The sequence below is a fragment of the Tetrao urogallus genome (assembly GCF_951394365.1).
Source record: "Tetrao urogallus genome assembly, chromosome: 13".
NCBI lineage: Eukaryota > Metazoa > Chordata > Aves > Galliformes > Phasianidae > Tetrao > Tetrao urogallus.
In genome coordinates this window covers 15,228,317-15,359,392 of record NC_136826.1, presented here as the reverse complement: position 1 = coordinate 15,359,392, position 131,076 = coordinate 15,228,317, and the positions used below count along the sequence as shown (strand labels likewise).

The following is a 131,076-nucleotide window of genomic DNA, read 5'->3' as shown; positions in this document are numbered from 1 at the left end:
GGTGAGCATGAAGCACTCGTCAAAACTGACATTCGTTGGTTGGTTTTCTTTTGTTTTGTTTTTTTTTTTTTCCCCCCCCCACCGTTTTCCTGTTTCCAAGAGTTTTCTGGAGGAAGGCCTCAGCAGCAGTGTGCTGGATGCTCAGCCATGTGCTCACAGCCCTGCAAACACACGAGCAGGGTAGCTGGGTGAATGCTGGGGGCAGCCCATGTGTGCACACCTCGTGCTTCAGCCCAGCCCCGCTGCCTGCTGCTGTTCACTGGGAATCACAGAAGTGGTTCCGCAAGAGTGAAAGGCACCATCCTAATTTCAGCAGGCTGCAGTGTTGCTTAAGGGTTTGCTAAAGGCCAGGTGAGGATGGTCCACTACTAAAAGCAGCTCGTTAAGCTGTGTCTCATTAGCCGTGTGCTGTGTTGAGGGACACAGTGGTGACAGTTGGACTGGAGGATCTTAGAGCTGTTTTTCAGCCTTAATGATTCAATGGTTCTCTGGCAGAGGATAAGGGATGGGGGAGGACTCAGCTCTCCCACGCCACCACCAGGACCCCCAGCGCTCCTCAAATCAAACCAACTGCTGCCCCACGTGTGCCATGGGGCAACACGGGAACCTGTGGCCTTCAGACACCCCCCAGCACATGGCGACCAGAGGTGGAACGCGCAGGGTTCCCACTGCTTACAGGAACACAAACTGTCCTTCACAAACCTTTCAGCAGTCAGGCCAGCAGCTCCAGGGTGCAACTGGAAATCACCCCAAAAAGTGAGGAAAAGTGAGAGGGCACCACGATGGGGAGGCTGACACAGGTGGAGAAGCTTGGGGACAGTCACCCTGCCATGCACGGGGCCGGTGGGACGAGGCAGGCCTGAAGTTCTCATGAAGTTATAAAGTGTCCCGAGAGAGAATAATCCTCTGGGATGTGGCCCTGCAATGTATGACCGAGTTCTGGTTTTCAAAGTGCTACCTCACCCTCCCAGCCTTTATTTGAAGAGACAATGTGAATTTTAAAGAGAACTCAGCGGGGAGCACTGCATTTTTTATTCCAAAGAGAGAGAGAAAACGAGAGTGAGAAAGTCTGTGGGGTTAGAGACAGCTTTGCCATTTGTTGTTCCCCATAATCCCATACCTCGGCAGGATTTAAGAAACCTCCTGAAAAACACGGAGGGTTTTGTCGACTGCTCCATCAAGTAGTTAAATCAAAGGCTGCAGCAAAACAATGGGAGTGCCTGAAATTTTTCATGAAAAACTTTGTTTAAAAAGAATGGAAAAGTGGCCTCTCTCTCAAAAAAAGGACATTTTTCACTGGATTTTTTCTAATTCTGCAGTGTTTCTTCGCTTCTGGCAGAATAAACCTCCCCGACCTCTTCACCCCAAACTTCTTGAATCATTCCCCTTTCCCATTTCTCTCTGTTTCCCAGGAGAAAAGTGAAGGGGAAAACTTCCATTTTAGTTTTAAGAAGATGTTGAGTGGGTTTTCTTCGGGGCAAAAAGTCTCACTTGCATCTCTTTCCTACCTCCCTCAAGGTCTCCTCCAGCTGTGTCTCCACCACCAGCCTCAGTGTTTCTTTCCCAGCCCCACAAAACCTCATGGCCCCCTGTGATGGAGGCTGTGGACGCAGAGCTGCAGCTCCTGGGGACTCCCTCCTGCAGCGCAGGCATCCTGATGGTGGACACCAACCGTGTCATGGCACAGACAACCTTAAATCCTCTCTGGAGGAATTGGTACAAACCCTTCACAAGGGTGCAGGAAATCAGCACAAAGCTGTCACCTGGCGTCTGTCACGAGGATGTGGGGATTCTGCTTGTTGCAAAAAGAGGCTCTGAATATGGGTTTTGAATGTCAACAGCCTGATATTTTAGGATGAGCAGATCCGGTGTTGGAGCACGGGCTGATGTCTCCATTTCTTTTTATTGCTTATTTTTATCCTGGGACTCCTTCCCCCCATCCAGCACACAGAAACATCCTGCTGTGGCTGCTCAGTGCAGGGTTCTGGGTTTGCCTCTCAGTGCCTTCTGCAGCAGGGATGCTGCACATCGGGTGCATGCTTCCTAGGAGAGTGCAAACCAAAGCAAGCTGGAAAGATACAAGGAGGGTGATGAGGAGCAGGCTGGGTGGTGCAGTGGGGCTGTTCCCATGCTTCACTCAGCATCCCATTCCCAAAACCATTTTCAAGACATGGGGCTCGCCGTACAGAGCTCAAGACCATCTCCATTTTAGGGAATGTGAGCGCTTGTCTCTCCCCCAGCTGCACAAGGATTCGGCTCTGTCCTGTCCCCAGACACCCATGGAGGAGACTTGGGGACACAGAGCTTTGAAGGGCACAGGAATGCACTCATTTGCACAGATTTCCATGCCTGTGCTTCCCAGCTCTCCCCAAAACGACTGTGCAGCAGATGGCTCTGACGCGCAGCGCTCACACCCAGCGGATAAAAATATTCCTCAGCAGATTCCCAGCAAGCTCACGTCACTCAGCGTCGCTCCAGGGCTGGCCACAGCCACTTCTGCTCCTAGGGTCCCCAGGCTGTGTCCCCCCTGTTGCCAGCACAGGGGTGTCCTGCTCCATGTGGCACAGGAGGGTTCCCTGCAGCCCGGTTGGTTGAGAGAGCTACAGAGCTACGGTAGCTGGCCAAGAAAACAGTCAGCAAGGGGAAAAGGACTAAAGATGGGAAGCAGGACTCACTGGGATACAGGTAAATCCACATACGCACTCAGCCAGTAGCACAGCACCCTCAGGGCTTTGCCCACTATACCCGTGCAGCCTCCCAGCACCCGGATAACACAGCACCCCACTGGTGGGCTCACAGAACCCTGGAGTCGGGGAGATTAGAACTGGAAGACCCAATGCCTGGCAGGACTGAGCTCAAGCTGCGCTGTCCCCTTCTGTTCCCCACATCCCTCCTCAGTGCAGCCTGTCCCAGCTCCTGGCTCAGTATCTTACAGTACAAAAGCATTTCCTAATGTAAATCAGAATTGGCACTGCCTAAAATTGTGTAATATCCCCACATTACCTGAGCTTGTCCATGCCAGCTATTAAACCCATGCAGTACAGCCAGAATAAGCAGTGTTCTGCTGTGCTCAGCAAGGTCATCCCAGTCCTGCTGGCACTGGGCACCTCTACAGGCCTTCCAATGGGACAAGCAGCACCCATCCAGGGCTGGAGCTGGAGCACAGAGGTGAAAGTTGGCTCCTTGTGGCCCGCAGATACGAGTGATGCTGTCAGGGTGAGCTCTGCAGCTCCTCATTGCAGCACCCAGCACTTCATCCAGGGACTTTATTTCTCCCAGTGTGCTATTTAAAAAAGAAATTTTCATTCCCCTCCACTCTCACCCCCCTCCCCAGCCCCCATAGTTTAAAGTTTTCAGATGGAAATGTGCAAGTTGGAACTTGCGGGCAGCAAACTGGAGCTTGTGAGGAGAGCAGAGGGAGAAAAAGCAGTGAGATCTGCTCCGAGTGCCAGCAATTGTTTTTATCCTTTCCAGATGAAGGGAAAAGATCGTGTTATTTGTTCAGCGTAAAGTTCCAGATTTTCAGGAATGAAATCTGAGAGCAACATGTCAACATGTCTTGGGAGCTGCAGTGGATGGCGTCCTTTGTGCTCCCGGTGCGCTCAGCGGGTACAAAAAAAAAAAAGAAAAGCTCCATTCTCACACTCTGAAGTGGTGGCATTAGATATCAGCAAGATAATGGGCCCAGCGCCCGGCTCTGGTGCTGCTCCCAGCAGAACGGCCCCAGGCAGCCGGCTTTGATGTGCTCGTTTATTTGTCTTTTCTTTTTGCAGATGATATTTTTAACCAATACTGCGGTTTGGGCATAGATCGGGGAGAAAGGGGAAAAACTGAGAGTCATTTTATTGCAGTAGGAGGAAGAAAAGGGGGGAAAGAAAGAAAAAAAAAAAAAAAAAGGGGAAACCGCTCGGCCATTTGTTACCCCGCAGCCGACGTTTCCGGTCGTAAATCACCCAGGAGTGCGGTCACACAGTTGGAGGGACGTGGGACGTCAGCAGCGGTGCCAGGGGCTGTCCAGCATGCAGCCCTGAGGCATTTGCACTTGAATCCACAGGGAAAGAGAGGGAGATGGTGGGGTCAGGGCGGTGGCCGGTGATGAGGTTCAGCAGGGATGAGTGATGGATGTGTGTGGCGGTGTGGGTGGCCACAGGACCAGCAGCATGCTCCATATGGGATGGGGACAGTGAGAGCAGTGCTGCTCCTTTGATGTGCTGTCTGGTTGTCCCCACTGTGGAAGCGCAGGGATGAGGCCGGCATCCTACCTACTGCTGCATCATTGCTTTGCATCCCTTTGGCCCTGATCTGGTCTAAAATGGCAGATCCAGGGATGGCTCTTGGTGCAAAGCAGCTTGCTCTCCCCCTGGCAGCACACTGTTCTCCCCACTGCCTGCTCCTATAGAGACCCTGGGATGAATACTTAGCCCAGGCTCCTAAATGAGTGGAAAAACATTCAGCAATTCTCAGTGCTGATGGCCAAACCAAAGTTATCCATGGAAAAATGCATTTTTACGCAGAGCATCTTAACTGAAGTTGAGGAAACAAAGCTTGATGGAGCTGCAACAGGTCTGACAGCAAGTGCTGTGCTGAGCTCCTGCCATCCAGGTTGCACAACACTGAATGCAAGTGCCCAGTGCTTGGATTGGTGTCTTACCTCTTTAAAGAGGAATTTTCTTATTAGTCTTTTTTTTTCCAAGTCCCAAGGCTGCAGCAGGAATACTCACACCCAAAACATGCAAAACCAGATGGCAGGGATGGAACTCCAAATCAATTATTTTTTAATTTGAAAATTCTTTTAAATTTAATTTGGTCCCTAAAGCGGGCCAGGCTGCCTTGGGGCCTCCTTCTCCAGTTGCACGCTGCTGGAATGATGATACCATGACATTTCCAATGACAGTGGCTCCTGGGGGTGTTTTCCTGCACAGCCCCTAAGCCACACTCATCTCAGAGGCACACAGTGCTCCTGAGTTGCTGCAGCCACATCTGAAGCACAGCATCGTGCAGCTGGATGAGCAAAGGGTCCCATCCACCCCAAAATGGGCTTGCTGAAAGGGAAAGCAGGAGGTGCAAAGCTGAAAAGGCTGAAGCACACCCAGAGTGCTTCACCATCTTTCCCGTTCTCCCTCATGTTGCTAAAGCAATGGACTGCTGTCTGGTGAAAGATGCTGCAACCTGCAGCAGCAGTGCTGGGGCTTCAAATGCAAGAGCACCTGGCCTTGCTCCCAGTGGTATTCTCTAGTGGAGAAATGTCTTACACGGCCAACAATTCGGTGCTGCACAGTGCTCAGGGCTCAGCCTCCGAGTGCTGAGATGTGATGGAGGGTGGAGCATCAGCAACGTGCACACTAGGATGAGCTCTCAGTGCTAATCACACCAGGGTACACTGAGACCATTAATTTTTGTTTAACACTTTGGTTAACTGGCCACACAAATCCCTTGGCCAGATGGACAAGCAGCAATTGTGGCACTGATCCGGATGGCAACACCTGGGGATACACCCTGAAATGTGCCAGAATGATGCACTCAGTTCCTCCTGCACTGATTTCATTGCCTGCACAGCCAGGTCCCACTTGGGTTTGGCAGCAATAGGAATGGCTAAAGGGGAGCAGCAACCCCTCCACCGGCACAGCCCAGGTCCTGGCCTGACAGCAGCCCTGGCAAACATCCACACACCCATCTTACACTGACAGCAATAAGATCAAGAGCAAACAGCAGAGCTTGCAGCCAGGCGCCACGTGATGTGTTGTAAAAGAGGTGGTAAGAGCTGTCTGAGCAGCGTTGGGGAATCCACTTATCTCACACAGAGGACGGAGGGACGGGAGGAGCTTGGACTGGGAGATGGGATTATTGCGCTGCCCCACCGTGGAGCTGCCCGAGTCTGGCACCCATCAGGGACCGCTTGGACTCTTCAAACTCAACCAGCGATGTGTATCCGGCCCCAAGTGATCAGTCACTAAACGCTGTGAAATGCTTCAGGCAAGCAGCATGGAGGTCCGAGGATGCGTGCAGGCTGAGCTGCAGAGCAGTTATCGTAATTACGGTCATTATCATTACAGTTAGCACTGTCATGCCAGCATATACGAGCAGCACTTCTCCTCCCTAGAGGTGACTGTAACAGTTCTTCCGGAGGTGACACACGGCACAGGACACCCCATGGCAGCTGCCACCCCCCCCCCCGCACACACATGGCACCCTCTGAGTGCTCCATGGCAGAACGGGGCCATCTCCCACTTTTGCAGCCTTCTCCCTTTGGTCCCCTGGAAAGACAAATAATCAGTGGGGGAGAAAACCTTCAGCTTCACAATGCAGCAACAGCACGAAGGGAAGCAGGAGGTCGGATGCTGGCTTCCCCTGACCACCGCAGACATGGAGTGGGGGAACTGGCGACAAGATCTTGCCTCTATTTCTGTGCCCTTTTTTAAAAAGCTTTTTTTTTTTTTTCATTGTGGTTGCACATTTGGTGTGCGCAGGGCGGTTTCTGTAAACACAAGGCAGCGTATGTAATACTAAATAAAGCAGCATGCAAATCCCATAGCCACATTCGCAGTCCGCAGACATGCAGTGTTTAAAAGGTGCAAGACCCACGTCTCTATTTATTCCTTCCCCAGCAGATAGATGACTGCTCAACATTTGCATCCAAGCTGTTGCACATAGTTATGGCTCATTTCCCCGTCTGGACATTCTGCTCTGAAGAAAATCCCAATGGTGCAAACAAAGTTTTTCCCCAGCGTTGGGATGAGCGGTGACCCAATGCCATCCCCATTGCTTGGTGCTTTGTGACCATCCATGAGCACAGAGGGTGAGAAAGGCATAAATAACTCCACTCTTTCTTCCATATGTTTGACTTTAGTTGGTGATTAGTGGATTAATTCTCATCTTGTTTCTATTGCAATGGCAAATATGCTTTATCCTCTTTCCAATGGCTCCCTTGGGACCCAGAACAATAGTCCACAGCAATGAGTCCTGACAGTGCCACTGGTGCTGTTAGGAATGGTCCTAAGCCATGTTTGCTAAAGGAAAAAGAAGAGAGATTTGTTTTTCTATGCACCTGCAAGCCCAGACCCCTGCTTCCTGAAACCAGACCAGGATGGGCTAAGTGTGGTACATGAGGGATGGTGGATATAGGAAACTGTGTGCCCAAGAATGACTCCTAGGGCTGTTCTGAGGGTGGAATGGTCATGCCAGCATGACACAAAACACAGAAGCCACCCCCAGAAGGGCAGGATGCAGCACGAAAATTGTGTTTTCCTGCCCCTGCAGCTCGGGTTGGGCTGGGGGAGAGCACAGGGCAGCATCCAGCAACAGCACCTGTGATGGTCCTATGCTAAGAGGCAGCAATTAAGGCAGGTGCTACCGGGCACAAGCACAGATCATCATCCTCCCACATGCCCTGACCCCCCTGCAATTATCCATGCCAATCACCACCCTTGCTGCTTGGCCCAGCAGCATCCCAGTATTGCCCAGTGTTCCCTATGTGTGCTGGCAGCACACACTGAGGGATGGGCCACAGCAGGGCCGCCCGCAACACGCAGCCAGCACTGCACCTTGCTGCACTGGGAACAGAATCCTCTGCTGTGACGGGGAACCCCAGGACATGTCCTGGGTGGTGCTGCTGGTCTCAGATGGATGTCATGAGTCATTTTGTCACCATCTTCCCTTTACTACTTCTCTATTTTTTTTTTTCCAGAAAACATTGTTTTTCCATCAAACGGGAACGATCCCACCCAATACCAGGAATCTTGCTAGAAGAAGTCCAGATGACAAGTTCTCAGAAAACACTGTCAGCTGCTGACATCCAGCTTCAAGAGCCGTGCTCCAGTGTTAACCATAACCAAGGGGGACAGCGCATCGCCTGGCGCATCCTGAAGTGCCACGAGATGCCTGCACCCCACAGCGGCCCCATTTCACACCATGGGGAAGGCTGCCACTTCAGTGCACTCCCCAGCAGAATGTACACAAACGTGACTCTCCTTCACATCGGTAATAAACAGCCTCTTGCTTTGCTATCTGCCCCGTGTTTATTTTCCCATTTGCTGGCGCGGTGGATGGTAATAGAATATGACACTGATGGGATACAGGCTGCTGCAGACCCAGACTGGTTCTGCTTGTTGGGAACGTGGCAGGGCAGTCAGGAAAAGCCTCTGTGTGCCTCTGGCTGCCCAGGAGCATCAGGAATAATGCTGCATAACCCTAATGGTGCCTTTGCTGTCCCAAGTGGCTTTTGCAGGAGGAGATACGGCCCCTTGCTGCCCGGGGCTGGATGTGAGCTTCAGCTCCGAGCACGCTTTGGGCAAAACAGCACCAAGATGTTTGTTTTCAAAAGGATACAATGTTTGACAAAATAAACGATATTTGATTAATGCCGACTGCTTTTCTGTTGTTTTTTTGTTTTGTTTTTTGGTGTCTTTTTTTTTTTTTTTTTAATGCAGTAAACCCTCTGATTGTATAAACATGCCAGGGCTGCTTCATCTGTCTGTATCAAAACTTCAGTTACCTCATCTCTGGGGAATGTCCTTTAGTAAGGCTCTGACAATCTTCTTTAGGGGGTTGGCGGCTGCTTTTTTTTGTGGGGTTTTCCTTTCTCCCCCCCCCCCATCCCTCCCCAGTTTTACTTCTTAGCCCTCCCCAGCAGCAGACTGGCACCCATTACCTGATTCACATGGTCAAAACCTCTTCCCACAGACCTTTTCATCATTTTTGCAGCATCTCTTCCATCACAATTCTTCACCACGACCCCAACGAAAGGCAGAAAAACCAAAGTCCCACTCTGAGGACCATCCTCCTCCAGCAGGATTGTCCCACATGCTCCCCCTCCAGCTGCAGATTTCAACACCTCCAGACCTGGGTCCTTGCTAAAGCAACAAATTAGGCACAGGCGGGGTTTGTAATGCAGCAGGAGCACCTACATCCCCGCTCCCAAGCTGGCACAGATGAAGGAACAATCCTGAAAATCTCCCCTGAAAGACAGAACTGAAGCACTCTAGATCTCAGTTCTCAAACCAGCGAGAGCCATGAGCAGCAGCTGTTTCAAGCAGCTGTTAAGTGTGTTAGATTATAGCATCCCATGCTCTACACTATTAGTCAATTGATTAATGAACGAGGCGTTCTCATCCAACAAAAATATTTTGGTTTTACATTATAATTTGAGGCACGGTTAGTACAGAAGTACATTACACATGTAAAGCACGTGCTGGAATCTCATCCTACCCTTCAGACACTGGCACAAGGTGCTTCTCCACCCTTTGCAGGCTGCTGGCAAACTCACCTGGTGCTGTGCCACTGCTGCTCCATCCTCAGCAGGCTTGTACTGCCATGGGCTGAGCACGGTGTGGTGACAGAGCTCACACAGAGGTCAGTGCTGGGAGCCCACCATCAAATGGGGCTCTGTGGGGAGATCTGTGGGGTTGAGTTGAGAGGATGAGAAGAATTGGCCTCAGATTGCTCTAGGGCAGGTTCAGGTGGAATATCAGGGAAAACTTCTTCTCCAAAAGAGCAGTGCTGCACTGGCACAGCTGCCCAAGGAGTGGGAGGGGGGGGGAGAGGGGGTCACCATCCCTGGAGATGTTCCAGAACTGTGGGGATGTGGCACTTAGTGACGTGGTGATGGGCACGGTGGGGTGGGCTGGGGTTGGACTTGGGGATCTTAGTGGTCATTTTTCAACCATAATGATGCTACGATTCTAAGTTCACTCTCAGTCATGGCTAAAAAAAAAAAATTGGATGAAGATTATAAACCGTTGCAAAAGCTTTGTTAAAACACAAACCCACTGCAGGGTGTAAATCAACAGCTTTCTCCAAGTTATCACGCGTTATTTTAGAGACTTGGCAGATATAAGGCTGCAAAGCTGTTTTTTGTGATCTCTTTTCATAACAAAGTCTCAAACAACACAGCTTTGCTAAACAGCATGTCCATGCACCGAGAAAATGGGCTCAGCATGCTACAGAGAGGCTTTCTGTTGACAAGCATCAACATCACACCGCAGCAGCGCAGAGTAGGGAAACCAGGCAGCTTTTGTAAGATACCCAGCGAGACACAGCCTGCACTGTCTGCTGTTTATCCAAGGAGGAAGCAGCACACACAATACCTTCAGCACGGGATTAGAGGCAAGAACATCCTCCATGCTGATCACAGAGACGCATGCTGGGGCAGCAGCGCTGCATCCCTCTGAGCAGACCCATGGCCCTCCTGTTCCCACCCCCAGCGCTCCAGAGGGATGAAAGAAAATGATCAGAAGCGACAAGTGGCTCTCATCACATATTCCCTTTCCTCTGCTTCCTATGGGAGCAGAGGCTCATGGGCACAGCCAGGCACAGTGCTGAGAGCAGGGCAGTGGGAGGCTTGAAGTGCAGAAGAAATCCCTCGGCCCCCACCTTTTGGGTCCCCATCCTCATGCAGAGCTGGAAGTGAGCTCCCAGTTCCCCTCTCCACTACGTTGTGAGCATCACAGCATGGAAAGCAGTCACAAGGCTTTGAATCAGTGCAGATCAGCTCCACCACTTCAAAGCAACTAGAGGTGAAGTTTCCCTTCTCCAAACCATTTGATTGTGTGGTTTGGATTTCCATGCTTTCTCCCAAAGATACAGTTCCTTTTTTTTTTCTTTTTTTCTTTTTTATAAGGTCAGAGGCACACAAACATTTAAAGCATGCACGTAAGTGTGGTTGTGTGCGTGCATGTGTGCACACAGGCACACTACAGCTTAAGATACTGCAGATAGGATCACTCCAGTAAAAGCAGCATCTTAATCTGAAATATGTAACCATTCTGGCTGGGAACCAAACCAAACATTCCCTGGCCCCTGCCCATTTAATCAGCCTAACCGCAGCCCTTAGTGGTGCCCCTAAGTTGGGCATTCCAGGCTGCCCATCCAGGACCAGCACCGAGCATCACAACGCCGAGCATCGCCTCGCACGCCAGGAGCTTACTTGCTGTGCACCGTGTCTAGAGCAAACGACCTTTATTTTAGAGACAGATTAAGCAAAGTAGCATGCAAAGAAACACTTGAGCAAGAGTCTCATCTGCCTCTGGGATCCTGCAAATCCTTTTCTTTTCCTCCTTTGTAGCACAGTGTGTTGGATGCATTATTCATCCCCATAAAGCACAGAGGTGTGCACAACCATGCTGTCTGTCTTTTGTCTGGAGCTGCGTTTGCAGATTTCCCATGGAAAAGGTGGTGCTTTGCTCCAAAGAACTCCAACAGGGTGTTGTACACATGGGCATCCTTGGTGGGGACCCACAGCTGGAGACAAGAGAAAGGCAGTGCTCCCATTCTCCATCTCACTCCCAGCTGCTGAGAGGTTCTCTCACTGCTGCTTGCCTGACAGCGCTGGGGCTGGTGGCACCAGAGCCACGCCAAGGCTAGCAAATACCTGGCAGTCCCAGCACATGTACCAACAGCACCTTTCTTCCTTGACCTTATATTCAATCTTCCCAGTCCTGCCGGGTTCTGTTCCTGGCCGGGTGCCTCAGGGTGACTCCCCGATTTGGAGAGAGTACAAAAATTGCATCAACCACAGAAAAAGTCTGTATTAAGTCAACTGGGAACAGAGGGCTGATATTTGCTGAGAGTACTTCATAAATCTAGGTGTTCTTTACCCCATGCACATTCAAACAACTCAAGATGAAATGCGCTCTTCCATTAAAGGCAAGGCAGAGCTCAGTCTTCCAAAACTGCTAGGGACAATTTAATATCAACCTTCTTATATTAAATAGGATTATCTTTAAAAACACTGTGATGTATTTACTAGTTTACCATGAACAAACCCTTTTTTTTCTTTTCTTTTCTTTTTTTTGGTGAAGATACCGTATTATTTTATAAAATCCACTCCAGTCCTTTGCCCTGTCTTTGGCAATGTGCATATATTCCAGGGAGGTTCTGAACATTTTCCTCATTTAAAAAAAGGGATGGGAAGGCACTGAGTGCCGCAGCACTGCTCAGGGCCAGCAGCCCAGCAGCAGGGCTAAGGTGATGGCAGCAGTAGGGCCAAGGCGTGGGGCCATGCTGCCGGGGTCAGTGTTGGGCACGGCAACCCCATCTTTGTTGTGCTGGTTCAGCAGCTGCTTGTTGGCCAAGGTGTCGTCCATGTCCACGTCGTATGACAGCTCTGAAAGCAGAAGGAGAGAGCTGGTTAGTGGCACATGTGGTGTGGGGAGCAGCCAGCCCTATCTGCACTGGGGCAGCCTGGCACAGGTGAACATGGCAGAAGAGCTCAGTAACACCCCCTGGGTCCTCCAGCCAATCCCTGGTATCCCACAGCAAACCTGAAGTCTGAAAGACTAAAAATTCATAACTCTGAGGTGCTCCAGAAAGACAGATCACTGAATCATAGAATGGTTGGGTTGGAAAGGGAGGTGGTTGAGTCACCATCCCTGAATGTGTTTAAAAACCATTTGGATGTGGTGCTCAGGGATTTTAGCAGGGGGTTGTTAGAGTTAGGGTAGTACGGTTAGGTTGTGGTTGGACTTGATGATCTTTAAGGTCTTTTCCAACCTGAGCAATTCTATGATTCAGTTCCAATCCCTTGCAATGGGATGGGTGCCCTCCAACAGATTGGGTTGCTCAGGGCCCCATCCAGCCTGACCTTGGGCACCTCCAGCAATGGGGTATCCACAGCTTCCTGGGCAGCCTGTGCCTTGCCTCCCTCTGAATAAAGGATTTCCTCCTAACGTGTAACCTAAATCTCCCCTCTTTTAGTTTAAAACCATTTGCCCTTGTCCTGTCACAATCAGATCATATAAAAAGTTAGTTTCTCTCCTGCTTGTAAGCTCCCTTTAAGTACTGAAAGGTGTCCCCAGAGCCTTTCAGGCTGGACTCCCCCAGCAACCTCAATCTTTCCTCAAGGAGAGGTGCTCAGCCCCTCTGAGCATCTTTGTGGCCTCCTCTGGACCAACTCCAACAGCTCCAGATAAGAGGATTTGGCTTGTTGAAGTGATACTCCCAAAAATCAGCCAAGAGTGGGTGTTCAGCAAAGCAAAGAGTGTCTGCTCCGCACGCACTGCAGGGATGGGTGCACGAGTGAAGAAATCCTGGCCAGCACAAATATCCTCCCAAACCATGTACCTCCTGCTGTGAGGACCTTTTGGAGTCTTTCATAAGCTTGCACAAAATATGTTGCTTACAGCACTTTCAGCACACCCATCCCATCAATTGTCCGCCTCATCAAAGCACCAGAGTGAGGAATGGGAAAGGATGTCACGCCACCAGCCTGCTGCTGTTGCAACACGGGGATTTTGAGAAGGAGCACATGGAAGCTCCCACCCAAGAAAACTGTGTAAAAGTTCTGATAGTGTAAAAAGTTCTGACAGTCCTGGCAGAGCTTACAGAAAGGGCTGGAAAGGGTTGGAAGGGACCTCTGGAGATCATCTAGCTTAACCCCCTGCTAAAGCTGGTTCTGCCCTGTTCAGCCATGCCAGTTTATCACCTGGATGCTCTCAGTTAAGCCTGCTGGCCTTATCCCTAGAGCTGGGCCATTGGATGCAGAGGAAGCTGGTGGCTTCAATCAGAAGACAACCTGGCTCAAGCCATTCACAAGCCCTCGTGGATCACCAGCATACTCATGGGCTTGGATCACCCCACCCCACCCCTGAGAAAGAATCCAAGAGGCTGAACAAACACTCCAGCTAAAAAACGCCACATCAGCCCAATGAGGACCACTGCCAAGGCAAACACTGCAGCAATATTTCTTAATCAAAATCCCCAAACAAACACTGCAAAACAAAAGCATAACAACAGCAGTATGACAAGTGAGGTGGCTCAGACCATCAAGAAGGGTCAGAAATGGCTGGAAGGGAGAACAGAAAGCCAGGTGCAAGCAAAACCTGCCTGGTAAATGACCTATAATGCCTCCAGCAGATTCCCAGACAATGCAGTTCCTCCTCTCTGCAGTTCTCCTGCTTTTATCCTCAAGCTGCTGTCCCCTGGCACAGCACACACCTCCCCCATGGGGCAGGGCAGGCACAGGGTGCAGCTGTTGAACCCTCCGGGAAAGGTCCAACCCAAGAGCATCAAAATGACGATTTCAAACTTTAATCATTAGAGTGTTGGTTTTTGGTTTGGTTTGGTTGTTTCTGATTTTGTGTGTGTGTGTGTGGTTGTTGGTTTGGTTTTTTTTTTGTTTGGTTGTTTTTTTTGTTTTTTTACAGGGGAAGTTTTCAAATTCTGAGATTTCACCTGACTGTGAGCAAAGACCACTTTTCAAATCATGAGATTTCACCCCAGCAAGGATGCTGATTTTCTCATTCATTCTTTGCCCAAGGAAGAAGAAAAGGGAACAGAAACCCTCTTGTCATTAGAGATTTGAGAGATGCTTTCCTAGCTTTGTTAAACCACTTCAAAGCTTTGTGCTGGGGTGTGGCACTGGTTTCAAATGTTCCTTGCATCGCTTCTTTCTCTGGGCTTATGTTCAGCTGTATCTTTAAGCTAATGGATTTAGCCATATGTCTTTTATTTTGTATTAATAATGGGGCCTGTAACTGGTGGAAATACATTCCATTTAACTTCCAATGACCTTCGGTATCACAGAATCATTAAGGCTGGAAACGAACACTAAGATCAACCAGTCCAACCCCACCCCAACGTGCCCATAACCACATCCTTCAGTGCCACATCCCCATGGATACGGAGCTCCTCCAGGGACAGTGATCCCACCACTCCCTGTGCAGCTGTGCCACTGCATCACTGCTCTCTCAGTGAAGATTTTCCTAATATCCAACCTGAACCTCCCCTGGAGCAATGTAAGGCCATTCCCTCTGGTCTTTGATACATGGAAGGAAGAAATAAAAGATACTCTCCTCTGACTGATCAGAGGCCAGCTGATGACCAAGTCCAAGCCCAGCTACACCCTGTCTAATTTGCAACAGTTTCTGCCACAGAGTGGCCCTTTGACTGCAAAGGCTTTTGGGGAGGGGAGAGGAGTAAAAGAGAGGAGAGAACTCAAAAAATGTGTTTCTGTTTATAATCAGTTGGAGTCCAGAGGGTATGACCAACAATCTGTGTTAATTATGTATTCAATCTTCACTCATTCTGGCCCCTCTTGTCCTCTGGGCTGTGGATTAGATAATCCCCTTAAAATAATAGTCAATCATTAGCCCGGCGTCTTTTTTGCCTGCAAGCAGAGCGCTGTGCTGTTTCCTGGCATCCTTCTGCAGCCCATACAAGACCCCCAGCCCAACACAGACCACTCCCCCCTTTCTAACCAAAGCCCCTCTGACATGTTGCTGCTCCTGGGACAGTGAAAGCTGCAGCTCTGCTCCCCGCCCCAGCTGCTGCCAACACTGGCATGCACAATTTTCACATCCTCAGAACGCAGCTGAGACGTTCTTCCATGGACTAGGACTAGGTGCACTGCTTCTGCACGAGCTTATTGGGCGAAATTCACTAAGAAGCCCTTTATTTCCTGATCTGCATAGTTACAAAAAGCAGCTAAACCAGGCAGGGATTGTTTTTCAGTTGGCATAAGAAATTCCACCGCAGCTGGCACCAAAAAAAGCCAGGAGGATAAGCACCGGCATGCCAGGAGTGTTACAGCAGGCAGGCACATTCCTGCACAAAACACACCGATGTCTCCTGAAACAGCCCCTTCTGCCCCTAAAAGGGCAAGGCAGCCTCAAGCAAATAACTGATAGCAAACCCTGCTCTGACAAATGACATCAAAGCAGGCAGTGCCTGGCTCCAGCGGGCAGCTCTGTGGCCAAGCCAGGAAAGGAGAGCCCAGAGCCTGCAGCCAGGGAATGTCATCTTGCCTGCCAAGGCAGATGGCTCAGCAATGGACCTAATATAGTAACAGATTCATCATGGATGGCCGTGCACAGAAACCGCTTTGCACAGCCACTTGATAGCCCTGCTGCTGCTGGGGTTGCAAAGGGGATGTGGAAGCATCATGCAGCATGATCACAAAACGGGGCTGCTGAGCCATCCAAGGGACCTGGGGGGACGTGGTGATGGCCCTTGTTTGCACATGATGAAAACTGCAGTGTGAAGGGAGCGAGGAATGGATCATGAGTGTGTACTTTCAATCAGCACAGATCATATCCAGTAGGAACATCTGACAGCAGGGCAGTGTGTCAGGCTCCTGCCACTCTCATGGTCAGTTGTGAACATCTGCCTGCATGTGTCCTTCAGGACTGGTCTAAGAAAGCATATGATACCATCAGGATGATGATCTCAGTGGTCTTTCCAACCTTTCTGTGATTCTATGACAGTTGCAATCTCTGGAATGCACTGCTGCTTTCTTCAGTTTTTTAAGCAGCAAGGCTCACCAGTCTGGGAAACAAACAGCCCATGAATGCAGGAGACTGGATGTCTCCAAAGCAAGACTGGGTTTCCAAAAGGGAGATTTCTGGGCTCTGTAAGTGTAAGAGCCTGCAGTACCTCAGCTCAGACCACCTAGCCTTGGTCCCAGCTCTCTCCCTTTCTATAGCACCAACCAATCCAACATGACAGTGTTTGCACTTGGAATCCAGGAAATCAGTCCAATTGCATCACTCCTGGTCCTGCTAGAACACAAAAGCTCCGCTCACACCAGCCTGCAGCTACCTGACTTCTCCATGCAATCAGTTCATACTACAAGCACACCTCTACTTCCACAACATCCAGACAAGTCCACGGAGTTGCAAAGCACACGTGGCCACAACTACACAAAAAGTCAGGATCTCCAACCCTCCGCTTCTCCAAAATGCCTTCAATTCCTTATAAGGCCCAGCCAAGCCTGGCTTCATCTCCCCAGGGAGCTTTTGCCCTCTGGTTTATTATCAAAAATCCTGGAGCACCAACAGGTTTGCCATCGTCCATTGCGCAAGGAGCAGCCTGGCTGTAGGCGCGGCCGCGCGGTGCGTAATTGCGGCGCTGAGTGGAGCGGCGATGCTTGTGTTGGCATGGCAGCGAGATCACCGCGATGGATGCGCAGCATGTGCATGGTCTTGTGCCTCTGTTTTGCTGCCTCCTCCGCAGCAATTTAGGAGGTGCGGCTCTTGGCAATGTGAATTTAGATGGAAGGAAAAAAAAAAAAAAAAATCCAGCTCAGCATCATCCTGCTGCCACCGGCAATGTGGATATGGGAGATGGTGCTGCTCAGATGGTGTGGTAAAACCAGCTTCCCAGGCAGTAATCCAAGGGAACGGGGTTTGGGACTGCTGATTTGCAAACCACGGCTTTGCCCTGCTTGCCTGCCCAGCACTCCATGGCTGCAGTGCATGCCTTCACGGAGATCCAGAGAGCAAAGCAGCACCAGTGGAGGAAGCAGCCATGGAGACAGGAATCAGAGACTATGGGGACACGAACATGTGGAAGAGACAGGCTCTGGAGATCGGTTCGGAAGGGTGCAGGGTTCAGCATGGAAGGGTGAGGAGCTCCAGCTCAGGGTGCGACAAAGGGTACATGGGCAACAAGCCACAAACACTGCAGGACAGCCATTATGCACATCCCAGCCCTCCAGCTCCCAGTACTGTCACAGAAGTCTCATCCAAGGATGCCTTCAGGCTCTCTTTGGGATAAAAAGCCCAACATGCCACATGGAATGGGGCAGAGGGGCTGCTCCGTGACCCCAATTCTGCCCTTCCACCCCACTTGGGCCAGAGGCTGGAGGAGAGGAAGAACTACCATTTCTGACGTGGGGCTGTGTTTACCTCAAAAATACTCTCATTAAATTCCTCTTTGCTCCTTGGTGTACACTCTAGATTTACCCTGAAGAGAATCTGGCATTTGCAATTGCATTAATCATTTTTCCTTTGGCAGCAAGTGAAAGGGTTTCTGAACTGTACTCACAGAACAGAGCCACAAAAGCGTGCTTAGCAAAACACATTCATGTAATCTATTAAAAATTAACAAATCTCATTAGCATTATTAATCGAAAGCATCAGAGTTCTTGGGTCCCATTCCCCTGTCTGACATCTAGAGGTACTGCCTGAGAAATGACCTGCTACCTAAAGGAGCTAGGAGAAAAGAATTAGGAACAAGGAGCTATCCAGGAGTAGCCCAAAGCATCCACAAGGGCAAGACTCAAGGAGAAAGAAAGGAAAAGCTGGAAACAATAGATTATGAACAGATGCAAAGTGAGGCAGGAGTACTGGGTCATTGTCCCTCCACATCCCCCGGTCTGTTCCCAACACTGATTTCTGGAGACCCTCAAGGCCTAAACCCACAAAGTGTTCCCTTCTGATCACTCTGCTGTCAACTGAGACATCTAAGACAGTCTTGATTTTGGGAGGTAACATTCTTGGGAATAGCAGAGCAAATTGAAATGCTCCAAATTTCTTCTAATGATGAAAAAGCAATTAATGACACCAAACTTTTCTCCACCTTTGCTCCTTCAGACCCTGCTGGCATTGGAATTAATGGTGTAGCCAGGACCTCTTCCACAATGGGACTGACCTGGGCTTGGGGCAGGCACTCTGAGACTTTTCCATGTGCATTACAATGAAGTGAAAAGATCAACACATTGATCTTCAAACTGCTGTTGGCACATGTAGCCAAAAGTCTTTGCTACAACACAACCAGGACAGGCAGCTTCTGCTGATGTTTGATTCTCCAAGCTAGGGACATTCGCTGACCTCTGTGTACTACAAAGACCTGCCAAGATGCAGTCCTAAGGGGAATGCCAATGGCCCTGGTTCCAGCTAAAAGCAGCCCTCAGGGAAGGAGGATTTTTCTCAGTGCTAAATCAGAAAACTCACAGTGGTGTTAGGACACCCAGAGACATCTGACATGTTCCTTTATGACTCACTGCATGTGAGAATCAGCCTTGAACCACGTCCAGGCCACAGAGATTGGGGTTCTTGGCATCAAGAAGAAGTGCCATCATCCCTGGAGATGTGGCACTGAGGACATGGTTTAGTTGGTATGGTGGGGGTGGGGCAGTGGTTGGAAGTGATGATCTTAGTGGTCTTTTCCAACCTTACTGATTCTATGAAGGAGGCAACCAGAGGAGTGCTTCTTCAATCAGAAGGGACTGGGGCCTTGCACAATGTGCTCATTCACTCAAAAACCAGATTCCTCCAGGCCACCACTCATGATGCTAAGGTAAACAACTGTGGTGAGGCTTCAGGTGACAATCCAAAAATTTGGGATGAGAACTGCCCTATGGGCTCAGCCCCCCAGTAGCGGGCAGGTATGGTCACACATCTTTCCTACTCCTGAAGCAGCAACCCAAAGTTTTGTGCTCCTCATCCTCCTGGAACAGCCAATGTGGAGTGAAAGGCAGTGCACACAGAGCTTGGGTTGAGGTGAGAGCACTGCCAAGGAAAGGGAGCTGAGAGGCTCCAGCACTGCCCAGCGTTTTTAATTGCATTAAGCTGCTAAAATAAATAAATAAATGCATACGAACCTGGCTTGGAATTAAAACCGCGCTAAAGTAACTCCAACCCATAAAAGTGGAGTAATGCAGGAGGCCCTGGGAAACATCACCGTGAGCAGCTTTCCCACTTTATATAGAAAAAGAAGGGCTGGGTTCACAGACTGGAACTTTTTAATGGCTCCAGGTCATGTTCACTGTGCTGTGTGCTGGAAGGAGCCCCGGGAACAGCTGCTGAAGTCTGAAACCAGGATCTGGCTTTGCACTTCTGCAGCGAGAGAGCCCCAGATTAAACCCAAATGCTTACTGGGTGCACGTAACATCTGACACAAACCCAGGGCTCGTTCCGGTTCCGTGGGCAAAGCACAAACCCTGGTCCCAGAGGTGGTGCCCATGGGAAATCCAGTGTCACCCAACCGAACAACAGGGCACCATGTCTACAGTGCAGAGCTGGACCTATCCCACTTGCTCTTCCATTGGAACCAAGGGGCTCCCCCTGCACGGTCACACAGGAGCACCCAAATCACTCAGAAATCCTGCAGCTATCAGCTCAGCAGTGAGGTAGGGAGTGGACAACACAACGGGCTCCAAGCTCCAGGTCCAGGAGCTCCTCCTCCCCCTCCACTCTATCTTCAGCACTCCCAGCTCAGCCTCAGGAATGTCACAATCGCAGTGGAAAATCAAAATAAAAAGGCTACGTAATCCAGTTTGTAAATCCCTTGAAAAACACAAAATCCTCTATAAAACGGATTACAGAGATTAAAGATAGAAGTTTCCTGGAAATCGAGAAGCATGTTTCAGCCTCCCTCCTCTCCTCGCCCTCCCAAGAAAGGGAACAGAGGCTCACGATGCTCCTCCCGCATATGATGCTCAACCACACTCTTTCCCAGCAGCAACGTGCCCCTTGTCTGCAGGTGGCTAATGGGTGTTTCTTCTTGATTTTGCTCTTGATGCTGCTTTGGGACATTATCTGCTGCATTCACCCAATGCGCATTGGTGGAAATGGGAATGCAGGTGAAAATCTCCCTGCATCAGGGAGAGGGGGAGATGCCCACAAGCCTCCTGCATGCTTTTTTCTTCATATCTTTCCAGGCAGATCCCAGCAGGCTCTGGGGAACAGTGCAATCATAGGCTGGAGGGAACCTCAACGCCCACTCAGCCCCAACCCCAGCCATGAGCTGGGTGCCCCAAACCAGATCAGGCTGCCCAGGGCCCCATCCAACCTGGCCTTGGGCACCTTCAAGGTTGGGGCACCCACAACTTCTCTGGGCTCTGTAAGCTGCAGGAGTCCAACAACAGCCACAAAGGGACTTTCATCCCTGCAGGCAACCAGCTGGAAATCATCCCCCTGAATCAAGGCACTCTTCTCACAACCCAGATGTTCCCCTTGGCTGTGCCAATGGTGACGACGTTATCAGCTGGAGAAAGCCCAGACACGCATGTGCTGGTTATTACTCTGATAAATTAATATCTTGACACACAGACGGTGGTAGCAGATCAATTTCCTGTTGGGAATTTCCACTTTGTGAGAATTTCTGTACTGCCACTCTTGTTTGGAACAACCAGAAAGATGGCAATATTAGCAGCAGAGCACGCACTCAAGTTCCCAACCTGGTATTGCTCAAGGATTGGTGCAGCTGCAGATGCCTGTCGGGAGCTGCAGCCCAGTCACTCTGAATGATGATCACAGAATAAGGATCAAAACACAGCTTGATCAAAAGGACATTTTACGAACACTGCAGCCAGAGTTGAGTGCTGATGTGAATACTTCCATTCGCCTTTATATTTGCTCTGCTCAGTGCTAATAAAATTAACACCCTTTTAAATAACATGTTCAATTTTTATTTGCTTCATGTTTGTATGCCTTACGGCTTTGAAAACATATCCTCTGAACCCTTCCATCACTTGTTGAATGGCGAGCTGTGTGAGGGTCAGAAAATCACTTTCTGCAGAGGAAGAAGTGGGCTGGGTGCTTGTACTGCTGCTTCACCTGCTTCACTTGGATTTTTCCACCAAAGGTTTTCCTTATTTCTTCTTGTTTTGTGGCGTGGTTTGTTTTGTTCCCCGTGAGAGAGGCTAAAGCAGCCAGACCTTTTCTTTCCCCAGCAGAAATCACTGTCTGTAAATAAACAATTAAGAACTGAACCGAGCACCAGCGGTGTCGATGCTCCTTTGAATGCAGACAACAGAAAAAAACAAAGTGGTGAAAAATTCAGCCTCCTTTCTGCTCTTGCACTCACACATTAGAGGGAAAATAAACTTTCCAGCCCAGGACAGGGAATGCCTTATTGGTGCAGTACAGCCATTTAATTCTAGAGATGTTCATCTCAAAAGCCAGAGCAGAAAAAATATTTTATCCCCTTTTATTTATTTATCTTTTTAGTGCCAACTCACCTTAGCTGAAAAGCACATTGAGATTGTAATTATGGGAAGGCCTCATCGAGTAGATCTGTAAACTCAGGCTATCGGTCTGAATTACTGGAATCAGCAAGGCTAATTTAATGTGGCTGTGCAAAATAGCTCAGATTTGGAATTTCTTAATGGCCTTAGGAGAAGGAGCCTTTATGCATACTGCAATCTAGGCTTCATTCTTAGACCAAATTCCTTCTCATAGATTTTGTGAATGCCCTGTTTTGTAGCCAACACAAACTCTGTCCAGTAAAATAATGTAAGGACTCAGAATGAAAGGAGATTAGCTGTTCCCTGCTCCTGTTATTTTAAAGCAGAAATAACTTTGGCTTCTACTGATTCATAGACAAAGCTTGAAATGCAAAGCATGCTCAACTCTAGATTCAGCATGAAAAGGGCCTTAAAATATTCCTGAGTGCAAGTAATGGACTTATTAGAGGGATGAAAAGAGGCACTTTTCACAGAACCCCAAGCTCTTCAGTCCTGTCATATCAATAATCTTGCTTAAGAATTTCATTCTATTTACATTTTGTTGCCTCCAAAGTATCCTGCCCGACTGATATGAAACGAAACATTTGCACGTTTGAAGAGCTGCTTTATTCCTGGTAGCACTCAGCAGCACTGTGCTGAATGGCTGTGGATCACCCAGAGTGTGCGTGCCGACGTGTGGCACAGCGATGTTGCCCGGCACACACCTCCATCTGACAGCTCACAGCCCAGGAGGTGATTCTCAAGTCTTGCTTAAAAGCATCATCTTTAAATAATGACAGTCAGCAGTGCTGGAACGCGCTGTACCTGCAAGCTGTTCTCCTCTCCTTTATGTTTTACACCCACAAAAACAAAGCTGACAATGAGAGGGAGAAAAAAAAGCTTTGCGGATATCAGGAAAGAGATCTGCCTGGTTGTCTTTCAGCTATCAAAATACACTTTTTTTTTTTCTCTTTTTTTCTTTTTTAATGGTTTAACATAAAATCAGCACTTAACTACAAGAAGTAATTTTGCCCAGAGACCCCAAAGTGACAAGTGGCCCTTCCAGGACACCTCTGCATGGTGCATGGCACTGAGCAGTGGACAAAGCACATGGACTGCATCTGCCTCCCAACCCAAGGCCTCACAGCTCACTGCAGGCACTAATTACGCTCTCTGCTTTGCAGAGATTAATTAAGCACTGCAGCCCCACAGTCCCTGAGAGCCGAGCAAAGCTTCCATTCGCTGATGACTCAAGCTGAGTGTAGATTGCGATGTGGATCCGTGAGCATCAATGGGAGAGCAGGGAACAGCATCCGAGTGCCCTAATTGCTTTGCAGCAGCATCCCCCTCCTCTCCAGGATGCTTTTAATTCCTCCAGACGGGTCCCAGCATACCCCCCTGCATAGGAACTGTTTGAGGCTGTGCTCTGCAATGCTCCCTATGGCAAGACATGGAAAACCAATGTGCCAGAAGCAAAGTCCCGCAGCCACCTCTCAGTCCCCCAGCACCAAGACGAGCAGCCTGCAGACCAATGGACACAAGCATCTCCTCAGCTCCTCCAGGAAATCGCTGTTTCTTTAGTAATAAATGCCCAGATGAAGTAGGTGACAACTGCGTAAAAAAATATGATATCTGTGCACTGGGGAGCTGGATGGCAAAAGGGGATTGGCAGCCCCTGCAGCTCACAAGAAGTGCTAGCTGTGCTGCAGCTGTAGCCTGGGAAACCCATTAAGACCACATGGGGTGTCAGATTGTATGTAACATGAGTGCTGGGCTCACAGGCACCGCATGACGGCAGCCCCACAATGGAGCAGGGCGGAAAAGGGACCAAAGGGACCGGAGGTGACCGAGTTTCTCAGCACATGCCTGAGAAGGCAGAGCCTTCACCTCCTGAAATATGGAGGAGCAGGTGAACCAGCACAGCCCCCTACATTGCAGGCTTGCCCCGAAAGAGCTGAGCTGCAGGGGAAGGCAGCAGGATGCAGAGGATGCTTGGAATGCCACAAAATGATGGGGTGGCTCAATATGAGAAAGCTCCTCTGCCCTGTATCTCCCACTGCAAGGTACTGCAAAGCAAGCACCGAGTTGCACAGAGAGAGGAACGTACCAGCATAGCTGTGCTCCCACCCTGCACCAAAGCACTGAGCTCCAAAGGCAAGCAGGAGGGAAGCACTGCTGTTAGGTGCTAAGGTGCCACCCAGCATGGCCATTGACATCCTTGTCCCCCAGCTCATCCTCCTCTGCTCCAGTAACCCCACCAATAGTAACATTGGAGAGGACATGGTCCCATGTCAGACAAACTGCTCCCAGTCCTTGAAGTGGAGACGAACAGCACTACAAGTGGCCAGGGAGGTTCCAATGGATGGAAGTGACTGAGGAATCCACAGGCAATCCCACACTGCGATCCCAATACCCCATATCCTACACCACAGGACACAGATAAGTATTTTTACAGATAAGTTTCTGCACTTTAATGTATGCCAGGGCTAATCTTACTTCCACTAGCAACTGAAACCACCCTCCCACCTCCTGCTTCCCACCCCAAGCACAGCAGTTTCCATTCCGCACAGAGAAATACCTCCTTGCTATCTTCTTCTTTTCTGATTTTATCTGTTTGTCAGTACGCAGAACCATTTTTCTTCTTTCCACATTTTCTAATGAATTCTGGCAGGGATGGAGCTGTTTGTAAATCACGCAAGTATTTGTTTTACTGGAAACATCTGCTTTAACACATTTGTCTTGAAAAAACATTTTTTTAAACAAAGGTATTAAGCTGCAATGTAAATTGGGCACATCTGTTTATGAGTCACTGCAATAGCACTGCCTCCAATGCACCAGATCACACGGATCTCCAGGGGCCTGATCCAGCAGAAATTGGAAACTTACAGCTCGCTCCGCTCCCTTTTCCGGCACTACTTCCCATAGAGCGCTGCTGGCTGATTCAATAAATTAAGGCTGCTAAATAAGAGAGGCCTACTTAACATCTGCTGATAGCACGAAGCCCAGTGCGGCAACATGCTCCAGCTCTACAGGTTGCCCAAGGAGGCTGTGGATGCCCCATCCCTGGAGGCATTCAAGGCCAGGCTGGATGTGGCTCTGGGCAGCCTGGTCTGCTGGTTGGTGACCCTGCACAGAGCAGGGGGTTGGAATTAGATGAGCGTTGTGGTCCTTTTCAACCCAGGCCATTCTATGATTCTATGATGATTCTACGCACACCCAAACTGTGTTGGTGAGAGCACCCACAGCACTCCCAGCTGTGGGGAGGGCAGAGCCCCACACACAGCCCCACGTTTGTTTGCTGTGTGGCACGGCTGCACCTCGAGCCTCTCTGTGTCTTTGCAACAGCAGAAATAAAGCTACAAGGGCCAGGAGTGGCAGCTGTATGTGACATCAGCTGTTCCCTGACAACAGACACCGAACCAGGAGTGAAAGATTTGCCCTGAAAGCAGAGGGGTAGGGACAGCATTTCTGCTACAAATGAGTTCTTTCACATCCTCTGTGCTCGCCTTAGCGGATGATTTATGGGGACAGGGGAAGAGGAAGAAACATTGCAGTCTGTGTTCTGCTCTGACTTCAGGGAGCATCCAACAAAACTTTTTTCTTTACTTTTTACCAGAACTATTTTACGTGGAAACCAGGAGAGGACAAACAAATGTACCAAAACTACAGAGCACTCAGAGGAGGGCTATCAGGGAGGCAGAGGATGTTACTCAGCCTCTGATGGAAACCACCGGCTTCCACCTGTCAGCTGCAGTCTGCATCACACGAAAGTCCAACAGCACGCTGCAGCAGATGTCTGACTCCCCGTGCAGGAAGCACCTTCAGCCTCCATATCCATGGCACATAAGAACTCCGAAAGAGCTCCGAGTCCAGTGATTTTACAGAGACTCAACATATCGAGGATGTTTGAATTAAAACAAGAAGGAAGGGAAAAAAAAAACAAATGAAAAAGGATGAGCATCACAATGCAGTTGTGATTTATATTTTAGGAATCCCTGCTGGGCTTCCTGTGCTGGACCTAAGGTGGTGACATACGTGCTGGCAGTCTGTCCAGCTGCCAAAGCAGCTGGAGCTCCAAGCAAGTGATGTCCCACAGCAACCAGCAGTACCTGCCACCACCATGCATCCATCCCAGCACATCTGGCCAGCAGCAAACAATGGCACATCATCACGCAAGGGAACAGCTGGTCAAGGGGTGCAGCAACACTCTGGGCAAGCACGGGCTTTCAGCAACCAGGGAAAGACAACCAGACAGAGCCTCTGGATAAAGGGAAAATAAAGGCACTGCTGGCAAGCGATGTCCTCAGCTGGGCTTGTAAGCATGACGTGTGCTGGGCACAGACCCAGGCTCCTGCTGCAGCTGCCCCACATAGGGGGACCCATGCAGGGAGCATCCAGGACAGTAAGATATTGTCAAGGGGCTTAAATACCACTGAAGTCATTTTCTGAAACAACAGAAGCCAGTCAAAATGCCAGATTTCCATTCCTGCAGAAAATGTGGAATGTGCTACTGTTCCAAAGCAGAACAAAGGCAAAATATGTACATAAATAAAAAAAGAAGAAAAGGCAAGATGACATAGAGAGACCAAAACATACAACTCCAACAAAAGTCATCAACTCATTTGGATTTCATCTTTCCTGTGGTATAATTAAATGCATAATCTGAAGCATACTTCTAGACAAAAAAAGCCTCTCTGGAGCACAGGCTGACAATGTGACATCCTGATATGGGCAAACAGGCTGTTTCTGCATTTCCCTGCTTGCAGGAGCAGAGAGAGATGCTTCAATTTATTTCCAAAGCAAAAAACCTGTCCAAAACCCCAGCATACTTCACTGCAGCTCAGTTCCAGCACAGAGGCATTTTCAAATCACAGCTTCCCATCAGAAAGCTTCCAACCTGCTCTAAGAGCATCATGGTGGCAGGTCAAATGCTGGGGACTGCTTTAGCCCCAAGTAAGATTTGCCATATACTTCCGAGCTGGCAAGGCTGATGAATGTGGCTTTTGCAAATCCAAAAGCGCTTGGTTGTATGAAATATTTTCCTGCAGAATAAACCCATTTGCACTCTGCTTCAAGCCACAAAAGCCCTGGAGACCACAAGAGCTGGGGCTGGACGGTGACCGCTGAGCACAGACCACCAACACCCAGCACATGGGAAGGAGGACATCTCCCCTACGGCTCACAGCTCATTTATCTCCTGCACAAGGGGCCGTGGAGCTGGCGGGGGTCTGTGGGGAAATGGATGGAGTCAGCGCTCAGATACACCTGGCTCAGTTCTTGTAACTACTGGTGTTGGCCCCAGCAAGGCTGGTAGATGGGTGCACACAGGTTGCAGCTAATGCACAGCAGTTGAAGTTCTTCCTGACGAATGATGAATTCCCCTGTTTCTGACATGCACTGAAAGCCAACGGAGTGGTGTTGACTCAGTAACTGATCGTGCCCTGGTAATACACGAACTGACGAGTGATTTGCAGGCCAGACCCAAATGCAAGCTGTTTTTACTCACAACTACAGCAAAGCAAGGGACGGGGAGAAGAGAGAAAGAAGTGAGAATTAAAAGAATTAAAAACACAGAGTCCTGAGAGATTTCTCTGGAGGAAACCTCCCAGTCTCTCTTTTCATTATCTTTTCAACAAGGGCTAAAAAAACCCCACACAGATAGGAGAGCATCAACCACCAGCACCAGACCTCAGGATCAGGTCCACGTAGGTGAGCACGTGTTTACAGAAAAACCTGAAAAACAATTTTTAAGAGCATAATGCTCCATTTGCAGCAAGTAAAGACTTGCTGGATCTCAGGTAAGATCGCACCTAAGTAAGCACCAGAGCCTTTGGATGCTGCCATAGTGCAGTGCTGCAGGTTGGGCTGCTATGTCATTGCCAAGATATCCTGTGTAAAACAAACATGTTTGTTCAATGATTGAAACCAAGACGTCAGGATTTTATTTAAGACAGTCTGGAGAATTTCAGCATTTCTTTTTCCCTTTAGGGTTCAAGAGTGCTCTGAAGGCTGTAACCGAAGGTTTTCCAAGGAGAGGTGACTTTCACGGTTCACCTGAAGCAACATCTGTCTTCTCAGACATCTCCCTTAAAGTCAAGCTGAATGACAGCAAGGCAACAACCACAGCCGAGATCCCATCCTAAACCCTTGTGGTGATACAGGGCCACTGACCCAACATCAATTGTGTTTGTAGTTTTTCACACAACTCCTCCACTGTGCTTTATGGGCAGATGCATGTCAAGGACATCCTGAGTAAAGCTGTGATTAATAGCCCTTGATGGATCTTAGTACCATGAGTTTTTCTCTTGTGTTCTTGACTCCATACAAGCTCCAGGCGTCCCTGCTACACGATATCATAGAATCATTCAGGTTGACTCTAAGGTCACCTAGTCCAACCCCCGGTCCATCCTCACTATACCACTAAACCATGTCCCTCAGTGCCACATCTACGAAAGCCTCCATGGATGGTGACTCCATCACCTTCCTGTTCCAAGAGGAACAGACTCACCCCTCTGTCTGAGAAGAACTTTTTCCTAACATCCAACCCAAATCTCCCCTGGTGCAACTGGAGGCCATCACCTCTCATCCTATTGCTGCCACCTGGGACAAGAGGCCAACTCCCACCTTGCCACAACCTCTTCTCAGGCCGTTGTGAAGAGTGATGAGGCCTCTCCTAAGCCTCCTCTTCTCCATATTAAACAACCCCAGTTCCCTCATCCACACCTCACAAGACTGAAAGCCCAAAACAGAACACAGTACTCAAGGTGTGGCTCCCATTCAAACCTTGCTGTTGCCTGCAGCGTTCCCCAGCGCTGTAGTGGGATGCTCCAGTGGATCCCTGTTTGGGATCTCATGCCACACCAAGAAGGGCCGTGCACCACAGCCTCATTTATTACATCCCTGTAATCACTCTTATCAGCTTACCTGCAGTAAGGCATCAGTAAAAGCTAAGCCACTCATGAATGGGGCACTCTCTCCTACGTGCAAAGTCAATCAACATGTTGTATTGTTATCGAGCTCACAGACAAACCTCTCTTTGTACAGCAACCAGCACAGATACAATGCCCTGGCTATCGGTGTAAGGTTATCTTGTCAGTCCATTAGCAAGAACCACCTGCTCTGCTTCTGTCTGAAATATCCCCTTACTGACATTCCTTAAAAAGAAATCCATTTAAACTATTTCATCTCTCCTGGAAGAAAAAAGAAGTTAGCATTGAGTCAGGAAGTGGGTTTCCCAGCTTCAGAAGAATTCATGCATTTTCAAGCCACAGAAACACAGATTCATCATTCCTTACAGATAAATATGACTATCACCATTGCAACTGGGCAGATCTTTGCATACTTGAAATTGTTCAGATGCGTTCAGTCATGTAAAATGCTGCACTCAGTAACACTTTAAAGATACATCAGCTCCCAAATTACACTGTTGAAAAGTGGCTCCTCAGACACTCAGTCATAAACTGTTAGTCAGAACTCAGCTGCGTTCAAGTCCAAATAGAAGGAAAACCTCTTGTCAGAAGCATGGCACATGAGAAAGCAATCCCGGAGTTACCAAGACTTGTGCATTTGTACAGCACAAGAGCAGCAAATCATTTCATCCAACCTTCAGTACACCTTACACAGCTCCATTTCCCAAAGTCACCACACACCGAGGCCAAGAACCAGCCTCATCTGCCCTGATGTGAGATTCCAGAACTACTGAGAACAACTTCTGCCCACACTGTGAGTGCGACACATGCGTTCGTGGTCATGCGACTATCAGGGATTTAAATGCCCTCCACTGATCCTGCTTTAAAAAATCTGCTACGCTACTCTTTGCTTTAGGTCGAAGTGGAAGCTGGCTCCTACAAATCCAAGATAAAAACTGCTTGGTCTGATTCGTACCCGCAACCACAACGCTGAAAATGTTTGAAAGAATAAATCAAAATAAAATACAATTAAAAACCAGAAAAATAAGAGCACAGGATGAATATATCCAGTGGATTTACTTCCCAATTTCATAAACGATCTCTGCATACACGTAGCTTACCTCAAAGTGCATTCTTATTTTAAGGGATGAGCCTTCTTCAGACCTCCCATACCTTTGGAGGAACTCTCAGTATAGAAGTTGCAAGAAAGCATTAAAATGTACACATTATGTGTACAGCAAGGCCCAGCAGAGTCACATCACCACCAACAGCCAACTGAAGAGTGCTAGAAACATCCCTGCTCTGAAAGCCACCAATAATTTTCCCAGCCTACCAATAAAAAAATCATTGTTGCTGATTTCCATAGCGAGTTAATGAACTTGACACTCAATTACAGCTTCAGCCAACTGCTGCCCCCGTCTCTTCTCGCTTTTATTTGGACAATGACAAAGAACACTTGACTCCTAACCAAATATTCGCTAAAAGGAGACATTTCAACAAACACAAACACTTGAAACAGCAAAGCAATAATCAAGCTATTGCACTGTTTCAGTTGGTAGCATTCCAGCACTTCCATCGGGATAATCCAGCTGACATTTGGCCTTGAGACAGGATGGATGCCTTGTAACGCAGCATCTCTGCTGAAGGGGTATTCTGAAGTAAATCTGGTATTTGGAAATGTCTTTTTCAGCAGATAGATAAACAACCAAAGGAACTGGCTGCCCAAGCATCAGGCAGAGCAGCATCAGCAGATACCTGCGGCTCAGATATGGGCACCCTGAAGGCATTTACAGAGAAACAAGCACTGCAATAAAGAATCTGAAGAGGTGATCTTGTAAATATTTTACATTTTGCTGGTCTGCCTCCAAGCAGTGAGCAAGCACCAGCAGACACAAAGCAGGAGAAAGCAGGCTAATGAGAGGAACGCGACCAAAGGAATTGGACAAGGCTTTCTGAAACAATTCTGCAAAGCAGATGCACCAGTGGTCAAGTCAGAAGCCATTAAAAAGTTATGGATCTTGGAAAAGAGAGGGCCATGCTATGTCTGGGTTTCAGTGTGGGCTGCACACAAACCCCACAGAGGAGACAGAGCAGAAAACAAGTGGGGGGGAGAAAAGATGCACCCGAGCACCAAGCCAGCAAATGGGGCTCCAGCTGCAAACTCCCTTTGCCCTTATAAGCAACAAATGGAGATGAGAAAGGCAACACCCAGTGCTGCACAGCCGGAGCAGTCAGGCAGGAGAGCTGTTTTACACACACAAACCACAGAGCCATCCTTACATATCTTTATTGCACACATCCATCCTTATACCTCTCATGGGATGAGGCCAACTTCCCTTCTCAGGATAAACTATTTCTACTCATTGCTGCCAAATCCATCTGTTCCCAAGACAACTTTTGTTACTGCCTAACACAGATACTTCGGAAGGGTAAATCTTCCTCCTGTCCCCTGACCCTGCTTGCTGGATCACTTCAGATATTCCCGGGTGTTCTTCCAGCCACTAAAAGGCACATTTCCACCCAAAAATCTTCATGATAGCCTACAGGCAGCTCAGGGCAACACCAGTTCCTACTACAGCTGCTCAGCACAGGAGCATCTCCAGCACCTATGTTTCATTTTCAGGCTTACTGGCAGCCAGTTCGGAAGTTATAAGTGGCATCATGAGTGAGAATGCCAGAGGTGAGCTAATTAGTGGGTGGCTGTCTGGAGCAGCAGCTTCCCCAGGCTTTGCTTTGGGTACACAGTGTAGGATGACTGATCTCAGCAGTGTGAGGACGTTTGTAAGCATAGATTTCTGGAATACATTCACACCGACTAATGATTTGGGGGGAAATACTACGATTTATTCACTGGCATGCTTTGCCATTGGTGTGGCGTAAATACACGCACACGTCTGGACACATCTCTATTTTTGGAGCTCCATGCACAGGGTGCCGGGTCCATAGTTACTCCATTGACAAACAGGAAGTGCTCTTCACTGAGCTGGAAGGCTTTCAATCCTCCTCTTATTGTAAACATTATCTGCCTTCAAAATCCTTAATGTGTTGCAGATGTGACAAACAATAAAAGACCTATCATAAAAAAAAAAAAAAAAAAAAAGCTTGCCATCTCCGTGTTTCCCACTGGGGCACCATAATAATGAATTTATTAGCATACAGCACTCACCAACATATGTTTATAGTCACTCACAAACTTTTGACTTGACAGTTTACAAGTATGTTTAAATCATTAGCTTAAGTTGAGTGTCCAGTTATTACTGGGTCATTATAAATAGGAAACAAAGGTAGCATTTCATACAACAGGCAATAAATCAAAACTAGGCTGTATTCAAGAGTGACTTTGTTTGGGGATTTTTTGCTCTTTTTTTTCAGATCTCCACATTTCCCAAACCTTTGGAGACCCAAACTGCAGGGCAGGAAAACCACAGAATGATAGAATCATAAAGGCTGGAAAAGACCTCTGAGATCCCTAAGTCCAACCCCAGCCCACCCCACCAAGTCCATAATCACATCCCTCAGTGTCACATCTCCACAGTTCTGGAGCACCTATAGAGATGGTGACTCCACCACCTCCATGGGTCACTTCAACTACCAGCACAGACACAGCATCCCCAATGACCTGCTTTTTGGGTGGTGTACATTCTCATGCAAAGACCTTGGGCATGGCCAATGCTGCTAACGTTTTCACCCAACCTCCATCCAAACCCAGCACCTATTTGCACACAGCAAACACACAACATTAATGTGTCTCGTTAAAGCCTTTATCTTACACAGTGATCCCACTGCAAGTGAGATTTTAAGGCAGGGCCAAGAACTTGTGGCACGCCGTCCAGACGTAGCCCACAGCCTCGCTGTGCAGGACCACATGCTTTTTGCTGTGCTGCCCTTGGATAACAGGAGGACACATGCAGCAGAGCTGCCTGCCAAGTCTATGTGTAAGGCAGAGCCAACACTCAGCAAGGGAGGAGTTCTCTGCTGCTATCACGGGGCCAGGGATATTTCCTCTTGAGCTGAACCAGACTGCTAAGAAAAAAGAAAACCAAGCATCCAAACGCATTCCCTCACTGCAAACCTGAGGGTGAGAAGGGAAATGCATTTGAAGAGGATTTGCATGCTTGATCACTCTGCTAGGACACCTGCACTGCTGGCCATCCAGCCTCGCTGCCTTCATGCTGCCGCAGGGAACCTCAGGAACTCAACCCCAGCCACTCCCAGTCTCTGCATCTCTATTACAGGGCAACCACCTTGGGGAGGAGGGAGACAAAGCCACGCCAAAAGCAGAAGTTCATTGCAAAAAGTACTTCCAGATTTCAAAGCCTGGCATCATTTCAAATCGGCATGCTAACCTAACATTTAGAATTTGTGGAACTAGGGGGAGATGTGGAATGGTTTCTGGTCCCTTTTATTTTGTGTTACATACATATGATATGATGGAAAAAAAAATAATTGAAAAATATCCCTTTCAAAGTAAAAAAGAAACATTCTCAGAATGTTGAAAGTATTTCCACACCATCAGCAACTTTTCCCAGGCTTGTTTCCAACATAAAACTTGAACAGTGTCACTGCTGCCTATCCAGTACCAACCAAACATGATTCTGTCGCTGTCAGATCAACTTCACCTTTCTACTCCAAGGAAGAACACACAAAAATGAGCATCATTGCACACACAGCTGAGGAAGAACCAGAAAGTCTCTGGCCAGCACCATGGCACAGTGCTGTACTCCAGGCCAGTCGGTGCCCAGAAGCTGTGCCGCCCAAACACAGCTCTCCCAGCAGCCTGATAGACTTAACTTGCTGGGACACAATGCCCCAAGCCATGGCTGCTTTTCCACTGTGTTAATATTTACCCAGTCTTAGCAAAGTCAGCAGCAAACACCCTCCAGCAGAGTAGCACAGGGAGGATAAGCCCTCTTTTCACGTAACATGTTCACATACCACATGACAAGAGAGGTCTAAACTGCCAGACAGGCGGGTTATCTGGGGATCAATACTGTGATTAAACCAGCCTACAGAGATAGGAGGTGGCAGAGAGGATTATACACACAGCTGATGATATTATGGGGAAGGCTGGAAGAGGAAATTAGAAACACATTAAAATAGCATGGAAGTGTGATGCAAAGATGGTGGAAAATGAAACACGTATCTCTGCACTCAGCTCAGGACAACGTGGATCACCTGTGTTTCCTTAACATACACTTTGATATTGAGTTCTTGCATGAAAGAAACGGCATTTTATCCTTCTCCAAATGATGCGTTTCTCTTTCAGACCTGGGTTGGAGAACTTAAGGAGCCTTTTCCTTCTCCAAACCAATATTTGAATATATGTATTTTATATATTTTACATAATGCGTCAATAATCTTTGATATGAAACGGGCATTTGATATTTCAGCTCTCACTTCATTAAGGATATTTTAATTATCCCAGGCCAATGGAAGGAAGTTTATAAACATCTGTGCTTCGTTTAAGAGCCCAAATTTCCCTCTTAAACTTCAAAGCTGTAAAGCTGATTTTATCCAGGTTCAGTTGTCTGGTCTCTCCAAGAGCACAGAGCTGGGACCAGCATTAATTGGGTCAAGCTTCCAGCCACTGCCCCCCAGCCAGCAGATGCCACACACCCACCATGGACATGGTGGTCTCACTGCTATGAGCAGGAGGGAGGATGGCAGCAGTTAGGGGATTAGGGGGTCAGGGGAAGGCACCCACCCATCTTTCTGTAACTGCCCAAGTCGCAGCTGGATCTTCACTTCCACCTCCAATGGAAGGTGGTGACCTTTTTAATTACATAGCCATGAAGCATCAGGACACCTTACTGACATCTCGAGGAGATCCAAAGACATAGATCACACTGATGGTCAACGTTGTTGACCCTAAAGGTCTTGAGTGCTCAAATCACTTCTCAAAAATGAAACTTAGGTGTTTTTTTTTTCTTGAGTTTGTTTTGTTTTTAAATTAACCCCATCTCCCTAAACTCCATGTCAGAAACAACCAAGAGGGTTTGCTGTACTCAGACCATCTTTATTGACTTTATGAATTTCTCCAGAAAGCAGAAAAGCTCGCTTTTAAATTCCTAAGAGTAGGCAGCAGGGGATGAGCTGTACCTACAGCTCAGCAAGGCTGAACGCACCCCTGTAAGCCCACCTGGAGCAGGAAGCTGAGCAGACCCAAGAGTTGTCACCCAGACCTACTGACCCCAGAGGAACAGCCACCCCCAGAACCACTGTCCCCATTACCTGCTAAGAACCGGAGCTGGTTCCTCACTCGCAGCTCTCCATCTCCAGAGCCTCTGCCACAGTCATCTTCATCATCACAGTCTCCACTCCCCTCTTCCTCCTCCTCTGGGGTTTTGCCTGTAGCTTTTCGGTGGGGCAGAGCCGTCCCTTTGAGCAGCTGGAAGACAGGATGCATCACGATCACTGAACAGCTCCCACCACCCTCCCTACTTCTTCATCTCCTGTGAGTGACATGGCTCCGTGGAACCACATCAGTAGGCTAGGTTGGATATCTGGAATATTTCTTCACAAAAGAGTGGCGATGCATTGGCACAGGCTGCCCAGGGAGTTGGTAGAGTCACTGTCCTTAGAGGTGTTCAAGAAATGTGCAGATGTAGCACTGAGGGACATAGTTAGTGGGCATGGTGGTGGTGGTGTGAGTTGGACTTGGTGATCCTAGAGGTCTTTTCCAACCTGAATGATTCCATGTGACCCTGGTGCATGCCTCATACCAAAGCACAGAAGGGCTCTGGTTCATTCATGGGCAAACATGCACACAAAACCTCAACGGAACAAACAGGAGAAGGAAATAAAACCACACTGAGAAACTCCATGCCTTGGCTTCTCCCTGAGTGAAGGACATCTACCAGCCATCAAAGCCCACAGGTCAGCAGCAGAATGCACTTCCAGAGCTGAGCCAGATGAGTCCTGTGTGGGGGCAAAGCCCCCCGAGAAGTCAGACACAGAAGCAGTGGCACAGCTGAGCCCTGGCCAGTGGTCAAGGGCAAGCTGAGCTCAGCCCCAGGCTTGGTTGCTGCTGCACCACTGCAAGTCTTTGTGCTGCCAGTTCAACACAAAGTGATCTGTTGGAAAGCACCATGGAGCTGCTCTCAGGGATTATGGTCCATCTGAGGAGTAACATGTAGGACAAGAAATGACAGATCCCTCTGGCACTGCTTTGGGAAACCAGGACAGCTCTGTATGCTGCAAATCCCACAGCAGAGTGCCCTCATCCCAGCATCACCCTGCTTGGGGCAGGCAGTGATGGGAACACCCAGAAGATGCTCACAGAGATGAGCTTCTAAAGTGCTGGATTAAGGCAGGATTTGACTTCCCCAGGTAAAGCAATGCAGTGAAAGAACCCATAATCCACACCAAGCAACTCCAACGTTTCCAAGCAAAAACAAAATCAACAAAAAACAGCTCCAGAGCTTTAAAGTCCTAACTGCTTCTGAAAGGTTGCACATCACTGAGCAGGGGTTGGATACCTGCACTGATGGTCAGGGTTGCTCTCAGCCACGGGTGGGAGCTCTCAGCACCATCCGTGCAGAGAGGCAGGATGAAACACATATTTAAGACATTGCCTTCCTCTTCCCACTGACTTTCCCTATTTTGCTCTTGCTGAAAGAACCCAGTTATTTCATCACCAACCCAGCTTCCCTTTGAAAAAGTGTGAGTCAGCCCATTAATATAGGCTAAAAATTTCTGTCACTACCAGTACACCATTAAAAGCTTCTCAAATTTAATCTCTGCTTTAAAAAAAAATAATAATAATAAAGGATAAGTAACAGAGAAGATATTGCAAAACGGGAGCCTTCTGCTTACTTCAGGGCTTTAGTTGGTTCCAGCTATTGCAGCAATATGCGTGTCTTTCAAGGCATTTTTTAATATCTGGAATCTAGGTTATATTTTTAAACTATTAAGCAAGTCTTAGAAAACAGTTCCTAAAATATTTAGCTGCTGAAGTTTATACAGCCTTGGAGGAATGCTTTCAGCATCTGGCTCTCTGTCCACAGCAGTGTCCACATACCTTATTGTTTATATTAGAGCAGCACAGCGTAATGAAAAACAAATGGCTCCAAGTGAGACCACTCCAGCTCCCTGCTGCACCCTGTGGGGAGCAGCACCATGGCACAGCTCTGCTTCACGGGTCCACGCTGAGCATCACCCAAGGGTGACAAAGGGACATGGCAAGGATGAGGGTTTTCCCTTATGTATGTGTCCCCAAATGTTAGCCTTGTACACCTGAATCAGAGAGCATGGCACCACGGCAGTGCTAGCAGGTGAAGTGCAGCTCATCACCCCAAAACACAGAGATGTGTTTTCGTGGCCATCAGCATGCTTTGGCTCAGACCGCCCAAGCTCCCAAATCCAGAGTCTTATTTTATTTAGATGTTTGCAGGCCTTTCCCAGAACATTGTGTGACCACAAAAAGAAAAAAATGATATGCATATATACACCAGTACAGAGCTGGGCGTAGCATGGGGCAGACCTCACACAAACCAAACACGGCGGCTCAGCCCTTATCACTCCTTGCATTTCTCCCCTCCAAAGTCAGCCCACAGTGCTTAGGAAATGTTTGTAGAAGTCATGCTCGGAGGCACAGCATGCACTTGTTCTTGCTGCATGCAGACCTGATGGTTCTCACGTTGTGGGACCGAGGAGCACCATGGCTCATTCAGACACATGCCAGGAACAGACAACATCCATGGAGTCTTGCAATGCTGTAAATAGAGACTTCAGCAACAAATAAGCACACCATAAATATAGACTTTGTCAACGACACAGCTAATAGCATAGCTCAGATGGGAGCATGGCAGCTGAAAAATACAGTGAGCGTGCCCCACACAATTTAGAACTCACTGCCCCAGTGCACCACCATTGCAGGATGCTCCCATTGCAGCTGAAGCATGAAGCACACCAGCAGGAACCTCACCATGCACCTCAGCAGCATAAATTCCATTACCCAGAAAGAGGCATAAGGAGCTTTTTGGCAGAGAGAATTAAATTTTGGAATATTTTCAGATTTAATAAGCTCAGCAGGGGCGGGAAAATAGCAGAATTTTTCAGTTGTTTTCATACATTAAAATCACTCTCATATTACTATTTTTTTTCTTGGCATGCTATAAATTAGCAGCTTAATTTCTCAACCTTTATAGCCACAATGAAATGGGAACTTCCCAAGAAACAACACATGGGCCTCAGCATAGCCAAGCACATGCTGACCATAGCGTCTGATTGGCACAGTGATGCTTGTGGGCATCAGGATGGCCTCAGCCTTGCAAACCTGCCTGGGCATCAGCTCACTCATACAGCAACATGTTGTACTGAGGGACATGATTTACCAGGAAATGTTGATGATGGGTGGACAGTTGGACTGGATGATCTTGGAGATCATTTCCAACCTTGGTGATTCTGTGATTCAAAGGTCACTGACAAAGTATGAAGCACAAGAAAGTCCTACCAGAAGAGCAGGGCCAGCAATACCTCCTACCACGTCCTTCCCTGCTAGCACAGACAGGAAACCTAGTGATGGGTGGGAATCTCAAAGTACAATTTTGGGCATTCAGATAGAGAGCACTGCTGGGCACCATGGCTTCAGCTGGCACAACATTGTGGCCTCACTGAACCATTGCACAGCCACCAGCACGGTCTGTGTGCTTTATGAAGTTATATTCAGAGCACTGAACATAGCTTCTCCATCCTTAAATAGCAAACAGAGCTGACTGTTACCCTGACATTACAGTTAATTCATGTCCTGTGGTGTACAGACTACGCTAAGAGACAGAAAATACATAGTCTGGTGATCACTAAAGTAGTATGTGAAGCAAGATAGCTTCATCTTAATCACAATTCACTCAGCTGCAAGAGTTTACAATCATATCTGCTCTTCTCTGCTAAACCATAATGGCAAAAATACTCTGTAATGTACCCAGTGTAAACCAGAGTGCTAATTGTGGGAGCCCGTGCGCATGCACACATCTCAGAGGTGTCTGTGGCGCACCCATCTCCCATCTGCACCGTAACCATGGGAAGAAGCACATGGGCCACATCCTACACTCCCAACTACAAGATCCACCAGCTCAAACATGCATCGGATTTGTGTCCAACCTCATTGCTTTCACATCCTACCCTCACTCCAGACACACGGGCATTGGCACGAGGGATGGCGGAATGCCCCAGCTGGTTTCCACACAAATATTTGTTCCTCAGTTTGTCCTGTGATCTCCCCCCCCCCCCGAAAAAAACAAAAACAACAAAAAAAAAACACAAGCAAGATCGGAAGAGTGTGCCGAGCATTTCTGCAAGGAAATCTCCCCAGGGCATCCCAGTGTGATTTATACCATTATTCATAACCATGCAGTGACCAGACACAAACAGATGCAGCAATGTGGGGTAATGACTCAGCTGGAGTTGGACGGGCGACCGTGTGTTGAAATCTTTATAACTCCTTGTTCTTAACAACCACTTCACTCAGAGCTCCCCATCCCACCAGCCCCCTGAGCCACCTGGCCTTGTTTTTCCAATTTTAACCTAAACAAGGAAGGCTACAACATACTTTTTATCATTAATCTCCCGTCTCCGAGAAGAAATCAGCGTTGTGTTCCTTGGACTGCAGTTCAACAGTCGTTTTCTCATTTTGGAAACTATGCTCGCTGTATTGCAAATATCAATTTGAGCAACACCAAAATTGTGTCCACAAATTCAGATGAAATATCGGCCGTGTGATACAAGCACTGTGCTCCTCTAGGGCAGAAATCAACCCTTTCAACAGACTTCAAAAATATGCAAAGCAAAGAGAACAGCCAAACAGATTATTAAGGAGAATAGAAGACTTTTAGAAAAACATTTAATTCCTTCATGAGTTTAGGGGAGAAGTCTGATTGATATTTGTAATCTTTTGGTGGACAGAGCTGTCATTTAATTTAGCTTGCATGACTGAAAGAATTTAATAAAAGTGTTCCACTGAGTTTTGCTGAAATTCTTTGCATGTTTTTAGTAAGCCTCTGGAATACGATCAAACCTAAAAAGCTGGAGAGGACGGAGACTGATCTCGTAGCTAAAATAATATTCAGAATTGCAATATACATTTAGTAATCAAGCGTTCACATCCAAAGAGCTCTACTGCAGGAACTCTCTGGTGCTCAGCCACACAACGCTGCACACCATGAACCAAACCCAGCACAGCCAACCAACCTCTGGCTCTGCCAGGAACCTTCCAGCCACTCTGCTCAAGGGCTGCACACAGAACATTGGATGCCATCCTTCTAGAGGTTTGGTAAGGAGCTCAGAGGAGCAAAGCTGTTCTTTCTCCTCATTTTCAGACACCCAACACAAAGGCCACCACACATTCCACCCAACTCTTACAAGTCCCAGCAGGTCAGGTTTTCCTATTTTAAATTCCAGCCTGCTGAAAACATTGTCTAAGGGGAGAAAAATAGACCTTGTAGCCAATCCTGACCTTTAAATTCGCAACACTGACTAATTTATGGGTGGCTTTTAAATCAGGGCAGCATCATGGGAAACGTGCAGATTTTCACACGATACTGTTCCCTGTTAACAGCTCATTACAATGTACAGAAGTATATTCCCATTATGAAATACAGCTGGAGTTGTTTTGCTTACGAAGGTCATTATCTGATCACCAGCGAGAACCAAGGCAAGGAACCCATTTTAAAAGCCTGAAGTTGTGGACTATTTGAAAACTCATGTGTTTTGAATTTGGTGGCCTGATCATACACAAGCATGCTACGAGGAGAATCAATTCTCTCCACTTCCTTTGCTTATTAGCCCTAGAAATAGCATGGAAAAAATTATCTTTTATTAGCAAATACTTCCTTCATTATTTAACCAGCCCTCATCATAGGATTCAGTGATGTCCTCCTTGCCACCTTCCCATCTCCCAGCTCCGTTCCTTTTCATCTTCTCTGTGGGCAGAAGGCCCTGGCGACATTGAAGCAAGCACAAGCCAGAACTCAATGCAACATCAACAGCATCAATTTTACTTGCTTCTTTCTGAGCTCTTGAAAGCTTTTTCTATTTTGGGCAGCAACAAAATGCAACGTGCATTACAGAGATACCCAATGTTCCCTGGCACTGAGCACCCATTGCCATTACAAATAAGGGAATTTAAAATCTTAAGAATATGTGTGAACAGCAGGATCTGTCTTGTAAGAGTGAGGGTGTGTGCATGCATGCACGGATATCACTGCCCTGCTGACTGCATCAATCCCAGACAGAAGGGCCCAGCCCCACTGTGGCCACATGGAGACCCTTCCAGTTGGATAGATATTGGCCATGCAGACGTGGCAGAGGAGAAACCTGTTCCTAATTGTACTCCTGTTTCAAGCTCAGCACAGCAAGGAGCAATTGCTAATCGAACGTTAATAAAGGGGAAGTAGGCTTTGGACCTGGAAAAGTCATTTTCAGTGCTTAGAAAAACAATGAGTTAGGCACGTCAGCTGTTTTATCAGCTGCTCAAAAAGCAAATTCTGCACGTCCCCACGCTGCCTGCTTCAAACCATTTCGTATTTGCACACTGCTGAAGCCATCTCAGCAGACCAAGCCCCAGGCAGCACAACAGGCCAAGGGAGGCTCGTTCTATATTGTGCTCTTTGGCCAGAAAAACAGAAGTGTTTTACTCTGTTTCCTTCAAAATGCTGTTTCTTGGAATAGGAGAAAACCCTACTGTGCCCACCTTGTGCCACTGGCATAGCAGAGTCCCCTGTACTGCCTGCACACACCCCAAGGAGATGAGATGCTCTCAGCTGCCATAAAGCAGTTTTTCTGGTCACTCTTGATAGCCTGAAAAAGGCAGTGACAGCAGTGAGTTACTGGCCAAAGGGCGGCCCTATGTTATGGATCGTCAGCTTAACTCCAGATTAGCTATCAAATCTGACAACATCCCTATGGGTAAAGCAAGACAGATAAAGACCCCTAAACGTTGGCAGTAATTTAAATGAGTCCACACTGGACAGTAAATCTCTGTTGGCAACAGAAAGGGCTGTGAAGCCACTATGAATCACTGCAGTTTGGTGACTGCTGGCTGATGTCTGGGGGCAAGATGCACCCATGGACATGGAGGTTAAACCCTACTGGCACCAGGATGGGCAGAGGGACCGGCTCCTGTCTGCTTTCCCTAGTACAGAAAGTGTCACTTCCCTGACCCAAACAAATGTTCATTCATCACAGGGCACATAGGAAAAAGATTACTTGGGCTTTACGATCATTCACCTTGCTGGCAGTTCCTTCCCCTTCCACCCCACAGCTATTTACGGCTTGTTTTTGTGCAGCAATAGGAAGGAGCAGAACAGTGAGGTGCTGAGCAGGGTCCAACCCTGCCCAGTCCTGCAGCCACATCAGTGCCACTGCTGCAGAAATGCTGCTCATCTCTTTGGAGATGAGAAGCAGCAGCTCCATCTCCTTTGCACTTCTTTGCAAATTACCACTGGTACTTCACCATCCTTTCATACGCACCTCTGCCCACCTCCATTAGGCACAGGTCTCCTTCAGACTCCAAAATCAATCATTAACTCCAACACGCTGTTGCAACAGGGAGGTAATGTTTCAGCACCTTCCAGGAGTCTGTCTGGATCTTTTCCTGCGAGGATTGGGCTCCTACAAGCTACCAAGTCTCTAAAACTAAAGTAGAAACACAACTTTTTGTGCAAAAATTCCACTGCAGCTCTTCTTAACTTCTTCTGTCTGACCTGCATCATTTCCTCAGTCTCTGCCCCATGGCACATAGCTGCTCAAGATTTGGTGTCACTTAAGCCAAAGCACCTCGTGCCCCATTGTAGATTTGGTGAGTGCTTTTGGTGTTCAACCCAGGAGCCATTTGTCTTTCATCTCTTTTCCCTCTGCTCGGCATCCCTAGACAGGAGGACATGGACCCATTTCTCTCCGTGCCAAGCAGCCACCCCTCAGGGAGTTGGCAGCTGAGCAAAGGAGAGGAGTGGGAACTTACATGGGCCAGGACCTATCACTATTATCCATATTTTCCATATTTTGTTTGGTTGTGTTTGAGCACAGCCCTGCTGTGCCATTCAAAAGGCATTCAGGAAAGCATAAAGCACACATCACCAGAAGATAAAACATCAGACAACAAGAAGCAACAAGGAGTTGCACTTGACAATCCTTATGGGTCCTTTCCAACTCAGGATATTCTATGATACCAGCAGTATGGTAGCATAGAGAGACCATGATTCTAAAGGCAGGAGCACAAGGAACAAGAGAACAAGCAGAGATGGAGCTACCAACCACCTTACCCCCATCCTCTCATTCTGGCAGAGATGGACAGAGGGAAAGTGTCCTCAGCCTGTGGATGTTTGGGTCAGAATGCTATACTCCGCTTACGGGATGGGTACTAAAAGCACAAGGCAGATGCACATGCCTAGCTTAGGAGCATGGTGCTTTTGCCTCTCAGCCATGCACACATCACAGCAACATGATCCCACACCACAGCACCTGGAAGGACAGGCAGGTGCTGTGCCACCAGCACACCTGTAGCCCTGTTAGAAATGTTTATGTAGGGGTCTCCACTGCCCTCTCTCACCCACCAGCCCAACCCACAGTGACAGGGCTGGGAGATTTCCTTTTGGCTTGGTCTCCAGCACACATGGCCACTCACCAGCTGTCAGCAATGTCTGTCAGGGCTGCCTCCGAGCAAACAGCTCATCCTTGGCACCAGGTAGGAAGCGGCAAGCCTGGAGCTGTGCCGGAAGGATTTATCTCCCCTATTTTCCTTCTGCCACTCTGCAAACAAATCTGTCCCCAGCAGCATCCCTTCCTCCCTAGGAGCTCCCAGCAGAGAGGGACTCCCCAGATTTCATATTTCTGTACACAGTGCTGACCTGCTGCTAGAACATTCACCCCTAACCCCACAGTGCCACCCTGAGGGTGCCACTGCCCACAAGGCATTGCTCTTTTTAGCCTCACTTTCACATTTGTTTTGTCCCAAGCCCAGAAAATAACTTCAGATAGTCCACTGTGAGTCTCATAGAGTTGTACAACCGCCCCATGAGGCAGTTACCTACTCTCTGATGAGACAACCCCAATGCAAGGTTAATTACAGAGCTGTTGATCTCAGCAGAGATTTAATCCCTGCAAGAGGAGGAAGGTTTCATAGCAAACATCCCCAAATTCATCAGCAATGGAAGAGAGAGCAGCCAGTCTGCCCATCCCAGAGTGCATGGGAGCAGGTGGTGCCTGGCTGAGCACCTGGGAGCTGTAGGCTCCCTCCAGCAGCACCATTCCATCCTCCAGCAGCACCATTCCATCCCCCAGCCCCACGTGGAAGCAGAACGGGGACACGGTGCTGGCACTGCTGGGGAAGGCGCCCAGCTGGAGCGAGGAGCCCGGGGCCCCCAGCACTGCTGCCACAAGTATTTATGCACTTCACATTAAACAGGCACTCAACTGAGACAAACCAGACCAAAAGTAATCCCAGGAATGGGGTCTTTCCAGTCTCTGTGGTCCCTAATTAATGGCTGATGGCTGGGCTGGCTTCTGGGCAAGGTCATTCCTCTTCTCTGCACCCAGAGCACAACTGCTGCTTGCTAAAAGCCGAAGAGGAGAAAACCTAATTTTGAGGACACAGCTTACCAAGTGTCAAGACTGCCTCCTAGGATCAGCCTACAAATAAGATGAGGTCTAATCTGAACACTGCTGAAACACCAGGGTGCAAATCATCACCATTATTATCTAGCAAAAACACAGCCCGCAAGGCTGAGCATCTAGGGAGTTGCCTTGAGGTGGTTCTCCCCCCCACAGACACACGGCCACCAGCTGTCACAGCTCACCAGTTAAATTAGGTCCAAGTCTGGTCACTTTATATCCTCCTCCGGAGAGACCCAACACTGGCAGAGGAAGCCTTGATACTCACCTCCCCAAATCTCACCCTCCACATTTAGGAGCGATGCGCTGCCCAAAAAGGTCAACTCGCTCCTTCCACGCTCACAGGCAGGAGGCACTCTTTGGGTCCTGCCAAGAATACAAAGTCATTTCCTGCCCATCGTGACAGACCTTGGGTACAAGACAGCCACCTGCAGCCAGCTGTCCCCAGTTCCTCCCACTGACAGTGCTCCACCAGGCAGCATCTCCTTACACGTGTCCCCAGGAAGAACAGCCAGGCACATTTTCTTCCTTTAAATATAGTTTCCTCACAATACAGCCAGCCAAGGCCATAAGCAATAAATATTGCTGCAATCCAACCTCCTGTGTTTGCTCTTAAGTTTTATGTGCTGCAAAGGCCATCCTTTGTAATGCACGGTACAACAGCAAGAGCACTAAAATATCACCTGGCCTTTGCAGTTAGTTACACGTCGAAAGCAAGCTAAGAAGTTTAACGAGCATCAGCATTAACTGACAGAGCCCTCCTGAGAGTGAGGGTTACTTACAGGTGTACTGACACACACACAGGTTACAGCAGCCCCACTGAGGAAGGGAATGCAGTGCCAGCACCAGGCCTGCCTAATTACCAGCAGCTGCTTCATCAGCAGGTGCAACAAAAGAAGATGACAAATTATCCATCACTTAAAGCATATAAAACATCATTCACTTTCTGACAGCAGCATGATTGGCTCTCAGGGCTGTGCAGTGGCCAGTTGCACAGGGGGCAGAGCATGGGGAGTGCAAGGTGTGCTGCACCACAAACACCTCATGTACAGTCCAAGGCAGCTCCCAGCAAAGCCTCCTGAAGCCTGGGGCAGGAGCACCCCAGATCCAACATTGCTGCTCTTTCCTCCCTTCCTGTTGCTACAAAGTTGTGCTCCATCAAGTTGAAATGAAAAGCACCATTCTTGTTGCAAATCTTTTGCTAAAGAACAAAAGCAATCAGATTTGCTCTGTGGCCAAGGAGACCAGGGGTGACCTTCCATGCCTGCTCAGGAAGAGGAAGATTAGCTCCCATGACCTCAGTCTGGACCACATTTTAAACTCCTGCTGTTAAGCCAAATTTTGGGGAGAAATGCCCCAAATGAGAACCATACCAGAGAAGCTCTTTAGCAGAATCAGGAATGCTGCTGTCCTATGCATGGGGCACAGGGGAGACACCCACCTTGGACCCACCTACTGATCCTATTTCCCAGCCTGAACCACATCACATGGTGATACTCAATACAATTAACAATGCACACAATAACATTAACTGAGAATTAATTTCTTATCAACAGATCCACTGCATCTTGCTGCACAACAGTTCCTCCAGGTTTGTTTCCTCCACAACAGGATAAACCTCAGTGCTGGTACAGGATATCTGGTGTTTGTCTTACAGCACTGCTGTGCATCAGCTGCTTGTTTTGGACACAAAAGAAAATGAATCCTTTCTCAAAGGTATTTTTTCCCAACTGATTTCCACCACATTGTTTGGAGGACACACACCAGGCACCTGCCTCCTTGCACGGTCCCCCCGGGGCTGAAGCCACAAGGGCAAAGTTGAATCCCTCTTCTTGCATAAGACTGCAGCAACCAGGGAATTTCGGGGAAGGAGAGCAATAAAATGCTATTTATGTTACGTAAACACTCTGAACAACAAAGTGGTGTGGAAGAAACCCAAAACCCTGACCCAAGCTCAGCCGCCTCAGCTTCCTGGTCCTGCTGAGAAAAGCTAGGAGCAGAGTCACTGCATGGGAAGTGTTGGCTGCTCCAGGTCACTGCCAAACTGCACAGTCGTCTGACACTGGTAGGAGGTGGAATACTGCTGATGACCACTAGATAGAGAAGTGGCACTAGCAAAAAGAAGGTGCAGCTGAGGCTTTCCTTTTTCAGACATTTCCTCCAAAAATTGGCCTTCTGCATAGTGACAGGATTTCTGCCATCACCTCTAATAAAAGCAATGGGTCAGTGTCAGACAGCAGCCAGGAGATGCTCAGCACCACCAAGTCCCAGTGTCACCAAACACTGCCAGAAACATGGCTATTTACCTCCCTTTCCTTACTTGAAATGGGAAATACCTCACATTCCTCAGCATATTTAACTGCTGCAAGAAGCGAAAGTGTGGGGCTCAATGGAGTTACACTTCTCCATGTCATGCAAGACCACATGCAAAACCAGCAAGGAAGTTCAGCAGACACAGCCCAGATTACACGTTAGCCAGTCCCCATCTGTTTAAAACCACCCGCACAAACACACCAAGCTCAATTAATCTCAGGCTGTTCAGGAAAAGCCACTGAGGGTGACCTGCGGGTACAGCGTTCCCACAGCTGTGCCGATAACGCAGGGATGTTTGCAGATACACCCTAACACATGATAGCTGGCGTGCTGAAAGCAAGGAGGGGAAGAATGGTTTTGGATTTAAAACGCCACCAAACAGTGAGATACAATCCAATATAATTATGTTCTGCCTCCAGAGGGTCACTCTTCCCCTGATTTACAAAATCCTCTACTTGCTGCTTCCATAGAGAGCATTTACAGTGGTGTGTTAGCAAGAACGGAGGCACAGCTCAAGAGGACAGCATTGTTGCTCCTTAAATACCAGGCCTAGACTTGGTGGAGCTATGCAGTATTTTGTGCAGTAAAGGAGGAATTAGCTGATCCACTCCAAAATGCATTTATCATTAAAATAAAAATCTTCTGTCGTCTTGTTTAATGGCCTTAGTAAAAAATAATTGCAACGTCTGGTTGCTTTCAACAACATGTGGTTTTAATATTTTAATTGTTACAAACTGTTTAATAATGTTGAACAAAAGGCGTGTCCAAGCAATTATTGTGTTTATTAACTTTTCTTTTGAGAACTTGATAAATTATATAACACATATACAGCACTTCAGATATTGCAGCGTTACCTTATTTTGTTTAAAAGGGGAAAGTTAGCCAAAAGTGACTAGTTTTGGTGCAGGTTAAATAGTGTATTTTCAGTAGATGAGCACTGTGCATCAATTCATCCAGCAATCTGGGAGTCCATGCGTTCTTCTAATCATTACACTGTTTCATCTAGCCAGGGAATTGAAAGAGGGTGAGAGCAATGAAGCTCACCGAGCCTGGCAGGACACAGAAAGCCATGGTTCCGCTGAATGTGAAGGAGAAATAGAGCCTTGAATGCTCATCGCCCTACCACCACGCACCCGATGGACCTCCCCACTTGGAGCCACAGGGACAGCGCCCACAAGGCCATTCCCAAGCCCCCAACACCTCCCTGGAGGACAGCCATCACCATGCCCCATACACAGCCTATGTGTGGGTCTCCCCACGCGGGGGCCAGATCTGACCCTCTGCCACCCCCCCATCCCCATCCCTCGGACGTACCACGCTGTTCCCAGGCTTATTTTGTTTACATTTGATTCAATCAAGTTGTGGCCTTTTGGCCTCCTTCCAAATTAACTTCTAGATGACCTCTGCCGTGCCCTCTCCCAGCAGCCAGGCCTCCGAGAAACAGGCCATTAAACCCACAAACAAATATCAGATATATTGGTTGATCAAACCAGCTTCAAACACAGCTATTTAACCTCTGGCACATGCTTTTGCAAACTAAGTATATTTCGTCTTCAGCCATTCACCCCTCTTGGCTTACTTTTCTTTTTACCTTCCCCTCCATCTAGAGCTCCATGCTTTACAGCCTCATAAAACTTGGAAATGTTGCTCTCATCCTCCCTTAAAGCCCACGAAGAGCAGCGCAGGGTCTGTTCACACGGCTCCCATTGCAGGACTGAGCCATGGATGTGAAGAGGCAGCAAGATCCTGCCCAGCCGTAACGCTCCCTGAAACCCTGTGCTCCCCTTATTTCCAAGGAAATAAATCAAAGTTGGTTTCTCAGGGGCTGTGAAAACATGCTGCCTGGATTCCGATCCCCAAAGGGTTTTTTTTTTTTTCCAAGGGCTTATGTGGTAGTTAGATTTCTGGCTAGAGAATTTGCAATATGATAAAAACACAGTCCCTATATGGGGCAATAAATTACAGATTGTTTGATGTGGAAACCAAAGAACTGTCAGACTCTAGTATATTTGAAATATTCTAAATGAGCCCTTAACTCCAGTGTCTGGAAATGTACAATATGTTTCCAAGCCCTTCAGTCTTGAAAAGGCACATCTCTCTCACTTAATTTTCCTTTTATGGATTTTATTCTTCATTTTTAGTGAATTTCTTTCCCCCCTTCTCTTCTAAAACTGTGCTTTTCCTCCTAGAGATGGGCCTATGATAAACAATAGGATTCATCTAAGCATAGAAGAGATCAGAAATAGGCAGAAGCTTAAAATGTGGGAGATGCTGCTCTGCCCCAGACTTCGTATGGGATGTTACTGCTCCATCTGCCCACCCACACAACAGGAACAGCCACTGCCCCAGCTCATCATGCTGTTCTGCAGGTAACTGAAAGCTTAAGTCTTGCTCCCATCTATCAGCCCGTCCCCATGGTGGGGAGAAAATTGAGCAAACAGAGGAAATAACTCATTTGCACACTGCTTTTCACCTAGGAATGCTACTAAGTCACAAAAAATAGAGCAAGACCTCGTGCTGACAATGAATAACCTTTCCACTGCAATATATTCTCACGTGTGGGATGAGCGAAAACCCTTCTAGACAGAAACAGACCCCATTCACTCTGGGAAATAAAAGTTAGGAACTGCTTCCAACTCGTTTTCCTGAAGGTGACCCTTGGCCTCCCAGCTGAGATAACAATGCTAATATTTATGGATGGGCCATTCGTGCCTCTGGGCACAGAGCAAAAATAACTCAAATCACAACTTGGTAGACCTCTAACAGAACTGAAGAGAAATCCTCACATCCAACACAGCCATAATAAACCATCTCGCCCACCAACGTGTGAAAAAAAATAGCACCACCCACAACCTCACATTCAAACCGAACAGAAATGGTCTGGAGTTACAATGTGATGAGTGGGCATCTAGTGTGACTCATCCAGAAGGAACCGACCTGAGGCTACACACTGCTCAGATGGCCAGGCTTCATTCGCTCATTCACGTTAGCATGATAAAAGGTGCTCAGACCACACTAATGCAAGCTGGCAAGCTTGTTGACTTCCTTTTCTCTCCAGGCTGGCTTTTCTGCGCTCTTTCCAGTCTCTGTGCATTTGGTTCTGGTGCACGAACAACACTCGTTCCAAACTGGAGGAGTCTGAAGAGAACTGCTGCTGTCTGCCTGCACTTAACCAGATTCAGTTTGAGGAGATGTGAGCTAATGATTTCCTCAAGCAACACGTTCACCAAACAAGTTCACCCAACTTCAGTTGGTGCCCCGCTGAAAAAACACGCGTTATTTCAATGATGTGAGCAGCCTGAAGTTAACAAGTGCTACAACAACTGGCATGGCTCCTGTGTCCACCTGTATGGACTCAGGACCTGAACCTCCAGCACAACAGATGAGGAGGATTCCATAATATACCTGCAGTCACACGGGAATCCAGGTTAGAGCTCTGAGCGCTACGAACGCTCTTTTCTCTTAAGGGCTCTGGATATTTGAAAAACCTCAGAAACCACGGCCCATCGTGTTGGGTCAATGCATCGTTTCTCAGCCCTCCCCACCCTGGGAGCCCACACTGCTTCCCAGATCCGGAGCCAACACCTGAAAAACAACTGTAATTCATCCAGAGCTGCTCCTTCCACATTTCCTACTTCTTTGGTTTTCAAGATGTGTTCCACATGTGAAGGAGATCACAAAACTTCTGTAGGCCAAGAAAATAAGTGTGGTGGTGAGCTCTGACACCCAAAATCCCAAACTTAAGTAACATCCACAGCATGATCCTTATGGTTCCCTTCCAACTCAAATTCTATGATTCCATGATTCTATGATACTTTACCAGCTTATAAGTCACTTACCATCAATCCTCAGTACCAACAGCTACGATCATAAACAATTTTCACAAATCACTCTCCATTTTCTCCCTATTTCATTCTCGCTCTCAAACACAACTTTCCAAAGGGATTGATTTCTTCAAACTCTTACAATTCCTGCTGCTCAAAGCAAAACAATTCATCCACTCCTCACAACACTACAACTTTCCAGCCTGATACTACAATCAAGTAAGAGAAAGTCCCATAAGAGTCCAGGAGCTGCCCATGTTCACCCACTTACCCCTGTTTTTCTTAGGACAGGGCTGCACACAGCTGTACCCAGCCGAGCTGTGTTTACCCAGGGTCTCTCTTTCCACAAATCTCAGCTCCTTGGCAGCCTGAACTGCTCAGCAAGGACCTAACTTGACCTAATCTGGCAGCCAGCATTTCACAACTACTTTATGTCAGCAGTTTCAAGTACACTAATAACCATGTTTTGTTCGGTGCGACTTTCTCACTGCGAACGGCAAAATATCATTATCACCTGCAGGTTGAAGCCTGCCCTCTACCCCATTTAATAGGGAGCTGATTATGCTATTTTCACCTCCCCCCCCCTTCCCTTAATAATTACGTGCTGTTGGCAGATGGCACAGCTCCACACACAAAGGCAGTATGGCTGCATTGCCACCACCGTGTGCTGGGACCCCAAGCACCCCATTTCCAGACAGTGGCTAACGAGGCGTGCTGCCATCGCAGGGCTCTGAGCATGAGCTGCTGTCACAACAGTCCCTGACGGCTGTGAGAGCAGGAAAGCAGAGGTTAGCAGAAAAGTCGCTACACCAGCAACTTCAGGCAGCTCAGCCCTCCCAGCCCACCGGCCCCCGGTGCTGCTGGGCTGAACCCCAGGAAGCTGCCGCTGCCAAAAGCATCATGCCAGGGCCATCGTGGGCAATGTCCTCACCAGGAAAACTCTGCTGGAGGAGAGTGGGAAGCTCAGCTGTGTTGGAAGACAGCATTCCTACCCGAGTGTTTGCCTAGCTGTTCCCAGAGATCATAGAGGTCCAAGCTGTCAGCCTGTAGGGTCCCCTCTGAGAGTGATACAGTGACACAGGCTGCAGAGCCAGACCCCTGTCTAGCGAGCATGGTGAAGGCAGGGCTGGCTCCAGGCAATGCTGTAGGAGAGCTTTGGGAAGCTAAACTCTCTCCTTGCAGCACTATGGAGAAGGAAATTTCCTCTGCAGAGCTCTCGCCCTTCACCACCTGAACACAGAGCAGAGCTGCCCCCTAACCCTTTGGCAGCAGTGGAGCTTGTTCACAGACTCACCTAGGCTGGCACAATGGGTAGAGACAAGATACTGCTTGTCTCTCTGCAACGACACTAGGTCTGAGACCGTGGGAAGGAAGCTCCCAGCATGGCAGAAAGGATCTCACTCAGCTCTGCCACATCCCCATTTAATGGCCACTTGTCCCTGCAGTGACGAGGAAAGGACTTCCAAGGACATACAGCAAAGAAGCAAGTGATCCTCTCTGTCTGCAAAGCAAAAGGGAACTTCAAACAGAGTTGACTTTGGGCACGAGCCACATGACCAGCACCATATGCTCAGGGACACCACAGCAGCACCATCTCACACTGTGTCAGGGATGAACACCCAGCAGAGGTGCAGCACAGGGATGCAACCAGCACCTAGGCACAGGCTGATCCCAAATGCTCCTATTTAGCCCAAGGGCTTGAAGGAGCATCTTCCACACATGCTGGCAACAAGTGGGGCTGAGGTGGCACCAGCTCTGCACCCAAAGCTGCCCACGGTTGTTTGGCTGAGCCCAAAGACAGTGTAGGGGAAGTCATACTGATTTGGAAACCGCCCACAGCCATCCCTGCTGGCAAGACTGCAACAAACCTGGTTGATGTGTTTCAGCTTGTCAATGATCTGGCTGATCACTGGCTCAGGACCTTTCATCTTCCCCTCGTGGTTTCCAGGCTGAGCTTTTGCTCCGTTCCTTGGGATTTGGGGACTGTACCTGCAGGAGTGAGAACAAAGACGACTGTGATCCAATGGGCTAACACAGAAAAGATCCTCAGAGATCAATACAAACAAAACTAAGTACCAGTCCCTTCAAAAATGGAGAGAATAAAACAGTTAATAATGACACAGAAAAGGCAGAAATTTCCCATAAATATCTGTTCTGCCTTTGCAAAGAAACAAGATGATGTACTTACATCTTTTGAGGACAGTGAACTCCTTTCCAGTCCATTAGTAACCAAGGAAGACATTAAACAATATACAACGGGGATAAATATTATCACATAACTTGCACCCAAGAGTCCTAAGAGAGCTGGCTGAGAAATTCTGGCTTGCTCATGTTTGTTTAAAATAAGTCTTGGCAGACCACAGAGACTCCAGTACAAGAGTGGTAGTGTGCCCACAGCCAAAAAAAATGAGTGGGATGACCCAGTTAGCTGCAAGCTGATTAGCATAACATCAACCCCTTGCAAAATAATGACTATCGCTGATGTGTGATTTCAATAATAAAGAATTAAAACATCAGAATATAATTAATGCTGTCAACATCGCTAATGGAAAATAGGTGTTGTCAAACAAAACTGATTTCAGTCTTTGATGAGATCCAGCCTTGGGGATCAAAGTAACTGCTTAGGCAGAACGTAACCTGACTTGGTGCAGTGCTGGGCTCTGCACCACACAATATCCTGGATTTACATGAGCATAACGCATGCCAGTAAAGCACACATGAAGCAGATTGAGAGCAGCTGCGAGACCCACAGGTGCAGCCTCCCCTGGCAGGTTGCAGGGATGCTCTGCAGAGCAGCGTGGCCAAGCCAGCTCTCAGCTTTTTCATCAGCAATTAGCAAATAAATTGAAATCACAGGAATCAGAGCATGCCTTTCTTTGGAGAAAAGAACTCCAGGTACTGGAGTAACAGCTTGTGACACTTGGAACATGAGGCAAGCATACCTGCACTGACCTCAGCCTGGGCTCCTGGAGCTCAGTAAGAGGCCGGGACCACTCACTGCAGCACACTGGTGCTTTACTAAGCTGTGGGTTGTTTGCATTCCCTGCAGCCCCAGTTACAGGCCCCAGCACTGTACAAACACAAAACAAGCCCTCATCTCCTAGAGCTGACAGCCCAAGCACACGCTGCCAGAACCCAGCGCAGCCTACGAAAGCAAGATTGCCAAGATAACACCAAGCACAGTATGTCTGTTTTCCTGGCGCTGTGGGTAAACCTGAGGAGTGTTTCTATGCCTCATCTCCTATGTGTTGCATCCATACCCAGCTTCCAACCACTGTGGTGGTATCTGCCAGCTCCTAATCCATGTGTACGCATTGGTACTTCACCCCGCACTGCCAGGGAAATAATGGGCAGTGATTGGAATGAGGGGATGGAGATGGAAGGGATGGATGGGACCAGCTCTGGGTGGGTGCTCTGCTTGGGGGAGAAAGCAGAAGGGACATGGATTATCATCCGTAACAGCTGTTGGGGTACACAGAGGGTTTTGGAGATGCACAAGAGGTCATCTACACTTAAACTCCAAATTAGCAGTATGAGAGTAAGACTTAGACATCCAGGGATGTGAAGTCAACTCTGGATTTACACTGCTGGAGGAAGAATGAGTCCCCAGCATGTAAAAGAATAGAGTCATTGAGTTGTTTGAGTTGGAAGGAACCCTTAAAGGCCACCTAGTCCAACTCCCTTGCAATGAACAGAGACACCCACAGCTCCATCAGGTATTCAGAGCCCCATCCCCAGACCTTGGGTGTCTCCAGGGATGAAGCACCACCCTGGGCAACCTGTGCCAGTGCCTTGCTGCCTTTATTGGAAAAAAACTTCTAATATCTAATCTAAATCTCCTCTCTTTCAGTTTGAAATCGTTTCCTCTTGTCCTATCACAACAGACCCTGCTACAGAGCCTGTCCCCTCCCTTCTTACAGCCCCTTTAAATACTGATAACTGCTACTGGGTCTCCCCAACAAACTCTCTTATCCAGGCTGAAATATTCACATCATTTAAAAACACAGTGCTGAAGTTGATTTCCACACCAACCAAAGCTTTTTCCAAGCAGGAGTTACCCATACACGAGCACCCAGCATCCCCACCAGCATCCCGCTGCACCAAGCGCCCCCCTCGCACCGGAGCAAGCACCAAGTACAGATACACCCAAGACATAATAGCTGCCAGCTCAGGAAGGCATTTCCCCACTCAGTCAGAGGTTTCTTCCAGGCTGAGAGCTCACAGCCCCCGGCCAAACGCCAGCTGGGACCGCGTGCTCTGAGCTCCATCTCGTGGGAAGCCAGCGCTGCAGCAAGCGCAGAGCAGCCCTGCAGAAGTGCATTTAACCCCCTGCAGGGGAACAAAACACTGGAAGCAGCGAACCACTCAGCCTGCTCTTTATTTGTCTCAGAGTCGCTTCGTGCCACTGTGCCAACCTGAGGAACACGTCTGGCAGCTGAACACAATCGTCCGTGCTGCACAGGGCTGTCACAGTGCCAAAGGAATTACAGTTTTTCACATCGCTGTGAACTGAATTTAGAAACACTTTAAAGTGGAAAAATCTCCTGTGGTTTAAGCGATTTAACTAGCTGGATAAATCCCCCACAGGTTTTAGTAAGAGCAGAACTGAGCCGCTGTTTGGTGCATACCTGAATTATTACAATCTCTCTCCTAAGAAGCTTTACACAAAGAAACTCAATAGCTTGGTTTTGAGTGGGTGAAAGCCCTTCTGAAATTCAGGCAGCATTGCCAGAAAGGATTTCTCTACCCACATGAGGTCATATATATAAGAGAAGGCAGCTACAGCAAGGTACCAAGCTTGCAGGAGGAGTGCAGGCTGCTATGCATTCATGCTTGCAGGATGCTGCCAGACCAAGGGCTAAGGACTCGAGATGCAGTTTCAATGAGAGACAAGCATTCCTGAAATGCCACAAAGGGCAGCTAGCATCTCTCTCTGCAGCCTGGTGCAAGCAGTCAGGCCCCCAAGGACTTTAATGGGACAAGGAGATGCCTTTGGAGACCCCACAGAGCTGGAGGATGAGGGACTCCCAACACACAGCTCCTCTGTGTGCCGAGTGGGCTCACTTCCTCCATGGTTCCCCAGCCACAGTTAAGGAAAAAAAGAGATTCGAGCTATCCTGAGCCACTCAAACACGTGCCAAAAGCACAGCCCCTTCTGCTTATGAATCTCCATCAACCCCATTGTACGCCTCTACCATGGGGACAACAGCACCGGAGGGCAAACACACAGTAGGTAAAGTCCACCCAATGGTTATGGGAGCTGAAGGGATATCAGTGTTGCAATACGAGCATGGTTTGGCTTCCACTTCATAAGCAAAGCTCAAAGTACTTTGTTCTTTGATGTGCCTCCATCTTGGTCAGCAGCAGGCTCCCTGGGGACGGGCTCTTGCTGGGGTCACAGTACTCTCCAAAGACAAATGTCATGTTGCCCTTGCTAAAAACAACTTAAAAGACAACCACCTGATAAAAACATTGATGAGCTCAAATCTTCTGTAGGGATAACACAGCTAAAGACCCTTTGTTCTCCTTTTCATCCACCAGACAAAAGTGCCAAAGGCTGAAGTCACATTAAGGGATTTCCTCTTTTCCTCCCCACTATCCACAAATGTCTCCTGTGAATGTTTGGTCATTCCAGCCTAAACGTAGTTCTTTCTTGGCTTTCATTTCAGAGCAAGGTAGACAAGATGACAAGTGCAATTTAAATTTATGGCAATAAAAGTAATATGTGCGTTCATCCTTCCTGGCCATGCTAGGATTAGAGATGAGTTACTGCAAAGCCTGACACACGATTTAGAGAAAGTAACCTTCTAAGCCAAAGCATTACACCTTTTAGAAAAAGCTTTTTTTTCTTGGTTTTTTTTTTTTCTTGTTTGTTTGTTTGTTTTTAAATCCAAGTAGCACTTTATGCTTGCCTTCCACTCGCACAGTACTGACTCAGATGCAACTGAACAATTTACAAGCAAGTATCTTTTGCAGGCTCTTCCTCTACTAGATCAGTGCAACACAGACTGCTACAAAACAGTTCAGTGGCCAAATCTTGCCTCTTTGGAGGGCAGGAGTCCTTAAGAGGGCAAATACCAGAAGTCAAAGCCAGTCTACACCACCAGTAGCTCTGAGCAAGTTTCTTCAAAAGCAACCAGGATACAGCGCTCTCAGCAGGGAGCACTCAGACCTAAATCAGAGAGACATCTTCTGGTGGATTTCCAAATTCCACCTTCCTCCCAGCCCGGTCTCACTGCCATGTGAACCCTCTGAGGTTTTGCTGCAATATTTCCCTGCCAAAGAGCAACGCTGTCTCTTCCAACCCACTCTATACGCTGCACTGCAGGCGGTGAGCGTGCTGCAAATATTAGCTTTTATTAAAAGTTGAAGTCGCAGGTATGAACAGCAAACACTGCATTATTCACTGCCAAACAACGGGAGTTTGAAGCGTAAAAGGACAGCCTGAATCCTCCCTCCATTCTTACATCAGTTCAGTAAAGTTCAAGACAAATAGATTCTGGAAGGATTGGTTAAAGTTAAGACCAAGCAGCAGGCTTAATATAGGAAGATTCATGGTCTTCATTTCTGGAATACTCTGGAAACAATTATGGCCACTCAATAACCCACTGAATTTGCCTACTATCCTTTCATTATAGCTTACATTTGCTACAAAGCTGTGTTTTATGTGCTTGAAAAGTTATACAGCCTCCCTCTTTGGGGACTCCATTGTATCAGATATTTTGCAGCGCTGCCAGAAATAACCAAACCCTTCATGAGCTAAAGGGTTATTGCTGGCATGGAATTTCCTTTGTTCCAATTACAGAATCTCATTTTTCTCCCTTGCTTCCAATTGTGCTTTCATTGTTTATGATTTGTATGATTAAAACAAACCACAGCACGCTGGCAAAAAAAGGGAAATCTGAGACTCCTAGCTTGAAGAAGAGGATCTGGCAAGGTGCTAAAAATATATTAATTTGGAATTGGTATAAGGAGAACAAGAGTTATGCGGGTGATTTAGATTAACACACGAGTTTGTCTGAAGCAATTTGGAAATGGTAATATCTAACAGAAATACTTAAAGCACTTACAAGTTCTGCAGCAGGCACATGTTGCTGTCATTCTATTCAGAACAGCTTGGGAGGAATATACAGCGTAAGCAGATTATTAAACTCTGAGAATCTAGATTTTAACAGGCTTTTAGTATTAAACGCTGTAAAATCTTAGTGCTATATATAAAGCTCAAATCATCTCCGAGATTCTAACTCCCATAGAAACTGAGACGAGTTCAATATCTCAGCACCCACTTGGCTTAAGTTGAAGGCTTTACATGAGCTAATTATCCAGCCAGGGCATCAGCTGTGGGAATCACAGCACGGGATGTTTTTTGTACACTGAAAAGTTTGAAAAACTGTAGCTCGTTGCCTTTTCTCTTTTTCTTCCCACTTTGGCTTGTGTTCAGCACAGCAAAATCACAGGCACTGCTCAGGGCATGAGCAGGGAAATCTGCTGTCCTCATACAGCTAGCAAAGCATTCCTTCTGCTAGGCCACGGCATCACATCTTAAAACCCCAAAAGAGAAAGTTAGCAAGCTAGTAACCCACAGATCAATCAGGAAGGAGGACAAATTCTTGCTATTAGGTTGGCTTAAGTTATTTAAGAAATAAACGGGACGGACAAAGGACTACAAAATAAAACAACATAAAAGAAAATGTGGGAAACATCTCTTAAAGAAAAGCTAAAATACAGAAAGCAAGGTGAGTGGTGCTGAGCCATCAATGGAGCACCTGGAGTACCTAAAGGCACATGCCTTTGGAGGAGGAAACAGGGTGATTCAGAGCTTAGCTTGGGAAATGGGACACAGCAGGAAGGCACTGAGCATCTCTGGCCCAGGGTTTCTCTCTGATTTCATTAACACTTAGGAACTACATCAAGGATATGAGAGGTAAATGGCCACAAGCCCTACGAGAACACCAGCAAAGCCCACATGGGTCCATGCAGACCTCACTGAGCTCAATGACATAGCAGTGCCTAACCAGCTTTGTCCACCATCTGCACAGCACCAGATACAATAACAGCACACACACATCCATCCTCGTGCTGTTCCAGGCACCTGGAGGGCTCTTGTGTCACACACAAAACCCCAGAAACTCAGACCCCTCTCTCACAGCAGTAACACACACAGAACAAACTACCATCTCAATAGCCTGAAATTGAAACCAGGGATTCAAAAAGCACCACATTTCTCATGAAAAGCAGCAAACTGGGCTCTGAATGAGGCCCAGCAATTGCACATCAGTCCAGCAGGAGGATGGCTGCAGCTGCACCAGAAATTCAGGCACACCACAGCATTCTCAGTGCAGCTTGCAAAATCACTTCTATGAGGTGAACAGCTGCTTGGCTCCCTCTGGGGGAAAAGGCTGAATAAACACACTGGTGGTTGGGGCTACCTGGAATGCACCTGATTTTCAGGAATGCTCTCAGATTCCCTGAAAGGGATCCCCGGCCAGGAAGCCCAAGCACCCAGAGCACTGTTTTGGCAGTCTCAGCTCCACGTGAAGCAACACTATTGGCTAAGGTTGCAATCTTAGATGTTCAAATAATTCTTTTAAAAATACATTTTGATGCTATTTTGGTCCCTTCAGTGTTTCAGGCCAGTATTAGAAGTGCAGGCTAACCACCACTGGAGGTTACCGAATCAAGAAGTTCTAATTAATATCTCAACAACTGATTTTATTTCTATTTCTTCCCTTATGCAGACGACTTAATAGCAAAAGATGCTTTGCAAAGTAGAGTTATTAAAGAAAAATTAAATATAATTATTAAAAAAAAAACTTCCAAGTTCTATTTCCACATTTACATTCCTAAGAAACAATTTTTGCAAGAAAATGCTCCAATTTTATTAATATTCCCCTCCTCCATTTTATGCTATTAATCCCACTCTTGTCTTCTCTGTTATCACCATCACAGCAAGTGCAGCCTCCATGTACCCACCCCATAAGCTCTGTGCATGGCTGTGCTGAGCTGCTGCCTCTCCCCTCCCTCTGGCTCACTGAAACAAAACCTGCCTGTGGCTGCAGGGATTTCACAGCAGAGCACAGAAAGCTCAGTGGAGGGTGGCACATGACTACTTCTCCCCTCCACCCTTTGCACATCAACCTGAGCTGCAACACGAGCAGATGCCAGTTCTGCCAAAGGTTTCTTAAGGCAATAAGCAGTATCCTGCTCTGGATAAGAAATGATGAGCAGTGCTGGGGAAAGGGAAGGAAGAAATGATTCACCTTCCCACGACTTCTTGCCCGTTCCAGCAAATGGTGTCGTTCTGAACAGCAGAGCTGTGGTTGCAGATGTACTCTGGCAAGCTGCTGTAAAAATCACTGTGAGACTTCAGCTTCATAATCAGTTCCCTGGAAGAAAGGGGAAAAAAATTGATTCTCAGTCACAAAAAGAAAATATAAGGCTGATGGCACTTAACCAGTGAAGGCAGTCAACATGGCCAAACACAACAAGAGGACAGCAGGGAACAAACAGGCCACAAAGCATCAGTCTTGTTTGTGACCTCAAGCAGCATCGAGCATCATTCTCTGATGATATTCGGTCAAGGTCTATGCTTTTCAGGGCAGAACTGTCCCACTGGAGGGGAGGCAGCAGGGCCTCAGCCCACTGCAGCTCCACGGTCACCTGGCCCAGGCAGGTCCCTCCCAGCAGTGGCACATAGGGACCAGGGCATGGGTCAACCCCAGGGCTCCAGCAGCAGACAGAAATGGGGCACAGGATGCAGCGGTCCTTGCAGCTTAGGTGTGCAGCTTGCAATGGAAGAGGTGACCTAGGGGCACTCAACAGCTGTCACTAGGAAATGACAGCAGATCTGATTAGGTAAACACTGCACAGAGCGGAGGAATATGAACAGTAGGGAACTGGAGGAGATCAGACTTGGCCTCACAACCTCCTGGCTGCAGTTCAGTACATTCATCTCTCTGGCAATGGGTTATTTCTCAGGGCATGCCGTGCTCCCCGCACCCCTCTCCTAGAGCAGGGATTTGCTGAGGTTCCTGCGAGCTCGGGGTCTCCTCTCCAGCCCAAGCTCCCGGCTGCCAGCTGGGGGCAGACGAAGCAAGGAAAAGCCCAGTGCTGGGTTTTGCGGGCGCAGATGGAAGCAGAAGCAGTGGGAACTCAAACCCCTCCCCGGCCCAGCGCAGCACAGCCTGCCAGCCTACAGCAACCTTCCCCTATCCACACCCATAAACAAGAGTTTGACTGGGGAACCCAAAGCCCTTACACAGGCTGGGAGCTCACCTTCCTGCACATATCTTTGGGCAACCCACCTCCTGCAGTCACATATTGCACTGAGGAGAGAGGGCCAGCTCCTTACACCAAGCACAACGAAATAGGACATGGTCTCATTCACTGCCTTATTTCTCAATGAATAAGACAAGGTCTGCTGTCCCACCAACCCTAAGCCAATTCACATCATGTCCAGCTCCTCACATCCTGCACATCCAAGCAGCATCAGGGAGAATAAAAAGAAGAAAGCCTTTCTGCTGCCCAGAGTTCCAAGCAGGGCAGGACGAAGACAGAAGAAACTCCTCCATACCTGCAGGTATAAGCTTGTGTGATTTGTTGCAGCAGATCTCATTAGGCTGTGTAGTCCTAAAACAGCATCTCCAACATGTCGAGACAAGGGAGGAATGTGAGTCCTGCTGTTATCTCATGGGAACTATAACTGGAATGTAGCTCTGTTGCTCCAAGCTAGTCCATCCCCAGGTACAAGAAGGGCTGAATTTGCCCTTTCCTGTACAGACTTTTATAGTATTTACAACAGCAGTAAAGGCACAGCACCTGCTTCACTTGGTAATACGCAGTGGAAGGCTGTATATATATCTGAACTACTGTGAAAGACTGCACAGAATCAAAGTGAAATAAGCCCACTGGCTGCACGTTGCTTCGTGCAAAGTTTTAGCTGACAGCCACCATTTCTACCCGGGGGTATATCTGGCACAACAGCAACGCTCAGCAAATCCAGAAATGGCATTTTGTGCACTTACCTCCTCCTGCTCGACAGCGTTTCTTCCTGCTCTACGCGAGTCACCTTCAGGACTTTTTTGTCAATGAAGAGGTCTTCGGGGTAATTAGTGGATCGATACTGCCTCTGCTGAGCGTGACCGCAGAGCCGGCTGACCTGGAACACGCAAACACCACAGCATGAGGGAATATCAGGGCCATAAGTACTGAAGGAAGACAACAAAGATGCACGCTGCTGGGTTAGGAACTTTGTACGCCACTGCCTACCTCCAGCAACCCCGGAGTTCCCAAATCACTCTCAGAATAGATTTAGGACTCTACGTTACTTCTCACTTCACTTACAGCGCCCCACTCCAAGGAGAAAAAAAAAAAAAAGAAGTGAAATAATTAGCAGAGAACACACTGATGCACTTATCTCCCTGCGAGCATAGAGCCACTTGAGTCTGATTTTGAGGATTTTTAAAGTTGCCACACATCTTGCCCTGGAAGGTGAAGACACCATCCCTACAAGGATGCACATACCCAGTCTGCAGACCAAGGTGATGCCTGATGGACTCCCTCCCATGCACATCCCACTGCCCAAAAACAAACTGTTGCCATAAGGATGCAGCCCAACTCCTGAACGAGCACCCTTCTGTTGAGTTAAACTCACACTGGCAGAAAGATGCTCATGCATCTTTCCTTCCTTCCCCAAATTCGCAGCACCTCACGGTACCGCGCTCCACCTTTCCAGCCAGACTGTTAGGAAACACCTCCCTTCAAAAGGCAGATCCTGAGCCCTCCATTCTGCAGCTCGAAGCAGCTCAGCATCTGCAGAGCTCATGCTGCTGGTACCCAGGGATGAGCATCATACGTATCATTGCTAATTGAAAGAAAATCACAGCCTAAAATACAGCAAGCATTGCAGCTCCAGCTGAGTCATGTCATGGGAGGTCTTGATTAACAGGTTTCTGTTAATGACACAAATTAGGTCATTAGCATACAGATGATGATTCGTTAAGTGGCTGCAGTGGCAAGAATCCAAAAGACCTCATTAAAGTTCTCCCACATGGCCGCTGCCCCGTGACTCCATGCCAGCTTCACGGCACTGCTGCTGCAATCCCACTGCAAGTGGACCTGTGCCCATCTCCTTCTGCAGGACACTGACAATGGACAGCTAGACAGCTACCCCACCATGGCACCACCAGGCCAACCTAACGCTAGGAAATGCCCTTCTAAACCGCTTAGAATCATAGAATCACAGAATCACCAAGGTTGGAAAAGACCTTCAAGATCATCCAGTCCAACCATCCACCTATTACTAATAGCACTCACTAAATCATCATTGAGGTTGGAAAAGACTACTACGATTATCCAGTACAGCTATCAACCCACCAAACCTATCACTGTTTCTGCAGGACTTGGGCATGCTTGCAGAATGCTCAGGGACCACAAAGGCACCACAGCCAACATTGATTTCACTTTCCTCAAGCCTCATCCCACCACCCACATCCAGGCTTGGGACCAACCACATACCTACAATACAATCCCAGCAGCACCTCATTGAGCTCCACATCACAGCACTGCAGCTGCTGAATGGCCCTGAGCAGCACACCAATTAAAAGCACACCCACTGCCCAAAGCTAAGAGCATCTGATGTGCAAGAAGAGATTAATTGCGTTCTATTACATCCTGCATTTGGCTGGGCAAATAAATTACAAATATCACCTGTTTTGTTAAGAGTGGCAGTTTTTTTTGCTCAGGATGCCATACAGTACAAAGTAAAAGTGAAGCCAAACAGGAAGCCAGGCACTGCAGTTTCTGTTTGTTGCGATAGGACACGGAGAAACGGTTTCAAACTAAAAGATGAGAGACTTAGACTGAAAAAGGAAGAAGTTATTTCCAGTAAGAGTAGTGAGGCATTAGCACAGGTTGCCCAAAGATGTGGCAGGTACCCCTGCAGACACCCAAGGTCAGCCTGGATAAGGCTCTGAGCGCACCAATGGAGCTGTGGGTGTCCCTGCTCAGTGCAGGAGAGTTGGACCAGATAGCCTTTAAGGGCCCCTTCCAACTCAAACAATTCTATGAGGATGTATGAAGTGCTGCACATCTCATCCCAAAAGGTACCATCTGAGACAGTGGGGGGGGGTCAGAGATGGGTTCTGCTCCAAACCCTAAAGGGCAAAGACAGGGCATGCAGACACTGAGAGACAGAGGGCACAAAATGAGCAGCAACAAAAGCTCCACCATTGCACCCACATTCTGCACAGGAATGCAAAGCAGAGGAGGGACGCGGGAAAAGGTCGGTTATTTTAAGCAGCCATTTGTGATGATTCCCTTTGATTTCCCCCAAACTCTGAAAAGCCTCCCTTCCCCCTTTGAAAGCGGCCTTTCAGCTGGCAAAGCCTATTGAACTCCGAGAGAAGAGCAAGGCCAGGATCAAGGCTTTTTTTTTTTCCAAGGATGCTGAAGCGTGCTGAATGGGAGAGGAGGGCCCAAGTGACAGCGGGAACAATGGCACCATCTGAGGCACCACTTCAAAAAGCAAAGCACCCGGGTGGATGGGGCCACGCAACTCCACTGCAGTTTGGGCTGAGCCCCAGACATGGGACCGGGCAGCACTGGGGCTTTACAGGAGAGTGCAATAGATAGAGCCCCAAATTGCAGCCCTCTCACAAACACAGCCCCAAAACAGGGCAGCAGATGTAGTCTTGGCAAGCATGAAGTTGGGAAGTTTGGGCAGCATGTGCTGCAAGTTCTTACTTAGTTATTTATTCAAGGACCAATTGACCTTCTCAGGAAAAAAACACGCCAATGCGCAGCTCATCTTGTGAAGTCGCAGCCAAATGATTGTCACTTTTCAGTCAAAAATCCAGCTGGGATTTGAACATTAAGCAAAGTGAGAGAATGTAGAAGTAACAGATTGCCTGCTCATTTGCAGGGGCAGGATCATGTGTGCATTGGAGGGGGAAAGGCGTTCACAAGCCATCTGCTCCAGCCTGCTGGGCCACCAGTGGTCCTGGGACAACATCTCAGCAAGTCTGCTTCCATCCTTCCTCTTCTTTGCCTCCCTGCTGCAACTAAAACACACAGACTCTGTTTTCCAAGCTCTTCCCGATCATCATTACTGTTCTAAAGCAAGCTCCAAATTTCAGAGTCCAGAAAATGACAATCTGAGATGCAACAAAGGGACAAACGTGGAAAGCAAAGCACACCCACAGAACGAAGCCAATGGATCTGTGACTTTGAGTGCTGTCAGAGGCATCATAAACACACACAAATCCTTATTAGAAGTATATTCAGTGCAAGAACATTGCAGTCTTATTTCATGTCCCAGAACAGGCTGCAGCTTGAAGCATTACGCTACAGAAAATGAATAAAATGGCAGAATGATTTTTAAGCAAAATGGGTTGGGCTTTTTGGTTAGGGCACACAACACAACACCTCCCTCAAATCCCCAAACTTTCACAAGTGCCCAACACCACCAACTACTTCAACAGCCAAAGCTCGGTTTTCCTGCTCCATCTCATTAATAAACTTGCTAATTCCTTGATTTCATTAGCATTCTCCAAGCAAGCACGATGCAGCATGACACTGCCTCCCACTGACCACCACACACCCCCACCTCTGCCCCACAGCCTCAGGGCAGCCCAGCCTAGGTACGTCCCCACAGGCAGTGGGCAGCTGTCTCCCACACCCCAGGGGCTGGATAATGGCTCTGCCTGGAAGGGAGCATTGATCTGAGAGGAGCACAGGGAAAACCCTAATGGAGCACCATCTCAGCACTCCTCCATTAATTTAGAGATGCCAAAGGACTTGACTTGCAATAGACACATGGGAATTACAGAACAGCTTGGGTTGGAAAGGAACTTAAAGTCCCTCTCATTACAACCCCTTCTGTGGGCTGCGTGCCCCCCCACCAGCTCAGGCTGTCCAGGGCCCCATGCAACCCAGCCTTGGGCACCTCTAAGGATGGAGCACCCACAGCTGGGAAGCAGCACACAAGTGATGCCCCACACCAATCTGAGCACCACCTCTAAGAGGTGTGAGCATTCTGAAGGTAATTTCCTAGAAGCTTTCTGGAAAGAAAAAAAAAAAAGCTCATCAGCTTTCCCTGATGAGAGTGCATCAGACAAGCTGGGTACCTGCTGCAGCAGCTTCCCATCCAGACCACAAACCCTACTCCAAAGGACAGCTTTCTGTATTTGACCTTTGCTTAAACTTTAAGGAAAGCTTCCATTTGTCTTCTCTGTGAACTCTTCTGCTTATAGATTCATCCTCCAGGAAGAGACAGTACTTTTTTTTTTCCCCTCCTTTTTCCCCCCCTCCAGGGGATGGCCTCATTTTTAAAGATTTCCTCCTGCAATCTTCTCCACTCTCTGCAGTTCACATATGTCATTTTATACCTATTTCTGAGTTCCCTTCGGGAGAAGCCGCGCATTAAACTGAGAAGCGATTAACTACTGTAAGTGATTTGAACACAGCCTCGGAAAGGGCGATTTGCCACAGTGCGCAGCTTCGCTCAGAACAGACCATCAAAGCCCTGGAAAAAAAACACGCTGCCTTTGGAGAACCCACAAAGCCCTGAGCAGCATCTCATGCAGGATCCTCCTTTGGCCACTCATCCTGAGAACCGCAGAGCAGCTCCGTGCCCTGGCGCTGCCTCCCCTCTCCTTGTGGCTTTTTCACAGCCCGCTCTGCTAAATGTCACACGTATCATTAGCATTATAAACAGGGGATGAAGGCGTTCTTTATCTTCAAAGTCACCATAAAAGTGAACCTGAAGTCTGTTACTCAAACGCTGCGACAGAAATCAGCTTAATTAAATTCTAAAGGGCTTAAAACAAAATATACATTGCAATGATGGGGGATAGAGCATAAACTTTTTAATAGTAGTAATCAAGCCTGTTTGCCATTTCTACAGGTGTAATAAAAATGCTAATATATGTTAATGTTTAGTCTGTGGTTAATGTTTTGTCTTGTTAATTTCCCCAGGGCTTTTATTACTGATTTAAATCTGCCACAGTGCTGGAGTGATTGCATTGCTTCCACGGACTGTGGCCCACTCTCAAACCCATTCCGATTAACAGAAGTGAATAAACATTTAGCTAGGACAAATGTTCTTATTCTATGCTTGTAATCATTATATACATTTTGTCAGGAGGATGTGAAAGAACTCCCCACTCCCTCACCCTTCTCACAGCAGAAGATATGATTATGGACATAACAATGAATCTACAGCCCTTTATTTTTTGGAAGCACGTCATTATTCAGCAAGTAATGATCACTGCGGTTTCACACGCTTGAGCAGGAATGCAGTGTGACAACATAGATGTCTTCTGCACACATTTCTCTAACATTCCCCATTAACAGAGTGCTGCTGCTGTTAATCAACCCTGTTGCATTACGACCCATGATTCAGACATCACCTTGCAGGGATTACATAAGACAGCCTCCTGACCAAGCAGCCAGAACAGCAGGGATGGCAGGGAGACCTGCCCTCCACGCTGAGCAGAGCACTGTTCAATAATGCATCCCCTTTAAATAATGCAGCACTATAATATGTAAGATGCACACAAACACTAATGCTTAGAATAACAGCGCCTGTCACACCAGGGCAGGCAGTGCTGGGGGACCCCTGCAGTGCATTACCAGGGGGCTGTCACCTCCAAAGCCCAGTGGACATCCCAGCTGAGGAGGGATTGGTGAGAAGGAAACATAACCATGCAATTTTTCCACCGCATCCTCCAGTCAGAACAGTGCCACGAGATGCTTTGCAGAGGCTCAGTGCGGCAGCAGGAGCATGGAGGACCCCTCTGCACCCAAGGCTCAAGCAAAGGGCTGCCAAGGCATTCCCATTGCAGCGTGGCACCCCATTCCCAGCAGCACCCAACGTTCCATGTGTACATAAACCAGCACACCCTGCCCAGCTCCCACCCTCGCTGACCCAATCCTCCGCTGTGCTGATGCCCTTTTGCTCAAAGGAGCCATGACCTCCGTTGGAGCAGAGCCTTTCAAATGTGCATAAAATAACGCAAACAAGATGTTCCTCCTTTCTAGCACCGCCAGTATGCAGCATTTAATCCACCAGAGAAAGCTGCTTCGTGTTTAAGCAAAAGGCTGTTTATTGTTATTTATAGGTAGAGAGGAAGTTGGACTAAATGATCACAGTTGTTCCTTCTGCATTTATAATCTATGACATGCAATTAAAGCACAACTTTTGAAGTCAGCCTTTCCCTCCAGTGTTTTGTTCATTCCATGTTTAACACAAAACAGAGTATTTGTTTCTTATGGTCAGACCTGGGCAGCAGACCACAGGGCACGCACTGGTGTCCCAGCACAGCTAACAGTAGGGACCAGTCAAGCAAAAAAAACCCACACTGGCTTCATTTTCAGCACACGCTGATGCAGTTTTCCCAAATGGAAACACTTCCTGGAACAGGGCCCCATAGCACACTAACGCACCCGTTATGTTTCTAAGTTAGATCTGTGCAGTCTGATGTTTCTTAGACAACCAAACCTCGGTTTTATTCCTGGAAAGAGGAACAGCATTGCCTGAATGATGAACACACAGCAAAGGGACAACGCAACAGAAAAGAAAAACAGGGAGCCAGGCCAACCAAAGTCTTGCTGAGAAGCAAAACTCATTGCGCACACTATTATGCTCATATCACCTCTGTTGCATGTCCCAGCAAGGCCCTCCTGCTGCAGAGAGGGTTACCTTCTCCAGCTCTACAGGCTGAGAAGCAAAGCAGGGAAGTGGATTTAAGGATGCCCAGTTTCCACCAAGATCATCCCAAGTTCCTTTCTGCACCTCTGCCTGTTGCGTGGCCACCAACACTGGTGAGAAAAAGCACAGGGCACAGACAGAATCATTAAGGGTGGAAAAGGCCTCTAAGATCACTAAGTCCAACCCAACCCATCCCACCATGCCCATAGCCAAGTTCCTCAGTGCCACATCTCCACATTTCCTAAATGATGAGGGCTCAAGGCATGCAAGGTGCATTTGCTATTTTCCTTCACTCTGTTAATAGGTTTCCTTTGCAGATTGCTGTGGATTTTAATATTGCACTTTTTTTTTTTTTTGCCTGCAGCACTACAAAAAGGAACAATCAGAGAAATGAATTCTTAACAGCTTAATTTAGAGAGGAAAAACAGGAAAAAACAGATATCTGCCATCAGTCTGGGACATAAGGCAGCAACCTGAAGACAGCCTGGCAGAGGTTATTTAAGAGCAGTAGTGTCAGCTGGGTAGCAAATGGGGTCAATATCCACTGGTCCAACTTTCTCCCTACAGCCTCGAGCAGCGATTCAATTATTCTTTGAGAAATACATTGTTGAATAATTAAAAAGTTACTGCATGACATTTTTTCTTTAACCAGACTGATTCAATTTGGGAAGTATAAAGCCATTATAATGTGTCAGCTAGCAATTAGCTACTGTACACTGTTTGTTCTTGAATATAATCTTTGGGTAGAAGGGTAATATTCTCGGAAACGCAGCATTAACTTGTTTCTCAATGACTTTAATATGGCTCTTTTCAAATTACTGCTCATAAAATCTCAGGAAAGAAAAATCTACTGATGATATCCCATCTCCTTAATTAGTTCTCTTTCTATCAGGAATCCAATAGTAAGTATAACATTTATATAAAACAGAGCACGCCAGGCTTACTGCTAACTCTGCTTTAACTGGTGATATCAAAGCAGGTAACAAAGAACAGCCATCCTGTAACCCATGAGGGTCTGTGCTCACAGGTATACGCAACTTTTTAGATCTGTACTTCAATGAACTCTTGCACCAAATCCCAAAAGGTTTTGGGAGCACTTTTTGCTATGAAACACCATTCTGTGAAGGGGCAGTTGAGCTGTGCAGAAAACCTTCTGACCCCAAAGCACCCCAGTGCCCCCCCAGCCATCAACAGAGGGCCAGAACCCCACTGCCTCCCATAGGAAGGGCCCCAGCAGCCACCTCTCCCATTCTCAATACCACCTTCTGCTAAAGCAACCAGGCTGGAGGCACAGAAGCTCACCAGATCATCAGTGGTTTGTTTGTTTGTTTTAAGTTGCTCAACATCTCCTGCAAAGTGATAGCAAGCACTGGATTTCCAGCTAAGCCCAGAGCACCACCAGGATGCGCTATGGGGACACGGGAGCCTCCCCAGGAGCACCTCCCAGCTCAGGGGTGCACAAGGCTGTGCCCACAGCCACACCGCAGCCTCCTGGGGCAAAGCCTGCAACGGAAATGCAGTAATTGTTAATGGCAGAAAGTGGTAAAAATCACTCAGCACAGCAGGGATCCGTCGCGGTAATATTCATCCATCCAAGGCCAACGAAGTGCTCAAGAAGGCCCTGTGTTCTTTCATCCCTCACAAACATCTTGTTATTCATCTTTTGATTTCTTAGTTTTGAAGCTACTGGATCCATATTAATTTTTTTTCCCCCCCTTTCCTGACAGCAAATTGTCTAATCCAATTAAAGGTCAGCACAAAATAATTTACTCAAAACACAGCAGACAAGGTAAAAAGACTCCTATTAGATTTTTGCCCGTGATAAAGGAATTACACTCTTTCCAAAGACAAATCAGGCTTATTGAAAATGTAAATCATTATAAACATCTTTATAGAAAATATCTTCAGGGCTTTTTCTTAGACTTTGTAACACATCTTGCTCTTCCACACGCTGTGGTTAGTACAATTGAATTACAGAGTGACTTACAGCAGTAGATTAGGTTCTGCTTGATTGAGAATATCTTTATAATGGAAATCGGTGTGCACTCTTAACCTTGTTACAAAGCTGCCTTATATGTCTGATTAATATATTAGAGTGGCTCATTCCACAATAGGCTGCTTTCAGACAGGTGGAATGAATCTGGTTTTCATCGCAACACCTTTACTGATGTTGACAAACCAATGGCTGGAATTCGATCATCAGAAGCAAAATTCCTATCAATTCATATCCAGTGATTCCCAAACAAGGGGCAAAAGCACTGGATTGGAACAGATCAAATAATTTCACTCCATTTCTGTATGTCATCTTCACTTTTTATTCACTTCGCAAGCTTTCACAACTCAGAGATAAGATTCCACAACAAACTCCTGGTAGAAAGCGCTCCTGAAGTGCTTTCTGGTTCCTAAGCAGTGACATACAATGAGCAATGGGCTCACGTTGGATAGAAGGAAAACTTTCTTATGAGAAAGAGTGGTGCTGCACTGCCACAGCTATCCAGGGAACAGTGGGATCACAATCCCCAAAGGTGCTCCAGAACCATGGAGATGTGGCACTGAGGGATGTGGCTATGGGCATGTTCACACAGAGGAAGGATGATGAAAACACCAGCACAGACCACTGAAACAGCAGAAGAAATAGCTGCTTTCTGATGCTCTGGAGGGCAGGTGCACGAGGTTGATTTGTACCATGACACGGATCAATATGTGCTATCCAAGACTTAATAAGCTTTAGAGAGAAGTAACTCAGTTGTCTTCAAGTTATCATCAGAAACCACTAAGCTCACTCACTTCATCCCTCTGCAGGTCAGTGCCTAAGAGCATCATCTCCACCACAGCAAAAGAGAATTAGGTGTGAAAATTGATTGGGTTAGAAAGATATGCCTGCATAAAGAATCTCTACATTCACCAGCTGCTGGTTGGATTTTTCTTTTTTTCACCTCTTCAAACAGAAATAACTCTGCCACAGTGACTGCAGGCTATCAAGGCAGCTTTCTGCAGCCTCTCACTCAAATGAGCCTTTCACAGAATAATGAAGTTAGCAGCAAACTTCACCCTCATGCATACATCTGAGAGCAGGACCTGCACCCTCAGGGACTTATTAGTGGGGAAACCCAACAGGTAGAGATAGAGAAGGGCTCTGGCTTGCTCTGCAGCAATGCAAAGAGGCCAACAGGACAGCTTGGCCAGCAGTGGACATTTGAAATACTAGCCTCATCTCTCTGCAATTTCCTTCCAGTTAAATATATTGGTAGATGGTATCTTTCATGCCCAGTACCTCAAAGCTACTTTATAATAAGATGTAAAAATGATACAACGCACTGCTCTGAGCGCGTACTGCATGCTGGCAGAGAATTCAAAATGAAGCACAGTACTCATTGCAACCCAGAACATCATTTTCTGCATTGCAAAACAAAATGCTGATGCTCTGCATGGGCGGCTCTGGGCACTATTTCTGCTCTGCAGAGGACCACCTTTAAGCTTCTGTTTTGTTCTTGGTGCATTCATCAGCATTGCTAATGGGGGAGTTGGTTACAGTCATAAGGCAGCAGCACTCACGAGGGTTACTGTCACTGAAAGTAAACTCAGAATAGTTAGCATGAAGGATGCCCCAGGAATGACCTCGGATGGAGTTCCTGGTAAAAGCTGCAGTTGTGGATAATGAGGCCAGAAGAGAGTTTAGCACAAAAAGCATAACTGGACGGGTATCTGTGAGCACAAGCATGGTACTGCAGGGCTGAGTAAGGATATGGTATCTGTAAAGGAGAGAGCAGAACACATTTTGCAGAAGTTCTGGATGAGAAGCAAAGGGGTCGTGTCCACAGGTGTGATCCTTGGGTATTCTCTCTCTGTTGAAAAAAAGACATCCAACCAGCTTCAACAAGGACTCGGGCAGCTCCCTGATTTCCCATTTAGCATGGAGGGCAATGTCTTGTCCATAGGGACGTTTCAGACAGATACAAAGCAATGGAACTCATGCTGTAGAAGTAAATTCCTCAGGGCCAGTCCATTTTGCCTTGCTCCGACACAAACATCCTTCTGACAAACCAGATCTGGATCTCAGAAAGAATCCCAAGCACAAAGCTGGCTTGACTGAGAAGGGGCACTGAGGAGGTTCAGTGTAATGCTCAAGTTAAGAACACATCTCCAGTGCCCCGGACCATTGGGAGGAGCAGTTCCCACAACCAGTGCTTCTCACAGGTGGCAGAAGCCTTAAGACATCCGGAGGGGTTTTTCTGACACTGTGATCTTCAGTTCAGCCTGAAACTCATTTTTTCCCCACCTCAAATCCAATTATTTCAAGTGCTTGCATTACGTCCTTGACCATTACCATTTATTGTAAAATGAGAGCTTGAAACTTCAAAGCCTAAAGCCCAGAACTCAAACAGCAGAGATACTCATACACCCCCTCACCCCCCAATACAATTAGGCTTGGGTAACATGAGCACCAGCTCTCTCCTTTTCGACATCCCAAGCATCCCCCATCCAGGAAAGAGGAGAGAGAAAGTGGGCTCTGTGCAGCGAAGAAAGCAGTGTAACACTGCACAGCTGTATACCAGCACTTCCAACAGCTTGGACAGTTTTCCTCTGCCAGCTCTTAGCACTGATGTCAAGACCAAGTAGAAATCTAAACATCTGGAGAAAAACCAGTTGCACAGCAACAAAGCATCCCCTCCACTCAAACAAAAAGCAGGCCAAGTCCCAGTGTGCACAAACAGGTACACAGAGCTGTTAATTAACCTGCACAAATCCGTGCACTCCTTCTGACTTCAGAAGAGAAAAGATGCAGGGTGTCCCACCACGTGCATTGTGCTCACACCGTGCCCTACACAGCATCTGAAATGAAGTCAAGCCAGGCTCAGTGGGCTCCCTATGCTATCCCCTCCCATAAAATGTAGCAGCCTTAGAAAGCTCTTTTTACAGCACAGACCATAAAGTTGCCACCAACTGTGTGATCTGCCTCTGACCAAAGTCAGTGAAAAGATTCGTGTGAGCTTCGCTGTGAAGTTGGGTTTGGCATCAAACATGTTATCAAAGGATGCTCCCCGTGCTGCAGGGAGGGGGGGGCACTGCCAGCAGCAGCCTTCTACTTTTAATTAAAAAAAAAAAAAGCATCACTGCAAATTCCACTGAAATGCCACAATGTGCCAGAGGCTAGAACACATCCAGTTAAAAGAACAGAGGAAAAGCAATAAAAAAAAAAAAAAAGGAAAAAATAGAAAAGCTTACAAATAGAAACAAAATCGAATGCTACTTTAAATTAAAGCCATGTTGACATCTAATGGCATCTCCCCCTGCTTCACTCTGGCCACGTCTGCTGCATCCACCTAGTGGCTCTGCAAAGTCCTGCACTCCATCCACCAGGGCCAGACCCAATTCAGTGATAAATTCTCCCCAGAGCCTCACTTTGCCCTCAGCATGGGCAGCAGGAACAGCAGCACACTGCTGTGCCCATGAGAACATAGGCAACGCTGACCAATGCATGAAGCACGCTGCATCCTCTAGAGGCAAAGCTTTGTTAGCAGCAAGTTAATTAACAGCATAGCAATAATGAGCTTCTTCCCTAGGGCAGGCAAGGCATGCAGCGTCCAGTGGGCTGAGAATAACCTCTGAGCTTCACTGCTGCCAAGGGGCAAGCGGTGGCCAAGAGCACCCATGCCAAAGTCACTCCCATGAGCAAGATACAGACTCATAACTCAATTAAATCATTACTCATTTAGCACCAGCCAAGCCACCAGCAACATGGGGATGTACAGATCCAAATCAGTTCAATACTTTGCTGTATGCTCCCCCAGCTATCAGAAAATCTCCACTATCTGAATCTCCTCAGCATAATACACCCAAGGAATTTTCAGAGGATCTCCTTGCTGATACCATCCTTGGTGGTCGGATTCATTTCCGCCCTGCAGCAGAACAGACACCTGCTTGCCCCTTATCACACTGCGTATCACAAGATGGGTAACAAAAGTAAGCAATGAACACACCTTGGAATAGCTGAGCAGCTCTGAGCTTACTGAAATCCAAGCCTCACTGTATTTAGCTTTGAGCAAAAAAGAGAGCTGGCCACCAGCATTAGGAGAGTAGCCAGAGGATTAAACTTTTCCGATAATGAAACTGAAAACGCAGAGGCAGTGCACCCAGCTGCCTATCCCATAGCTGTACTGCATTAAAAGTACAAAGAAACCCATCTGAGCATCTCAAAGGGAATGATTCTGCAAACCACGCTGCCATTTCAAAGCCTCCCTCTGAAGCCTCTCCCCAGCCCCAGCACAGAAAGAAATCCATTAGCAGATAGGAAAACATGGCAAGGCTCCCTGCTGCCATCCGGGCAGTGCAGCCCCCAGTCAGCTGCCTTAACAGCAGCACACACTGCACCCACCCCAATAGGAACTGAATAACTGGGTATGGAGACAGGGCATCTCCATCCCCGCCAAAAGCTCCTTTACTTACATACCCTTGAACTTCACTCCTGCGCATGGGCAGGTGCTGCAGACAGAGCTGCTGGCTGTGAGGGGAGCAGAAGAAACTCAGCAGTATCAGCTGTACTGAGTACTCTTGTACCCAGAGGTGCAGGTCTGATATGTTTTTGAGTGGTAAGTTTGTCGGTGTTTTACATTATTTGCTCTGAGCTTGTAGAACTAACCAGAAAGATCTCGTGTTCCTTTGAAGGCTGCTCCCATTCCTAGATTTGATTGTGCTGCAAACATCAGCTCCACATTACGTTCACATCCAACCTCATTTACACCAGCAGGTAAAGCTCCCAGATGTACAGTGCAATACAGATAGCAAAGCTGAAATCCAAATCCTTTTCTCTGATGACTTACACCTGCAGAGCATCCCCCACTCTGGGTGGAGGAGATGGCTGGAGCCTCACCCCCAGCCACCCATCTATTTCCACATGGGTCTCACCAGGCTACAAACTGCTTCTTGCTCAGTCTGCTATGATGGGTTGAAAACCCCAATGAGTTACAGGAAGGAAAAAAAGCATTGGGGAAAAATATTGACATAGACCAACTGTCTGTCTGTGCTGAGTCAATAATCTTCACCTCAACTCTGCAACCTTACAAAATAAAATCGCAGTGCTGGCTTCTGGGAGGGAATCCTAGAGGACGTCAGCTGTGTGACACCCAGACCTACTGTCTCTGATGTAGCTTCTACAAGAGAGAAAGTCCCAACTCCAAGAGGCACGGGGGTTGGATATCTCATGAAGTTTATTCATGCTGTGTTAGACCGTCCTTGTTTGTGGTAGGAAGCACAGGCTGATAGTGATAACTACATTCATGGTTAAAATAACAAGAAGAGAGGGAAGCACCAGGCACGTTTTCAATATGGACCCAAAACATTGGGAAGAAGTAGTGCCATAAGAACCATACCAAAAGTCCAAAAGACAGACAAGGGTGGCAGTGTTTATGTTCAGGTTATCATCCCAATAAAGGGATGGAAGATAAGTTTTCCATAATTCCAGAGGATTTTCATGACAAATAACCTTCCCTTATGCTTCATAACATACAGCAAGTTGAATTTGGAAAGAAATTTTCATGCCAAGGTCAGAAATAAAGGGGCTGAGACAAAAAGCCAGCACAAGAGCAAAGCCACATTTTTTCAGAGAAAACTCCTGTGGTATTTTAGGCTTCGATATGACAATGGTGTCTGAAGCCAATCATATTTACAGGATAACAGTAAGTACAAGTGCTTGCTTCCAGATATGTTCTTTGAAACTCAATATGTGCCAATAAGTTTAACAGAGAAACTTCCATTCCAGCACAGCTACAAGAAATTGCATTCTATCACTTAAGGGCAAAGATGTATGCCCCAGATCCCAACTGAGCTGTGTTATAACTGCCAGCTCCTCCATCACTGCCCCGTTCCTCTCTGAGCAGCTCATAGCTCAATTGTAAGAAGTCACTCTGGGCTCTGGTTGACACAAGAGTTTTAGCTGAGCAACAGCAGTACTTCAGGATTTAAAAACCCCAGTGACAATCTCTTTAAGTGACAATTGCTAAATACTTGGCTTGCTTGCCTTGAAAATTTTCCTCTGCCCTGCTATAACTCAGAAACATCTCTAGAGCAAAGAAAAGAATCACACCAGTATTAAATAATCAAGGAGGAGCTATGTTTAAGTACCTAACTATAGATGGCCCTAATGCATTCCAACTGCTATATCAAATATGAAAGTAATGAACAGTTTGCCAATGCTCAGTGACTTTGTGGTTTGGGTTTGTTGTTTTTTTAATCTTAAAGTCAGTTTATATACTGGTCTGGCAAAGGATGGGTACCTAACGGCTCTACTGCCATGGCTTGCAGTGACTTCAGCAGTGCTCTGTGTACTTATCCTCCCACAAACACATTCTCAGCAGACAGATCAAGGTCTCAGCAAGGTTTGGCAACAAAAGTGACAGCCCTGCCAAAAAATGCATGCTTAACACTGTGCCAATAGAAGTACAATAGAGGAAACACTGGAATCACTCTAGGATCACACAGCAACACAAACTACTGGTGCACACTTACATGAGTGCAACCCAACTTCCCAGAGATTTGGTCCTTGTGAAACCACTCAGGTGCCACTATGCATCTACGGGCTGTGAAATAACGTGGTGACACATCTCAGGCAACCACCAAGAGTGGCTCAGAAAACAGCTGAGAAGAGAGCCTCTGGCTGAATGCCACAGAGCTCAAAATCCATAATGCGATACGTTTCCAAAGCCCCAAAAAGATAAGAGTTACAGTGCAAGTACTACGATGACCTACATAAACACAGATCTTTTGTAAACAGCAGCCAAGAATGACAGGAACAAGCAGCTAACAGGAAAACATGACAGATTTTAATCATCACTGGCTTTAAGCAAAGTATAACACCTTTGCCCCCATCCCCAGCTCCACACTACCTGCACAGATCAATCAACTGTGTCTCAAGAAAGCCTCCTCTGCAAAACAAATATTACGTTACCACGTTCCATTTGCCCTTGGTGTTCAATCAGAACAGCAGCTTTTCTGAACAAGAAAGCCTCAGTTTCTCAGGAGGTTCAGAAATTCACACAGCGTGTTTTTAGAACATCAGGTCTCTCCTAATAAGTAGTAAATAGCCTCAACCCCGGGATTAAACACAGCCCAACTAGAACGAGTTACCCAAATGAGGAAAACTAGACCTCCTTGAGTACATCAGAAAGCACAGATGAGAAACATGTTTGGTGGGCACAGTAGTGATGGGTTGATGGTTGGATTAGATGAGCTGAGAGGAGTTCTCCAACCTTAATCATTCTGATTTTAAGTATATGCCTATACTTAGCATCTACTTAGAGGTACATTTTAGTAACGATAGAAGAGGAAGAAACAGTTTTCTTCCCTACCCCAGCCCACAAAACTTGAACTATAGATGGTCTCCATCTATCTCCCAAGGATGCTCAACATGCTGAGACAAAGCCGCCACCAGGCAATGCAACTCTGAATCCCACTGCATTATATGCTCAAGAAAAAAAACACAGGTCTTCACTTGAATGAGTGAGGGTGGTTTTTTTTCCCTCTGTTAGTTTTCAGCACAGTCCCTGGAGCACCAGGGAGCCAAGGGACAGCTGAAAAGCACACCCTCTAAGAACGACCCAAAGTAGGCAAAGCACCCAATAAGAAAAAAGACACCAAAATATCTGAGGCCCTGATCTCCCATCCCACCTACAAGGCTGATGCTGGGGCAAATCCAGAATTTCAGTTCTGAGCAACGTCACATACAGAAAGAAGAGTTGAACTCACCCAAACTGGTGAAGGGGCTTTCTCATCACGCAGCATTCCTCCCCCAACAAGTAGCCCAGGTCTAAAAGACATGCTCCCTTCAGTAACCAGCCCTTATCTGAGTCCAGGGCTCTAAACCCTGCTCCACCACTTCTGCCCAGGTAAGGAGCATGGGTGCAAACACTCCGCCTGTACTCTCTGGGCCAATCACTCCTCTTCACCAGGTGCTCAATTACCAGTTCAAGCCCTGACCTAATAGCTTCCCCACAGCTGACCTTTCCAATCTTACTATTTCTGTGATTCTGATGCTTAGTCCCCCCAGACACCAGTTTCAAGTGCTCTGAAAAGTTTTAAAACAGAGAACTGATGTGAAAGGAGAAAGGAGCTGGAAATCTGAGCCCTTGGGGACTGTTGGCTGTAGGAAAGGGGTAGCTTGCTTCCAGTACACAACCAAGCCCTGCTGCAGCCAGGAGCACAAAAAAAACAACTCACAGTCGCCGAGAGTTTTCCTCCATTCTTCTGCACGTAGATGACTGCGTCCCGCACCAGGGAGAAGAGGTTCAGGAGGACGTGCTCCATGTCATAGACACCACGCATGCCCTTGGTCAACCCCTCCAAGGAGCTGATGTAATCTCTCCAGTGACGGTCGATCTCACCAACCCCTGCCAGGCACCCATACGTCACCACGCCGCAGTACCCAGCGCAGGGCTTGGCCAGGAGCAGCCCCTGGCAGTGTGAGCAGTACCACATCTTGAGCAGCGCCCGCCCGCACTCTTTGCTGAGCTTCAGGTGGTCGGTGGTGTTTATCACCTCGATTCCCAGGTTGAGTGCCTGCAGAAAGACCCGCGTGGCCTGCAGTGACTTGGACACCTGCGTCATCATCATCTTCGGGTAGTTACCAAAGGCCTTGAGGTCTCTCCTGGCTGCGCGCAGGCACTCAGTCATTTCCACCGAGGGATCTGGGAAGCCAGGATTGATCAAGTGGGAGTAGACCAAAGGAAATAAACTATCAAAAAATTCATTTATCATGTCATTAACGCTGATGTCAGAGCCCAGTATGTACAGCGAGACATCCGTGAAAAGTTCTCCAACAAACTTCAGAGCTCTAGGCCCCATGCTCTTGTAGTGGTTCCTAAACATGCTGTTGGTGAAGTTCCTTGCGTGCCTCACTACGATCTCAAAGGCTTCTGCAAAAGAAAACAAAACAAAACGGGTGATTAGGAGATGAGCTCAGAAACAGGGGGGATAACTTCAGGTCCTATCACAGCTGCAGAGGCTGCTCCCATCCTGACCAGTGTGGGTCAGCCATGCCTGCTGCAATACTGAACATCTTCAGCCATTAGGATATTAAGAAACATTTATTCTCAGGAAGAGTGGTGCTGCACTGGCACAGCTGCCCAGGGAGTGCTGCCCTGGAGGTGCTCCAGAACCATGGGGATGTGGCATTGAGGAATGTGGTGATGGGGGTTGGGGTTGGACTTGGGGATCTTGGAGGTCTTTTCCAGCCCCAAAAACAATTTCCAGGTGAACGCCCACATCCTTTAAACATGAGCTGCATTTCAAAATTGCAAAAACAAGGATCTAGTTAACATTTCAGTTTTTATAGAAAATATTGATCCAAGAAAAGGGCTAGACTGCAATTTTGCTCTCTCCCTCTTTCCATATTGATTTGAAATTAACAGGAATTCTATCTTCAGACAGTTTAAGACAGAGATAAATGTTTGACAATCTACAGTGTTCAAAATCAGGGAACAGTAAATGCCGACATTACATTATGAAAAGATGTAGGAGTTTAATCACAGAGGAGATTCAGACCTAGCTGGTAGCACCACATGTCCTCATGCCACCTGAAAGGCCTCTGCAGCTCCTTAGCTCTCCTGAATCCACATTTTATCCTCCCTGGACATGGCAGGCCCACGGCCCAGTAGCGATGCTGAGCCTCCAAGCCTATGGGTCTCTGACACCCCACGACGCTGCTGCTCTCAGCCGTGTCACTGTGAAAACCTGCACCCAGTGCACCCAGGCTCGATTTGCATGGAAATCATCCATGTTCAATAATTAAAGGGCGTGTTTAATTTTTAAAGCCATAAGTTCCATTTTTTTTCTCATCGGAGATGCATCTGTGCGTGGTCTGACTCCTCCACACAGGGATCCAGGATCAGCACAGCCACAGGCAGTGCCGGGTCCCCAACAGCTCCCAGACCACCCCCAGGACTCCACACTGCTTCCCCCGAGCACAAACCATGCACACAGGGACCTGATGCTCCCTGCTGTCTCCCGTTCCGGCATGCAGAAAACTACGCTGTCAGCACTGATTGGAACAGAAATGACCAAACGCAACCATTCAGACCACATTTTCACCTGCCTGGTGCCAGCAACCCCACCAAAGCAGCAGTAGGAAAGCAGATTCTGGCTGCTCCACTATAGCAAGTTTTAAAGGAAAAAAAATAAAAATTCTTTAAATAGGACACAGGGATTATGAAACTTTTTTTCTCCTTTATCCTCAGGAGCACCAGAATAGCTTTTGCCTGAACAAAGAACACAAAGCACTTTTTGGGGCAGCGTTTTTAACAGTGCCAGGATTCTCATGCTGTGCTCACGGCTCGACTTTAACCTCCTCTCTGTGAGTTCCCTTATAAAAAGTCACCCCGTCTTCCCTCTCCTCGCTCCTCTGTGCTTTGCAAGTTACCATCAGAGCCGAGGGACCCTTCGCTGATTAGAAAAATATTCCAGGCTCCAATGCAAGGCTCCTACAGCGAGAGATGCTGCAGAAAGGAACTGAGAGCAGCGTGCATCAGAGCAGCACGCACACACAGTCCCACTGCTTCAAGGGTCGTGACACGCACATCGTTTTTCTCATCAAGCTGCCTGAGAGTGCCTATTTCGTGTGCCTCGGAGCCTTTGCATATACCCATTAGAGAGCGCAACAGGCACAACAAAGGCACACGGAGCCTCCTGCTGCCCCGCTAATAGATGTGAGAAATAATAAAACTTGGTCCAAAAAAAAAACAAAACCCCAAACAAAAAGCCTCCCAGATCCAAAATATCTCACACCCAAATCCCCTGGCGGTTGCTACAAGAGCACTAAAACCCAGGCACAACCCAGAGCCGTGCTGTGAGTGCTTCAAAGCGCAGGAAGTGTGTGGGTCAGCCCCCGTGCTCAGGGCTTTGCTACTGGGAAAAACTCATATCATGGCATTCCTGCAGTTCTGACTGCTGGGGGACAATTCAGGCTTTTATTTCTTTTTCTTTCTTTTTCATTTCAAGGATATTGTCAAACCCTGCCATTTAAAGATGCTGGTCCTCAGCTCTTGCCGAAGCAGAGCAAATATCCTGACAGCAGTGATGGGGCACACTGGCAGACTTGCACCCGCCTTCCAGCACGCATGGCAGCACAGGGTTCACGTGTTACTGTCTCCATCACTGTAACTGTGCGTGCATCACAGAGCTCAACCACTCTGCTCTGCCCCAGGGTGGGAGGGAATGGCCTCAAGCTGCACCAGAAGAGGTGCAGGTTGGATAGTGAGAACAATTTCTTCTCTGAAAGAGCAATGGAGCACTGTCTGCCCAAGGAGTCACTGTCCCTGGAGGTTTTCCAGAACAGTGGCACTGAGGGACGTGGTCAGCAGGCAATGTTGGCAGTAGATGGATGGTTGGATCTGATGACCTTGGAGGTCCTTTCTAACCTAACTATTCTAACTTCTCATTGCCAGGTGAAACCAAGGGAAGTGGTGCAGGACATGAGGCACAGCACCCCCAGCTGCAAAGCTCCATAGCTGTGCTGTAGATCTAGTGATGAGCTCTGGCAAGGGTGGTTTATTAGGGATATAAAGGATGGATGAAACAGTGAAACCTTTACTCCAGAGCACATTTATCAGGCAAGAACTGAAAAGTGTGGGCTCCCCTCAAGCCCCTCGGGGTGAATTGCAGTGGTCAAGAAGGAAGGACGATGCTGTGTCGCCATCACACTGACACATATGGGCAGGTGCCATCTCCAATAGGATCTTGTGGCACGTGAATTCATATGTTCCTAACTCAATCAGGTGAAGTTCCTACCTTCAGGTCCAGGGTTTCAAATGGTCTAGAGTCCCATATGTTTAAAATAAATGCTCAGCCACAAGAAGCCATACCACACACTTTAGCATTCACAGAGGGAAATTCCAATATTCATCAAGAAAGTCCCCCAAGTTTTTGCTTTTTTGCAAGCTCGCCAAGACATTTTCTGACGTGGCAATTGCTGTGGCACTGCTGGGAAACTGAGAAAGCAGCCATAGGCATCCATGTGTGAGTGAGGTCTGGAGAGGGAAATATTTCTTTAATACCTCATGGCAGCAGCCTGTATTCCTGAAAGACACACAAAGGAGCTCACCAAGAGAGAAACAACTGTTTGCAATAATGGCCTGGCTGCCACAGGCACTGCTGGTGAGACGAACTGTGAGCCATTTTTCAAACAGCAGGTAATATTTATTTACAAACTTGGAAAAGGTTTGCAGTATATTGAGCAGAAAGGAAACAAAACCCAAGAGTTTTTCCCCTGGCAGCAATAAGAGCAGACTCCAGATTTGTTCTTTTATGATTTACACTACTGTGCAAGTTTTTAACAACATTATCTGGAGACAAAAGCTCTTCTAGGCAACATAATTACTTTTGTCTGTAGCACTGCAAAGCCCATCAGATGGTGCCACTGCTGCTCTTACAAGGTTTGTTTCTCTGAGCACATTTGGAGCTTAGGAAATGGGTTTTTCACTCCTCGACTATGAGACAGCCATTTGGATTACTTTTGCAATAGTGTCATGATAAAATTTATGGACTCGAGCTCCCAAGGATTATGAGATTAGCTTCAAAGCATTTGTAATAGAAATTAAAACAGTTTAATTATTCTGTCTTCCCCCTTTCAAGCCATCAGGGCTCACATTTTCTCCCTTTGCTCCATCACCATTAGAGCAAAGAGGAGAGGTCCGTGTCCATTCTCCACAGCAGAGGGGGCTCCTCTCCCCCATGCCCTCCCACAGGATCCAAGGTAGAGGTTTCCAAAGGCAGACCTGCTCACCAGCCAAAGCCGTACCATTCTGCTCATCAGAGAGCATCTTCTCCTAATTATCTGCGTCCATCAAAATGCCAGGCTCAAAACCCATTCATTTTAATTGTTCAGCTTATTTAGTGCCCTGGCATTTGGAAACACACTCCCTGAAGTTTTTCATAAAAATACTGAATGCTAACTCCTCATTAGACCCACACCAAATGCCTCGAGAACACGCTCCCATTGCACTGCAGGTAGCCGTCCGACTGCGAGCAATTAGTCACGCTGCGGCTCACCCAGTTATTATTCATATCCTGCACACAAACCCCTTAATGTCAGGGCTCCGAGGTGCCACTCTCCATGTGGGCTTCCCAAGAAGAACTCCCAAGACAGACCACCTGACAAAGAACTCCTCAAAGGAGAAGTCTTTCCAGGAGCTTTGTGCTTACCACGCGTCTGCAGCGCTGTTGATTAAATATGGGTTGCACATCTATTGTATAATTTGTTTTTCGGAGCATCAAGGAATATTCTGCTTTGTGCCTTGACAGATGTGTGAATGCTTAAGAGAGTCGTGAAAATTTAATAAAGACAAAGTTAAAAATGCAAAGTTAAAAATGCAAACAGTCAAGGCTGGCACGAGGGGAGGATGAACATGATTCTTTATCAAAGCCAAGGGGAGCGGGGGGAATAAGGGCAGGCTCAGCTGAAGCTGAGGAAGCACAAGAAAAGGCAGAGAGGGATGTATGGGGCTTCTGCTGCAAGAAAGTGGCTCTTTCTTTAGGGGCAGTGGACGGATGGCAGGATAGACCTGGTGAGTTGAGATTGGACTGGATGATCTTAGATGACTTTTCCAACCTTAATGAGTCTATGATTCTATTTGGAGGCTCTTGTTTTGAGAAGATGTTAATCTGCACCATCCACTTGTGCAGAGGGCAGTGGGAGCACAGAGCTGGCAGGGCTCAGGGCCAGGGAGGAGCATTTCTCTTTCACAGAAATATGCACACTCCCAATATTTCATATCTTCCTCTTTCCCTCTAAAGGGAAAAAGTTAATTAAACCAATCCAAGAGGACAAAACAAATCACTGAAAGCACCAAGCTTTTGTTAGGTTGTAATTATATCAATAATGTGCTCAGAACTAATGTCACATCTCTGGGGAACTCTCACCTTCACCGTTGTTACCGCAAATATTTACACTCCAATTCACATCACTGTTCTCTCTCCATTTTGTTGCAAAAATAACAATCTCTACCCACCAGTGGGAAAAAATAAAGGTAAAGTGCCCCAGAAACCAGCTCTTGGTCAACACCCACACTTCTACTAATTGGAGGCCCCAACATCCAAAATAATGGTGTTATAATGACAGCAAATACGAAGCTTGCCTCTTAAATGGACAAATTGTGCTTGAAAGAAGACAAGTGATTCTATAAATTCTGTCTCAAATTTACAAGGTGAGTATCTGGCAGCCAGCTCTTCCTAAAACACAGGACACCACTATGTGCGCTCCCTGCATTTACCTTAAACTAAGATGTATAAGCTATTTCCAACATTGCCCAACTAGCAAATTCCTTTATTCATCAGAATCAATGAAGATAAGTCAAGCCACTGGGTTAAGTTGACTTGGAAAAATCTGGAAAAAAGACTTGTGGAAGTGCATTGGTCTCCTTCACTTCAGAGCAAGGCAGATCTGAGTCGGGTTTTCCAGGCTCCCTTTCATTTCAGAGGGCTTTTATCGGCCGTTAAGTCTCCAACAATGGAGAGCAGACTATTTATTTAAGAAGCAAATTCCTTCCTTTCTAATCTCTCCTGGTCAAATTCTCTTTAAAGTTATCTCAACTGTCTGATGAAAAGCAAATGGTAGAAAATCAGTTCTTGATCCCTATAGTAACATGAAGGGCTCGCACGTCTTTAAGGGTACCTGTTGGCTGTTTTTAAAGCACTTCAGCCTCAAGCCTTTTATTTCTGGTTTTGCTTCCTACCTGTGCTCTAGGAACTCAGGAAAGACATTTGCTCAGCAACAGAGTCAAACGCAATGAATATCGGTGTAATTTTCTTCCCCTAAAGAGCAGCTCTTCCCAAGACAGAGCAATGACAAGGCTCTCAAAAGCAATTTAGTGATGTCAGGCTGATTTTGTCTAAAGACATCTCAGGAGGATGGGGATTTCCTGCATGGAGATGAGAGTGTGGATCATTTCAAGAGCCCAAATGCTATCGCTCCCAACATATCGCAGACACACCAACCCCAGGCACCATCCCCAGCTCAAGGCCCCAGCTCCCAGACTTGGCCCTTTCCAAAAACTGGACTCTACCTTTGAATTAACTTGAATCGATCTCCCACACTAAATTTTTTATTCGCTCATTTTTAAGTGATGCATGGGCAGGACCCACGATTGAGACCTGATTTGATTAACACTCCTTTCCCAAAAGGAAATGTTTTATCGTCTCCTTACTCCCTTTCATGGTAACTGGAGTGCAGGATTAGAATTTGGCTTTCAGGAAGGCAACTCAAACACTGATGCCAGAAATCAATCCGAGGCCGCGCGGCCTGCTCCGCACAGACTTTCCTCCAAGAACATGAATAATCCCTGCAAGGTAACAGCGCTATTCATCTCTCCAAAGTTCCTCACAGGCGTAAATCCCTTGCTGAAGAAGGGGCCACTTGCTCAGCTGCCTTCCTAGTAAATTAAAATTCAGCTTGTTCTTTTTCTAAAGAGAAACACAAAGAGCATGGATCGATAAATTTACCAAAAGTTAGATGGCAGCTGGTTTGCTCAGTAATAGAGCAACCACTCTCAGACGTGGTTTAGCGCATAATCCCCGGATCAATATAAGTTTTGATTTATAAATAATGATAACAAAAGTAGCAAGGACAAATAACGCTTGTAAAAAGTAAACACTTTCTCCAAAGGATGCTTCCAGCATAAACCTCTCAGAGTAAAGACTGCATATTTCAAGGGCTGCACGTGGAAACAACACAGAACACATTGTCTGGCACCATTAAATATTCATCCCCAGCGCTGCTATGTTGAGACACGTGCGTTCTGCAGCTCAGTGCCTCCTGAAGGCACACATCCTGCACAGATGGACACCAGCGATGTGCTAAGAGCACAGTGGCATCTACCAGCATGAGTTGTGACCGTGGGCAGCAGGGAGGTGGGAAAAGAAGTTCCCTACCTTAGGAAATGACCCTTGGTAGTGTTTGCTAAGCATGCACTTCTAACTATGGAATCTGTTCTTCTGAAGAAAAATTACCAGAGTCACTTCCCCTCTGAACACCTCCACACAAGATATTTCCTTACTGCCAGCACTGTGTTTATTATGGAGCCTTTCCTAGGCATGAAAAAGAGGCTGGAGAGGATAATAAATCCCATCACCTGACAATGTTTTCAATTACTCTGCATGTTAAAACGATGCTACCACAAATAGGTTGCAAGAGATATGCTGCAAAACCTATTAACTTACTGTAAATCTATTCAAGCCAGGAATTTCACACCTTGCAGAATTTTACCATTAGTCCTGGGAATGAGTTTATTGCTGGACAGGGAGGGCATGAGCCCATGAGGGTCATTTCGAAGACACACGGCTCCACGACCTGGCCAAATAGGAATAGGGTTAGGGTGTTTAACGTGGTAGTGCTTAGTGCTTGCACACTTCCCTCTACATTCGCCACCAAATAAAAGGGCAGATTTCTTTTTCAAAGCTTCTCCTCACTTCCAGATGGAAGCATTGCCATCTCTAGGAGGTAACAACAGCAGATGTACAATTCAGGACCTGACTGTATTTATATTTTATATTCACGGAGAGGAGAATATTCAAGGGAATGAAGCTCAGGGTCAAATTCAGAGAATCCTGACCCAATCCCTGCCCCAAGCCCACCTGTGCTTGCCAGGAAAAATATTTTCCCTCAAAAAGTTCTTCTTCGTGTCTTCTTGTCAAGAATCAAAAAGATTAATTTCCTGTGAGGTCTGCACTTAACCGACTGGCTCAGGCATGTCAGAGACAGATCCTTCTTGATAACGGAGTAATGGGAGCTGTTACAGCCCCTGAAGAAGGAGCGCAGCCGGCCCATTTTCTGCTATCAGAGCTGATTGTTTGCTGCTGCTCCTCCACTGGCACTGAGAGAGGGAAGCTCACATCTTCCCATCAGCATCCACTGCTGCAGAGCCTCCCACAGCAGCAATATGGAAGAGGTTGGTGGAAGGAAGGAGAAATTAAAGCCTGGCAGCCTTGAGCCGTGCCCACATCCATTCAGCTTCATTACCTCGAGGTGAAAGCTCTCGACTGAAAGACCTGCATGATTGGGACCAGCATTAGGAACCAGTCTGGCTCTTGCCATGAAGAGGGGCAAGCATTCTCTGTGCAAACTGCATCCCATTCTTAAAACAGAAAAGTGTATGCTGATAGAAGGACATAGCATCCTTCTGCGCTCGCTAAGCCAAAGTTGCTGCTGAAAAGCCTCTCTCCCTTTCTCCTTCTGCCAATTGGATGGCATTTTATATACACAAGATATCTGAAACTGCAATAAAACCCCAGTGACAAAATAAAACTAGCAATGGAAAAAGCAGCTCCTGCTCGGGGCGGCAGTGGGGGGGGATGTTAGAAGTCTTCTGTAGCAAAAGCCATTGAAGTTCGCAAACATGCAGCTCTGTGCAAACTCCTGGCAGACACTGAGTCCCCCCTTGGGTCAGACAAAGAGCCCACGGACGCCAGGGCTGCAGAGCCTCCCCATAAACACTTCCACTTTAAGCCAGTTTAACTGGAAAAGGTCAAGACCAGTAACAGCACAACATGTGTTATCGGTTAAACAAAGTGAGCAGCTATCAGTTAAACAAAGAGCACTTAGACACAAACCAAACCAAAGAACCTCTGTATTCCAGGCACCCAGACGCATCTCTCCTGCCCTGCCGAGCCACTCTGTTTTGCCTGCAGCCTCCATGAAGTCTGCACAGTGATTTATTCTTTAGTTGTATATGAAAAAACAACTACCCAGGTAAAGAGAGTACAAAAGTAATGAAACAACACAGGTAGCAACATCCAAAGCTACTGATGCCACCAACATCTGCTGCCCAGAGTTAGCTGCTATGTTTCTGATTTCCCATCAAAAAGCATCATCTCCTTACTGCCCAGTCTGTATATACAGCGAATCATAGAATGGCCTGGGTTGAGAAGGACCAAAATAACCACCCAGTTTCAAACCCCCTGCTATTTTCTCCCTAAAAAGCTCAAATGGAGATACACATTAAACAGGCCTTTACCAAGCAAGTCTGCTCTTTTCATGGCACACGTTTCCATACTCTTATGAGTATGGAACTACGGGCAGGATTAAAACCAGACCATTCCTCACTCCAGCAAATGAGACCTGCAGGAAAACTTCGCCTTCGATAGAAGCTGAGCCTATTGCCAGGTGCTGGAACTGCTCTCACTGCTTGCAGAATCTGTTGAAACAGATTTGCAGAGGGGATAACGTAGGATTTCTGTTGAGAATTTAAAACCAAAACAAACTGGGTTCTCTCCGCTGTGGGAAAAAGCTTGAAAATGTGACCCGCAGTGCTGGGAGACAAGAAAGGCAAATTAAGTGAAACCTCACAACGTATCGTTTTTCAAAATTGCCAATTTTAATGCTGATCACATTGTTCTCAGGACTTTAATCATGATTTCATAATGCCCTGAGGTTATGGGAACCAAAAACCACATGCTTGTGCTGAAATGAGACAGCAAAACATTCTGCAAATTCATCTTTCCTATGCTCATGAAGAACACTCATGTTTCACTCATCTTTAACCGCTAGAGCAGAACATTACCAGCATCTCACTGGGACTCACAAGCTTCAGCTAACGTGAACAACTGCCACTAAAAGCTGAAAACCCCTCGTGTGTGCACCACCATTCCAACAGCAACAGGACTCTGCTCCACTTTGTCCCCATGCAAACACCCCGAGCAGAGAGGTGTATCTGCAGCTCTAAGCGGGGCAAAACCAAAATCAAAATCATAGATTGAAAAAATAGAGGTGTCAGTGACACTGCAGAAGGTGAGCATTTCAGAAGGTACTTTGAGGTGGATTTGACTGCACACAGTCTTCCTCCATTGCAAATACAATTTATTTTTTATTTTTAAAAGGTCTGGCTTAAATTACCAGCCTTATGATAACTGTACTTGAAGTGGGTGCAATTTGCTGCCTTACAGCTCATGCCAAGGCCTCTCAGCCCAGCTCTGGGTGCTCCCACTGCTGCACCCATGCAGGAGTCAGACAGAGAAAGGCTCATTTCACTGACACACTTTATTTGTTTGTACTTCGAGAAGGTAAAAGAGAGTGGGGGGAGTAAAACAAAGTAATGTAAAGTTTGTTAGATTTTTGGTGCTTTTTAAATCATTTCAACAACCAGAACATCACTTCCATTCCAAAGCAGAGCGGGTTTCTCAGCCCACCTTTCCACTCTCCAGCTTGCTCTCTCCATCTAGAAAGTGAACTAGGCAGCAGAAAGCAAACAAAAAGGCTGAACTGCTTGTCACCCTTCACATTCCTGTGCAAACCCACTCCTGCAGCACACTGCTCCTCTAATAGCCTAGAACTGAAACCTTAAAACCCTGTCTGCAGGGAGAATTAGACTGGATTTATTGCAAACACCTCCTCCGGACACTTGTAAAGCAATTTGAGAGAACCTAATGGATTTAGGATTTAGTTAAATTGGTCAACACAATAAAGAGATTAAGCGTGTGGTCAATCACGAATCATTGAGTTAGTGCATCCTCAGGAAGCTGCCAGCCACCAGCATGGTCCAAATAACAGCTGAGGAGGGAAAAAGAGGAGCAGAACACAGCTCAGATGGAGGGATGATGTGCATGGAGAGAAGACTTGGAGTGCCCAACTCTACCTGGCAGCAGTGTCACACACCAAGAAACTGGAAAAAGAAAAGCCACTTTTCAGCTCAATTCCCAAGAAAAGATTGAGGAGGTTTGCCACACACTGTTCTTTTGGTAGTCCAGGAAATAATTGGACCATATTCTGATTTCACATTCACAGAGGCAACACAGAAGAGCTTCACTCCAGCGATCTATCAGTCACACTCCTTGCCGCACCATTTATTTCTGAGTAGACTCGTTAATAACCTTCCACCCAACACAGTGGAACTACAAATGTTTTGTTCAGACAAGCCCTACCCTGCTTCTGTTAGCTCTTCCCTATACAAAAGCTATCTTCATTTCAGAAGAAGCCATCCGTTTTTCACAGTCGCCGAGTAATTACTTTTCAAACAAGATGTAATGAAAGGCTTCCTCCATAGAGAGCTCCATTTCCAAGTGAGAACACAAGTATCCAAATATTTCAGTGGTTGGAATTATACTGTCATAGCCTACGTTGTTGGTTCATTTCATATCAAACTTTGTGAGGCTTCCAAGCATTTACACCACCAGCTCTCCTTCCCTTACTGTAAAATCTTTTTTATTGACAATTCAATCATGTCAGGTTTGGAACAGTAGACACACTGATTTGATCAGCTATCATTGAATTTACAATATCTAAATGACAGCACCATCTCTGGCCCACGTCTCAAGCAGCTGCCTTCTATCGATTTATATTCTACTAGTAAGGAAGAAAAATTGCAGCACAATGTAGTGGTATAGTCTGAGATCAATACCAATTTTTTTCTTAATGACACAAAGGCCAAGATAAGGACAGCATAAGTCAAAGCCAGACAGATCAAATTTGCCCAATATCCTTTCAATTACTGAGGTACATACACAGGGATGTGTAACATTAAAGCTGAGGGGAGCATTATCAAAATGGTTTAAAATTACAATGGACTTACAAGGTCTTCATGGCCTCAGGCACCATGATGGACAGGTTGGGTTTTCCTCTTTCCAGCCACCATGGCACACAGCACAGAGCACAGCCTCGGGGGTCTCTACAACAGCCTGAAAGGAGGTGGCATGGAGGGAGGGGTTGGCCTCACAGGTAGCGGTGACAGGATGAGAGCTGATCACTACATGCTGTACCAGTGGCGGTTCAGGTTGGATATTAGGGAATATTTCTTCCCTGAAAGAGTGGTGAGGCACTGGCACAGGCTGCACAGGGAGGTGGTGGGGTCACCGTCCCTGGAAATGGTCAAGAACTGTAGAGATGTGGCACTGAAGGACATGTCATGGCCATGGTAGGAGTGTGTGTTGGAGTTGGGCTTGATCTTAGAGGTATTTTCCAACCATAGGAACTCTTTGATTCTACAGTATGATCTGGGCTCTTAGAGATAGCTCTCTTATAAAGTCCAGCTCATCAATAACAAAAAAACCCTAATTATTCCAGTGGTGCCAACATTTCATTAGTTCAGTTGTTACTTAACAAGAAGTTACAGGTGAGCACTTTCTTCATTAGCACCTCTGTGATGATGGTAGCAGAACCTTCTGGCCTAAACGCTCTGCATTTATGCAGCTTGAATTCCCATTCTTGATTGGCAGCCGGAAAGCAGTGCTGTCATGATTTATGCATCTTCCATACACCAAGTTTTGATAATTACAGGTTCCAAGCAGCTCATGATTACACTATTTGCACTGTCCTAATTATAAGCCCAAACACACTTGGAAATGAACATTCACATGTAGAGATGAGGGAGACAACTCAGCTCCTGACCGCCATCAAAACAACGGTCCCTGAAATTATCTGCAAAATCCTGTATGGGAGACTTCAAAAGAGGAAAAAGCAGATTAAAGTTTTCCTTGCTTCTTTCCTGGAGGCAGAAAAGGGCAAGAGCACTTTGATAATTATTAATTTATACGACCTTGGTGCATATGCATTCATTCCTCATAGCTCTTTCAAATGCATTTAGAACAACTGGTGTCAGAGCAGGTTTAACCAAGGTGTGTGCATCCATGAACAGCAGACAAGAAAACATCAAGAAAGAGAAGCGGGAAGGAAAGGAAGCGACTTGTTGGTTGCTCATGTACAACTGACTGCCCTGCTCTGCTCATGGCTGTGGCCTTTCAGTAAGGGGGTTGAAACTAGATGATCATCATGGTCCTTTTCAACCCAGGCCGTTCTATGATTCTGTGATTCTATGTTTTCTCTATAATACACTCAGCCTTTGGGCTAACGCTCCATTTTCTCCTCCCCTTCATTTCAGGCTCATTACAACCCCTCCTATAAATCAGAGCATCCTTTTGGTGCCATTACTCGGCAAAAAACGCCATGCAGAGCTTCTCACTTGGCACTGGCCATGTTCCAAAAGCTCCTGGAAAATGCTGCTTCCACTTTGAAAAACAAACGCTGATTTCTAATTGCCTAAAAGCATCAGGCATGCCGTTCAGAGACTGTTTCTTTGGAATAAATATTTATCGACACCCACAGCCCTCCTATTTCGGCGCTTTTTTTTCCCCTATCTAAAAAGAAAATATGCACATTTTGAAATGGGTTTGCTTTTCCTCTGTCATAAAAAATGCAGGCTGCATTGCTCATTCATGAGGGTTTCGTTTTTAATCTGCCATCTCAGACAGGTTTGGTCCGCGTTTTGTGGCGAGGACAGGCATGAGAAAAAGGAAACTTTGCTTTCAGAAGAAAGACTGAAAAGAAAAAAAAAACACCAAAAACCTCCCCAGTGCGTTTGCCTCTGAGAATCCCAGAAGTCCTTGTGGCAGCAGATGCAATTTGATGCTCACACTGGGTCCTTGAATCTCATTGTTCCCAGAGCACATTAACTTGACATTTCGAAATACTGTTTTTGAAAGCCACACTAACATGAAGGAGTTGCTGGTTATTCCAGATCCGCAGGGCAGCAGCAGAAATGAGGGTGGTCATTAATTTCTCCCCCACTTGTGAGAAAATAAAAAGTCAACTTCTAATGAGAGCTGTCCCTGGCAAATGGCACAGTGATGGAGATGCACGCTCTGCATCGCAGCTATTTCAATCTCATTCCTCTGGTGTCAGCACATCCAGCCCCATCCCAGCTTTGGGCTCTGCTGCCCCAGTGCAGTGCATTCAGAGAACAGGAGATAAGAACACCTCCACTGCGTGCAGGACAGCAAGCATTTATCAAAAGTTTTTATTGGACTTCTGGATTCTTCCTTTCCTCCTCAGGCACTTTCCGCTGCTCAAGTATTAAAGATAAAAGTGGCAGCTAAAACGGTTTACTAATGAATAAAACAGCATTAAAAGTAACTACCTAGCATTTTGCAGAACTCCTAGCTGCCTAGCCTAATCATGATTCAAAATAATTTTACAAAATCAAGTATGGAGGGTTTCATAACGATGCCACAAAGCGCAAGTTGGAACATCCACATGGTGCAGAACAGGGGCTCAGATCCATCACTGCTTGTTTTCCAGCAGAGGATATTGGCCCATTACACTCAGATTCCAATTCCTGACCTCTGCAGTTATGCATTGATTGCAGGGTGCAGTGATCCAAGCATGGGAGACAGACAGAAATCATCGCTGCTGTGCAGAGATCTGTTCCAGGCCTTGCACTGCTTCTTTCTTTCCTCCTCTCTTTCCTCTGTGTTGCCAAAGGTTTGAGACATTGCCCACACTGTTTGCTTGGCTGTACTATCACCAGGACCTTCTGACTGGGATGGGGAACACTGCGGGGCAGCAACTGTAGATCTGCATTTAGAAACAAGCATTTTGCCTTGCAGAGGGGTGTCAGGGTGACTGTATCACCAACATGCTCAAGAACGCTCAGAGGTAATAAGCTGCCAAGAGAATGACTGGAAACTTGCCCTGGCAGGAATCTCTTCCTCCTCCCTCCACAAAAAAAACCAAAAACCTAATGGATCAAAGTGGGTCCCAGTATCATGCAGAGAGATACCCTTCCAGCTGCAAAAGGGACCTCGGAGCAGATAAGCTAACAGCTCCCTGTACAGCACAGAGCTGCTGCACGGATACAGCACCCACCTCAGCAGGGGCTGCCCCAAAGCCCCATCCTGCAACTGCATCAGGTCCTGCAGTGGGCAGGAGGACAGCAGAGGAAGGCACAGTGCCACCAAAGCAAGGCCAGGACTGCTTGAGAGCACCGCAGAGGCTGAGCACAGTGGGGTAAGAGCAGCAAGCCAGCAATCCTTACTCAGTTATTGTTCTCACTGGGGCAATATATTAAAAAATGTATATATTTTTTTAAATAATTTCTGAGCCCAATTGCTTGGAAGACACCCAAGGAAATGCTGAACAAGCTGAATTAACAATCCTGAATTAAACCTCCTGCTGTTCTCCCTGTCTGAAGGTCACAGAGAAACACGTGCTCTGGAGCACGTCTGTCCCACAGTGGTCCCCAGCTTTGGGACACCTACAGGGCAGCAAAGGACCAAAGCAAGGACAGACTTCGCTTGGTTTTTTCTCTGTCTTTTCTCTGCTGCAAGTGGGAGCTTTTACATGAGGGTTATTCATTTCTGCCTGTAACCCCACCTGACAGCAATGCCTCAAAGTCTGCAAAGCATCAAGAGCAGCCCTGCAGGGAGCACCCAGCCACGCCGGGCAGAGCAGAGCTGCCTCCTGCACACCATGAGGCACCAGCTGCCTTCACCCACGGTGCTTTCATGCACTGCTTACAGTTATTTTAATAGCACAACCCTCAATGCAGGCACACGCATGAAGACTAAAATAGATGCTGTGTGCAGAAAAGTGGTATTTACTTAAGAAGATCATTTTTGCAGCTGATGGACTAGAACTGTTTCCAGTGTGTACTCAGATGCTATCATGCATTCTGCTACTTTTCCCTAAAGAAGCATAGAACATTCTGAGTTGGAATGGACCCATCATCAAGTTTCTCCACGTCCCGAGTGGATGGGTCCATGGGGTGATGGGTCCACCTCACCCTCCACAAGGCTCCTTTCAGCAGACCCTCAGAATCCATCTCCAACATCGACAGGTGGGAGATGTGAGACGGGATGACTGTCCCAGAGTTATTCAAGAAGAAAACAAATGTCTTCTCTATTTTAAAGAAAGGCACTGAGGAAGAGGGCACAGCTCATTCAGTCCAATAATCCTCATGCACTGTGTTACATTGGAACCAACGAGTTCCCAATGGCACATCCTCTCCAAGGTATTTCTACACTTCATATTTGAGGCCTTATTAGGAAACAAAGGATTTCAGACTAAAGCAGAGGTTCCACTGCCAGCACTGCCTCTGCATTCGTTATCTGATGCAGACACATTTGTTCTTGCTGAGCTTAATGACTAACAGACGAGCTGCGATTGCCAGTGCCCTATCAACTGCTCTTTGCTGTACACATACACCCAAGCCACATTTCCTAAGGAATATGCTAATATCTGTCATTCAGCTGAGCAGGAATTAGATCTAAAATGTTACGAAGAACAAACAGCCCTGCTTTTTTCAGGGGGGGAAGGTTGAATCTGATGACTGACAGACAAACAGCCAGCCCCTTAAACGCATCAAACTCATCAAGATGAAATGTGTAATTGCACACACGCATATGGGGCATTGCACTGCAGTCAGCCATCTGCAGCAAGACCATATTTTAATTTCACTCAAAAAAGGAAAAGGATCATTTTATTATTTCCCCTCATGTACCAATTTTTGTGAATGCTTTGAAGGCAGACAACACGTGCTTGGATTTGGAAAGTATTCTTGCTCTTAGGAGTGAAACAACGTATTTTTAACAGTAAATCTGTGATTTTGGGCCAGCAAGCCCCATAATCACTGAGCAGCACAGCACACAATGTAGAAGCTGTTAAGCATAAGGAGCAAGCAACAACATTTAGACAAATATTCTATTTTACACCCATCATTAATTGGGCAGGCTCTCCCTTCTAATAGCCATTATTCAAACACATCCAATACAGACAATTATGTGATGTCTAAAAAAAACAATAACAGGAGGAAGAGGAGGATATGAGGAACATCATCAAGCTGTGGGTATCTCTGTTCAGTGCAGGGGAGTTGGACTAGATGATCTCTAAGTGTCCCTTCCAACTCCATTGATTCTATTATATTGATGGAGCTGACATCTGGCCAGTGGTTCAGCACACAGCTGCTGTCTGCAGCCCAAATCACATACTGCTACATACTGCTCCCCTACACCAGCCACATGAATGCCAGCACAAGTCATGTTTGCATACGAGTCCAGGCAAAGATTGATGCAGTTTCCCAGGAACTATTCCACTATAAAATAACTTGCTCCACTTTATCCTTTCTACCACTTAGCACTGGGGTTCCCACATCCCAAACCTCCCACCAGCAGTAAAGACATGGGCTGATCCCAAAGCAGACTGGAATGAGCACAGCACGCTGGAACCTCACCTGGCCACGGTGAGATGGGGGCCTGGAAGGGAAGCGTGGCCACGACCAAGGAGAGCAGAGTTCAGGACAGGGAGGCACACTGTTCTGCACAGGAGGATTTATGGGTACTGAAGCCTGCACTCCCTGCATCAGCTGTGTTTAGTAAATAAGTCATCAGGCTAAAAATCAAGGCCATTAATAAACAAAGCAGGCTCATTTTATTTGTCTCCTGACATCTTAGGCTGTAGAGCAAGGTCGGGTTGAATTTTCTCTGCAGATATGCAGATAAGGCTCTCATATGGGGAGGGAGGAAACAAACTGTATTAACTGCATGAAAGTAGGAGCAAGGACTTGCCTTAAAAGCAACATCCACCTCGTGTTGCCAGAAAGTTACCAATGCTCTTAACCATTAAGCTTTAAAGCATCTTAATGGAATTAAAGGATCTTTTTAATGGCCAAATTCACAAAAGCATATGAACAGATGATGAACAGTTTGCTAATTCCAGGAGAAATGCTCCAACTTCAGTGCTGGAAAAAGCTTCAGCACTGCGAGGGAGCCAGTGGGGAGCTTGCATGCAATCTGCATTTTAAACCACGGGAATGACAAGCTTTGTTAAACCCAACCTTGGCAGCGGTTGTACGTTCATACAGGATTTCATCTCAATGTCATTCAACACTCAGTAGTTACTACAGCATTCAGCAGCACTCAACTAGTCACTGTGTTTATTTACAGCCTGCTGAAGTTAGAGAATACATCTACACACTGACACGTGTACATACATATATTTATGTTTTAATCCTTGAAAATGGTTAAGAACCACCACTCTTCTATCTACCTGCAGAATCAAAGGAAGGGAACCCCAAGCCCTTTGACCACCAAAACCAGGCGTTACACACTAAGTTGCATTGCCTCCTCATCTAAATCTCACAACTTTCTTTTCAGTGCAGAAAGTCATAATAAAAACACACAGTCCTGCACGGCCAACTCACTCTGGAGTACCAACTAGCAATGAAAACATAGCACCCAGGTCTCTGCATGGTGACACCCATCCTCATCCTGTGACCTCCTCGTGCCCCCCACAGCTCCCTACAGCTGCCCCTTCCCCCAGAACACAACATGCACAAAAACCCAAAAGTGCTGCCTGCAGCCACAATAGCAGGGCAAGGAGGTGCACTGAGCAGCAGTGAGGATGCTAGATTTTTGGGAAGCTCAGAGCCTTTTGGCAGCCACTGCTCCCCTCCATCCAGTTCCGAGCAACTGCTTCACATCAGGAGGTTTAAGTGATATTTATGGACAGTCCCCTCCTCAAACCCACCGGTGGGAGAGCTGCTCAGGGACAACCAACAGCCACGGACCCAGAGGTTCTGTGTGGAAGGGAGCTGCCAGGCAGGGGGGTCTGAGGCGTACTGAGGTTATTTCTGATATTGAGCAGTATTGGAGAAAGGTTGGTTTGTTGTTGGGATTTTTTATTTTTAAGCTACTGTTATGCACACTGCACTGAAAAGCAAGACAAATATGAACACTAATCTATTTTGATCATGAATTAAACACAAGAGGAGAAGACAAGTGTGATCTTCAGCAGGGAGTGCTATGGGAAAGTAAGTAATGAGTCACAGAGCCAGAAACAGAGTCAGATCAAAAAGAGCTTTACAGACAAACCAGTCAGTTCAGTGCAGCTACGTGTACCGTAATGATAACTTTGATGAGTCTTTATCACACATGCCTCTGTGTCAATGAAGAAGAAATAACAAACGCAGAGAGGAAGGCTTTGCTGACACTTGTGTACATAATTCACAAAGGAGAAGCCGAGCACACAAACATCCCAGTGCTCAGGGCAACACCAGGAGGGAACTATGGGCAGATCCTGGGTAGGAGAGCACAGCATGGAGCAGATATGTCTGAAGTTCTCACGTTACCCCCAAAATCAAGCACCTCAGCATTAGTTGTGCATTTTACAGCATTCCTTGATGGAGGATGGTGTCAGAGGCAGAGATTCATCACGTTTAATGATGTCAGGATGAAGCTAATATTTCACAGTTATGTGCTGTTGGATGTTAGAACACCCTGTGAGCCCTACACCCTAAATCATTTTTGTTAACAGACATGTTTTGCACGTGGCATCTGGTAATCATTCCAAACTGGTTTTCTGTCAGTTTGAGCAGTATCCCCTGTAAGCTTACCAACATGCATTAATTTAATAAGTAGGAGAAAGTTCCATGCATGTAGATGGCATCCATTAAAGCAACAACAACCCATCTCTCAGCATAAACCCTGCAACTTTGGACACGGAGGTGTTAAGGAAGGTTCACACAGGGCTCCAGTTCCACTGAAGTCCAGTTTCCTGACAGCTTTCCATCAAAACGTGGCTCTAGACCAAACCAAACAGATGGCTCTTTGCCCCATTTCTTTCTCTGAGCAACTCACCCTGAACAGCTTGGTTTCCAACAGCCATTTGGGGAGAAAAAAAATAAGTGACATCACAGAATGGCCAGGGTTGGAAGGGACCTCAAGGATCACGAATCTCTGACCCGCCTGCCACATGCAGGGCCACCAGCCTTCCCATTTAATGGTAGACCAGGCTGCCCAGGGCCCCATCCAACCTGGCCTTAAACATCTCCAGGGATGGAGCATCCACAGCCTCTCTGGGCAGCTGTTCCAGCACCTCGCCATTCTCTCTGTAAAGAACTTCCCCCCTGACATCCAACCTCAATCTCCCCTCCCTCAACTTAAAAACAATTTCCCCTCGTCCTGCAGTTATCAACCCTTTCAAAGAGTTGAAATTGAATTACCACTTCCCCAGTCTCACTCCTTGAACCAAATGCTGTGTGAGGGGCTTTTGGTGCAAGGAGCAGAGAATCCATAAGATAGCAGCTCCAAATAGCACCCCTAAAGCCAGGCACCCATACTTAAGTTCAGAGGGAGGGCAGCCCACAGATATCTGTCAACAAGCAAATACCAGGAGCGCTAAAGGAAGCATCCCAAAGCTCAGCCAAACCAGCTGCAGCCCTAGCTCTCACCATCAGAAATACTATGCAGTGTATTACATTACAGCAACACCTCCTCACAGACATGAGGAGGAGGCAGGGCATGCTGTGCCTCATTGGTTTTACTGTCTTTCTGGTGGGAAGTGTTGTTATATGAAAGACTGGGAGTGGCTTGGAACGCAGCGCAACTAGTTGTCTGAATGAATTGCTGCTTGTCACACCAATTTTACCTAAACAGCAGCAGACAGCATCTAACAGGCACGCATACAGCCCTAGAAATGCACGCACACACACAGCATGGCACAGTGCTCCCCAGTGACCGACCACGTACTCTCACATCCCCACGTTAACACCTTGGTTACTTATTTGTCTTCCTCTCTGCCCAGCTACACTGGACAAAAAAAAACAAAATAATATGAAATGACCTCACTACGCTGGTGTAATCACTGCTTCACGCAAGGCAGATGAAGTGTAGATGGCCCATCCGTGTGCAAACTTGAAATATAAAGCAAAGTTCCCTTCAGCACACAATCTGGTGTCAACACACCATTTCATAGGAAGGGAATCTTCAGTAAATTGCACATTTAATTTCCATGTTATGGGAAATGGTTTCCCGTAGTTCTCCCAACAGTCACCTCCTGCTATTAATGACCACAAGCAATGCAGTGACCCTTATAACATCTGAATTCACAGCGAATATTTTAATTTCTGAAGGTGAAATGTGAGGCATACTCTCCTGTAACACTTATCTTTATGGCTCCCTTAATTCTTTAGAATTTATAGTCTCCACTAAAAGCACACTGAACATAATTGAAATAGATTTTCCAAGACATATCTGGATTATTTTAACCTACCTTTCCTCGTTAGCCATTCATATCATCTTATCCTAACATAGGAAAAAGTATTTCCACGCTAAAAGCTTCACTGGCAGCCTTTTAAATTTCTGAAGAAGAATTTAATGATGTTTTTGTTTTAAAACTGTTGTTTCTAGCAGAGAAGGTTTTCAGGACTTGAGGGAGAGCACCAGCTAACGATGGCTGCATTGCCCAAATGGATTGGACACAGACAAGAGGCACTGATGCCCCTCTGAATTACATCTCAAAAACAAAATGAGCCTAGAAAGGTACGGACAGGACAAGAAAAATTCAAGAGACAAAGACAATAGTTTGAGGAATTAACTAAATTAACGTTTTTTTCCCACTGCTATCATTGCAGCAATAGGCACATATGGGAACTCCATGAGAGCTCCATTCTGATTTATGGTTGATATTTTGTTTAATTGAATTTTGCAAGAAAACTGTTTTCATTATTGCAAAGTGGACCTCCCATCATGCAAAGTGGGGAGGAATCAAACGCTTAGAATCTAGCTCATTTGGCAGTGACACTTGAGGAATGAACAATAGCTTGGTACATAAATCTGCTTGTTTGGCTGCCACAGATATGAATTGTCAGGACGCTTTGGAACAAAAGAAATGACGTGTCAAAGCAAATCTTTACTTTAGCTAATCAAAAAGGCACACGTTGCCAAGCTGCTTCACATCGAAAGAAGGCATTTATCAGAAAGTATATACATCGACAGCAAGGCTAAAATGTAAGTGGATTGCAGGCAAAATAAGGATCTTCAAGTACATACAAGCTTGTGGAAGCTTATCACTGTCTCTTAGGTTAAGCCCCATTTGTTTATTGTCTGTTGCATCCTACTAACTTCCCCAGACCCTCCAAAGGAAGGCTGGCGTGGTGGGCAGCTCTCCCACTTTCCCAGTGCGCTGTGTTGGGAGGTGAAGCCCATTCCCACCACTTTGCCTTTGCAACACAAAGCACTTAAAATCCCTCTAAGCCCTCTGAACCTGCTGGCTTCATTCAGAATCTCAGTAGCACAGCGTTGCGCAGCCTGCAAACCCTCAGAAAGGCTCCCTGCAAAAACATCAGCCCTCCTCCAGCCGGCAGAAAGCTGCTACATCCCAGAGGCAGAAAGAAAAAGCCACCAAAGGTCACACACAGACTTCTGAAGGATTTCAGGAGCCGGGCTTCACAGTCCATTAACAAGCTGGGAGCCCAGCAGATTAACCCGAGTTCAAGGAGTGCAGCTGGGGCCTATCTCCAAGGAGAGAAGAGCAGTGCTAACAGGCTGCAGCACTGCTTGCTGTGGGGGAACCACACCATGCTGTCGAGCAGCACAAATCACAACGCATTGCTGCTTCAGCTCTCCTTTTTGTATGTCCCCAAACCTTCCCTCCCTCCCAAACTCCTGGCTTTTTTTCCCCCCCCACCCCCACTTTCCTCTAACCTTATGTGAAAAATAGTATGAGAAGAACTCTGCTTACTGAAGTCCCTGCATTATAGGAGTTTTTGTGTTCCCAGGATCTCTGCCCCATCATGACACTGACCCTGGTAGGCTTGCACAGTCCCCCTTCCTGCAAAGAAGGCTGCAGAATGAAGAAGTTTAGGAAGAGGCATTTTTCACGGAGCTACGAGATCAGGGTGTTTCCTACAGGAGGGTTATGCTGTAGGGTCACTGCATTCTCAATTCAGCAACTCACAATAATTTATGGTCATCTAAACTCTCCAACCGCAAAGTGACTTCATCACCAGAGATGTCTCGCTGACTCTGCAGAAGAACCGACGCCATGGGACAAACGTGCTCCAATAGACAACACCATTTAAAAGAGAAGGAGCTGACAGTTGCATTCGGTGTCAGTGAGATCCAAAAGTAAATGGTACCAGTAGCTGTGTGTGTCAGTACCTCATTTCTCTGATTCCAAGAAGCTGTCGTTTAATTACCTGACAAATAATTACACTAAACACTTCTCAGCCCCTTCTGAAGCGTCGAGCACCTTGGGGGTTTTTACTTGGGCCACAATTGCAAGAAAAACAAAACAATCACAGGATCTTTGATTCTAGCTACAAAATAAATAATACATAAAATGTTTCTATCCACCAATTGGAACACCTGACATTACAAACCCACCTTCCTTAGTTGGCCAGCATCCCCACCAGGCACTCTGCCTGCAGCACATGCACAAGCAGAGGATGCAAAGCTGTGCTTCACTTGTTTGAAACCCTCATTCCATGTAAGAGCTGCCACATGCATGCTGAAGCACCTCCTTGTTTGCAGTGGGGGCTCAGCAGAAAGAGCAGCATCTCCAAACACAGTTAACTGGGACTCCTGGCCTCCTGCTTTAGATGAATGAACACCATTTTTCCATTGCTATATTGTGCTTTTAGATTTCTGACCCTATCTCCTGCAGAAGTAGTCGAGCAGCGTAGACACAATACGATCACACTTCATAGTTAGGACTTTGGTTTGGATGAGAAATTGCCTTCTCCTAAAACAGTGAAGCAATGCTACATTTGGAAACATTATTAGGCTATTTAGTCCTTTATTAGCAGAGCCAGAGAGATTTATAGCCTACGGAAAAGGTTGTTCAATCAACAAGGAGCGACTGAAGTGAAAAAGCATTAATGCTACCACTGAGGCAATTATGGTAACACGATCACAATTCCTGCACATCTTTGATTTTTGCCAACACAACAGATTCTTTATTACGCGGATCCCTGTTTAATTAAGATAATACGATTTGTAATAATAATATAAGGTGGGTGAAACAGAATCCAGTCTTTTTAAAACCCGAGCATTGCTTTCCCTCAGGGGATATCAGCATACAAAATGGGTTTCCGGCAAAGCACTTGCAATCTCAGAAGTCAACGCACCTATTAAATACTTAGGGGGCTCCAGCAGAAAGACAACACCACAGACAACAGTCTCCAGCGAGATAGAAATCCCAGCCCAGCTCTCAGGAGCAGAAAGTTGGTTTCATTCCATTTGCCATCTTATCTACCTGGAAATCCAAACAGGTGAGGAAATGCCATCACACCAGCCTGCAAAAAAACAGGGCAGTGATTCTCTAATCCTTGTCCTACCACAACACAGAGCTTTTTGAAAAATATCAGAACTCATTAGATTCTTCACTTAAAACTTCACTGGTTGTAAAAGGGACACAGATTTTTCCAGCAGAGACAGCGGTGTTAAAGAACAGAGGGATGCTCATGTTGGAGCAATAATGCAGGGGTGCCAGCCAGACTTTCCAAGCTTTCCCAAGAGTCCAGAAATTTGTCCAGCATAAAAGCAACAATCTCATTTTCCACTGTAGAAAATGGAAATAATAATCATAGACAGCAAGACAGATTTCTCATTGTATATCCCCACTGCCTTTGCCCCACTTCCACTCATTCAGGGTGACACCCAAGTGCCACGTGCTTTGGCCCTCAAAGGAAGCAACAACAAAAGGGAACATGTTTCTGTGCCACTCGTTCCCCGGACTGAGCAGATCCCAAATCACTCCCACTATATTCATCCAACAGAGCAAGGCAGTGTACACAGAGCTCAGCCCCCCATGCAACTCCCCTGCTGGATGCCCCAGCCACACAAGTATATCCAGCCCAGCCAAGGGCAGCTCTGCAGACACCATCGGAAGGATGGAAGACGACAGCCTGTGTTTTTTTTTTTAAATGAAAAATAGAGGCTGTGACATTTTGGTTTTTGCTGAAACATCTGTTTTTAGCTACAAGGCATTTTTCTGTCTAGCTCTACAGAACTCCCAGGAATTGATTTTTTTCCCCGGCTTCTTTACACAGTGCCACTGCTGCTGTGTTACACACTGAAAATATTTACAAAGACATCAAAACTGAGTCAGGGTAGGATTCTGGCAGAGAGGGAGGTATACAGAAAGCAGTTTCATCCCTCACACATGGGGAAAAGGGGCTGCCTCCTTTCACTAACCAAAGAAACGCTGCAACTGGAAGACCAGTCCCAAAGCCAAGCAAAATGAATGGCAGCTACAGCAGGGCCCATAAACACACCAATAAAAAGTAAGTTGCCATAAGGGACATCCCTGGCTTAGCACCTCACCAGCAAGGTAAGCAGAATAAACTCAGCCCTAACATGGACATCAGTGTATTTTTTCAAGTGCAACCCAAATACCAAACCAGGGAGAGATGCAGGAGAAGCAGTGCCCAAATTAAATTCCATCTGTTATGTAAATAACTTTTCTTGTTGATAGAATTAGTTGCATGATTTCAGTCAACATCATCTGACCTTAAACAATGAAATTAACACCCAGAAGTGCTTTTTGAAAAGAAAAAAAAAAAAGGAAGAAACTCAAGACCTTTCTCAGACCCCGACTGAAGCAATTCCTCCTGAGCCTGTCTTGGCACCTGTCAGAGACCGTGTTTTATTTTGCTTTGCACCAATGCAAAGAGGCTCTAAATACTGGTGAATTAAAACGATCACAAAACATAAAAGTGCTTATAAGGTATTTCTATGTCCTCCTGGTCTGGCAACCGAGTGGCTGACTTACAAGCCAGCTGCCAATACAGAAACAACTGCTCAACTCATTTTGCAAGGGGAGGAAAAGTAAAACATTTAAAATAGGACTTGCGAAGACACCAAGACTTTCTACCACTGCAGAAAGCCATCAGTGCAGCCCTATAGCTGACAATCAGCCTTTACTTCTGACCATCCGCACCGACTTGGGCAACACCGTGCTGGGTCCCATAGACCCTATACTTGATGAGTGTTAAAGGAGAGAGAGCTCTCTCCATGACCATTTATCTGGGCCAGCACACAGTGTCAGCTCTCAGAGGAAGATTCCTGCCTGAGAATGGGAATTGTTAATGCCTGCAGAGAGTGAACGGCAAACGCTTTGCTCCGTTTGGATGTGATCCTAATTAAAATGGAAACAGAAAACCCAAAAGCTGCCCCATGCACCCAGGGACATCTCTGCAGTTTTTCCTCAAAGAGGCAACCGAAATGAAAGCAAAAGGAAGTGTTGGCATCCGGCCTTACAGCGACCAATTATATCTGCCCAAGACTCTGCGTCGCAAGAATAGATGGCATTTCTTTCCTAGAAGAAAAGGGCTACGCTTCAGGGAACTGCATGCAAAAATACTGTAACAAGAAGGGCAAATCCAGCACTGGGAGAAACAGGGGGCTGCCTTTCAAGTCAGATTTTTCAAACTTGAAAATGCTGACATTTTATGTGCTAGGAAACCTCCTAACTGCTGCTTGCTATTCACCACACCATGCTACTCACCGCTCATCTTGCACTTCCTAACATCCCCCCCATCTACCGCGCTGTCTTGCTTATTAAAGTGCTATTAAGTGATTAAAACAAGATCCTTGCCTCCTCCCCAGGCAGCATGTCAAACACATGCTAACTGCTTTCTGAAATCTTCATTATTTAGCTCTTGCAATCATATCACATAACCCTTATCGTAATCATTCATTAACCTTGGGTTTTAAATAACGTTATTAATAGAGGCCTGCTAATTACATATGAATTTGTGAAGTTAGATGGCACACAGGAAGACACAGCAGAACGGGTCACATAGAATCATGGAATGGCTTGGGTTGGAGGGGACCTTGAAGATCATCAGTTCCAATCCATGGGCAGGGCTTTCCCCCACCAGTTCAGGCTGCCCAGGGCTCCATCCAACCCAGCCTTTAAGACTTCCAGGGATGAAGGGGCACACACAGCTCTCTGGGCAGCAGTGCAGGGCCTCACCGCCCTCCAAGTAAAAAATTTCTTCTTAACATCTAACCTCAGTGTCCCCTCTTTGAGTTTAAAGCCATTCCCTCTTGTCCTATCACTATCAGAACGTGTAAAAAGGTCGGTCCCCCTCCTTCTTGTCAGCTCCCTTCAAGTACTGCAACTACACCGTTTTGCAAAGTCAACCACTATTTCATGTAAGGGAAAATTCAGCCCCATAGAGCAATCATCCCTCTGCCACAGAGGTTCAAAACCTTTATTAAAATCCTGACACGCTGCTCTACAAAACAGTAATGTATAGGAAACACATTTAAGCAGTAAGGACAACGCAACTGCATTGCAAAGGAGCAACTACGGTTCAGCCTAAAATGTCATTGTTAGTAGGAAAATAAACAAACCATGAACACTTCATTTTACGCTATTAAGCTTCTCAAAGTATGTGGGTGACACAGCACCGTACTAAGAAACGGATCACTCGCTTTCCCATATAATCTGTTTAACAGGCAGATGAAGACATTAGAAAGACAGAAAGGGAGTTTTTAATCTTCTGATCATTTACATTATATCTATATTAACAATCAAACGCATCACAGGCAGTGAAAGAACTGCTGTCAGATACCATTTTAATGACATGCATTCTTTTAAGTGCATCCTGTATTCTTCGTATCATTAAAAGCAGGGGAACGTTAATACAATACTAATGGCCAAGCAAGCTTCAAGTTACAATAAGCACTCTCTTTCTCCACAATGACAGCCCATGTTATTGTTCCATTTCTTCTTGAAGACTGAAGAAAAGGTAGAAATCTGAATACAGTGGCTGACTACATACACACTACTATCTGTGCTTATGCTCCACTATCTGCTATGTCTCTCATGCTTTATTATGTCTGAAGGGCCACCAGAAACACGGGCAAAGCTACACCGAAACCACAGCTCTCATGAGCTCATCATGATGCTCTGGCTGTGTGTATTTGTAACACAATGCTACACCGCCATCAGCCAGGTGGACAACAGCCCCTAACTTCACAAAGAACCTACAACAGCATCTCCTTATCATTGAACCAAAGCTCCTTGATGAGCTCTTCCTCTGAGAGGGCAGAAAGAAAACCACCGTTTACAAGGTCAGAAGGAGCCAGGAGTACAGCTCTGTGGTATTTTACCTCCCCTTCTCCTTTTTGCTAAATGAGAGCTCCAAAAGCTTTTAAGAAATGCACAAAGCCCATCCGCTTTCCTTCTCCTTATAACTCCTGCGTGCGCTGCTGTACTGGGTTCATCTGAGCATTAAGAAGAGGAGAATACTACTGAAGAGGATAGCAAGTCATAGTCCGTTAGCTGTAATTACAGGAAAGACTAATTTATGAAGCAGATAAACTCAGGTATATAAATTGGCTCTATAGAGTAAGTGCACAGAAGGTAATGCTTTCTGAAGAATTTACATTGCTCCCTGATAATCAACGCTTAATTAGCTCTTTTTATCTTAATGCAGATTTTCTCTCTTTAATGTTCCTGTTGTCCTTTTACTATCTCATCTGTTCCCCCATCATTAGTGCCTTTGTCCTCTGACAAAAGCCCACTGCTAAGGGGGAAAGTGCCAAAGTAATTAATTTTTCAGTAAAAGCCAAGTTGTTTTCTCCAGAACGTTTCACACTTCACAAAACGTCAGAGATGTCAGAGTACATAAGCAGGAACAAAATCAGAGATCTGCTTCCCTATTAATGCTGCATGACCTCTTCAGCCATCTCACCCTGGGAGGGGGAAGCCGGGTGCTGCACAGAGAGCAGGAGGCAGCCGTGGGGCTGGCACCAGTGGGTCATAAAGGGAATATTTAAGAACACAGAGAGCAGGGAACCCAGTCCTCCTGCCTTGGGAGCTGGCTGAACAGCTCTACGGGGAAAAAAGGGCATGCAGCCTGGAGGTCAGCAGGAAAGCAAGATTAGACCCTCACTCCCCAGTCTCAAATCCATTCTTTACATACTGATGCATGCAATGAGGCAGCCCAAAGTTTTAGTCCGGTGCTGTCCTTCACTACTACCTGTCCAACTGAGGGACCCTTTGGGACCTTCCTTTCTGCACATTGCCCATAACAAGGCACAAGGCACCTTCAGGGATAACACATAGGGTCCTGCTGCTGTCCCTTTATCCTTCACTTTAGCTGCTGCTGCTTTACTGCAGCCTCAGCTCCAGCACAGGCACAAACCCCGCACTTGGAGCCTTCCAATACATCACAGTGAGTTATGTGCACTTTCAGACCTCTACAAAAACACTTATGTGCAGGGAAAAGGAGATATATCTCTGCCTTGCCAGGACAGCCCTTGGAGAAAGGCTCAGGAACAACAGCCATTGGCCTCAGGAAGCATTGCTGCCACTTCCAATGGAGTTTTACAGCACTTCAGATCAAGGGGCTCAGGTCACTGCCCGCTTTCATCACTTGGTGTAGTTAACAGCTGGTTGTATGCTGAGACCTGGCACTAATGCAGCAACCTGGTACTCATTCTCCCCATTCCAACCATGGGTATCTCAAAAGCACAGTTTGGTACAACTTCTATGAAGCTTTGATCCATCCCTCCAGCAGGATCCCTCCACTATCACCCACTGAACCACGAGCAGCTGTGTTACTGCAGATTTGAGCAACACTTCATTGACAAGACAGTGATGCTGGGCTTGACCTGGGCTACTGCAGCATCCTCTGCAGCCCGAGTCCTGACACGGGCTCAGCTCTTGTCAAATAAATAAATAAAAAGAAAGCATCCATTTTCCTTCTTTTCTTATTCCATTTCTCTCGAGCACACTAAGTAACATGGAATATTTTTGGTACGCTCATAGAGCTTAGATTCAAGTCCTTGCATGAATGACATCTCTCAACTAAGTTAGCTTGCTGGATTAGTCTCCATAGACTTCAAACACTGGTATCGAAATGCTTTCCATGCAAGAAAATCTGCACATTTTAATATGCTCACACTCACTGGCGCTGTTGCCAACATAAACAAAAAGGCACAGCAAGTTACAGGACCAGAACAGAAATTGGCATTGTGGATGCAGCAACAAATAATTCTAAATTAAGACTTATTAAAGATTTGTTGATTAGCAAGATTTGTTATGGTCATCTATTATTCATCCTATAATCTGTTTGTGTCTTACAGCTACACAGGCACCTGAAAAGGTCTGAATGGACAGAGCAGTTCTGCTCCCACAGATCTAGCTGTCAGGAAGCAACGTTCCTAAGGCTATACGTGCAGAGGATAAAAAGCCACCCAACATTCTGTAAAGTCACTTGGAGATGCAGCTTTTGAGTCTCCTCCAAACCTCTGAATGCAATATCACACTACTGAGCAGTACAACAGCTTCATCTACATGTCTATTGCAGAAAGTATTAGCACTGACTGCAGGCAGAGCTGGTAGCCCTGCATATTACAGTTGCCTAAAAGCTTCTGATCTTTAAATCCTATTCCTGCTTACCTATTTCTTTTTTCCAAGCTCCGACCATCTGGATTGCAACTTTGCATGCTTCTGGTCTGCCTTAGGGCAAATTTTCATTTCAGCCTAAATGGTTCAGCTGCTTCTGAGAACAAGGCAGTACAAAATCCTGCTGACCTTTTCTTTAATTAGCTGAAGTATTTCCCAAGCTTAGAAACGGAACTTGAGTTCTGACAGCGTTTTGTGAGAGCCCACAAACATGAACTCTTCTGTCACAGTTTAGGGGACGCGACTGGGTTGGGTTTTTGCTGTATCTGTGGAGATGAACCCAGACCCAACTCACTTGTGTTTGGAGGGGAGTGGGGAGTAGTCAGAGTTGAAATATGTTGTTGTTGTTGTTGCTTCCAGCCTTGAAATCTGCATTTTAAAAGAGTGCTTGAATTTTGGTGCATTGCTGCTCCTTTTTGCTAACTTACAAACAAGCATAGCTCAAGTGCTTGGAAGTTGGACAAATCTTCTCCAGAGCCTTGACAGCTCCGGGAGCTGTAAGGTGTGAACTGCACAGAGCCAGCAGTAGAGAAGGAAGCTGCACCCCAAGTCATGACTACATCTTGAATACGTAATGCTACACTGTGGTGAGTGCAGTCTAAAAAGGGCAAAAATGTGTTTTTTTTTTTTGTTGTTTTTTTTTTTTTTTTTTTTTTTTTGAGAATTTCAAGTTTTCCATCTGTGGAACAAACATACACTTAGTGCCATACATCATGAAACACCACAAAATTAAAGGGAAAAACTCAAAATATTTTAAGAAAAAGACTTGAAGCAATGAGGAGAAAGGAAGTGGCTCATTAAGGGGCAGCGTTTGTTCCATGCCCTTACACAAGGAAGAAAGCTTGTGAGAAAACACATACAGCCTTATAATTAAAGGCTGTATTCTAATGCTCAGGACAGAAGAAATCAAATGGATGTGGCACAAATTGCCTGGGTTGCTCACAGCCTTCATTGGCTTTTCAACCTCAATAACATTTAGAAATGTCTCCTTGAGAGCAGTTCTGTGATCTTGCTGTTGACTGAGCCAAAGCCAAGAGGATCAATGGGATCTGAAGAGGTGACCTTCCATTGGCTCTGTAACAAGATATGGTTCATTTTCGAATATTTACTTACCAGTGAGTCTAATTATTTTTCATGCTTATGTCACAGCTAAACATCACAAGGCAGACAAATAGGTGGTTTTCAACCTCTCGCCAGTTCAAAGACTGCCTTCTCATTTGATGTGAAGTGTTTGCTTGCATTTAATACTAGTAATTCAGCATGCTTTACATCTTCGAGGTGAAAGCCTATGCAACCTAGTCAAAATAATCTTATACTGTCTATTAGTTCAAGAAGTAGATTCTGAACCACATCCCATAGAAAATGGATCTTTGTGAAATGTCAAATGCACCGCCTGCTCCTTGCTGGCAGCAGAACACAACATACAGGGCTATTGATATCATTTCCAGGCCATTATCTAAACTAACAGCCTAATGACAAGGCAAGCTGTATATCCCAGCCCTCTTCTACAAAGCAGAGGGATGCAATGCTTCACACCATGAGCAGAAGATCTCAGCCCATCTCAAAGACCTCCATCTAGTTCTTGCTAAGTACCCAGCAACTCCCAAAGGTTCCACAAGGAGGTCGAGCCCAGCTGTGCAGTCTGACATCAGGGACCAAGCGCTCCCCTGACAAGCGGTGGCATAAATAACACTCCTAAAACTCTCATCCAGACAGAAGCTGAGCATCAAAATTAGCTAGTAAAGATTTTAATGGCACAAGTGGTAATTATTACCCTGCCGTGGGATGCTATTTTCTTCCATTTAAAGAAGTATTTGGAATTTATGAGCCAATATTTAAGAACAGTTGCTAGACTGTCTCCACTTGCATGGGAGGCTGAAGCAGACTGAAATAATTTCATAATTAAAAAGCAGTAAAATACGCGTGTCATTTTGATATAATTCCTTGGAAATTCAGTAGCAATTTGATTTCATTTTTTTATGAGGTAGATTCAAGAGAACGTGTCGATCTGATAGGCTTACACTAAAGGAAGAGGAAAGAATGTGAAAGCTCATCTCCTCACATGGATTACTAGGCCTATTTAATTTCCTTTCCCTACGAAATGAACATCGTTTTTCACTGCAATCATAACAGGAATTCGACCAATACAAATATGCTGCACCACTACAAAATGTTACTCATCAATTTTCTTCAAAAAGTGAATTCCAAAGCCATGAACTGTAATCCTAGATGCAGCCTTACTGATCTCTCCAGCTTTTAAAATTGCTTCTTTATGACACTCCGTCACAGATTTTCTGACGTGAAGATGACAAATTTGGGAAGAACTGATCAGCAGCAGAATTCTTTTACCATTGATCTGCACTGCTGTTTGTTTTGCCTTGTCTCAGAGGCTGGGTTTCTTAAAGCTCACTTTCTAACCAGCAGACTTACGTGACTTGTTTTTCCAAGTGCAAATTCAGATCATTTGTTGCCCAATTCAGATTGTTTTTCTAAGTATTAAATTAAATATGCAGCACTCCCGACATTTCATCCAGCAGAGAAGATGCACTGCTATTTAAATGCATTACTTCATGGGGATGCACTTACTTCCATGGGCCAGTTGTCAGCTGTCCCCATGTGCAGCACCAACACAACTTCCAGGTGCTACATCGAGAGAAGAGTAAAGACAAGAAAGGGAAAGGAGGAAAAACTCATTTCTCCATGCTGGCCATCCATCCGGTCTACATCATGAAATAGAGCTAAAAACATTCTGAGCATGTGGCGATTCTGTGAAAATGGGGCTGGAGATTTCTTCCATCAGCATCAAAACTCAGCACAGAGGGAAACAGGACACAGCCTCTGCCCTGCTGCACACAGAGATGCCCCCACACAACTCAGCACACATCTTCCAGTACCCACAGAGCTGCAGCTGAGATTTAATTCTAAGAGGAAGAGATGTTTTGAACACAGCTTGGTTGGCCACACATCAGGCAATCACAATGCTCAGGCTTGTATCTCAAGCTCTACATAAACACTTACCCATGCTGTATGAGCCTGTAAGTTCCCAAGACCCTTCAGACCAGCATCAGCTACAGCTGATAACCCAGGGTTACAGGTTCTCCAGCTAGCATCAGACACAGACACACTGGTCTGAACTCGGTGCAAGCCCTCAGGTGTCTCCCTGCTCCTCGAATGTGAGGTATCTGCTTTGTTTGTAAGGAGCAAAACATCCTTAGAGTGACATACACATCCCTCTGCTGCCCTTTGATACTGGGAAGAGTACAGAGACGTGTGCCTCTTCTGTACCAAAGGAATAAAGTCAATGCTAAGCTACTGAGCAGTGAAAGACCTGACTAACACATTCCTGTCATTTAAGACCTTCTGAAGGATAAAGCCCAAACCTGGGTTTTTCAGCGCCTCAAGCAAGTTCAGAACTTACAGACTTCTATGGGCCACTCACATAGAAAGCTCTCATCTGCCCTCACTATCTGAGCAATGTGTTGTCTTTAACAAAAAAAAACAAACCAAAACACAGATTAACAAACTTCTGTTGTAAAATGAAAGATTATAAATCACTAACATTGATTTCACATCAGTGGTGAAGTCAACGTGAGTAACACACCTGAGGTGGCCAACTGGAGGGAATGTGAAGCCACGGCATATCGATGGTTTAATTGGCTCAGCATGAGCTCATTGATTGCCACCAGATGAAATGCACCATTGGCTGCCTTATCGTTGTGTCTTACTGCTCCTTTGGAAGTAAAGCAGATGACAATCTAGCAAAAGGCTTTCTTTACAGACAGGTCCCTGTCTTCACTGTGGGGTGCAGGCTTCTTCCTCCCTTCCCTCCCCAGAGCTTGCAAACCGGTTCATTTGCATTCTGAGTACTTAGTGCAATGAGAATGCCTCTATTTATCCTTACAGGCCAAGAGATGGAAGATACTGGTGTGCCCATTTCTGTGTGGAGTGACAAAGGGAAGTTGTAATTTGACTACTTCGTATCATTAGGAGGCTCTCAGAGAATGCTAACACTTGAACTATCTGGAGATGGAGACTCCCAGCTCTGAGTGTAATTAACAGACCTGCAGAAGCAGACACCCCAAACTCTGTGCGTTTCATGCTTTGCAAGAGGGCCACATATCTTCTGCAGGCAGGGCACCACAGGAAAGCAGGCATAGAGCTGGCAGGGGACGGTGTCCCATAGCAGAAGAAAGGCTCATATATAGCAGGAATGCCCCCACATCCCCCAAATTGGTGACACTCCCCCCCTCCCCCCCCCAGCCCATACACCCAATATCGTGTTTAAAATCTGCTAAAGCAGCATTTAGGCAACTGTGAAACCCCCCCCCATTAAGCTCCAGTCTTCATTTCACCACCAAGGGTGAGGGCATCAGCAGTATTTAACTGCAGGGGAACTAAAGAGAGACAGGACACAGGAAGTGCCACACCACACATCACCACCCAGGTCCCCCCTGGGCTGCTCCCTCTCAGCACCATCGGCTGCTTGTGGGAGCAACCCTCACCCATCACACCCAGACCTTTGCAAGCCACGCACTGGTGCCATGCTGGCATCTGAAATCCAGGCAGCTGGAGGGAAAAACAAAAGCAACACCAAGCAGCTTTTCAAACCTCCCTTCCCAGCAGCGTGCACTATCACACAGTACTTCCAAATCCATGGTTTATGTGGCTCAGGAGGGCAGTTTCATGCCCTAACTCCTGCATGATGGATTTTACAATTTGTTAAAGAAACTCATCAATCCTCAGCAGTCATTTCTAATGCCCAGAGCCTCCACAACTTCTGCATTTTGCTGATCCCCCAATTTCAAATCGTTTGAAATGGCTGTTCCTATTACCACTGTGCTCCTAAAGCTAAGCATTATGGCACACTTCAGACTCCCAGCCTCATGCACTACCATAGTAAACAGATTAACTGTGATTTATGAACAGTAAGTTCTGGTTATCTGAAAGGAAACATTACCTCCATAGACCAATACTGACAACTGGAGATTTCCCATTATGCAGCTCTTCCTACCTACCTGTAATCATTAGTTTATAACTCCGGTATCAGCCTGGGAAACATATCATCATCATTTGCCACTACAAACTTTGGGCTTCCAAAGCATCTGGCAGGAATCATAGGAACTATTGCCAACAGCAGAAAACTGGCCTGAGACGACCCAGCCAGACAATTGCTATTTTAAATACACAGTAATGAACATAATTATCTTTTTTTTAAAAAAAAAAAAAAGCACAATAAAGCAAGAAGTTTCCAAAGAGAAGAAATGTTACTGCAGAGATGCAAAGAGGGATGCATTGGGGTCTCAGTGAGCAAAGAACTAAATAGGAATTATCAGATGGTACAGAGAACTGTTTGTGATGCTTATTCACTTGTAAAGTCCAATTATAATTTTAATATTCTTTCCCAAAAATGAATCCATTCCCCTCTGGAACATCAGAGGAACATTTTACAGGCCCACAAGCAAGAGTCAGCATTACACAGCACACCTCAAGCCACTGAGCTGACCCACCACACAGGTCACATGGGGCTACTACTGAGAATCTTTTTACATTGATTCCATTTACCATAATCTCTTTTCTCCTGCACTAGAGAAGCAGCACACAAGGCCTGGCCAATGGCACAAACCTACTTCACAAAATCACAGAATCAACCATTCACCTACCACCAATATTGCCCACTAATCCATGTCCCCAAGTATCACATCTACACGCTTCTTCTCAGTAGGACATCAGATCCCATGCACACACCATGACTGCAGCATGCTTGCATCGTTCTGTCCCCATTGCAGACCCTCCCTGTGCATGGCTGGTTCAGCTCCAGGACTTCCCAGCTCCCAGCACCTCCCTGCTGCTTATACATCAGAAGTTGATAATGTTTCAGGATAGAGGCTTGTTCCCCTAGCTGTCCCTCCCTATTTAGCATGATGCTAAAAGCCCATTCAATGCTCCTCCTACAGCCAACACCTCAAAGACTGTTAGATTTAACAGGTTTAAAACACATATTAAACCATTCAGGGTAGGTTCGGGTTGGATATTAGGAAAAAATTCTTCTCAGAAAGAGTGGTGCTGCACTGGCACAGCTGCCCAGGAGTCACCATCCATAGTGGTGCTCCAGAGCTGTGGGGACGTGGCACTGAGGGACGTGGGGATGGGTTGGAGCTGGTGATCTTAGCAGTCTTTTCCAATCTTAACAATTCTATTGTTCTATTCTATGTGATACAAGAGCCCTGCTCAGCAGCACTGCTAGCAGAGGAGCCTTCTTCACAATCACCATGCAATACCTTCCACCACAATGCCAGTCTCTTCTCGCCTAATCGATGCTGCACGCATTCTGGATTTACACACACAAGGCATAAGTAGTATGTATCATTAGTAAATTAGTATCATTAGTAAAGACAAAGATGTTTTCTTATATACTTATACCTCTTTAAGAGAAGAAAAGAAACCTCAGTTCCCTCACCTTGACTCTAAAGTAGTAACAGCAGCTCGTGAAAAATGAAAAGCCTTGAAGGATTCAGAATAAGAAACTTGGAGAGACAATCGCTGATCTTTTATCTTCCAGACTTCAAGCAGAATCAAGTTCTTCAAAGAAAACTCAATAAAGCCCAGACATTTTCATCATAACAAAATAAATAATTCAGTCATGCGTTCGAGGACTCCGACATTAGGATTGGCTATTTGATATATTTGTGGCTTAGGTGCCTCTAAACTGATTAAAGATAACCTGATAGAAGCTTGCAACGTCAAAACCGCCTTCGTTCCTGACAGATATGAATGGATAGCGTAAATAACTATAAATAACCAGAATGGCTGCATTTATGCCTAACGGAGGATTTACAGCCTGCAGAGCTGTCTGGTAGGACCAAGAATTACAGCTTGCCTTTCTCCTCCTGCAGAATGAGAAGGGAGAGGAGCTGAAGTCCTCCTCGCACCACTGCTCTGTCAGGACAACTGAGAATCCATGAATAAGAGACAACCATAAAGATGCCAGCAGGTTTGGCCACATTGACTTGTGCAGCCTTCCTAGGAACTGCTCAAAGACAAGCATCCCAAAAGCCCCTGCAATATCTGTATCTCCTGCAAGTTCCCACTGGGTTCCCAAGGGAGCTGTCACACTTGCTGGATGGGGACATCACCATCAGTCCTACACATTGCTGTAGGTGCAGACGTCCTTTTCCCTGGGAGGTCCTTCCGTGCTCAACAGTGCCACACTCTTTACCTTCTTTAAAGGAGTACTTTTCTCCATGGAGGAAGAACCAGAAGGAACGCATCATGAAAGTTACACTGAACAGCTGCTATAGCTTTCACTTTGTTACCCACAGCATAACAAATTCTCATCCTGCATACTGGCAACAAATGAACCTTCCCAGGTTCTTACTCCTGAACCTGACAACAGATGCACACAGCCCACTGCTCCCCACTTGTGGGCAGAGCTGCTGAGTGTGCGTGGGGAGGAAGAGAGCAAGAACAAAGCTCATGGTGTATTCCTTACTCAAAGCCATAATAGTCACAGATACAGATTGAATAGTTAGAAAATTAGTGGTGCTTGTTGAAGGCTTTTTTGTCATTTTAATAGAAAAAAAATGCAGAGGTGGAAGTGGACCCAAGTAAAAAGCCAGGATCTAAAGTCAAGAAAATGAATTGGGAGTAATGACAGAATGGGAATGGCTCTTGCTACTTGCAAGTGAGTTGCCCTGATTCTCTACTTAGTTGGGATGAGAAGCCCGGAGCAACATTAAACGTCGCTGTCAGGAAGACACGAGAGCAAGTTTGGGACTGGAGGAGCTCAGCTGGAGCTGCCACGGGCTGAGAACCTGAGCCATGGGCAGATAACAGCATGGCTACACTGCACAGTAGTGAAGAGAAACTGCCTGCAGAGACATCTGGAGTGAGATTTAACTGCAGTGGAGGCAGCTACAATCAATTGTAACACCGTCAAACTCAGCAAGTTTCCGAAGGATTAAATCATTACTTAAATCATCTTCATAACTCAAAGAAGTGCCTCTAAGATGAAGCCAGGCACTAATCGTACCATTTACATTTTGTGAAGGAAAGGGTTCTTTGTTGGGATCTTTCCTTCTAACTGCAATAACGAGAAAGCCCAAGGGTCTAAAACTAATAATCTAATAATCTTTGCTAAGTGAACACTGTAACAGATAGGTCTGGATGAGGTCTTCAGTAAATGCCAGGCAATTTCCCTTGATCTTTATCAGCGGAGATGTAGCTCTGGCTTCAGCAAGAAGAAATTAAATTTAGTGCAAAATAATAACATCTGGGTGAGATTTTGCTTGTCAGACCAGCGGTCCCCTTGGATGCCGGGCTAAAAATATTTAAATGAACTCTGACAGGTTTTATGTTTGTGTTTAATAGGAGCGGTTGGGATACGTTTCCATACCAACACATCACCCCGCTCCAGACAGCGGTGCAATTACTCATCCCCAGAGAAGGAGGATCCCCTCAGGGAAGCTGAGAGAACTCTCCCTGCTGAGGGCTGGCGCTGCTCTGAGCCCCACTGTTCTCACAGCCTCAGATCCTGCAGCCCACAGCAGCGACCTGCCCCATACCATGAGCAACACCAAGAAGCTCAGCATCCAACTGCCACCTCTCGAGGTCACACCATTCCTGAAGCTCTGGCACAGCTGTCAGAACACAAACAAGCAGCAAAACACCCACACAAAAAGCATTCAGCAAACTTCAAGCCTTTAAATTTGAAGCTAAGAGAAGTGCACAATTTTAAGTCCAATGAATTGCCCCTTCCAAGTACAACACACTTGATATGATGTAATTGAAGCAAGTACACGGGTTCCACTTAGAAATTCTTCTACTTAGAAATGCCTCTTCTACAATGGGATTGTAAAATATATCATCATTAATATCAACCCTTCTTTTAGCAGGAATTCTGCTCTTTCCCACCTCCACCGAGAAGAATAGCAATGCAGCCAACCAAGGCTTTTCAGAACAGTCCCTGCACAGAGAAGGGGCTACGATGGCCAGGATGGAAATCACTGTAAAAACAATAATAAAACTCAGCAAAAGAGTCAGCCCTCTCAAGAAGCAGCACTGTGACCTGTATAACAGAGTGCCACTCCTCCTTGCTTTGCCATGACCCCATAGACTTCAGAAGGCATTGGATCTTGCTGTTTGTGATACATGAACAAAAAAGTCTGATTACTATACAAAAGTATTGTGAAGAAGGAAATGCTTCGTTGCTCATTACGTTTTTTTTTTGTTTAAACACAAGCAAAAATGCTGTTAATGTAGAAGGATGGAACCCGCATAGGAGAGCGCTCAACAAGCAAGCAAACATTTCACTGCACATTAATCACAAATAGAATAAGTTTTGCTTGCATAAAGGCCCTTAAATAATTACTGCAGATCTCAGTATTGCAAACTAGAAAGTACCTAGAATAGAACATATCTATCAGAGGTCAGTTCTGCTTCAAAGACAATACAATACATCACCCAGACCACCCCAGTGCTCACCTTGGAAGACAGCAGCGTTCTGGATGACAAGGAACTTCAGCTCCATGCTGGCAGACTGCAGGAGCTGCTCCATGTTCTGCCGGGCCGCCACCTGATACTTCTCTTCCATCCTCCTCGAGCAGCACGTGGAGCCCTTGGGGATGCATACCTGCAAGTCCAACCCTGCAGACAGACAAGGGCAGGGAACTCCTGTTAGGAGGTGGGCTTGCTGCAAGCAGAGAGGAAACCAACTGCATGCATTTTAATTGCTGCAGTTATTGTTTGACGGTGTTTCTGGAATTTGTCCTGAGCAAGCAGCTTAGTCAAAGGAGAAGAGTGATAAGGACTGCTGAGCAATAGCCCTGAGAGCTTGCTGTCCTCACATGCCAACACAGTGATTGCTGCAGCTCCGTGCATCATCCCTAGGAGCATGGGGCTGAGTGACACAGAGCAGTGCCCTGCTGCCTCCTGAGTGCTGAGAGAGCGTCAGGGAGGGGCAGAAATGGAGGGGTACGTGGATGAAGGAGCCAGGGCTTGAAGCTGTGGGTTTACGATGAACAGAGCAACACATGGGCTGTGCTCATCATTTGCCTAGACTTATACAACTAGCTTAAGACAACTGTTACTTGTCTGTAACCTCCATCCTTTTGCATTCACAGCAACAGCAGTAACAATAGGAAACCAAACGAATCACTCGTTTTGTTAGGTTTTTTAAATGCAAACTTCTAAGCCATACACACCTCATGAGCCCCCACAGCCATTTCCCCATCCAATCCTTTCTCTATACAAGAAGGCAAAGCCATGGCTCACTGCTTCACTCACACCTATCCCACTGCACAGGGACAGCCCCTACAGCACACTGAATGCTGCCAAAGGCCAATGTGCAATCATGGGAACACCAGCACTGAACAAAACCAGGACACAGCAGCAGAGGGAACATGGCTTGGTCCAGCACTCCGGACTGCACTCAAAGCACTGGGCAGTGATGCACCTTGCATGGTTTGGCATTCTCAAAAGCCTGGAGGTGGGAGGCAATGTCTGTTTATATTTTAGAAAACATCATCAATACAATCCAGAGGAAGGAGAATCACTTGTCGTTCAGACAACAGAAGGAGCCAAGCCAATGAGCTGGAAGCAGCAGTAATAAGAAGCTCCATTCTCAATCAATTTTCAGTAGCAGACACAAATAGGATAACAAGCTCATATCAGAGAAAAATAAAAGCCCTCAGCATGCAAAACCAATTCAATGCAACTATTAGAAACTCCAATAGTAAGCAACATCTCCATGCAAACACCACCAAGACACAGCTACCTGGGGCCAGAAGGCAGCAGGATGCTTTCACATCTCAGCCACTGCCATCCCAATCGCAGCACTCCAGGCATGCCAGAGCTCCCCAGAAACAGCATTAGGCGTCTGTCCTATGTGACAGACAGCCCAGGTAGGGCTGAGTGCCCCCAGAGCCCCTCAGCTCTCACTGTTCTCCCCTTCCTGGAGATTGTTTTGCTTTAACAAAAGGAGCTGAGCAAGTTGAGTAATTTTCATCTTTGCTCCAGGAGGATTATGCATCCTTCCAGGCGTCTTTCTCCTTCCTTAAGTCTTTTACCACATTCTCTGACTAATTAGTAGAAAGTGTCAAAAGTCACTTTTCCGGTGTACTTCAGAAGAAGAGGATTAATATTAATGTCAGTTCAATCGTGTACCTGCTGAAGAAGAGTCATGCACGGTGTCAAGAGAAGCAGCAGCTGTCAGGGCTGGCAGCAGAACCCCATCCTTCCCCATAGGACAGCCTTTTGGGGAGGAGGAGAAAAAGCTACAAAACCTTTTGTCTGCAACACGGAGAGGAGCTTACACCAATACTGCAGCAAAGCAATGTGTGGTAAAGGGACAGAGAGGCTCTGGACCCACACTGGGAGGCACAACACCATCCTGACCACAGCCTGTTTCCTCTTCTGCAGAATGGGGCACACAGCACAGATTTCATGGTAGAGCTTTAGGAAAGAGTCAGCCCCGCTGGCAGCCAAAGAGTGAAGCTCAGTAGTTGGGGGGTGATAGGCATTTCCCACGTTGGACAAATAAGAACCCATCAAATCTCTTTGCAGCAAGGTACTGCCTTAATGAAGAAGTGGTTATAGAACAGTGAGTTAAAGAGGTATTTGAGTCCATTTACACCGCAAAAAGACTTTGCGTGGTCCCTTTAACACTACAATACAGCCATGAATTTCTTGTTAATACAAGGCTTATTTCCTCCTACATTTATTATATTAGGACACGCTTCAAATTAAAAGAAAAAGCTTTCTATGATTAATGGAAATACCAATATAGGAAATCAGAGAGTTGGCAATTAAGAGATCTGTGCAAGCGAGAGCCGCGGATGGGAAGCACCAAGGTCACTGCTCACCTCCCATCCTTCTTGTTAGCAATTAAGCCAATTTCGCCCCTTAAATGGATTTTTATTTTCGTGAAGTAAGTAAAAAGACAGACACGCAGCAGCAGGGCAATCGTGGAGGAGGAGGAGAGAGCCTGGGAATTAACTTTGACAGCTTAAAACGTTTTTTACAGAGACGGGCAACTGACACCAGTGAGCAGAAGCATCTCAGTGAGCACAGCAGGTCAGGGCAGGCAGGACAGGTTCCTATCAGCCATGAGGGACAGCCTGCTGGAATGCAGGCTGCACAAACCCTATGGCACAGTGCCCACGGGCCCCCGAGCCACCAAATCCTGTCCCTGCCTTGCAGCCCACCCCTCCAGTGCTGCACCCAACCCAAACACCTCCATGATGGCTGTGCCGCACGACAGCGGAGCCCATTCCTCTGCCTAATGGCCCTTGCCGATAAGATTGCTTTTATCTCCCAACCTACACACACCCCTTCTTCTTAAAGTTTCAAGCCATTACACCTCCTAATACCGCTGTCAGCCCTTGCAAATGACCTCTTCCATTTGCTATAGATCATTACAGTTTCATTTTTGGAAAGGAAAGACCCCACAGGTTACTCCAACAGGTTTTATCCCCTGTGCCCCATGCCAGACCTGGGCCATTTATGCCATCTTGGGGAGCAGCAGTGTAAATGCTCTGCTGATTCCGGAAGCACTCTTGGCTGACAGAATCAATTTCAGGAGTACCCTGACTCTTCCTCCTCCTTCCAACACAGGAGATTTGTACCGGGGTGAATTTAAAGCATTACATTTGACTTTGATGTACAATTATTCCCGCAGATAGGTGGTTAGCACAGCAGCAGTGGAAATCATTTCAGCAGATTAAATGTCAGAAAAAAAAAAAAAGAAGAAAAAAAAAGCCCAGTGATGATCTGCAGGCGGCTGTGTCTTAGGGATGCTGAAGGAGTCCAAGTGGATTTTCAGTGCCCTCAGTCAGCTCCAGCCCTGCCACCAGGTAGAGCCAAGCCGTGTGCTTCCCTGCCAGATCCAACAGCCTGCATGAAGTTAACATTCCTCCCAGTACTGCCAAAATAAGAGCCAGCCCCTGGTGAACGCCACGCTCTGTGCTGGGATCATCGGGGCTGCCCCATAACACACCCATAGGAACATTGCTGCCTTCTGCTTTTAATTGACATGACCAATCAAGCACCTGTCACCTGTTTTTAATGCCCAGCATTGGGGAGAAAAAGAGATGTGACTGCTCAGAACCCAATTAAAGAGAGACAAATTATAAGCCAACTCCATTCGATAGGTGATCGCAGTTGGAACAGTGTGGGTACAACAGGGAGATATTTATTTCTGCTTAGTTGTTCTGCTCCATCTTTCAGAAGCCCTGTGAAATGGGTTCTTCCTGAAGCCTTGTGGATGGCCAGATGAGCTCCACACCAACGTAAGCACTCCACAGCATCACTTCTTTTAAAATGAGAGATTGTGGAGAGAATAAGGAGGTGATGCCATGTGAGAGCTTCCTCCCCCTGGAAGGAAAATGCATCAAGCACATCACCATCAGCAATATGGAATTAATTCATGGGTAGCATACACATTTGTTACAGTCATATGCACAAGCCCTACAGTCATCCCAAAGACATTCTATTCAGGATGTTGTTAAAATTAACCCTTGGAAAAAAAAAAATAATAATGATCTCACTATAAAAGCACTGCCTGAGGAGGTTACTAAATTTTTAGGGTTCTGCCTCTGCTCTTAACTATCAAGAGAGCAACTTGCAGGCCTGAAATAATTAAGAACAGAAAACTCAATTATCTGGTAAGCTAAGATGTTAAAGCTGAACGGGAAGGGGACCATTAGCCCAATCAGGAGGAGTGGAATGAAATGGGGGGGCACAACGGGAGCCCTGCACCTAAAGGGAACCATTGGGATCAGTGCTCCTTAAGCTGGGCCCTGGCACACAGCAGCTTCCAGAATTAGTAAGAGGAAAAAGAGAAGAGGGCCCAACTCTTTGGGTCAGCCTGTGGTACAGCATCAAATCCCAGTGCAGAAGCAAAAGGTTTATCACCTCTGTTTTCACAGGGAAGATCTACACTTGCTTCCATCAAAGAAACTGGCCAAAAAGCAGGGAACTGAACTGGGAGGAGGAAACACCCACAGGCATTTCTGCTGAGACATGTTCCTGGTGGCAGCCCCAGTTATCCCATGCAGGGCAATCACCATCCCAGACCCCAAAGTGAGGAGAGTGCGGGGGGCAGACAAAAAAACATCAGCTTTGGAGCAGGGACACACAGCATGCATGGAAAGTTACCCAGCCACAGGCTGAGGGAGCCCACGGGCAACAGCTCCACAGCCAGAGCATCACCCAGAATACAGAGCAATGCAAATGGCCAAGAGGAGAGCACAGCCCTGAGCTGCAGAGCACAGGCCAGCGGCTGCAGAGCCAGAGCAGAGCTTGCTGCCTTCAGCTGGAATTATTCCCACTGCATTGGCACCAGTCACGAAACAGCACAACACTTCCTTTGCATTTATCAGAGGTGCTCAGGTTTTTTTGTTGGTTGTTGTTGTTTAAATTATATTTTATTATTTTAATTAGAAGCATCGAGCTGGAAGGACCGGGCTGCCCTATGAGAGTGCTGTGCCAGCGTCCCCCACCCACCCACACGCTGATCCTATAACACATCCCAGCGGCATTTCTCCTGTATGCACTGCAACTCTGCAACATTTCCTCTGCTCCCACCTCAGCTGCTCACGATGCAAATCAGGGCTTCTCGAAATCATGATTTTCCTTCTGTGCCAAAAAACTAAACCAAACCCACATTTTAAATACGCTGCATAAGCCCTCAGCGATCTGTGGGCAAAGGATCTCAGAACTGATTCCACACTGATTTGTGACTGGCAACTCCAAAACTTCTTTTTTAATTGACAGATGTATGAAAGGAATAAAGCAATAAACAGAAGCCTGGAAATAGTGCTTGAGTGATGCTCCCCCATTACTGAGATTGATGCAGCTGCTTGCAGGAGAAGCGAGTGCTCTGAAGTGTAATTACTGCACAGACTCGTGCAAGATGGGCCAGACCCAAGGTATCAGTGAGTAGTCATTGCTTTAATTATGATCAAGTTTGTGTACTTCAGCAAATGTAAAACCTGCTTTCACTTTGATATAGGGAAAGTTTATCACTGCAACAAGCTGGCAGCACTCTGGAAGCAGGAACGACCCATTGGTTGTGAAGATGGAGGGGGACTCCTTGCTCCCCAAAACCCTGACTGGCAGCAAGGGCTCCCAGAGAGAACCACAGCATTCCAGAAGCCGGACCCCACCCCGCACACTGCCCATAAAAACGAGCTCTGAGATTACCCGGGGATCAAAGCAAACATTCCACAGCAGCAGGGGAAAATATTTGATTACAGACAGCAGAACGCAGCGTTTTAATGGTGATAAGGGCAGCTCCCTCCCTTTCCCGCAGCTCTCCATGCAAACACCTCGCCCCGAGCTGTTCCCAGCGCTCCTCTCTCCCTGCTACCAGGGACCGAGGGATGCCGATTTCGGAGCACCGGGGAAAGAGACCGGAACCGTAAGAAGGGGCTGTAAGGACAGGAATGGGCGAAGGAAAGCTCTCATTTCTCAGCTCTGGCAGCATCTCTACAGCCACAAGCATTGCGGATGGGCGCTCACAAACACAGCGGGCTCAATGCCACCCCGTCCCCCCGCTTCTCCTGTCCCCGTGCGCTGCAGCGGAACCTCTCAGTGTGCCGGCTGTGCGGCACCGCTCACAGAGCATCTCTCGGGGCTCTGGGAGCAGCTCCTTCCCGCAGCTCCGCGCCCATCTGTCTGCCTCTGCTCTCCTCTCCCCCCACTTTCGCTTCGCTCCAAGCCGGGCAGGGCAGCACCGCAACACCACGGCACCGGGCAGCTGCGCGCGGAACTCCCCCAGCCCTCCCATCTCCGCACACCTGGGGAAGCGGCGCTTCCCAGTCCCCAAAAAGCTGAGAAAAACCCGTGGAAGGCAGGGAGGTCCGTTCTCCCTCCGATGCCTTTATACAGGAGCAGAGCCGCTCCCTTCGACGGGACCGCAACGCTCCCACGGCCGCCCCCGAACTTCTCGCTGCGGAGCGGCCGAACCACGAGTGCGGTGCCACAGCGCACCTCGGGAGCCGAAACCCGACGGCGTTACCCGGTCTCCCACCCGCCCACCGCGCGGCGGTCGCGAAAACACCAGGCGGCCTCACCTGGCACGGGGTTCTCGGGTACCCACTTGGCTCCGGGTTGCAGCACCTGGAAAGCGGTTCTGACCGGGCGGCAGGCGGCCTCCCCCGCCGGTTGGGCGAACCCCGAGGCTGCCAGAAGCAACAGAGACAGCGCCAACAGCGGCGACGCTCCGCCGCTCCCCGACATCCTCCCGGGGCACCCAGGCGCTGCCCTACGCGCCGCCGCCCGGCAGCGGGGCAGCGCGGACCGGAGCCCGGCCCCGAGTACCGGGAGCGGCCCCGCCGCGCTCCCATTGGTCCCCTCCGAACCGCGCCCCGCGCTGATTGGTTCCCGCCCCGGTACCGGCAAAACTTCCCCCGCGCGCGGCACCGCCCCGGAGCCCATTGGCTCTTCGCACGGAGCTCCCACCTGCGCGGCACGGCCCGGTGTGCAGCGGTGCTGCTGCGGTGCGGAGCGACCAGGAGGGGACGAAAAAAAACCTCTGTACGGTTCCCGGTGTAAAAAACGGCTCAGACGAGCAGCGATAAGTCGCTGGCGGCTCTGTTTCGCTCGGAGTTTTTGCAGAGGGATGAAAAACGCCGAGATTCGCTGTGCGCTTGTTGGAAGGAGCGCCTCGTTCGAGTGCCGTATGGCGATGAGGCGAAGGAGCTGCGATGTGCATCGGTGCTTAAGGGCTGTCTGGCAGCACGCTGTGCTGTTTGGTACGGGTTGGATGTGCCTCAGCAGCACGGCTGGCAGTGTTCCCATTAGAAAACGTCTCGATCTACAGGAACTTGGAGGAACCCAAAAATGCCGCTGTGCTCCCCGCTGCCCCACCCCAGCAGAGCAGAGCACGCTGTGACCCATCCTGTCGCTGCACACATTGTTCTGTGTTCCTTAAATGACACACGGCCACGTGAGCTGCGTGGCTCTGCGAGTTGCTGCACCAGTTTGCAGCTTCCTGATGGATTTGCAATGTTTCTGCAACAGTTTGGGTTTCTGGTACTGTGTTGCTTGAGGAATCAATGAGACTGAAATGCAAAACACAGAGGCCAGCATTTGAAGGCCTCCTATCTCCACACTGTTGCAATCTATACTATGTTTATGGTCCAACTAACAGTTGTCTAAAAAGCACTCGAGCGTATCTTGCATTCATCTCCAAAGCTGCTGTGTATATTTCATTACAGCACGGATGCTTTTGCTGCTCCAGGTAGCACACAGATATCATCAGGCATGCCATTAGCACAGAGAATTATGTGCAGTGCCAAGCAGGCAGCATTCAGGGATCTGTTCAGACTGTGGAGCACTTGAAGATTTTGAGCCAAATTAGAGAGCAGCATTACTGTTCTTTCCTGGATCTGGCTTCACGGAGGGGCACATCATTATCTTGACAACATTTCCCTGCAAAAATAATGTTTTCTTATCAACAAGGAGTTACGGCAGAAGGGAGCTGAAGCCACGGAAGCACAGCAGAAAGCTGTGGCAGCCTCTTCTGGCAGCCACCAGTTGGCTCATACCCAAAACCAAAGGCAGCAGATTTCAAATTTGAACTAATGCGGACTAAGGGATTTTCACTCATTGCCCCCAGTTCTCCCTCTGCCATTAGTGGCAGTCCTTGGAGCAGTTCACCCAAGCATATGGCTGCATGAAGATGGGGAGTGAAGCTCACCCCATCCATAATCCCAAAATGCATCGTGTTCTGCACTCCTGAGTCCAAAGCACTGCAAGAGACCAGAGAGAGCCCAGAGCTCCCTGCACACCTGTGGGATCCGTCCTTCCAACCCCAAGGGTTTGCCCTGGAGCTGAGCAATGCGCTTTGCTCCAAGAGCAGAGCAAAGTCACCGGGTGGGTTCGCTGCCAGCAGGTGCAGCAGGAGCCAAGTCGTTGTCTCGCATCCAAGAGGATAATTTCCCTTGTTACAACTGCTCACACAGTAAAAATGTCACTTAATCATCCACCTGCCTTGAGCCTGGAAGTAATGAGCAGCAGCATCATCTGCAGCTGATTTTATCAAACGCCCGTACGGAGCGCTCCGCTGGGAAAACACTGAATCAATTAAAACGCCAAGGAGAGACGTAGGAGAGGATCTGCACTCCCCAGCAGACACTCACTGGGTATCGACGTGCTTCCTGCACTCCCCCTGGCCCGGCTGCAGTGCTAGAGGTGCCACCTGCCCTGCTGGAAAGGAGGGCTGCAGGCACGGGTGGCTCAACCTGCCCAGGTGGTTCTTGGCATCTCATTCTGTGCCCTGCAGAGCTGCGAGGTCAGGGCTCCACAGCCATTCATGGAGGAGGAGAAGGATTGATACCTCAAAGAAGCTCTTTGAGGTATCAATGCTCACATGTTGGCTGATGGGATAAAGAAAACTGCATTTGTCATGGGGCACTAGGAGAGATGATGGATTGCCAGGCAGCAAATATCCCTCCCTCCTCAGCAGGGTATTGTATCCCTCACATCATACAGGTCTATGCTGATAGATCCATAAAGCATCAGCCTTTCCCTCACCCCAAAAAGCAGCAGCTCTGTGGGCTCACTGGGAGCCAACCACACAGAAGCAGCCTTCAGAAAGATGCATCACTTAAAGGCAACACGGATGCAAGTAGAGCTGTACATCACAGCGACTGATCACTTTGCCTGCCCAAAAATGAAATTCTTCGAGCTGGAACTCTTTTGTGGTGTATACCAGTTCCATTCATAGGCACTCAGAAGTGTCACTGCACTCAGACCTGGAGGTGTTTCCTATATATAAAGAGTTAGAAATTTTCTCCCACTGTTGGACAGAAACATTGTGAAATCACAGAGTATTTCAGGGGACAAAATCCTGTCCAGAGCCAGACCTTCCCCAAAACACCTCTTTATGTGGATGAGACACAGGCTGTGCAAGGGGCCAAGTATCTTCACTTATCAGCTCCCAACGATTGGTCAGCTGGAGATTGGGCCATTGGGAATGGCATGGAAGGGCTCAGCCCAGAATATTTCCCTATGGAAATAAGGCACTGCTGATAATTCCCAGCCCAGAGCTGTCAGGCTACGCTTCCTTAGCATGGGTTCACTGGCTGAGGCAATAGGCAGAGCAGCAAGCAGTCCTGTTGTACCACTGCATGACACCATACAACAAGTCCCATTGCACAACATGGAGAGCATACATGCTTCCAAGTGGGATTTACAGCAGAAGCAACAGAAGTGATATTGGATCTATAAATTGCTCCCACTCCAAAGGAGGCCAACGATGTATGCAGGTGCCTTTCCAGGAATGCTTTTTTTTTTCTTTTTTTTTTTTTTTCCTACGCTGAGGCACCGCAGTAAAACTCGATTTATGCTTTATTAAATTATTTTAATGCTCTATATTACATGCAAAAAGTCTGTGAAGAGATATATTAGAGGCACAGCTCTGCCAGGCTCATGCAGAGGCTGTCCCCAGCTGCGTGGTAATGAGGCTCTGCCAAAGCTTCTGCTGAGTTTCTCCCAACCCCCAACCCCCCCCAGCCCTTCCCAGAAGGCTCAGACTCACACCTGGGCCATGGGTGTCTCTGAGAGAAGCTCTCAAGTGTAAAAATCTCCCCTTGTGTGGGGAAAATTTCCCCTTCAATGGGAAATAAAGAGATCATCACCGCTCCGCCGTCGCGCAGCTCTGGCATAGGGCACATCAAACTTTCATGTAAACTCAGGGATTAAAGCAATGAGTCAAAACGCCACTTTAATGAAGAAGGAATGAAGCTGTTGGCAAACAACTCTGGGGGGCTTGGAGAAACCAAAAAGTGAGCCCTGCGTGGTTGTTGTGGTGCTTTGGGGATGTTAAACCAGCCTCACTGGGACCTGGAGCGGCCCAGTGTGCATCTCCAGAGGAAACCCAGCATACACGGCACTTCAGGGCTTCATTTTAACCTCAGACTAAGTGCAAGCATTTAGAAATAAACGTATTATTCAATGGGCTGTTTCAGGGGAAAGGGAATAATTTAAGTAATACGAAGTCAGAGCCAAACGGATTTCCCTCCCTGTGTCCCCCTTCTCTCATAGCACTTTCTCCCAAGGCAGCAGTGCACATCCTGCTGAGTTTGGTGGATCTCCTTCCTCGCCGTGCTCCCACACACCTCCATTAGCAAAGTGAGGGTCATGGTTTGTCTCTGCTTTGTAGGGAGATCCATCTATCGAGTGCACTGAAGAGCAATGGCAATTGCAGAGCTGGGGTCACCCTCACACCCACGCAGCTGACAGCCCAAATGGAACATGCAAGAGAAATCCTTGCATCTTGCAGGGGATCCATGGTCGTTTAACACTGCAGAGATGCTGCATCGCTTGCTGACTTCCCACAGTTCTGGAGATGCTCTGGTTCATCCCTCACAAAAAGGCTTTGGCAATGGGACACGGCCAATTCCCACTCCCTCTGCTTAAGCTGAAACACCCCAAATCTCCAACATCCCAAGAAGATGATGCAGCTTTCATCCCCGCATGGATTTCTACACTTATTAGACACTCCTGATAGAAATGCACAAGTAACACACATCCAATTAGTTCATTTAATAGTCTTGTGTGATGAGATTGGCCTAACCGCCTGAGCACAGGATTTTGCACAAATGAAAAAGCAATCCCATAAAACCCAAATTTAGCTATTTGGAAAGAAAATCAGCAATCTTTTGAGAAAACCAATTGCTTTTCACTGTGTAACATAAGCTCACAGTGTGAGGGGGGGAAAAAAAACATTAAAATAAACAACGCCACCACTAAATCTAACAATAATAATACAACCACCTCAAATTATTCCTTATTACTCGATGATGTTCATTCTCAGGCTCTCCAGCAAGCCTCCCCCTCCAGCTGCCCTACTTGCACAGGTTATAATGTCTGGAGGGGGAATTAATTAACCCAGACCGCTCACTAGCACACACATGAACCTACTATCAAAAAACCTGCCTGGGAATGCTGGCTTTGCAGGCAGCTGTATGCACTGCTGCAGATGGAATCCCCGACGTTCACTTCTAGATTTGAATGGGAATAACCTGACATTTAATTCTGGGACAATAGCAAAATGTCAACATCTGTTGTGACTGTGCAGGACCAGTTGTCAAAGGGGGGCACATCGGCGATACCAGCCTGTCTGGCAGCCATAAAAACACAAATTGCCCTATTTCTCCCTTCTCCGCGGGCATGCATCTGCAGATTTAGAAGATGACCATCTCCTCGGGAAATCTACACCTTACTGGGAGGGTTTGCATGTTCACAGGTTCACTCTAGAAAAGCACCGATCACAGCCGTCATTGGGTGTAACATGCTAAAGCCACAGCCCACATCCTGGCCCCACAGCATCCAGGGAGGGATTTTCCGGTTAGCACTCAGTCTTTGTGCCTTGCCCCAAGGCCGCATTTCCCCTCAAAAGCTTTGCAGTGCCTGCACCAACCTCACACAGCTCTGCAAGGAGATTTGTTCAGGTTTTCCTTCCTTGGATTTGGGGCTGGCATCAAGTCAGACTCCTGGAGCAGCAGCAAAGAACTGCAGAAAATCAGCATACGAGCTGGTACCAGGAAACAGAGAGAATGACCCTGCTGTCCCATAAACCAGGAATTATGCAGATGTCTCTTCACTCTGTGCTGGAGGTAGCAATGAGCTGTTTGCAAAGGGACAACTCCCACAAAAGGACAAACACTTCTTCATGCCCTGGCAAGCAGGATGCATCCCACAGAGAGACCATCCCATCACACCTCCTGGCTGCACTGTTCCCAAGCTAACTGATAGGGATGTTTTACCTCAGTCATTATAACATTACTGATGTTTTGGAGTTAATAACACCTGTTAAGTTCTTCCCCACCAACAATCACATCCCTCCACCACAGGATTTGGGCTTTATCTTCTTTTATTTAGCTTGGGCAATGCTGACTGCAGTGCTGGGGCTGATGCTGCACATATGGGCACCTCTGTCCCCATTCACCGCAGTCTGACTGGTGCCCAGCTGCCCCGAGCAGGAGTGAGGCTGTGCCGGGGACCAACAGCAGCGAGAACACGAGATTTCTGCTGTATTTTATTTAGAAACAGCCTGCCCTCATGTGGCGAATGGAAAATGAGGAGATCGGAAATTTTGGAAC

The 131,076-nt window shown here is 47.0% G+C and overlaps 1 protein-coding gene across 1 annotated transcript; it reads right to left on the bottom strand.

Moving 5' to 3' along the window:
* Positions 1-11,930: 11,930 nt before the first annotated feature.
* GPC3 (glypican 3) lies at positions 11,931-125,206 on the bottom strand (the record flags this gene model as incomplete). The annotated part of the gene is made up of 8 exons (XM_079542048.1): positions 11,931-12,100; positions 34,801-34,957; positions 52,181-52,301; positions 59,573-59,698; positions 61,337-61,470; positions 78,235-78,929; positions 118,451-118,612; positions 125,041-125,206. 8 exons carry the CDS (start codon positions 125,204-125,206, stop codon positions 11,931-11,933), a joined length of 1,731 nt encoding a protein of 576 aa, XP_079398174.1.
* Positions 125,207-131,076: the final 5,870 nt, after the last annotated feature.